The sequence below is a fragment of the Prinia subflava genome, chromosome 33 (assembly GCF_021018805.1).
Source record: "Prinia subflava isolate CZ2003 ecotype Zambia chromosome 33, Cam_Psub_1.2, whole genome shotgun sequence".
Classification (NCBI taxonomy): Eukaryota; Metazoa; Chordata; class Aves; order Passeriformes; family Cisticolidae; genus Prinia; species Prinia subflava.
The window spans coordinates 438,341-560,236 of NC_086279.1; the positions used below are offsets into that span (position 1 = coordinate 438,341).

The 121,896-nt window shown below is 52.5% G+C and overlaps 4 protein-coding genes and 1 pseudogene across 6 annotated transcripts; all 5 read left to right on the forward strand.

The window, feature by feature from the left end:
- The first annotated feature begins 30,045 nt into the window (after positions 1 to 30,045).
- LOC134563054 (uncharacterized) lies at positions 30,046 to 77,947 on the forward strand (annotated as a pseudogene).
- LOC134563079 (zinc finger protein 501-like) lies at positions 68,656 to 74,267 on the forward strand. Its single transcript, XM_063420875.1, has 2 exons — positions 68,656 to 69,361; positions 69,548 to 74,267. The coding sequence occupies exons 1-2, from the start codon at positions 69,163 to 69,165 to the stop codon at positions 70,792 to 70,794; spliced, it is 1,446 nt and encodes a 481-aa protein (XP_063276945.1). The 5' UTR covers positions 68,656 to 69,162; the 3' UTR covers positions 70,795 to 74,267.
- LOC134563055 (coiled-coil domain-containing protein 9-like) lies at positions 77,765 to 83,336 on the forward strand. Its single transcript, XM_063420828.1, has 4 exons — positions 77,765 to 77,793; positions 79,615 to 80,208; positions 80,502 to 80,566; positions 80,752 to 83,336. The coding sequence occupies exons 1-4, from the start codon at positions 77,765 to 77,767 to the stop codon at positions 80,778 to 80,780; spliced, it is 717 nt and encodes a 238-aa protein (XP_063276898.1). The 3' UTR covers positions 80,781 to 83,336.
- A 19,695-nt stretch (positions 83,337 to 103,031) lies between these two features.
- LOC134563076 (zinc finger protein 418-like) lies at positions 103,032 to 118,285 on the forward strand. Of its 3 annotated transcripts, XM_063420868.1 has the most exons (5): positions 103,032 to 103,167; positions 103,461 to 103,534; positions 103,720 to 105,460; positions 108,113 to 108,661; positions 112,823 to 118,285. In XM_063420868.1, exons 2-5 carry the CDS (start codon positions 103,513 to 103,515, stop codon positions 113,724 to 113,726), a joined length of 3,216 nt encoding a protein of 1,071 aa, XP_063276938.1. In that variant the 5' UTR covers positions 103,032 to 103,167; positions 103,461 to 103,512; the 3' UTR covers positions 113,727 to 118,285. The 3 variants fall into 3 exon arrangements, with proteins under 3 accessions (XP_063276938.1, XP_063276940.1, XP_063276939.1); XM_063420870.1 differs by lacking the exons at positions 103,032 to 103,167; positions 103,461 to 103,534; positions 103,720 to 105,460 and having other exon boundaries at positions 108,081 to 108,697; positions 112,775 to 118,284; XM_063420869.1 differs by lacking the exons at positions 103,032 to 103,167; positions 103,461 to 103,534; positions 103,720 to 105,460 and having other exon boundaries at positions 108,096 to 108,694; positions 113,024 to 118,285.
- Positions 118,286 to 118,969: 684 nt separating this feature from the next.
- On the forward strand, positions 118,970 to 121,418 carry LOC134563097 (zinc finger protein 239-like). Its single transcript, XM_063420902.1, has one exon. The coding sequence runs from the start codon at positions 119,225 to 119,227 to the stop codon at positions 120,155 to 120,157; it is 933 nt and encodes a 310-aa protein (XP_063276972.1). The 5' UTR covers positions 118,970 to 119,224; the 3' UTR covers positions 120,158 to 121,418.
- The last annotated feature ends 478 nt before the right edge of the window (positions 121,419 to 121,896 follow it).

Here is a 121,896-nt window from a genome sequence, read left to right on the forward strand (position 1 = left end):
CGATGTGCACCCTGCCATGGCCATTCTCACTCAGCCCCCAAGAAGCATCTGCCTTCACAACTGCTTCTCACCCTTGCTTCAGCCACCCCTAATGATCAGCAAAATTAACACAATTCCAGAAGCACTATCGGACCTTTCAGCTCTGCTGTTAGCTTGATGGCGACACTTCTGGTTTTGGTTTGTAATTCCACTGCCTCGTAGCAATTGTGACTACACTCCTCAGATCCTCCCCAGGACCGAAACTGGGCGGGGTTTCGAGCAGCAGCAGTACGGAGTTCTAACTCCGGGGAATTTACCAGAATTGCCTCATATTTCAATAGCCGGGATTCAGTAAGCCATTTAAAACATACCCCACCGGTTTCTTGGCTCCCGCCCACTCCTGTGTAAGAACTCCATACGCCGTGTGATTGCTAACATCCACGAAAAGCTGGAACTCCCGGTTAATATACCGGGGCAGTTCCCGTCAACTACTCGTGCAGATCCGTCTACAAACCATTTCTCACAGACAGGATCAGCTGCAGACCCCTATTTCAGCGTGGCAAGATACAATCTTGCAGCAGTAGCTGAAGTGACTTCTTCACTTCATCAGAGAGCCAATTCAAACAATCAGTGAGCAGTAAGCAAAATTTGTACAAATTAAGAGAAAAACTTAAGACCTCACCCATAATCCTGGGGGAGTATTTTAACAAGACAGAAAAAAACAAAGCACACCAAATAGAAGAAACTATTACAAAGAGCAGAACTTACTCTGTAATAAACCATACATTACTTAAATTCGGAACTTAAAACCCAGAAAAGTTTTCCAAAGCCAGGAGTCACTGTAAACATCAGGCCCCGGTAATCAGACAGCTTTATCTAGTACAATTATCAGAACATTAACACTACTGCTTTTTTACTTCAGTCCAAAAAACTTCACAAACTTAGCCTTTCTTAACAAACAAACTCGAGATAACTTGTGCCTAATTCCCAAAGTAAAGCTCCTGTATTTGCTATCCATTCTTGCGTATTATTAAACTTAGATACACAAGCAAACACCGACCAAACTTAACACCGGTGACAAAATGCTGCCTCTCATACCTCACTTACTCTCCACCCCTGAAAACACTGGCACCAGGGCAACCTCAAGGTTCACATCCTCCAAATTGAGGAGCAAGTAAGAAGACATAATATCAAAGGGACAACACAAACCATCTCCTTCTAAGGAGTCAATAATTAAAATTAAGAATCCCGGTTCCCAACTAGATAAAATACATACAGAATAGGAACTGCAAAGAATAAAGAAAAATCCTGTAACTACCAACACAGAGAATTATACCACTTTCCCAACTTAATACTAGAATCCTGACTCCAATTACCATTCCAACACAGAAAGATTTAGTTTCCTGCCTCTCAACAGCCACTTTAATTTTGGCTTCACCGGCCACATGCTTCAACCTTTTGAAAGAAAAACTGAAACACACAAAACCCTTGCAGTACACTGTCTGCCAACACCAATGCCATATTCCTGCTCAAGCTAACAATCCGAATTCAAAATGTAGCAATTGTTTTAAACATAGACGAGCTACATCCACCATACTATCAACCTTTTGATCTGCACAAAATCCTCACATGCAGCAGACAGACAACTAAAAGGAAGATATATTTTCAGCTTTTCAAGAACAAACACCTAGGTATTTCCTACGCATAAGTATAGCTCTCATTCTTGGTCTCTTCTCTCAATACTTTTATCCATTTTTGCTTCCTATTTCGCCTTACAGGGCGGTTTTCTGCCCCGGGCAGCCTCGTCTAATCACTTTAAAGCTGCCGCTTCCCTTCGTCTCCCGGCAACCATGGACTGACTCGCCCTGCCGCTTGCGGGAAGGGGCGGGTTTCGTTCCATTCCCACGTTAGTGAAAAGAAGAAAAAAAAACAACTCCGCCGATCTCATCCAGGAGGAAAAAAACTCTTAAAGCAAAATACACAACTCTAGGGAGTCTCCAAAATGTATTCAGCCTGAAGTAAAAGATCTACCACCACCAAGGAAAAGAGTAGGCAAGATTCCTTTTAATCCCTTTTCTATCTTTTTCTCCTTTTGCAGACTCACGTGAATTCTCGCATTTCTCATTTGCACGCTTCCCAACACCACTAGTTATTCTCTAATGCATTCCAATTCACCTTTGGTAATTTCTGTTTTGCTCTACTGTCAAATTTCTTACGGGAATGCTTCTTTTCCCCCATTTTTCCTCCCGGGCCATTCTTGCTCTCACACCAACTGTCCCACCCCGAATCCCTCCCGGGCTCTTCAAGATCTCCTTCGGGGGTCCTGGTTTTAGCCAGGGCTCTAACTGGTGTATACCTGTCTGGTTTATTCTTCCACCCTTCGTTTTCCTTACCCTTCTTCTCTTTTTCTCCATATTTTAGCGTCGGTGGCCGAGGTGCGGGGTCAGGACCAGAAACGGGGGCAGGATTCCCTCTCGGGAATCTCCTTGAACGGGAGGGAGGTTTCTGGAGTGGCCGCTGAGCTCGGGGCTCCGCATGGGTCTCGGATGGCAGTGCTAACTCTGCCCCTGAGAAGGCCGGGGAGGAGGAAGTGGTAGGGGTAGGGGCTGGCAGGACGGGGGCCACCGAGCCGTGAGAGAAGTTTATCCCGTAGTCCAGTTCATTCCGTGTTTCCCTTAAGGAATCCTCCCGATCTCTGCTGAGATCTGATCCCATACTCCCCGTGGCACAGAAGTTATGGGATACCAAAAATTAAATCCCGAGTTTCCAAACTCGATGCCGTTAACTTAATGATCCAACGGATGACCGTTCCGTGGATGTTCGGTTAACAGCGGGGCTCTGTAACCGCCACCGAAAAAATTAAGCGACCCCCCTGGTCGCGGTCAAGAAGGCTTACTCGTCCCCGAACTCAAAAAGGGACGTCCTCTTTCCTTCAGGACCCCCTGGTGACCTCCCCCACCCCGTCGGGTAACACTCACACACGAAGCGAAATATCACGCATTCCAATCGCTTCCCCGTCGGTCGGCCGTGTCCCTCGCGGGAGCAGCGGAAACGCGACCTTAAGGTCCGCTCTCGCTTCGTGATAAATCACGTCTCATTCACACACACACTCACGCACACATACACGTTCTCAAGCACTTGGTCACCCCCACTCAACCACGCTATACTTACGGTCCTTTTCCTGCGTGGATTCTTCGTGCACTTAGACTTTTACGAGTGAAACAATACCGCGGTTCCAGGGGAAAACCCCTGCTGAGTTCCCGAGCCCCCCCAAGCTAGCTTGTCCTAATGCCTAATCCCTTTGCTGTTGTGGGTTCTGGGTTCGTAAAGCCAGTTCGTTCTTCCGGACTTACCCGCTCTGCCAGGCCGCTTTTTACGGCGGGGCGCCCCCCGGTCAGAAGCAGGGATCCGTAGAATATTCAAAACTGGCCCCACGTTGGGCGCCAAAATTGTTATAAACGCCAGGACAAATTTATTGCCAAATTCAATAGTTTGGTTTATTAACATCCAAATCACAAAATTTAGAATCAAATTATAACAATTTCAAACAATAAAAACAAAACAATACGAACCCCACGAACAGCAAACTTACTTGACCGAAGTTCTCCCGGGAAAAGTAGAGCCAAGGGTGACCCCAGAGACACAGGACCTGGCAGCCTTGTCTCTAGCTGGGTTCACAAATTTGCCCACCTAAAGGCCCAACTTAAATACCCTTAACTTTCCCTTCGGCAATCTTCCTCCCATTGTTTCTCTAATCATTGGCCATTAACTTTATTTACATTAAATCCCGAAAGGGTCCCCAGGCATATTCAAATGCTAATGTCCAGAGTTAGTCCTTGCTTTGAGTAGGTGTGTGATGACCGGTGTGAGTCCTTGCCGGCACGTCTTTGCTGGCACGTAGCGTTTGACCGTTGCAAATCCCAATGAGTTTTTCTGCACGTAGGCAGGGGCAAGTCCTCAGGCCTCGTGTTCTCACCTTCTATTTTTGGAACCCGGAAGATCAGGGAGGTGCTTTACAGAAATTCGTGAGTTGAGCAGACCCACACATACCTTCATACAATATATATCACAGTTCCCAATCTATAATTATTTATAAAACATGAATTAAATAACCATATTTCCCACAAAATGGATATATGGAATGCAGGGGCATCCAGGTTCAGAGCAGCGAATGGATATTTCTTCTGCCATTTGTTACTGAGGTATTTCTTCACTTTCTGATCTCCTGGGAGTGGAATTCCTTCTCCTTTAATTTCTGGAGCCCAGGATTCACCTTTCCTGATGTTCTTTCGCACTAGCACCTGTTAAGAACAAAAATAGGGGAACCCTCCAACTGAGGGGTTAGCACATACTACACCTTTCTTATGAAAGGCTTCCTTTTCTGAAATTTATCTGTTTGTATAAATCAATGCCTTAAAATTTTATCATAGTTTGTTTCTGTTTAAATTTTTTAATTAAGATCCAGGTATAATGCAAATTCAAATTTGGATATTACCTTTTTGAAAGAAAAAAATCTTCAGAATTACTTTTCAGGAGGAAAATTAGCTTTCACTGTTATTCAGATAATCTGAATAATTTGAATGGGTTTTTGCTAGTTCCTAAGTCACCTATCATTTTTATACCAAAACAGTTACAAAACAATTCACTACACAATTCTTCATACAACTCAAAATCTTTCTTTCATGTATGAATGATTCCATTCTTTATCCAGATTTTAAATAATTCAATGCTAAATTCAAGAATCTTCTTTCATCCTGTAAAAAATAAAATTAACGAAAAAGAATTCTACCTCCTATTAAGCGAGGTGTATACTAAAACAGACAAACAGTTCCTCCTAGGTTCCACTTATACTTCTGACACTATCCACTGAACACACAGCAAGTGGACAACAAACAATTAGACAATTCCAAATCCTACAGCATTAACACAAGTTTCAGTCCTTTAAAGAAAATTCTTAGTTACAGAAATCATAGAAAGGCACAAACTATTCAGGCTTTTTTCCAGAATCCAACTCAACACATTCAGAGTAAGTAGTTATGCTGACAAACACTCATGAGATCTAACATCTTGCAAAGCTAAGTAATCACAGCAGTTTCCAGGATGATTAGTTGTTAAGGTTACCCACATTCTCACTCAGTTTCTGCAGTTCCAGTGTGATGAGTTTGCACCACTGCTACTTAACTGCACTACTACTCCTCATTTCAGATCCCTATTCAGCCCATTTTCAGAACCACATAGCCAAGAAAAAAAACAAATTCTAGCAAGACAATTGAACCATCTTCCATTTCTATTTTTAGATGTGCTTCCAGCCATGGCCAATTCTCCCTCAGCCTCTAAAAAAACATTTTCCCTGACCACAGCTTCTCACCCTTTCTTCAGCCACTCCTACTAATCAACCTGCTCTGTCAGTTCCGCTGTTAGTCTAATGACAACACATCTTACTATGGTTTGTAATTTCATTGCCTAGGGGCAATCCTTCCCCGACCAAAAACTGGGCAGGGCTTCAAACCGTAGCAGTACGGAGTTTTAACTAGGGGGAATTTACCAGAATTGCCTCATATTGTAATAGCTAATTATTTGCGTTTTGTTGCAATATACTCCTCACATTGTGAGGGGTATACACCACCAAAGGGGCACTGAAAGTTACTTTCTCTGCTTCTTCTATGTGAAAAACGTGAGATGATTAATTCATGTTCTTATGGTAAATTGGAAAATTATAAAGCTGTATAAATTTATATCAGGTAAAAGTCTATGTTTTAAAAAGTTTCTCCATTCAGAAGGGAACAAAAGACTTTGCAGCTTTCTCAAGTATTGGGAGGGGACCTGTTGAGATGAGCCGGTATCGGTATCAGCAACTCACACCTCGGAAGCCACCTTCACAGACCATCAAGCAATATCACCCATATCTCAAACATTCATCAACTATAAGGATCCATAGAAACTGAACATTAACACATGGACTTGGGAGGGGAGCTCTTTTCAATCTGACCGGAGATGGATTTGGGTTTGAATAGCTAACCAAGAAACAAAGGGAAATATGGGGAAATATTGCCAGAGGCAGAATAAAGAGTATAAAAACCAAGCCTCGAACATGGCAAATTTGTGTACCCAGCTAGAGACACAGACAGCCAGGGTCTATGTCTATAGGTCACCCTTGGCTCTCTTTTTCCCGAGAGAAACTCTGTCAAGTAAGTGTCGCTGTTTGTGGGAGAGTTTTTTTTTATTGCTTAAAATTCTGTAATTTGATTCCAAATTTTGTGATTTGAATTTTTAAGAAACCAAATTATTGAATTTGGTAATAAATTGTCCTGGCATTTATAACAATTTTGACGCCCAACGTGGGGCCAGTTTTGAATATTCTACAGACCCCTGCTTCTGACCGAGGGGTGCCCCGCTGTAAAAAGCAGCCTAGCAGAGCGGGTAAGTCCAAAAAAACAAACTAGCTTTACGAACCCAAAACCCACAACAGCGAAAGTATTAAGTGTTAAGACAAACTAGCTTAGAGAGGGCTCGGGAACTCAGCAGAGGTTTTCCCCTAGAACTGCAGTGGTTTTTTTCACTCGTAAAAGTCGACGTGCTCGAAAAATCCACGCAAGAAAAAGACCGTAAGTATAGCGTGGTTGAGTGGGGTGACCAAGTGCTTGAAAACGTATATGTGCGTGTGAGTGTGTAAAACGTGTAATATTTCATGTATAAGTGTTACCTGACAGGGTGTGAGAGTCACCAAGAGTCCTGAAAAAAAGAGGACGTCCCTTTCGAGTTCGGAGACTAGTAAGTCTTCTTGACCGCGACCGAGTAGAGTCCATTAATTTTTTCAGTAGCAAGTTACAGAGCCCTCAGTTGACTGAACTTCCACAGAACAGTCATCCGTTAGATCATTAAGTTAACGGCACCGAGTTCAAAAACTCGGAATTTAATTTTTAGTATCTCATAACTTCTGTGCCACAGAGAGTATGAGATCATATCTCAGTAGAGATCAGGAGGATAATTTGTGAGAAAATTCAGCAGAAGTAGTCCCTGAGTCCCAAGAGAAAGCCCCTTGAGATAGATGTTAAAATATTAGAACAAATGTCCTAGAAAGAAATAGAGAAATATGTAGTCTAGCCAAAGTTCAGCATGTTTAAGTCCTAGATATGTCAAGCTTTGTGTAAATATGTCAAGAACAAGAAGAAAAAAGAGATAGACGAGTTAGAATGTGCGCCGTTGTAAGATAGATCCCAGTTTAGAGTGTATCCAGTAGAAGAGTTAAGAAAAAAGAATGAATAAGAGCCCCCGGACTGCCTTCCTCCTCCCTGCAAACCCCCGCCAGCGCCGGCCCCTGCCCCGATCCTAGAGCCCGCTCCCTACCCTGTTCCGCAGCGTACCCGAGTTCATCCCGCTACAGCCGCAGCACCGCCAGTGGAGAACGGGGTCTCACTAACCGAAACCCCTGCCCCGTTGCTTTTCGCCACCCCAAAACCCCGCTCTTCCCCGGTTTGAGCCAGCGCATGCGCTCCGAACCAAAGCCGGTGCTCACATCCCCAGTGCTACAGAGAAGAAAGGAGGGGGGGGGGGGAGAGTAGAGAAGCAAAGGCATTCAGTCAAGAAGAGATGTGTGACCGTGTTCTAACAAGAGAAAAATGCTATAAGAAAAACCTCTCTCGCAGCTTAGTAGTCAAGGCGAAGTCTGTCCCAACCCCTGCCCCCTCTGCAGCCTTCTCAGTAATAGCATCAGCTGCGTCATCCGAGACCCAAGCGAGACCACGTGACCCGCAGCTGCCTGCCTCTCGCTCAAAAAGAGATTCCCGAAAAAGAACTCAGTCCCCGCTCCTAGTCCTGACTTCAAACCCCCGGCCACCGATGCTAAATTACGAAGAAAAAGATAAGAAAAAAAATTAAAAAAGAATTTCGTTTACTCTTTTCTTTAGTAGTAATAAATATTTTACTTCAAGCTGTGAAAAAGGCTTGTTGTGTGTGTGGCTCTATGCAGATATTTACTATATACAATAATGCCAGGTAGAAAAGTTATGCTGTATTGACATTTGAATAATATAGTAAATGTAGTTTTTAGCATTAAGTTTTAGTAATAAAAGAATTGTGTGTAAGATATTTTCTTTAGCTCAGAAAAGAAAAGAGAGAAAAAAAAAAAAAAAGGGAGAGGCCCAGAGGTGTTTCTCAACAGAGATAACAGTTACAACAAGAAGAAGAGAACCCACCCTTAGGACTTTCAGAAGACAAGAGGCATATCTCCCTGCATCCACTGAAGCCACCTGGTCAACCCAGACTGAATCCACACGAACCACCTGGTCAAGCCCAACTCCTGGACGCCCAGGATTAGAAGGGGGACTCTGGGCAAACGGGTCTGTCTTAAGATAAAGATTGCATAATTTTGAAATTTTGGTCTTCAAAAAGGGGACATTCCTCCCAAAGAGTGCCCTTCTCCTTCACGGCCTTTGTCTGAGAGGGAGGGGGGACGGTAGACCCGGGCTACCTTCTTTGCTCTTATTTGTCTCATTATTTGTCCTGTCTCTGAAAACTTTTTTTTTTAACTTTTATTATTGTATTAATTTTTGTAACCAATTTTTATTCTTTATTAAATTTTCATAAATTTCAAAAAAAAAAAAAAAAAGGGAGAGGCCCAGAGGTGTTTCTCAACAGAGATAACAGTTACAACAAGAAGAAGAGAACCCACCCTTAGGACTTTCAGAAGACAAGAGGCATATCTCCCTGCATCCACTGAAGCCACCTGGTCAACCCAGACTGAATCCACACGAACCACCTGGTCAAGCCCAACTCCTGGACGCCCAGGATTAGAAGGGGGACTCTGGGCAAACGGGTCTGTCTTAAGATAAAGATTGCATAATTTTGAAATTTTGGTCTTCAAAAAGGGGACATTCCTCCCAAAGAGTGCCCTTCTCCTTCACGGCCTTTGTCTGAGAGGGAGGGGGGACGGTAGACCCGGGCTACCTTCTTTGCTCTTATTTGTCTCATTATTTGTCCTGTCTCTGAAAACTTTTTTTTTAACTTTTATTATTGTATTAATTTTTGTAACCAATTTTTATTCTTTATTAAATTTTCATAAATTTCAAAAAGTGAGTTATTGGCATTTATCACAATTTGGTAGCAGAGGGATGGTTTAAAATACCCCCACTGTGAGTACTGTGAGAGGATTAGAGACCAGGGAGACGCGTCCCGCCTGCATTAGGCGGCCTCGGCTCTGTTCCTCGCGGAGTACCCAGAAAGGGGTAAGATCCAAGGACAAAAAGGAGGCAATAAGGCAAAGAGAAGGGAAAGAATTCCCTAAAAACCGCGGTAACCAGCTCCTAACATCAAAGTGTACACGAAGAATAAAGACCCAAGAACAACGGAGTGGTAAGAATTGCTGGGATTGGGGGTGGCAGCGTTTGGCGCGGAACGGGGGCTGAAAGTGTGTGTGCCTGAGAGGCGGGCTGGGGTAACACCCGGACCTTCCAAGCGAGTGCGGAGTCCCCTACGCTGCGGTTCCGTTGTCCCGCGAGGGAGGCGGCCAGCACCGGGACGAAAGTGAATGGTAAAAAGGAGTGAGAGAAACCCCCCCAGGGAAAAGGTAAAGTGTGTGAAAAAAAGGGGACCCTAAAAAGCTTTTGCTGGGATTGAGGAATTATTCCAAGAGCACCCAGGGTTGATAACCAGCTGGATTGGAGGAAGCAATTCTGAGACATCCAGGGTTATGTTAAATTCTGCAGAATCTAGGAAATAAACCCAAGAGCACCTGAGGTTGGGAAGGGAGAACCCCCCAACACTGTCAGATTGAGGGTTTTGTGAAGGGCATTGTCTGCCCGGGTTGATAACCAGCTGGATTGGAGGAAGCAATTCCGAGACATCCAGGGTTATGTTAAATTCTGCAGAATCTAGGAAATAAACCCAAGAGCACCTGAGGTTGGGAAGGGAGAACCCCCCAACACTGTCAGATTGAGGGTTTTGTGAAGGGCATTGTCTGCCCGGGTTGATAACCAGCTGGATTGGAGGAAGCAATTCCGAGACATCCAGGGTTATGTTAAATTCTGCAGAATCTAGGAAATAAACCCAAGAGCACCTGGGGTTGGGGAGAACCCCCAACACTGCCAGATTGAGGGTTTATGAAGGGCATTTTTCTGGCCAGGTACTCTTAAAGAGTGTAAAAGTGTGTGGAAAGTAAAAGGTACCTTGTAGTTGTGATTGTTTTGTTGTGTGTGAGAGTAAGTGAAAAATAGAGTGGAGTGAATGTGGATGAATGAAAGTATAGAAAGTGTAGATTTTTATTTTTTAAGCTTTATTATAGTTCCTCAGAGAAGGTAAATTGTATTAAGAAATAGTGTGGGAGAAAGGAGAAAAGTAGTTTTTGTGGGGGTAAAGGGAAGGTAAACAGAGACAGGGATGGGTAGAAAAGAGAAAATTTTGAAAGAAAAGGGATAGAAGTCCAGTGGGGAGAGACCATCGACAGAGATACCACCCTAAGATCGTCCCTTGGGAGTTGCATGAGTTGCATTGCCGGCTCCGGTGTTGGTGCCTGTCTCAGTCCCAGTGCTTGCCCCAGGTTCTGGCTTGTCGCTTGTTTCTGCCCCAGTTTTCATCCCAGGCACGAGTCCGCTGTTCGCAGCGGCAGCCCAGCCGGTTTCCCCCTGCCCCCCCCTCGCTGTTCGCAGCGGCGGCTCAGTCGGGACCGGCACCCCCCCGGTCCCTCCGCCCGCCGCTTCGGGACCGGCTGCCGCTTCTCTGCAGCGACGGTACCCGGCCCCCACCCCGGTCCCTCTCGCTGTTTTCCCGCAATGGCTTTTTCGGCCTCATTCCCAGTATTTGTTTGTTAATTTGTCTTAGCAGCGCTGAGCGTTGCCGCCACTGCCTTGCTTTTGTTGGAATCGGCGAGTGCAGTCGCCATGAGCCACGTGGGGGGTGACCGCGTGGTGGCTTAGCCGACCCTGGAAAAGCCCCCCCCGCATCAGCAGCGGCAGGGTGGCCGGTTTCCCTCCCCTCCCCAGCCGTGGTGGCGAGTCCCCCTCCGCTTGCAGAGCGGGGGTGGGGGCGGCTGGTTCCCTCACCCTTCCTCCCAGCGGCGGCGGCGGGTACCCCCTCACACCCCCCCTCCCGTTCGCGGTGGCGGCGGGGCAGCGGGCTCCCCCTCCCCCCCTTCCCCCCTTCCCGGCGGCGGTTCCTCCGCTGTCGGCGTGTGGCGGGCTGGTCCGGTCCCTAGCTGCCTCAGTAGCGATTCCAGCTCCAGGTGCTGGGCGACTGCCGGAGGCGGCTGGGGCCGCCAGCGTGGGCCATGCGGGAACGAGACCGCATGGAGGAGACCGGAGATTGCTTCCCCTTCGGGAGTTCCGGTGGCAGACCCCGCCCATGCCCCGTCCTTGGAGGACCAGGGGTCAGTGGTCAGTCCTCCAGGGCTTCCCACTTCCTGTTGGGGAAGCCGTTCCCTTGGAAACGGCAGTCAATGCAGATCTTCTCAGGAAGAAAGGGAGTGGGCAGAGAGGGACGGTGGGCCGAGCGCCTCTCCTGCCGGGAGTAGGAGGACGAGCGAGGCTCTCGTCCCCGGTGGCGGTGGCGGAGAGGGGCGGCCGCCGCATTCCTGCACGGCTGGGCCAGGGCAGCGGGGCTGCCCGGTGGAGGCGGCGGCGCCGAGCCGCGCGTGGGACGCGCTGCTCCCTGCCCGCCCCTCCTCCAGCTCGCTTATCAGCGCCCGCTGCAGCTGCCCTTTTCCTTATGACCAAGTGACTCGGGTCATAGAAGTTTTAAAGATTTTTTTCAGTGTTTCTCATGTGCTAGCCTTCAGTTTCTCTCAAATCGGTAGCCTGTAAACTCAGACAGTGTGCACACGTGTTCTGGGATGTTTTAGGAAGGACTTGTGGTTTCTTTGAGAGGAAAGGAGACAGTGTCTGAAGCTGTGCTTTTAAAATAAATGACTGCTGCTTGATGTGCTAACATTTTTCAAGCGTTTTTCACTTGATGAGAGAGAGCTTGGCCATGTGAAGTCAGTGTTTAGTGCTTTTTAAGTGTCTCTTCTACAGTTAATGAATGGATGTAGAAGGAGGAGGAGTGAAAAAAAGGGAAGTATTAGTGTTCACTGGATTATTTGCTTAGTCTATGTTATAAAATGAGATGTGTAGAAAATATTTTGGAAGATGCAGACAGGAGGAAGAGTTGGAATTTGTGGAAGGTACAATAGCAAGAAGAATTTGTTTGGTAGATATTTCAGGAAGGCATGGTGTAAGTAAAGATGCAGTAGAGTGGTGGGAGCAAGAAAAGAGTTTTGCCTGTCATCAGGGATGCGGTGATATAGAGAGATACCAGAATTTAGATAAGAGATGTTTTGTTAGTCCCAGGAACAAGGAGTAATTTATTGGGACGAGACTTCCAAATAAAATTAGGAATAGGAGTTATACCAGAAAATGGGAAGATGACAGCTAAAATATTGAAATTAGAACAGGAGGATGGGAAAAAAAAAAAAAAAAAAAAAAAATTAAGAAGGAAGTATGGGCTGCTGAAGGAAATAGGGGAGGATTGAATATTGATCCCATAAAAGTTACAATTGAAAGAAAAGATTGTCCCATACGGGTGCGTCAGTATCCTATCTCATTAGAAGGACGGGAAGGTTTGAAGCCGGTAATAGAAGGACTGATAAGGGATGGTACACTAGAACCCTGTATGACTCCTCATAATACCCCCATTCTTCCAGTAAAAAAGTCTGATGGAAGTTACAGGCTGGTACAAGATTTAAGGGAGGTAAACTAATTTTGTGCACACCTCATGCAGTTCGAATTGTGTTAAACCAAAAAGCTAAAAAAATAGTTGACAGACTCTCGGATGCTAAAATATGAGGCGATCTTGATCGACAGTGGTGATTTGACATTAGAAGTAAATAAAAGCCTAAACCCAGCTCAATTTTTATATGGAGAACCAACAGATAACTTAATACATGATTGTCTAGAAATTATCCAATACCAGACAAAGATTCGAGAAGACCTTGAGGACCAGGCCCTTCTAGAAGGAGAAATAATTTATGTGGATGGATCCTCCAGATGCCTACAAGGGAAAAGAATGTCAGGATATGCAGTAATTGATGGGAAGAACATGCAAACTATTGAAAAAGGGAAATTACCCTCAAACTGGTCAGCTCAAACCTGTAAATTATATGCTCTAAAAAGGGCACTAGAACACTTAGCACGTAAAAGGGGTACAATTTACACTGACAGCATGTATTGCTTTAGAGTGGTACACACCTTTGAAAAATTTGGGAAGAAAGAGGTTTGCTGAATTCAAGATGAAAAGGATTAGTACATGAGGGGCTCATTTTAGAAGTCCTAGAAGCATTAAAATTACCTGAAGAGATAGCTGTAGTACATATTAGAGGTCACCAAAAGGGAGTAACTCCAGAAGTAAGGGGAAATAATTTGGCAGATCAGGAAGCAAAGGATGCAGCAGAGAATGGAGTGGAAAAAGTAATGTTGGTATTAACTACCAATGAGGAGATGTTGGAAATTCCAAAATTTAGTGAAACAGAGGAAAAGAATTGAAAGAGATAGGAGGTGAACCAGATGAATCAAAGAAATGGAAACTTCTTGATAGAAGGCAATTACTTAATAAAGTACTTACTAGAAAAATATTAGAAGACATGCATCAGAAAACTCACTGAGGTACCCAAGCTTTGTGTGATTATTTCCTAGGAAACTATGAATACATTAGGATTTATAGGATAGCAGAGAAGATAACTGAAAAATGTATAACTTGTCAAAGGATAAATAAGAAAGTAATGAGGAAAACCACCCGGGGAGGTCGGGAATTAGCCCTTAGACCATTTCAAAGTATCCAGGTAGATTTTACAGAACTTCCTCAAGTTCAACGATGGAAATATATATATTAGTAATAACAGACCATTTAACTCATTGGGTGGAGGCAGTTCCCACTGCCAAGGCTACTGCTAATGTGGTAAGTAAAACCCTTTTGCAAAAATTATTAGTCCAAGATATAGAATGGTTAATAAGAAAGACCTGGGCAGAGGAACACATTTTATGCCAAAAGTGTTACAACAATTAATTCAAAGCTTTGGGGACCCCAGGCCCAGCAGCTCTGGCTCTGTAAGAAAACCCTAGCAGAAGCTGTGAGACAGCTGCACCAGGACTCCCCTGACCTTGGGCCCCTCTGGGCATTGGGGTCTAGGAAGAGAATGAATGTCTTTGTCCCCAAGAGGGAAATCCCAGAAGTCCCAGGGTGTCCTTGGGGAAGTGTTCCTGAGTTCTGCTTCTGTTTGTCAATAATGTTGGGGTTGGTGTTGTTTGTTAACCTGTGTATACACACCAGAAAGGAACTATTATTATAGTCCCATATCTTCACCTGAGAGCTCCCTAATTTTCAAAATTACAATAATTCAGAGGGAGAGAGTTTGAATTCTTCATTCCAAGGGTGGCTCCAGCTTTCCCTGGCAGACACCTGTCTTTCAGACAAAGACAGGACCATTTTTTTGTTATCATTTAGAACTTAGTTATAATATAAAATTTAGGTGTAATACTTACAACAGCATTTTAGCATTGTGCAGCTTGTATTCCAAGATTTTGTTAAAACCTATGATCAATTTAATATGCTGCCATTTCTGTTGGCTATATGGTGCACACACAGATAGATTATGTTGTGCCAAAATATAATTCAAAGGAATTATAAATTGCACCATATCAAAACTGTTGTGATTAATATCTCTAACTCCAAAATGAGAAGGTCCTTTTGCTGACGACCGAGGCTGCGATCCGGACCAGGGAACGAGGGTGGATCCACGCCAGCAGAATCAAAGGACCTGTGGAAAAGCCTAAGGAGTGGACAATATCATCGGAACCGGGTGATACAAAATTAACCCTAAAACGGGAATGAGAGGTGATGAACTGGGGAGATCCGCATGATCCAGGAAACATACACAGGATCACACCAGACTGGGAAGCTAGACCGAGTTTGCACCAGTGGTTTCAAATACCACCTGGGAAAACTTTGAGACACCTCCGGTACCCTCCCTGGGGAGGAATACTTCCACCACAGACAGGAGGATTGGGATTGTTTCGGACAGAAAACCCCTGTGTTTTTGCCTTAGCCTGTGATTTATATAAAGAGGAGGGGGAATTACAACCTCATACATTGCCAAGCCAAATACCCTGTTTGATTCACCCAAATACTAGACATGCTGGTTGGTGTAAATGTAAGTGTTTGAGCTGTGGGAAAAATTGGTACTGTAGTTCACACAAACGACGCTCTCGTTGTATGAAGTGTAGAGTGTCACCTGAGCCCTCTATCCAAGCAGAACTTGGAGCTACTGAAATAATAACTTGGTTGTGTGGTTGGGAATTATTAGTGCCTGTTGAATGGGAGATAGCTGAGGAGGAGTGGGAGACCACGGTCAAGAAGTGTCAAAAACGATTTGCCTGGAAATTAGCTAAAAGAAAGTGACAAGAGACGAGAGGGCAAGACCAGATTGGCCTCTATAATCGCCACCGAGAAGATCACATACACCTGCTGTGGGCTGCAACCCCATAGGCATGGGAGGTGGGATTATAAGCCATACTGGACCTCTCCTGGTTCTGTCACTCATTTTCTGGCTCTTCCCTTTTGGGATGCCGACCAGGCCATGCTACAGGTGTTACAAAAACTGTATATGGAAAGACACCGAGGCTCCTTCTTTGTTTCTCACACTCATATCAACAGTCACTGTTATAACCCTTCCAGATTAGGAAACTGCATGTACAATTGGAAAAGTATTAGATTGCAGAGAATTTAGGGGGAAGTAAATATGCAAAAGGGGAGAAATGGATGTGTTTCACCCACATTACTAGGAGTAAAGCAAAGGATTTGGTAAAAGAACAATTGATAGACAAAAAAAAATTAGGCCAACACCACCACCTAAACCTGTACCAATTTCACTTGACGGTTTGTATAAGAAATTGGAACAACAATTAGAGAAAGAAATAGATATTTCACAGATGGGTAAAAATCTGTTTGTGGAATTGGGAGAAAGAATAAGTAAGGAACTTAAGGTAACCAATTGTTGGGTCTGTGGAGGGGCTTTGATGTCAGAAGAATGGCCATGGAAAGGCAGCAGCTTAGGCCCAATCGAGCTCCTTAAGTGGAACCAAACAAGTATAAGGGGAGAAAATCGGCCAGAGGGATGGATTTTAAGTTCAGTGGTCATAGGGGAAGAATGTCTTTGGCATGAAGGAAAAAAGTTCCTTCATGAAGTAGGAAAAACCCCCTGTAAAAGATACAAGGTTAGTAATGGAACCTCTGTATGGTGGACCCCAGAAGAACCTACTATGTACTGGACCCAGAAAAAAGAAAAAAAAAAAAGGAAATTGTGAATATAATAATAAAATCAGGCTTTTTTTAATGTAATGGTACAGGAAAAAAAATCCTTATGTTGGCATCCCAGAAATTTCTAAATTTTGGGAGAATATGAATGAGCAAAAATTAGACTATTGGAAGCTAGACTGATTTATGAAGAAAATGAATGTAGAATGGATGCAGAAAAGCAGTAAATACTGCTCGAGCCAAAATTATTATAAAAAGTAAGAGGGGGGATTGTGAAAAAGGCTTGTTGTGTGTGTGGCTCTATGCAGATATTTACTATATACAATAATGCCAGGTAGAAAAGTTATGCTGTATTGACATTTGAATAATATAGTAAATGTAGTTTTTAGCATTAAGTTTTAGTAATAAAAGAATTGTGTGTAAGATATTTTCTTTAGCTCAGAAAAGAAAAGAGAGAAAAAAAAAAAAAAAGGGAGAGGCCCAGAGGTGTTTCTCAACAGAGATAACAGTTACAACAAGAAGAAGAGAACCCACCCTTAGGACTTTCAGAAGACAAGAGGCATATCTCCCTGCATCCACTGAAGCCACCTGGTCAACCCAGACTGAATCCACACGAACCACCTGGTCAAGCCCAACTCCTGGACGCCCAGGATTAGAAGGGGGACTCTGGGCAAACGGGTCTGTCTTAAGATAAAGATTGCATAATTTTGAAATTTTGGTCTTCAAAAAGGGGACATTCCTCCCAAAGAGTGCCCTTCTCCTTCACGGCCTTTGTCTGAGAGGGAGGGGGGACGGTAGACCCGGGCTACCTTCTTTGCTCTTATTTGTCTCATTATTTGTCCTGTCTCTGAAAACTTTTTTTTTAACTTTTATTATTGTATTAATTTTTGTAACCAATTTTTATTCTTTATTAAATTTTCATAAATTTCAAAAAGTGAGTTATTGGCATTTATCACAAAGCTGAATACATTTTAGAGCCTCCCTAGAGTTGTGTGTTTTGCCTTAAAGAGTTTTTTCCTGAAATCAGCAAAGTTCCTGTAACAAAAGTGTGCTTAACAATAAAATAGAGTTAATAAAGTAAAGAGAAAAGTTTTAAAGAGTCTTTTTCTTGTTTAGAATTGTGTAGATAGTAGTAGAAGCTAAACACTTAGAGTTGATGAATAGCACTTTAGAAAAAGCCAAGATGCTTTTTTTCTCTCTCCCTTTAATCACATGAATTTGTGTAGTTTTTGTCCAATATAGTAAAAAAGGTGCAGATTGCTTTTTAAGCAGTTTACCCTCCCTCCTCTCTATTAACCGTTGTCAAAAGTAAGACACCAAAAAGTCACGCCCATATGCTTGTGCGGGAAAATGTAAGTATAGACTCCCTGTTCCCATAAAGTTTTCTTAAGAGAGCTTTAGAAACTAGTGTGTTTTCTGCTAGTTAGAGCTAAGCTGCCGAAGCTCAGCGAGATTGCCTTAGAAAGACGTATGAAAGTTTGCTTTGTAGTTGTAGACAGTGTAAAAAGCTATTTGTATTTCACATATACAAAGATATAAAAATAGCTGTTTTTAAATGACTAGAACAGTAAGCATTGCAGTTGCTTGTTTTTTGCATGTGAGGGTTTTTGTGTGCATGCTAAGATTGTGACCGATGTAGCTCATTGATGTTTAAAATAATTGCTACACTTTTAAGTTAAATTGTTAGTTTAAATATAAAATAATAATACAGCGTTTGTAGAAGCAAGCAACGTGTTGCAAAGAGGGTTTTTTTTTCTGTTGACTGAGTTTTTTAGAAACGTGTGACCAGTAGAGTCCGAGTTAAAATTGCTTCTTAATTAAACTAGCTATGATTTTTTCTGATTCTCTGTAATCTTTATTTTTGTGTGTGTTTGCTTGAAAGAAACAGGGAAAGGTTTTTTATATAGCTAATTTCTTAGAAGAAATAGTTAATTCCTTTAGTATGGTGTCTTTTTGTCTATCCCTAAGTTTAGAGAGTACAAGTCTTAGAATTGTTCTAGTGCTTGTATTTCTTAGGAGTAAATAATTGTGTAGACTTATTTCTTTCTTAGTGTTTTTGCTTTAGATTTATTTCTATAGTATCCCTCAGGAAGTTTTGCGTTTTTCTGAATGTTGTTAGCATTATATGCAAAGAAAAAAAAAAAAAAGAGAAAAATATGCTCTTCAAAAACAACTGATGTGTGAGAAAACATTTGTGTTTTGTAAATACAATAGAAAGAAAACTAGTTGCTTGAGTTTCAGCTCTTTGAATAGTTAAATACTATATTTTTGTAAGTAAATATTTAAATAGTACACTAAAAGCATAATTAAATTACATATATTAATTTAATTATTTTTTTAAAAGAAAAAGTAAATTAAAACTGACCAGTTTAGATCTAAAATAAATAAAAAATAATTTTGTAGAAGCTCTTTGTGACAGATAATAGTGCCTGTATCTGTATTAGAAAAAGTTGAGTAAGCTAATAAAGCCTGAGTTTCAAGGTAACTCGTAGCCCTAAAAAGTTTTCAAGTATTTTGATGCCTGTTACAAATGAATTAACCCTGTTGTTTTATCCACTTCCTATGATAAAAGCTGAAAGAGATCAGACCCTCAACAAAGTTATATTCTATAAGTAGTAAAAGAATAAGTTCTACTATTTGTAATATCATTTTCTTCTATTTAGTGTGCCTTGTTTTTTCTATGTCTTGTTAAAATGCTCCCCCAAAATTATAAGTAAAGTCTTAAGTTTTTCTTTTAATTTGTATTAAGTACAAATGTTACTTAAAAGTTATCCTTCATTACGTTGTCCTGCTCACTAATTGTTTAAATTAGCTCCCTGTCGAAGTAGTCACTTCAGCTATTACTGCAGATTATATCTTGCCGCGCTAAGTAAGAGTCTAAAATATAAATTTATAGTTCAGTTAATTAACAGTAGTGCAGACTCATTACACTGAGACTGCAGAAACTGAGAGATGTGCGTAACCTTAACAACTAATTGTCTTAAAAACTGCTGTTGTCACAAAACATTGTAAGATACTAAGTTTTATGAATGTTTGTCTGTATACCAAATCACTCTAAATGTACTGAGTTTAATTCTTGAAATAAGCCCAAATTGTTTGTGCTTGTCTATGAGTTTTTTTAAACTAAATTTTTCTTTAAAGAGCTAAAACCTGTGTTAATACTATAAGATTTAGAGTAGTCTTAGTGTTTATTGTTTACTCGCTATATACCCAGTAAACATTGTCAAAAGTATTAGTAAAATATAAAAAAAAATATTTATATGTCTCAATATAAACCTCGTTTAATAAGAAGTAAAATTCTCTTTCTGTTAATTTTAATTTTTCCCTGTAATAATACAAAAAAAGAAAATTTCTTTTGTATTGAGTTCTTTAAATTCTAGATAAAGAATTAAATCATTCTTATGTAAAAAAAAGATTTTGAGTTGTATAAAAAATTGTAAATTATTTTGTATTAAAAAAATAAGTAAATTATAAACTAAAAAACTCATTCAAATATTCAGATTGTCTAAATAATAGTCGTAGCATGTTTCCTTCCTGTAAAGTATTTCCAAAATTTTTCAAAAAGTACTGTTCAAAATTAAACTTACATTATACCTAAATGTGAATTAATAAATTAAATTTAAAGCCAGCTGTAAGAGAGCTTCAAGATGTTGATTTATAAAATCAGATAGATTCTAAAAAAAAAAGTTTTTTTCATATAACAAAAATGTAGTCTGTACTAACCCCTCAGTTTTAGAAAGTTCCCCTGTTATGTCTTTAACAAGTGCTAGTACAAAGAAACATTAAGAAAAATATTAAGAGACACATTTTTAACCGTGTGATCAGTAGAGAAAACGAAAATCAATTAGATAACACCTAAAATTCAGTAAGCAGTGGTAAAAAACCAAAAACACAAAAACCAAAATTTAGTCCAAAAAGCTCCTGACCGCGACAAAACAGCTAAAGCCATCTAAAAGAAACCACCTAATAGATATGTAACAGAAACCAGAAAAAAAATCAAAACAACCTTTACCTGCTGTTTAAAAAGAAACAAACACCTCGCCATTTAGATGCAACCAAATAAGCGCTAACATAAACAGAAGAATCAGTTTGTAGATCACTCTAATAGTCATAAGCCTAACTAAGCCCAACAGAGAGCTAGCATAATGAAACTGAACTTAGCTCAAAGTTTCCCAACCTAGACAGCCCTAAAACTAAAATTCAGTCCACCTTAGAACACCCTCAAAAGAAAAATTTAGACCAAAAAATAAAATTAAAAAAAAAAGATTTCAACCGATAGACCTTACCTAAAGATCATTAGTCACAAATGTTCTCTTCATCCTCAAAAATCCCATTAAAAAAGACCTCTGAGAGAGTTTAACCTCACATAGTAAAAGCTATAGAAATTTGTAAAAAATAGTACCAAAGAAAACAAAAGCATTAAAATTTAGTCTAAAATTAAAAGTTAAGTAAATATGCAATCAGAAAATAATAAAAATGATGCTAACATAAATTAAATAGTTAACAAAAAAAAAAAGAGAATTGTAAAAAACGTGAAATGATTAATTCATGTTCTTATAGTAAATTAAAAAATTATAAAGCTGTATAAATTTATATCAAGTAAAAGTCTATGTTTTAAAAAGTTTCTCCATTCAAAAAAGAACAAAAGACTTTGCAGCTTTCTCAAGTATTGAGAAGAAACCTGTTAAAATGAGCCGATATCAGCAACTCACACCTCAAGAGCCACCTTCACAGACCATCAAGCAATATCACCCATATCTCAAACATTCATCAACTATAAAAATCCATAGAAACTAAACATTAACACATAGACTTGGGAGGGGAGGTCTTTTCAATCCGACCAGAGATAGATTTAAGTTTGAATAGCTAACCAAAAAACAAAGAAAAATATAGAGAAATATTACCAAAAACAAAATAAAGAGTATAAAAACCAAGCCTCAAACATAGCAAATTTGTGTACCCAGCTAGAGACACAGACAGCCAAGGTCTATGTCTATAAGTCACCCTTAGCTCTCTTTTTCCCGAGAGAAACTCTGTCAAGTAAGTGTCGCTGTTTGTAAAAGAGTTTTTTTTATTGCTTAAAATTCTGTAATTTAATTCCAAATTTTGTAATTTAAATTTTTAATAAACCAAATTATTAAATTTAGTAATAAATTGTCCTAACATTTATAACATTCTACCTTCAAAGCAACGGCCACAATTGTCTGTTAAACATGTGAACCATCTTCGGCTAACCGGATCTTAATAATTCTGAAACTACTGGTTTCTTGGCTCCTGCCCACTCCTGTGTAAGAACCCCATATGCTGTGTGATTGCTAACATCCATGCAAAGCTGGAACCCCCAGGTAGTATACCAGGGCAGTTCCATCAGCCAACTGTGCAGATCTGCCTACAAACCATTTCTCACATGCAGGATCAGCCGCAAACCCCTATTTCAGCGTGGCAAGATACAATCCTGCCGTAGCAGCTGGAGTGACCTCCCCAACTTGCCAGGGAGCAGATCTAAACAATCAGTGAGCAGTATAACTCCATGAATGATAACCCTGAACAACACCTGTTCCTAATACAAACCAAGAGAGAAAAAAAAAAACCCAAAACCTCCCCCACAATCCCAGGGGAGTACCCTAACGAGACACAAAAACGAAAAAGACAAGGCACACTAAATAGAAGGAACTGATACCACAAAGAACAGAACTTATTCCTTCACCACCCACAGAACACTTCTCAGGATATAGACAAGGGGCCTCGGAGCAGAAAGCTTACTGAAGGTACAGCCTTTCCTAATACAGATTCTCATTACAGAAACCAGTACACAGGCACTACTGTCTGTCACAAAAAGCTTTTACAAAATTAGCTTTTACTTCTGCCAACCATTTGCCTGTAAATCTAAACTAGTCCACTAAATCACTTTTTCCTTTAGAAATCAAATTAATAAACAATTGAATGATACCTTCAGTGTGTAAATATTTACCCATCAAAACATTGACTATTCAAATAGTTGAAACCCAGGTAACCAGTTTTTTCTGTTGGATCTACCAAACACAAATGTCTTCACACACATCAGTTATTTTTGACGAACTGTTTAGTATAAATTTTTCTGCATGTACTGCTAACAACATTCAGAGAACACAAAACCTCCTGAGGGATATCACAGAAGTTAATCCACAGCTTAGCTATTCCTCAGCTGACAAACATTAAGAAAGAAATAAATCTACACATTCATTCACCATTCAGTAATACAAGCACTAGAACAGCTCTGTGGCCTGCATCCTCCAAACCTGGGGACAAACCAAAAAAGACACAGCATCAAAAGGGATAATATCAGTTATCTCCTATTAGAAAAAAAAAATCCCTGTCTCTATCAAACACACACAAAGATAAAAATTGCAGAAAAACCACAGCTAGTTCAACCAAGCAGAAAATCTCCCATGCTCAGATGAGGCCTGGGAAAAACTTCAAAGTCCGTTTTCCTCTACAGAGGTTAATACTCGAGAGGAAGGAAAGGGGAAAGACAGAAAGAAAAAGAAAGAAAGAAAGAAAGAAAGAAAGAAAGAAAGAAAGAAAGAAAGAAAGAAAGAAAGAAAGAAAGAAAGAAAGAAAGAAAGAAAGAAAGAAAGAAAGAAAGAAAGAAAGAAAGAAAGAAAGAAAGAAAGAAAGAAAGAAAGAAAGAAAGAAAGAAAGAAAGAAAGAAAGAAAGAAAGAAAGAAAGAAAGAAAGAAAGAAAGAAAGAAAGAAAGAAAGAAAGAAAGAAAGAAAGAAAGAAAGAAAGAAAGAAAGAAAGAAAGAAAGAAAGAAAGAAAGAAAAGAAAGAAAGACCTTAAGTCCCAGCTCCTGACCAGCAGGCGTAATCGTGATCAGTTATCATGACCTCGCCACCACTTTTGATCTTAACTCTAAATCACATATCTTTTCTAACCTCCTGATTGTAACAAGCATTTCCAATCTGAACACCACTTGATTTCAAACAGCAGCAATCCTTTCAAACCTACGATTCACGTACTAAACTCTATTTTATAGCAAAACAAAAACTTCACTAGACACGTGGACACCTTTTACACAAAAATGCAGCTTTTTTCCTATAGGACAAGCTTTCATACCTATATTCAAAAGCATTTCTCGTATCAAAAAAAACCAATCTGACCTTGCCCTATTTTTCTGTCAAGCCCAAAAATTCAGTAATTTAACCACTGTGAACTGCTTAAAACCCCAAAACTTACTTATGTTAATTATACTAGTTTCCTAACTTCTTTTTAATCTTTATTCAGGCATTCTGCACCTTCTTTTATCTAATTGACTCAGAGGCAGAAGAGAGAAGAGGTAAAAGGAGAGAGAGAGAGAAAAAAAAAAAACCAGAAAAAAAACCTTTAAATTTTCCGTCTGATCATGGCAAAATAGAAATATTCATGAAATACCCAGCAAAAGAAAGCACTAATGCCCTTTCTAGCAACTCAGTTTTAGTCTTGATTCCCTTTTTTCCCAATCTTTAATTCATTCTCACTTTATTGTTCTCATTTTTGGCCCCCACTCTCCTGTCCGGGATTGTTTGTACCGTTCTGGACAGAGAATTGTCGTCTGTTTCTTTTTTCGCCGAAAAAGGGAGAGAGAAAAAAAACCTTTCCGCTTCTGTTTCCTAGCAATGGCATTCGCCTCACCGTGGTTTCTGTCCCTTTCCCGTAGTTCTGAGACATTTTAACGATCTTACAACAAAACTAACACAATTCCAAAAAAATCCTAGCATGAAATACAAAGGTCTACCTCCACCAAAAATTAATACGATTCTGTTACATCTTTTTCCTCTCTTTTTCTCTTTTGACTGGCTTGCGATCAACATCCCAATCTGATTTGTAAGAGTCCCAACACCACCAGTTTTTCTCTAGCGCGTTCCAGTTTACTTTAGGTAATTTCTGCTTAGCTCCACTGTCTAGCATAACCATTCTCCTGTCCATCTTCTTCCCGGGGTTGTATCCATTACCGCAACAACTATCCCACCCCGAGTCTTCTTCAGGTCCTAAGTCTTCCTCGGGAGTCCAGGTTTCGGCCTGAGCTTCACCTGATGGGTAATTATCTACATTATACCTTCCCCCTTCCTTTTTCTTACCCTCTCTTCCCTTCTCTCAGTAATTTGGCGTCGGTGGCCAGGGTTCGATGTCGGAACCTGAAATGGGGACCGGAATTCCTCTCGGGAATCCCCTCGAGCGAAAGGAGAGGGATGGCTGCGGAGCTCGTGGTTCTGCCTGAGTCCTGCGTGATGTTGCTAATGCCGTCTCCGAGGAGGCCGAAGAGGAATCGGGGGTTGGAATAGACAGGGCTTGGGCCACCGAGCCATGAGAGAGACTTTTCCCATAAGCTAATTTATCCCCCTTTTCCCTTTTGTCAGAATGCAGTTTTAACCGTACCCAACACCATAATAAGACATATGATAGCTCCTCGTGTTCTTTCATCCTCTTTCTAGCCACATATACCCACAGAGCTTCCCATGCCCATTCATCGAAAGTACCAAACACCAGCCATACAAGATCTTTCCGTATTTCCTTATTTCCCCAAACATTCATACACAGATTAATCATATGTTGCTTAGAAGGCCATCTCCTAATTGGGCATTGTTGCCATCCCTGCAATATTTCTCCCAGCGGACTTTTCCAGGGTATTTCCGGAACAGCCCGCGCCGGGGTTTTTCTTACAGAATCCTCAGGATTCGACCCCATCCTTCCCGTGGCTCAGAAGTTATGATGGGTTTACTACAAAAAATTAAATCCCGAGTCTTTTCCGACCTCGGTGCTGTTAACCTAGTTGTCCGCCAGAGGATCGATCTGGGGAGGTTTGATTAATGGCAGGCTCGACCACCACCACCGAAAAAATTTAATGGACCATACGGTCGCAGTCAAGAAGGCTTACTCTTCCCCGAACTCCCAAGGGACGTCTCCTTTCCTTCCAGACTCCCGGTGACCATCAACCTCCCCGTCGGGAGACACTCACACAAATTTCGCAAACCCACTCGCTTCCCTTTCGATCGGCCGCGACCCTCGCGGGACGACGGAAACGCGATCTTGAGGTCCGCTCTCGCTTCGTGATAATATCACGTCTCTTTCACACACACACACACTCACACACACTTTCTCATTCGCTAGGTCACCCCCACTCAACCTCGCAATATTTACGATCCGGTTTTCTTGCGTGGATTCTTCGTGTACGTAGATTTTTACAAGTGAACTAAAGCCACGGTTACCAGGGAACCTTCCCTTGCTGAGTTCCTGAGCCCACCCAAGCTAGCTTGTCCTATTTTCCCCTCGGCCGTGGTGGTAATTTTGGGTTAGGTTCTGCTGAACTTATCCCAATCTGCCGGGACGCTTTTTACGGCGAGGCACCTCCCAGTCAGATATGGGAGTCCTCAGATTTTTCCAAAACTGGCCCCACGTTGGGCACCATAATTGTTATAAATGCCAATCAGATATTCCAATTTGAAATAATAATTTGGTTTATTAATAACAAATCAAATCACAGAATTTTGATAACCCACTAACAGCGGAGAAACTTGACAGAGTTTTCCCACGAAATGTCAAGGGTGAACCGTGAGATACAGGGTCTGGCAGCCTGCTATCTCCCCCAACGGTTCACAAATTAGCCCGGTTTGGGGCTTGGTTCTTATACACTTTATTCTGCCCTCAGCAATATTTCTTCATATTCCCCATTGTTTCTCTACTAACTATAAAAATTTGGGAGTTGCTTCGACCAAGCAAAAAGAGTTATTTTTCCCAGTTCAAACGTTAATGTCTAATTTCAATAGATCTTTATAGTTGACGAGTGGTCGGGACATCGGAGATGTGACTCGATGGCCCACGAAGCTGGCATCTAAGGTGTGAGTTGCCGGTGCCAGCTTATCTCCGGGGTCCCCTCCCTGGTGCTTGGGCAGGTGCGGGCTTTCCTGGAAAATCCCTTTGTTCTCTTATGAATGGAGGCGCTGGCTGTCTCACGGCTGTCAGTTTCGCCGTCTGCTGTAAAGTCTCTTAAAACATAAACTTCTACCTCATATCACATTATACAACTTTATAAATTTCTAATTTATCATAAGAACATGAATTAACCATCTATGTTTATAACAACCCCAAACCAGGATTTCATATTCCCAAACCTTGGCTCGATGGAGGAGGAGGGCACGGCGAGGAAGAGGAAGATGTCTCGGGAGCCGCAGGCAGGTGAGGAGGAAGTCAGTGCCCCTTTGCCCCTCTCTCCTGCTCCATCTCCAAGCCCAGCCTGGCCCCCGGCTGCAGGACAACCCCGCTGCCGACCCCGTCCTGCCGGGGATGCACGGGGGGACCTCCTTGCCCTTCCCCGTGGCCTGGAGGCAAATCCCATCCTCTCCTCGCCCTTCCTTCACCAGAGACTGAGCTGAGCACAGAGGCCAGGGAGGACAAATCCCCGTGGCAGCAGCTGGTGGGAGAGGCTGTTTTGAGCGGCTCCACGGTGCAGGAATCTAATGGGGAGGAAAATCCCCAGAGATCCCGCACGAGGAGGAGCTGCCCATGCAGATCTCGGGCATCTGATGAGGAAAGATCTACTCTGGGCTGGAGAGGCTGCCAGAGCTCAGAGCTAGGGGTCCCTGAGCAGCCTCAGGAAGGGGAGAAGCCCCACAAGTGCTCGAAATGTGAGACAAGCTTCAGGTGGAGATCTGAACTGATCTGCCACAGGAGAATCCACATGGGGCAATGACCCTATGAGTGTGGGGAGTTTGGAAAGAACTTCAGCCACAGCTCCAACCTCATCCACCAGAGGAGCCACACCGGAGAGAGGCCCTACAAGTGTGACCAATGCAAGAAGTGGTTTCAGACCAGATCCAGTCTCCTCGTCCACCAGCACATTCACAGAGATGAGAGGCCTTTCCACTGCTCTGTCTGTGGGATGGGCTTCAAGTGAAACTGCATCCTCATCATCCACCGGCGCATCCACACTGGGGAGAGGCTCTACAAGTGTCCCCAGTGTGGGAAGAGCTTCAGCCACAGCTCCTCCCTGATTGTCCACCAGAGTGTGGGGAGTATGGGAAGAGCTCCATCCGGAGCTCCCATCTGATCTGCCACCAGAGGAGCCACACAGGGGAGAGGCCCTACAAATGTGGGGAGTGTGGGAAGAGCTTCAGGCACAGCTCCACCCTGACTATGCACCAGAGGAGCCACTCGGGAGAGAGGCCCCAGAAGTGTCCCCAGTGTGGGAAGAGCTTCTCCAGGAGCTCTTACTTGACCCAACACCAACGAAGCCAGCACTGAGGGAAGCCCTCTGAGTGCCCCGAGTGTGGGAAGAGCTTCGTGTGCTGCTCCAGCCCCATCCCCCATTGGATGATCCCCCCTGGATGATCCCCAGGGACCCCCGGTGGGCAGAGCCCCGGTGGTCAATGATGCCGGTGATCCGTGTTGGGCACATACCTGGCTGGGGGCTCCACATCCTCCTGGCTCCCTGTGGCCTGGATTTCTTTTTCATTTCTATTTGTATTTTCAAAACCCACAAAAATGGGGTAAAAATAAATATTTTGAATAAAGACCTGTATGGGGACACGGGGGGATCTTCCAGCGGATGTGGACGTTGCAGCGTTCAAGGGAGCTGAGCATTCCAGGCAGGAAATTAGGAGCTGCTCAGGGCTTTGGGCTCCCCAGGCCGAGCGGCTCTGGCTGTGTTCACAGACCCTGGTGGAGGTTCAGGGGCAGCTGATCAAGGGCCCCCTGCCCTGGGATTGTCCCCCTGTTTTCGGTGTCCCCTGTCCAGGATCCCCCTCTCCTCACTGTCCCTTCGCTTGCCCCCTGCCCGTTCCTGTGTCACCCCACTCCTGACCCTGTCCTGTTCCCATCCCAGTCCTGATCTCATTCCCTGTCTCTGTTGCGTATTCTCTGGACGCCGTTTCCATATTACCAGTCCCATATTTTCCGCACTGTTCCCATTTTCCTAATCTCAGTCCCAGTGCTGGTCTCGCATTTCCATGTTCCCTGTCCTGTTCCCATATTGCCATTCCCCGTTCTGTTGCCGTATTCCCATTTCCAACTGCCACCCCTCCTTTCGAATCCACATTCCATATTTTCGCTCCAGTTCCTGTTTCCCTATTCACTGTCCTGTTCCCATATTCATATCCCCGATCCCATTCCAGGTCCACTTCCTGTGTTGCTGGTCCCATTCCCAGTCCATGTTCAGCATTCCTGGTCCACATTCCTAGTCCCATTCCTAGTTGCATTCCTGGTCCCTGTCCCCATTCTGAGGCCTGTTCCACTTCCATATCCCTCTCCATTATCTCTGATCCCTGGCCCCACTCCCAGTCTGGTATTCCCTGTCCCATTCTTGGTTCCTGTTCCCATTCCACCAGTCCCTGCCTGGTATTTGCCATGCCGTGCCTGTTCCTAGTTCATATTGCTGATCCCTGTCCCCATTCCCTGTCCCTCTTCCCATTACGTGTATCTATCCCCGTTCCATCTCCCCATTCCCAGTCCCCACTCCGTGGCCGCTGTTTCCATATTCCCTGTCCCCATTCCCACTCCCCATTCCCTATCCCCATTACCACTCCCCATTCCCTCCCTGTCCCCATTCATAGTTCTCATTCCGAGTCCCCATTCCCTGTCCCCATTCCCATTCCCTGTCCCCATTCCCAGTCCCCATCCCAGTTCTCATTCCCTGTCCCCAGTCCCCATTCCCTGTCCCCATTCCCAGTCCCCATTCCCTGCCCCATTCCCCGTCCCCATTCCCAGTCCTCATTCCCGCCTCTCCCATGGGGCCCTCAGGGCTCCCCACCTTGGCCTGCCTGTGGCACACGAACCCTTCAGCCCTGCTGCTGCCCTTGCCCAGCTGCACACAGCACAAGGCGTTGGGCATTTCTCACAGACCCCAGCTGGCCACAGCAGCCCCTCCTGCCAGCACCTGCTGTGCCTCACAGCCCTCCCTGCTGCTGGGGCCATGCAGGGGACACGGGCCTGCAGGAGCCTCCTGTTCTTGCCACAGGAGCAAGGCTGCAGCTCCAGCCTTTGGGCCCTGGGCCGCAGCAGCCCAGGGGAGGCCCAGCTGCAGAGCTCGCAGCTCAAATGTGTTTGATGGAGCGCTTTGGAACTCTGAACCCCATCCCATATTCTCTGTGAGGTGCTGTTTGCATATTCCCTGTCCCTTTCCCATATTCCTGTTCCTGGTCTCGGTCCCCATTCCCGCTGCCTGTCCCCATTCCCTGTCCCCATTCCCGCTCCCTGTCCCCTCCCACCGGACGCCGCCGCCATCGCTCCGGATCCCGCTCCCCTCACGTCTGAGTGAAAACCCCGCCCTGCTCCCGCCCACCAATCACAGCGCGCCATCGCTCCTAGATTTGCATAACCACGCCCAGTGACTCGGCCCCGCCCGTCGCCGGCTGCAGCCGCCTCCGGGCGCTGTTTGCTCCCAGTTCCCTCCCAGTGCTCCCAGGAAGAGCCAGACTGGGAGGGAAAGCGGTCCCGATTCCTGCCCACTGCTCCCGGGATCGCTGCCGGTGCCGCGCGGGGCGGGGCAGCTTTGGAACCCCTCCAGGGCAGAGCGCGGCTGCTTTTGGGTGTCGGCACCGCCCGGGCCGGGCTGGGAGCGGAGGAGGAGCGGGAGGAAGAGGAAAGGGAAAGAGAAAGAGAGGAGCGGGAGGAAGAGGAGGAGCAAGAAGAGGAGGGACAGAGGTGGAGAAAAAGGAAGAGGAGGGGCGGGAGGAAGAGGAGGGGCAGCAGCAGCAGCACGCGGTTTACCCGCTCAGGCCGCAGCACCCCCGGCTCCGGCAGCATCGCCCCCCCAGGGACCCGCAGGTGAGCGGGGAGGGGGAGCTCGCCCCAAATCCATCGCGGGGCTCTCCGGGAGGGTTTTTGTGCGGGCCCAGGGCGTGTTCGGATCTTGCAGGAGCCCAAAGCCGAGCCGGAGATGGCCCTGGAGGGATCTCGGCGGGTCCCACGTGGCGATGGCCCGGTAGCGGCGGGCAGAGCCCGGAGATGAGCGGGGTCCGGGCCCCCCGGGGCTGAAAGGGGCGCTGACTTCTGCAGCCGCGCCTGGGCAGCGGCACCATCAAACCCAACGCGCTCAGCGCTTGTTTTACCCCACAGCAGGATTTCCCGTTGGCAAACCTCGGCCCGATGGAGGAGGATGAGGAGGGCGCCGCGAGGAAGAGGAAGATGTCCCGGGAGCCGCAGGCAGGTGAGGAGGAAGTCAGTGCCCCTTTGCCCCTCTCTGCTGCTCCATCTCGCAGCCCAGCCTGGCCCCGGCTGCAGGACAACCCCGCTCCAGATGCCGTCCTGCCGGGGATGCGCGGGGGGATCTCCTTGCCATTCCTGTGGCCTGGAGGCAAATCCCATCCTCTCCTCGTCCTTCCTCCCCCAGGCATGGAGCTGAGCACGGAGCCCAGGGAGGACAAATCCCCGCGGCAGCAGCCGGTGGGAGAGGCTGCTGTGAGCGGCTCCGCGGCGCAGGAACGCAACGGGGAGGAAAAGCCGCGGAGATGCTGCACGAGGAGGGGCTGCAAACGCAGATCTCGGGGGTCCGAGCAGGAAAGATCCACCCTGCGCCGGGGAGGCGGCCGCAGCTCGGAGCTGGGGGTCCCTGAGCAGCCTCAGGATGGGGAGAAGCCCCACAAGTGCTCGGAGTGTGGGAAGACCTTCAGGTGGAAATCGGAAGTGATCAAACACCAGAGGAGCCACACCGGGGAGAGACCCTACAAGTGTGACCAGTGCTAGAAAAGGTTTAAGACCAGCTCCCATCTCCTCATGCACCAGCAGATTCACACAGATGAGAGGCCCTTCCACTGCCCCGACTGCGGAGTGGGCTTCAAGCGAAACACCCACCTTCTCACCCACCGGCGCATCCACACCGGGGAGAGGCCCTATGAGTGTGACCAATGCAAGAAGAGGTTTCAGACCAGCTCCAGTCTCCTCCTGCACCAGCGGATTCACACGGATGAGAGGCCCTTCCGCTGCCCTGACTGTGGGATGGGCTTCAAGCAAAACTCCCACCTCATCACGCACCGGCGCATCCACACCGGGGAGCGAACCCACAAGTGTGACCAGTGTGGGAAGACCTTCAGCCACGGCTCTTCCTTGATCCTGCACCAGCGGATCCACACGGGGGAACGGCCCTATGAGTGTCAGGAGTGTGGGAAGACCTTCCTCCAGAGCTCCCACCTGACCCTCCACCAGAGGAGCCACACAGGGGAGAGGCTCTACGAGTGTGAGCAGTGCAAGAAGAGGTTTCAGACCAGCTCCCGTCTCCTCACGCACCAGCGGATTCACGCAGATGAGAGGCCTTTCCACTGCCCCAACTGCGGGATGGGCTTCAAGAGAAACTGCACCCTCATCAGGCACCGGCGCATCCACACCAGAGAGAGGCCCCACGAGTGTCCCCAGTGTGGGAAGGGCTTCTCCAGCAGCTCAACCTTGACCCAACACCAACGGAGCAAGCACTGAGAGAAGCCCTGCGAGTGCCCCGGGTCTGGGAAGAGCTTCATGCACTGCTCCAGCTCCATCCCCCATGGGAGGATCTCCCCTGGATGATCCCCGTTGACCCCCGGTGGGCAGAGCCACGGTGATCCGTGGTGCCGGTGATCCGTGTTGGGCACACACTTGGCTGGGGCCTCCACATCCTCCTGGCTCTCCGTGGCCTGGATTTCCTTTTCATTTGTCTTGGTCTTTTCAAAACACTGTAAACCAGGCTCAAAATAAAGATTTTTAACTACGATAGTGATGGGGACACGGGGAGATCTTCCATGGGATGTGGGGGTTGCGGGTTTCAAGGGAGATGGGCATTACTGGCAGGGACTTGGGAGTTGCTCAGGGCTTTGAGCACCCCAGGCAGAGCGGCTCTGGCTGTGCTGGGAGAGCCTGGCAGAGGTCCTGGGGCAGCTCATCAAGAAACCTCTACCCGTGATCTGTCCCCCTCTTCCCAGTGTCCCTTGTCCAGGATCCCCCTCTCCCCGCTGTCACTCCCTTTGCCTCCTGCCCATTCCCATATCACCCTGGTCCCAACCTGCTCCCACCCCAGTCCCGATCCCATTCTCTTTTACATCCGTGTCCCGGTCCCATATTCTCTGTCTGCCTGCCGTTCCCATATTCCCAGTCCCATATTCCCAGCCCTGCTCCCGTTTTTGTATTCCCAGTCTCCGTGCCGGTCCCACATTTCCAGTTTGATATTCCCTGCCCTGTTCCTATCGTCCCATTGCCGTGTTACCCTTTCTGATCCTGGCCCCTCCTTTCTAATCCACACCCCATATTTCCTCTTCAGATGCTGTTTCCATGCTATTTCTCCTGTTTCTGTATTCCTATCCCCGATCCCATTCCAGGTCCCTCTCCTGTATTCCACATTCCCAGTCCCATTCCTAGTTCCATTCTCAGTTCCAGTCCCCATTCCAGATCCCTGTCCCATATTGCTGCTCCCTGGCCCCAGTCCCAGTCCGGTATTTCCTGTCCCATTCTTGGTTCCTGTTCCCATTCCATGGATCACCCCCAGTCCCTGCCTCATATTTGCAGTGCTGTGCCCGTTTCTGGTTCACAGTGCTAATCCCTCTCTCCATACCCGGTCCCTTTTCCCATTCCTTGTCCCTGTCCCCATTCCCTCTGCATTTCCAGTCCCCATTCCCGGTCCCTGTTCCCATTCATGCTGTCGTCCCCATTTCTGCTCCAGTCCCCATTCCCTGTCCCCATTCCCAATTCCCGCCTCTCCCATGGAGCCCTCAGGGCTCCCCAGCTCGGGCTGCCTGTGGCATACGAACCCTTCAGCCCTGCTGCTGCCTTTGCCCAGCTGCACACAGCACAAGGCTTTGGGCATTTCTCACAGGCCCCAGCTGGCCACAGCAGCCCCTCCTGCCAGCACCCGCTGTGCCTCACAGCCCTCCCTGCTGCCGGGGCCATGCAGGGGACACGGGCCTGCAGGAGGCTCCTGTTCTTGGCACAGGAGCAAGGCTGCAACTCCAGCCTTTGGGCCCTGGGCCGCAGCAGCCCAGGGGAGGTCCAGCTGCATAGCTCAGAGACCCAAATGTCTTTAATGGAGCGCTTTGGAACTCTGATCAATATCCCATATTCTCTCTGCAGTCGGTGTTTCCATTTTCCCTGTCCCGTTCCCATATTCTCATTCCTTACCCTATTCCTGGTCCCTATCCCCATCCCTGCTCCCATTCCTGGTCCCCATCCTGTATTTCTTGTCCAATTCCTGGTTCCAGTTGTGTATTCTTGGTCCTAGTCCCTGTCCATATTCCCGGTCCTTGTCCCCATTCCCTATCCCTGTCCCCATTCCCTATCCCTGTCCCCATTCCTGATCCCTGTCCCTATTCCCGGTCCCCTTCCAAGTCCCTCTCTTGTATTTTGAATCCCATTGCTGGCCCTGGTCTCCCTTCTCACTCCCTGTCTCCTATTCCTGGTCCCATTCCCCATTCACAGTCCCTACCCATATTCTCTGTGTCAGTTCTAGTCCCTATCGCCATTCCCTGTCCTGTCCTATCTTCCAGGTCCCATTCCTGGTCCCTATCCCCATTCTTTATTGCTGTCCCCGTTCCAGGTATGATTCCCAGTCCCCGACCCAAATCCCTCTCCTATTCCTAATCCCGGTCGTATTTGTGGGCCTTGTCCCCATTCCCAGCTCCTGTCCCGAATTCCTGGTCCGATTCTCGGTCTCAGACTCGTAATCCCACTCGCTGTCCAGATTCCCGGTCCCATTCCAGGTCGCTGTCCCTTTCCCCATTGCTGGTCCCATTCCCGCTCCCTGTCGCCATTCCCAATATCATTCCCAGTCCCTGTCTCGTACTTCCACTTCCATTCCTGGTCCCTGACCGTATTCCCAATCCCTACTCCCATTCCCTGTCCCCGTTCCTTCTCCCCGTCCCCTCTCACCGGACGCCGCCGCCATCGCTCCGGCCCCGCCGGCCCTAACCTGACGGGGGAACCCCGCGTTCCCTCCCACCAATCAGAGCACGCGATCGCTTTGGGATTTGCATAATCACGCCCTGTGCTTTGGCACCGCCCAGCTGCAGCCGCGTCCGGGCACTGTTTTTGCTCCCAGTTCCGTCCCAGTGCTTCCAGTAAGAGCCATTCTGGGAGGGAAAGCGCTCCCAATTCCTTCCAGCTGCTCTCAGAATCGCTCCCAGTGCCGCTCGGAGTGAGATCGCTTTGGAGCCCTCCCAGGGCAGAGCGCGGCTGTTTTTTGAGTGTCGGCACCGCCCGGGCCGGGCTGGGAGGAGGAGCGGGAGGAAGAGGAGGGACAGAGGAGGAGGAAAAGGAAAGTGAGGAGCCGCAAAAAGAGGCGGAGCGGGAACAGGACGAACAGAGGAGAAGGAATAGGAGGAGCGGCAGGAACGGGAGGAGCAGGAAAAAGAAGAGGATGAGCGGGAGGAAGAGGAGGAGCAGCAGCCGCAACACGCGGTTACCCCGCCCGCCCGGTCAGGCCGCAGCTCCCCCCGCTCCGACACAATCGCGATCCTGGGAAGCCGCAGGTGAGCGGGAAGGAGAAGCTCAACTCAAATCCATCGCGGGAGTCTCCGGGAGGGGTTTTTGCGGGCAGGGGATATTTGTATCTTGCAGGACCCCAAAGCTGAGCCAGAGATGGCCCTGGAGGAACCTTGGTGGGTCCCACGTGGCGACCGCCGGTATCAGCGGTCAAAGCCTGGAGATGAGCGGGGTCCGGGCCCTCCGAGGCTGAAAGAGGCGCTGACTTCTGCAGCTGCACTTGGGCAGCGGACCCATAAAACCATACACGTTCAGCCCTTCTTTTCACGCCAGACCAGGTTTTCCCATTCCCAAATCTCGGCCCGATGGAGGAGGAGGAGACTGCGAGGAAGGTGTCCCGGGAGCCGCAGGCAGGTGAGGAGGAAGTCAGTGCCCCTTTCCCCCTCTCTGCTGCTCCATCTCGCAGCCCAGCCTGGCCCCAGCTGCAGGACAACCCCACTGCCGACGCTGTCCTCCCGGGGATGCACGGGGGGATCTCCTGGCCCTTCCATGTGGACCGGAGGCAGATCCCGTCCTCTCCTTGTCCTTCCTCCCCAGACATGAACCTGAGCACGGAGCCCAGAGAGGACAAATCCCCACAGCAGAACCTCCTGGAAAAGGCCGTTGTGAGTGGCACTACGGCACAAGAATCCAACAGGGAGGAAAATCCCCAGAGATACCTCACGAAGAGGGGCTGCAACACAGATCTCGGGAATCTGAGGAGGAAAGATCCGCCCGCGGTCAGGGAGGCAGCCACAGCTCAGAGGTAGTGGTCCCTGAGCAGCCTCACGATAAGGAGAAGCCCCACAAGTGGTCAAAATGTGGCAAGAGCTTCAGGAAGACATCCTTCCTCCCTGATATGCCACTGGACAATCCACACGGCAGAAGGGCCCTATGAGTGTGGGGATCAGTAACAGCTCCCACATGACTATCCACTAGAAGAGCCACACAGGAGAAGATCCCTACAAGTGTGACCAGTGCAGGAAGAGGTTTCAGAGCAGCTCCCATCTTCTCAAGCACCAGCGGATTCACACAGGTGAGAGGCCCTTCCGCTGCCCTGACTTCAGGATAGGGTTCAAGGAGAAATCCACCCTCATCACCCACCGGCGCATCCACACTGGGGCGAGGCCCTATGAGTGTTCTGAGTGTGGAAAGAGCTTCAGCCACAGCTCCACCCTGATTGTCCACCAGAGGAGCCACACGGGGGAACGGCCCTAAGAGTGTGGGGAGTGTGGGAATAGCTTCAGCTCGAGCTCTGAGCTGATCAAACACCAGAGAAGCCACACTGGGGAGAAGCCCTATGAGTGTGACCAATGCAAGAAGAGGTTTCGGACGAGCTCCCTTCTCCTCATGCACCAGCGGATTCACACGGATGAGAGGCCCTTCCACTGCCCTGACTGCAAGAAGGGCTTCAAGCACAACTCCCACCTCATCAGGCACCAGCGCATCCACACTGGGCAGAGGCCCTATGAGTGTCTCCAGTGTGGGAAGAGCTTCAGCACCAGCTTCAGTCTGATTGTTCACAAGCGCATCCACAGTGGGGAGAGGCCCTACAAGTGTCCCCAATGTGGGAGGAGCTTCTCTCAGAGCTCTCACTTGATCAAGCACAGACAGAACCAGCACTGAGGGAAGCCCTGTGCGTGCCCCGAGCGCAGGAAGAGCTTTGTGCGCTGCTCCAGCTCCATCCCCCATGGGAGGATCCACCCTGGATGAGCCCCAGTGATCCATGGTGCCGGTGATCCCTATTGAGAAGACACCTGGCTGGGGGCTGCATTTCCTCCTGGCTCCCTGTGGCCTACATTTTCTTTTCATTTCTGGTTATCTTTTGAAATCACCAAAAACCCAGTTAGAAATAAAGACGTTGAACTGAAACTTTTATGGGGACATGGGGGGATCTTCCAGGGGATTTGGGGGATGATGGGTGCAACGGAATTGTGTATACCTCAGGGCTTTGGGCTCCCCAGACCAAGCAGCTCTGGCTGTGCTGGTGATGGTGGAGGGTTAAAATAATACTTTCTGTTTAAGCTAACTGCGGGTAGTTGGGGGAAGGTAGAAGACGCACAATCTGAACTTTACAGATAGCTTGGAATAAACGTCAGCTTCTGCAACTAGCTGCATACCATTGTTTAAGTATGACTCCAGCCCAGGAGATAATTGAGAAGCATTGTTTTAACCAAATCAAGTATAACTCAGGGTAGAGCGTAGGTATGATCTAAGATAGTAACTAAGAAACAGGATAGCCAGTATCTAGGGGTGGAGGTTAGTGAACATATGTATAATTTGAAACTATAAAAATAACAAATCTACTCTGTGTTCTTGGGCATAAGATTTGGGCACTGTATGCCCCTGTGCCCCCGCGCGCTTGAATAAAGAACCGCATATGATCGCCTTCATGTGGTTATATGTTTTCCTACACTAACATTTTTGGCGACCCAGGACAGGACCTTGTGGGTGCAGCCAGGACCCCGCGACCCGATCATGCTCCAGCTGGCACCGGGTGATTTCTTGGGGAGCCCATCGGCGCTGTGACCCTCGCCGCTCACAATGACCCCTGGTGAGAGGTAAGGTTCTTTATTTTCTGGTCTGGGGGCCTGCCATTAAGACACAGCGAAAGCTACACTTGGTTGGGCAAAAGGAATTCCTGGTGGTATTGCCTAGGCAGCTGTCCGTCAGACATCGCGAAAGCGTTGCAGGTTCGGCATCTGTGGTTTTATGTATTTGTAATATGGAAAAACGAAAAGGGTTAAAAGAAATTTTGGGCAGCAATAATGCCTCTATACCAAATTCTTCTCCTTTGGGTTGTTTGTTGGCACATTGGAAAGAGGGGAATTTTGGTCAGGAATTACGAAAAGATAAATTAATTAAGTATTGTAATGTTAGCTGGCAAAAATATGCTTTGCCTGAAAACCAGAGGTGGCCACAGAACGGGTCTTTTGATGTAAAGGTTATTATGCAACTTAGATCGCTTTGTACACAAGATGGAATGGTAGAACAAATTCCATACCTTGATTTATTCCTATGCTTGCTCGAGAAACTGGTTTTGTGGCCTGACAAAATGGAAGCAATGAAGCTTGAGAATAATAAGTGTCTGGCTTGCGTCCAAAATAAGCATTGTATGGAACATGTAGTTTTAAGTGAAATTTTAGGGGAAAGAAGAGATGAATTAGATGTAAATTTATCAATAGCCCCTGCCCCCACCACAGCTCTCTCGACACCGAGTTCTACCCCACTCACCCTGACCCCACCTGATTCTCTTACACCCCCCTCGCTCGCACCAGCACAATATGTTTCACCCCCACCTTTGTCCGCTGAAGGTAATTATCCTCCTCTGCCTGTGCCTGCCGCTCCTCCGCCTGCTCGGGTACCTGCCCCTCCTTCGCCTGCTCAAAGAAGCCCCCCTTCTCCACATATACCTGCTCAAAGCTATCCTGCCCCCCCGCCAAAGCCTGCTGAAAGATTTATCCCACCTCCAACACTCGTTCAAGGGTACCCTCCGCTCCCACCTACACCTCCTTCGCCAGCTCCTGTCCCGTCTGCCCCCCTGTACCCTCCCCTGCCAGATTCGCCTGTCCAGGATGTGATTGTGAGGCGGAAGCAAAGGGGGAATGCGAAGAAGACAGATAGAATGGAAAGTAGTGACAGTGAAGTGGATGAGCTAGATGCCCCAGTAGCTCACTGAACACGAGGAAAACTGGCCCCGGAGTGGCCTAAGGCAGGAAAGGGTATATTAAAATCAGGCAAACAAAAGAGAACAATTATTGCACCACTGAGGCAAGGGGTGGGAACTAATGGACCTGTCTTTGTAAAGGTACCCCTTTTCACCTGCTGATTTAGTTATATGGAAACAATCAGCTAGAACATATAGAGAAAACCCAGATAAGGTAGCTCGCATGGTTAAGATGATAATGAAAACTCAGAACCCTGATTGGGAAGATAGTCATGTGATATTAGACACTCTGATGGATGAGACAGAGAGAGATATGGTTCTTCGAGCAGCAAGAGAAAGAGCTAGAGAAGATATACAAAATGGTTTGGTGATAGGGACACTGGATTATAATTCTCCCACTGCAGATCCAGAGTGGGATGCTAATGACCCCTCTGGAGTAGATATGTTAAAGCTAAAGAGATATCAGGAGTGGATTTCAATTGGTGTTCAACAGGCAATACCTAAGAGTATGAACTGGTCTAAGTTGTATGAAATTCGACAGGAAAAGAAAGAATCTCCCACTGCCTTTCTAGAAAGACTTAAGGAAGCAGCTAGAAGATATACTGACCTTCAGGTAGACAGTGAGCAAGGAAGAACTCAGCTTGCCTTTATTTTTCTGGGTCAAGCACAGGAAGATATTAGGAAAAAGCTACAGAAACTGGAAGGTGAAGAGTTAAGAAACTTGGATAAACTCCTAGAGGTTGCCTGGAAAGTTTACAATAACAGGGACAAAGAAGTTGCCAAGAAACAGGGACAAAGCCTTTTGGCAGTTTTACAGAGACAGGGGCGGGGACGTGGTAGAGAAGTTCGTGGCGGTAATAGAGGTGGCTTTGGCAGAGGTTCTGGTCATGGTAGACTAGGTCTGAATCAGTGTGCATATTGTCGAATGGAGGGACACTGGAAAAGGGAGTGTCTGAATCGGTTTAGTCAGAATAGTCAGCCTCAGTTAGACAGCATGTTTAATCAAGGTGGTGAGCATCAGTTGGATGGTGTAGCCAGGGTCATGGTCTTACATGAGAGGGAGCCAGGATCAAGAGAGCCCATAGTGACTTTGCATTTAGAAGGAAAAGACGTAGATTTTCTCATTGACACGGGGGCCACACATTCTGTACTAAATTATCTTGAGAGGCTAATCGGGAACAAGTCAGCAGCAGTCATTGGAGCCACAGGGAAGGAGGAGGTACGGCCATTCCTGCAACCCCTAGAATTAAGCTTTGAAGATAAGATCTTGACCCATGAATTCTTATACATGCCAGATTGCCCAACTCCACACTTAGGGCGCGACCTACTGGCAGCACTGGAAGCAGTAATTACTTTTGAGAATGGTGAACTCGTAATGAAAATACCTGAGTCTAAGGCAGGAAGGATTTTGATGATAAAAGAAAAACCAATTTCTAATATTCCTAAAGAAGTAGAGGATGCAGTAATTCCCTCTGTCTGGGAAACAGATGTACCTGGAAAATCTAAATTAGCACAACCGATACATGTAGAGTTAAAAGAAGGAGCAAAGGCTGTACAAATCAAACAATACCCTATAAAACCAGAAGCACGACAGGGAATAGCAAAGACCATGGATAAATTCTTAAAATATCGAATTCTAGAGGAATGTGTATCAGAATACAACACCCCAATATTCCCAGTAAAGAAACCAAATGGTGAGTATAGACTTGTACAGGATTTAAGAGGCATAGATGAAATAACCAAAGACATTCATCCAGTAGTTGCCAATCCCTATACATTGTTAGCATCCATAAAAGAGATATGTAAATGGTTTACTGTAATTGACTTAAAAGATGCCTTCTTCTGCATACCCCTTGACCAAGAAAGTAGGAAACTATTTGCCTTTGAGTGGGAACATCCAGAAAATGGAAGAAAAACCCAGCTTACCTAGACCCAGCTTCCGATGGGGTACAAGAACTTCCCCACTTTATTTAGGAGTCAACTGGCAAAGGAACTGGAAATCTCGACCAGAGAAGGGCAAGTACCGAGAGACCAATATCTACTACTCCAGTATGTAGATGACATTTTGATTGCAACAGAGGAAGAAATTACCTGCATAAAGGTACCACTGAGATTTTAAATTCATTAGGAATGGGAGGGTATAAGATGTCCAGAGAAAAGGCACAGATTGCCCAACAGACTGTGATTTACCTGGGATGTGAAATCTCACAAGGGCAGAGAAAACTGGGTACTAATCGTATTCAAGCTATCTGTGCTATTCCAGAGCCCCAGAATCTACACGAGCTGCAGATCTTCCTTGGAATGACTGGGTGGTGTCACCTGTGGATCATGGACTATGGACTGATTGTAAAACCCTTGTATGAGGCTCAGAAGATGCAGCCGTTCACCTGAGGCAAACCACAGAAAGAGGCCTTCCAGAAGTTAAAGGAAGCATTGACAACTGCTCCTGCTTTGGAGTTACCTGATCTGTCTAAAGACTTTCAGCTGTACGTGCATGAAAGGCAGCGACTGGCACTGGGAGTCCTGGCCCAATGACTGGGAAGCTGGAAAAGGCCGGTGGGTTACTTTTCCAAACAACTCGACAACGTAAGTGCCAGATGGCCTTCATGTCTGCGGGCAGTGGCAGCTACTGTGCTGCTGATACAGGAAGCCAGGAAGCTCACGATGGGAAGACACATAGATGTCTATGTGCCACACATGGTAACTGCAGTCCTGGAACAAAAGGGGAGCCATTGGCTCTCTCCAAGCCGGATGATGAAATTTCAGGTAACCCTGACTGAGCAGGATGACGTTGCACTAAAAACAACTAACCTCTTGAATCCAGCTCTATTTCTAGGTGCCACAGCTGAGGGAAGTCCATTAGAGCATGACTGTATAGAAGTCATCGAGCACACCTATTCAGCAAGAACAGATCTGAAAGATGTTCCCCTAGAGCAACCAGAGTGGGAACTCTTTACAGATGGAAGCAGCTTCATGGAGAACGGAACCAGATACGCAGGATATGCAGTAACTACAATTGATGTAGTAATAGAGGCAAAAGCACTACCACCTAACACGTCTGCACAAAGGGCAGAACTAATCGCATTAACCAGAGCACTAGAGCTGAGTGAGGAGAAGACAGTGAATATTTGGACTGACTCCAAATATGCCTTCGGAGCAGTGCATGTACACGGAGCTTTATGGAAAGAAAGAGGACTGCTGTCCTCCCAAGGTACAAATATTAAACATCAAGATGCAGTCCTACAACTGATAGATGTAGTACAAAAACCTGAACAAGTAGCAATCATGCTGCAAAGCACATCAATCAGGCAACTCCAAAATTTGTGAAGGAAATCGAAGAGCAGATTGGGCAGCCAGTCAGGTAGCGCGAGAGGTACAGAAAACAATGGCATTGATACCGTCAAGACTTAATATCTCTCAATTTAATTTGCCTCCTAAGCCAAAATATACAATAAAAGACAACAAACTAGCACAACTGCTGAATGCACAGAAGAACGCAGAAGGGTGGTATGTAACCGCACAAGGGCAAATAGTAGTACCTCCTTTGGTAATGAGAGAAATTTTACAGGTAAAACATAATGAGTGTCACTGGGGTGCAGAGGCGTTGGTAAAGTTGTTGAGACAATACCTGATCTCAGTCGGATGCAAACAATGGCCAAGTCAGTAATGTCTTGTTGGGGGTTATATTTGGGGTTTTTTTCTTCTCACAGAATTTTTTCCCATAAGTTTCCAAGAAGCCTTGATGACTACTTAGTCAGAACAAAAGGAGTACTTGAGGGATGTGGCAGCACAAGGCTACACCTATTGTTTTTAAGTCCCTGGGAGTGTCCCTCAGAGGGGAGAGATGATGAGCTTTGGGAAAGGCGAAAAGACAGATCTGGGGGAGGGGAGGGCACTCTTGCTCTCAGCCCGAGGAGGACGGCCAGGCTGCCCTCTGCCTCTGTCTCGTCCTGGGAAATCTATGGTCATCTGCTCCTGTACCCGGGAATCCTGAGCTCGTTTTCTCCAGCCTCCCCCCACCGCCGCTGCTTCTTCAGAGTGTGAAAAATAGGGTTATTTAATTCATGTTCAATAAATAATTATAGACTAGAAATTGTAATATATTGTATAAAGGTATGTGTGTCTGCTCAACCCGCACGTTTCACGGACTTCTGTAAAGCATCTCTCCTGATCTCCCTGGTCCAAAAATAGAAGGTGAGAACACGAGGCACTGATGAGACAATGAGTACCGATCAACCTACCCTTGCATACGTGCAGCGAAAATTACCTCAATAGCCAGGACTTACACTGGTCGAGTGCTACGTGCAGAAGGGTCATCACACACTTCTACGGCTCAAAGCAGGGACTTACACTGATCGGGTACTATGTGCAGAGGAATCATCACACACTTCTACGATGGTTAAATTACTCAAAGCAAGGACTAACTCTGGACATTAGCATTTGAATGGACCAGGGGACTCTTTCAGGATTTAGTATAAACAAACTTAATGGCCGGTGCTTAGTGGAAACAATGGGAGAAGTGCTGCCGAGAGGGAAATTAAGGGTATTTAAGTTAAGCCTCTAGGCGGGCGAAGGCATGAACCCAGCTAGAGACTCAGACTGCCAGGGTCCATGTCTCTGGGTCACCCTTGGCTTATTTTTCCCGGGAGAAACTCTGTCAAGAAGTGTCGCTGTTTGTGGGGGGGTTTTTTTATTGCTTAAAATTCTGTAATTTGATTCCAAATTTTGTGATTTGAATTTTTAATAAGCCAAATTATTGAATTTGGTAATAAATTGTCCTGGCATTTATAACAGGAGCTTTGAGGTTCCCCTGCTACTCTGTAGCCCTGCACTGCCCAGCCCTGCTGGGACACCCCTGGTGCTCCAGCTGCCAGCACAGAGCTCCTCATCTCATCGACCAGCCCGGGACTTTCCTTCCTTCCAGTTCGGCCTCTCGGAGTCCTGCAGGGGCGCCGAGATCAAACTGCTCTGGGCTTTTGTAAAAGAAAGCCCTCAAGGTTCTTGGTTCTGTTTATTAGTGATGCTGTAGTTGTTGTTTGTTTGTCGTTTTGTCATATATACTAGTAAAGAACTGTTATTCCTACCCCCATACCTCTGTCTGAAAGCTCCTTTAATTTTTTTAATTGGAATAATTTGGAGGGAGGGGATTTGAATTCTCCATCTCTAGGGAGGTCCTGCCCCTTCCTAGCAGATATCTGTCTTTCAAACCAAGACAGATTATTGGCACCCACTGTGGGGCTTGAGGGCATTGAGAGGAAAAGGAATAACAGTTCTTAAGTGACCTTGTGCACTGGGTATAGAAACCTCCCTAAGTAGCATCATGTGGTCTTGCTTACCTTGGTTTGGGTGGCATGTGGTTGTGGCTGTGTTTCTCCCATTTGCAGGCCCTTATTTAAACATGGGCCCTATAACTAAGGCTACTGTGGCTGTTATCCAGTTGGCACTATGGGTTAATAATGTGAGGAATTCATGGATTTTTAACTTCCTCTGGAAGGCAGGCACATGGATACATGGCTATCACACTCTAAGTGTTTGTTTGTGGGGTTACTTTAACAATGGTACCTATTGTGAGGAAATGACACCAGGGGAAATTTTTTCCCAACCCTTTACTCAGCTGTTTGGGTCTATTCCACCAGTTTTTGAAGGGTTTAAATCTTCTCTGAATGTTAATGATATCATACAATGGCTAGTATTGCTCACGGGCCTATCCTATTTAATATTCCGAGATAAGGGGAGATTGGCCTGGATAACCACCCTGATACCTACCCCAGAGAATAAGGATACTGCCCTAGAGACTGAGGGTGCTGCCATGGAGCCTGACACTGCCCCACAGTGCTTGGTGAAGCAAGGAATATGGGACCCTTGACCCAAAACTCAGGTGTGAATCAGGTATTTGTAAAAGAGCAAGGACCCTTTCACCTTTGGGAGCGGCTTTTAATGAGTGTAAGGGAGAGGTTTGTCCACAGAGACAGAATGCAGGAGCACCACCTCAGCATGCGCTGGAAGACTGTTGAAGAAGGGATCCAACAGCTGAGAGAAGTGGCAATAATGGAGGTAGTTTTTGGGAGGGATGGACAGCATAACAATGACCCCGACAAAGTCAGGTGCACAGGGCAAATGTTGTGGAATCTAGCAACTGAAGGGCCATCTGAATACACCACATTCATACCAATGATTAATGCTGATACCAGCCGAGTGACTGTAGGTTCTGTAGCCAGCAAGCATAGAAATTTTGACAGTATGATCAGTGGCCCAATGCAGACTCAGGTCTCTGCCATGGTTAAAGAACTCCAAGAGGAGATAAGGGAGGTAAGGGAGGAGATGAGGAGGAACAGTTCCTATGTGGCACCAGTGCGAGTCACAGGCCCCAGAGTCAGAACCCAACGTCCCTCAGCTAGAGAGAGAGGGTACACCCCACAAGCTGACCTGTGGTCCTTCCTGCGTGACCATGGGGAAGACATGGGAAGGTGGGATGGGAAACCTACTTTTGTTCTAGCAGCACGGGTGCATGAGCTCAAAGAGAGAAACACTAACCGAGGAGGTTCCACTAGAATGAAGGTAGCCTCAGCCTCTCATGACCAGGCTGTCAGGTATTACAGAAATGAGGATGCTCTGTCAGACCCCCTGGAAGGAACCTCTACTATGTATGCACAGGAAGAGAGTAGTAACCAGTGCTAGAGGGGCCCTGCCTCTAGCCAGGAAGAGGCACGGGAAAACCGAGTCTTTTGGACTGTGTGGGTTCTATGGCCTGGCACATCAAAGCCACAGAAATATAAAGCTTTGGTTGATACTGGTTCGCAGTGTACCCTAATGCCATCGGAACATGTGGGAACAGAACCTATTTCCATTGCCGGTGTGACGGGGGGATCACAAGAATTGACTCTGTTGGAAGCCCAGGTGAGCCTGACTGGGAAGGAGTGGCAGAAACATCCGATTGTGACTGGCCCAGAGGCTCTGAGTATTCTGGGCATAGACTATCTCAGGAATGGCTATTACAAAGACCCTAAGGGGTTCAGATGGGCTTTTGGAATAGCTGCTGTGGAGGCAGAGGCATTAAGAAATTGAACACCTTGCCTGGATTATCAGAGAACCCATCTGCAGTAGGACTCCTGAAGGTAGAAGAGCAACGAGTACCTGTTGCCACCTCGACGGTGCATTGCCAACAGTATCGGACAAATCGAGATGCTGTGATCCCCATTCACAAGATGATCCGAGAGCTGGAGAGCCAAGGGGTGGTTAGCAAAACCCATTCACCCTTCAACAGCCCCATTTGGCCTGTGCGCAAGTCTGATGGAGAATGGAGACTGACTGTGGACTATCGTGGCTTGAATGAAGTGACTCCACTGCTGAGCGCTGCTGTGCCAGACATGCTGGAACTCCAGTACGAGCTGGAGTCCAAGGCAGCAAAGTGGTACGCCACAATTGACATCGCTAATGCGTTTTTCTCCATTCCTCTGGCTGCAGAATGTAGGCCTCAGTTTGCTTTCACCTGGAGGGGCGTGCAGTACACCTGGAACCGATTGCCCCAGGGGTGGAAGCACAGTCCCACCATCTGCCATGGACTGATCCAGGCTGCACTGGAAAAGGGTGAGGCTCCGGAACACCTACAGTACATTGATGACATCATTGTGTGGGGGAACACAGCAAGGGAAGTATTCGAGAAAGGAGAGAAGATCATCGAGATTCTCCTGGAAGATGGTTTTGCCATCAAAAAGAGCAAAGTCAAGGGACCTGCCAAGGAGATCCAGTTCCTAGGAGTAAAATGGGAAGATGGGCGGCGTCAGATTCCCACGGAGGTCATCAATAAGATCACTTCGATGTCTCCACCGACCAGCAAGAAGGAAACGCAAGCTTTCCTAGGCGCCATAGGCTTTTGGAGAATGCACATTCCTGAGTACAGCCAGATTGTGAGCCCTCTCTTCCTGGTTACCCGCAAGAAGAATGATTTCCACTGGCCCCCTGAACAGCAACAAGCCTTTGCCTAGATCAAGCAGGAGATCGCTCATGCAGTAGCGCTTGGCCCAGTCAGGACAGGACCAGAGGTGAAGAACGTGCTCTACTCTGCAGCCGGGAGCCACAGTCTGTCCTGGAGCCTTTGGCAGAAGGTGCCTGGTGAGACTCGGGGTCAACCACTGGGATTCTGGAGCCGGAGCTATAGAGGGTCTGAAGCCAACTACACCCCAACAGAGAAGGAATCTTGGCTGCCTATGAAGGAGTCCAGGCTGCCTCAGAAGTGATTGGCACAGAAGCCCAACTCCTGGCACCCCGACTACCAGTGTTGGGGTGGATGTTCAAAGGAAAGGTTCCCTCTACCCACCACGCCACTGATGCCACATGGAGCAAATGGACTACCCTCATCACTCAGTGCGTCCGTATCGGAAACCCAAATCGCACTGGGATTTTGGAGATAATCACAAACTGGCCAGAAGGTGAAAACTTGGGTCTCACTGATGAAGAGGAACAAGAGCAAGTGACACGTGCCGAAGAAGCTCCACCGTATAATCAGCTGCCAGCAGAAGAAACACGCTACGCTCTTTTCACTGACGGTTCCTGTCGCATCGTAGGGATGAACCGGAAGTGGAAAGCAGCTGTATGGAGCCCCACACGACAGGTTGCACAAGCCACTGAAGGAGTAGGTGGATCAAGTCAACTTGCAGAACTCAAGGCTGTTCAATTGGCCCTGGACATTGCTGAGAGAGGGAAGTGGCCAAAGCTCTACCTCTACACTGATTCATGGATGGTAGCCAATGCTCTGTGGGGTTGGCTGGAAAGGTGGAAAAAGGCCAACTGGCAGTGTGGGGGAAAACCTGTCTGGGCTGCTGATGAGTGGAAAGACATTGCTGCTCAGGTAGTCAAGCTACCTGTAAAAGTCCGCCACGTAGATGCCCATGTCCCCAAGAGTCGGGCTAATGAAGAGCACCGGAACAACGAGCAAGGAGATCAAGCTGCCAAGATAGAAGTGTCAAAGATAGACCTAGATTGGCAAAACAAGGGAGAGTTGTTCCTAGCTCGATGGGCCCACGACACCTCAGGTGATCAGGGCAGAGATGCCACCTATAAGTGGGCACGAGACCGAGGGGTGGATCTAACCATGGACAGCATTTCTCAGGTTATCCATGACTGTGAGATGTGTGCTGCAATCAAGCAGGCCAAGCGAGTGAAGCCCCTATGGTATGGTGGGCGGTGGTCCAAATACAGGTATGGGGAAGTCTGGCAAATTGACTACATCACCCTTCCCCAAACCCGCCAAGGCAAGCACTACGTGCTGACCATGGTGGAAGCCACCACAGGATGGTTGGAAACCTACTCTGTGCCTCATGCTACTGCCCGGAACACCATCCTGGGCCTGGAAAGGCAAGTCCTGTGGAGACCTGGCACCCCTGAGAGAATCGAGTCAGACAATGGAACCCATTTTAAGAACAGCCTTATAGCAGCCTGGGCTAGGCAACATGGCATTGAGTGGGTGTACCATATTCCTTATCACGCACCAGCAGCCTGGAAAGTTGAACGGTGCAATGGCCTGCTTAAAAACACCTTGAAGGCACTGGGTGGGGGGACTTTCAAGAACTGGGAGATTAATTTAGCAAAGGCCACATGGTTAGTGAACACTCAAGGTTCCACCAACCAAGCAGGCCCTACCCAATCTGAGCCCCTGAGAACAACAGGTGGAGATAAGGTTCCAGTAGCACACATGAGAGGTATGCTGGGAAAAACCGTTTGGATTAATTCTGCCTCCAGCAAAGACAATCCCATCCGTGGGGTTGTCTTCACTCAGGGACCAGGATGCACCTGGTGGGTGATGCAAAAGGATGGAGAGACCCGATGCATACATCAAGGAGACCTTGCTTTAGGGTGAACTACCCACATCAAGTGTCTGTACTCATATCTGTATGTATAGATGTATATAATTTAGGTAGTGCATGTGTGTATATATTTTTAAAGGTTTAAATTCAATGTAATAGATTGGTATGGGAAAAAATGTGGGGTGGATAATGTTGGGGGTTAGATTTGGGTTTTTTTCTTTCTCTCTTCACTTACAGAATTTTTTTCCCATAAGTTTCCAAGAAGCCTTAATGACTACTTAATCAGAACAAAAGGGAGTACTTGAAGGACATGGCAACACAAGGCTACACCTCTTAAGTCCCTGGGAGTGTCCCTCAGAGGGGAGAGATGAGGAGCTTTGGGAAAGGCAAAAAGACAGAGCTGAGGGAGGGGAACTCACTCTTGCTCTCAGCATCGAGGAGGACGGTCAGGCTGCCCCCTGCTACAGGAAGAGTTCGGGGCCATCACTCTGCCTCTGCCTTGTCCTGGGAAATCTACAGTCATCTGCTCGTGTACATAGGAATCCTGAGCTCGCTTTCTCCAGCCCTACCCCCACTGCCGCTGCTTATTCAGAGCTTTGAGGTTCCCCTGCTACTCTGTAGCCCTGCACTGCCCAGCCCTGCCGGGACACCCCTGCTGCTCCAGCTGCCAGCACAGAACTCCTCATCTCACCCACCGGCCCGGGACTTTCCTCCCTTCCAGCTCAGCCTCTCGGAATCCTGCAGGGGCACCGAGATCAAACTGCCCCAGGTTTTTTTTTGTTTTGTGAAAAAAAGCCCTCAACGTTCTTGGTTCTGTTTATTATTAATGCTGTAGTTGTTGTTTGTTTGTTGTTTTGTCATATATACTAGTAAAGAACTGTTATTCCTATCCCCATACCCCTGTCTGAAAGCTCCTTTAATTTTTTAAATTAGAATAATTTGGAAGGAGGGTATTCGAATTCTCTGTCTCTAGGGAGGTCCTGCCCCCTTCCTAGCAGATATCTGTCTTTCAAACCAAGACAGTGGTGATGGAAGAAGAGGTGAGAGTGTGACTAAAAACTACTGCCTGGTCACATCGGGAAGCCACAACAGGGACTGGGGCTGAGTGCAGGCACAGCAGCAGAGGTACCATGGGGGACCAGGGCCAGCACACGGGGAGAGTCCCCAAGGTCTCCTTGGGGGATGCTGGAGCCAGGGCAGTGCAGAGGGTGCAGGGTCATGCAGCATCCTCAGGGGAATGCAGAGGGATGGAAGTGGCCAGGTGTGACCCCAAAAATGTTGTCATCTCCCCTGTCCTGTAGGATATGGGCCAACCCCTGCTCTGGGGCGCAGGTGACAAATTGGTGGGTGGTGGTGACAAAAAGCACAGGTGCCACCTCAGGGAGAGCACAGAGAGGGGGTCCTGTAGTGCCACTGTGCCTCCAACTGAGGGGCACCCCAGGGTGACAAAGGGGGTTTCAGGGATGTCCCCAAGCAGTTAGGGGAGCAGGGGGGATGGGAGGGGAAGTGTGGTTGGGGCACATCAGAAACACTTTCGGTCTCACCTGCATCCGGGGCACGAGGGTGGTGAGACATCTGTCACCGTGTCACCCTATCCCCCTGTCAACGTTTCACACTGTACCTCTCTCACTGTGTCACTCTGTCTCCCTGGCAGCCTGTCCCCCTGGCATCGTGCCCCCCTGACATCCTCTACCCTTCCCCATCTCACATTGTCATCTGTTATCATCCAATTTCACCTCTACTGGGCAGCGAAGGGTGGTGGCACTCCCAGGTGACATCCCCACAGCCCACTGTTACTCATTGTCAGCCACTGTCCCCTCTGCTGGGCAGCGAGGAGTGGCAGCACTTCCAGATGGCTACATGGGTGTCCAGGCTGATCCACACTCGCCTGCTGTTGGTGCAGTTGTCAAACATGACCTGGGGACACAAGGTGGTACTGTCACTGTGATTGTCACTGCCATTGTTATTGTCACTATCACCATCACTGCCACTGTCATTGTCTTGTCACTGTCACCGTGTCCTGGGGTGACTTTGTGATGCTTGTATCCCCAATTGTCTGTTCTGTTTTTGCTGGATATTAAGCTCTACACCATTAAGACTGGTTCCAAGAGTGAAGGGGGTGGAAGAAGAAGCGCAGGGTTTGTTTGCAGAAACTGCACTCACTCCTCCGCATTCTGCTCCCAGACTGTGTTGTCTGTGGATGGACAGAGAGACAGAGAGAGCTCTCCTTTGCTTTTAATTGGCTTTTAGCTAGCTGAGCCACAGAATTTCCCTGGACTGTTTTCTTTTTCTTGCAACTCTTTCAACCTGTTCTGGACTGAAAACCCAGAAAAACACCCAGAGCTCATGCCTGTGACCCACTGGGGCCCAGGACGGCATTTTCCAGCACCAGAGGGACTGATAAGAGACTGGACAACCTGAGCTGCCACCCATGGCAAAGACTTCCTCAATTTTGGAATCTCTCTTAACAACAGCAAGAGGTTCTGTTGTCTGATATTGTTCATTGTTCTTGTGCTTGTAGGCACTTAGCTTGTTGAATAAACAGTTTTTTCTCCTTTTCTCAAAAGAATTTTTTTCCTGGACCAGTTGGGGGAGGGGCTGCTTGGGTTTGCTTTCCAGAGGGACCCATTCAGAGGTTTCCTCACAAATTTGCACTAAACCAGGACACTGGTCCCTGTCCCCATTCCAGGTCCCATTCCCAATCCCCTTCTCCATTCCCTCTCCCCATTCCTGGTCCCTGTCCCCACTCCTAATCCCTGTCCTCAATCCCAGTCCCTGTCCCCATTCTTTGTCCCGGTCTCCACTCCTGGTCTCCGTGCCCATCTCCACGCCCTGTCCCGATTCCCTGTCCCATTCCTGGTCTCTCTCTGCATTCCAGGTCCCATTCCTGGTCTCAGTCCCACATTCCCTGTCCCAGTCCCAGTCTGGTATCCCAGATCCAATTCTTGTTCCCTGTCCCCACTCCCAGTATTATCCCCAGTCCTTGTCCCGTATTCCCAGTCCAATTTCCAGTTCTTTTCCCTACTGCCAGTCCCATTGCCGGCTACTCTCCCTATTCCCAGTCCCATTCAAAAACCCTGTCTCTATTCACAGTTCCATTCCCGATACCCATCCCGATTCTCGATTCCTGTCCCTATTCCTGTTCCAGCTCCATAACCCCGTCTCCTTTCCTGGTTCTATCCCCTATTGCCAGTCCCATTCTTGAACCCTGTCCCCATTCCGGGTTTCATTCCCGATCCCTGTTCCCATTCCAAGTCCCCGTTCCCATTATCAATCCCGGTCCCATTCCAAGTCCCTGTTTCCACTCCCCGTTCCTGTCCCCATTCCCGGTCCCAATCCCCATTCTTGGTCCCATTCCTTTTCCCTATCCCCATTCCCAGTCCATGTTTAGAGTCCCCATCCCATTCCCAATGCCTGTACTTATTCCCAGTCCCCGGCCACACTGGTCCCCATTGGTCCCCAGCCAAATTCCTGGCCCCCTCTCCACTCCTGGTCGCATTCCCAGTCCAAGTCCCGTATTCCTGGTACCATTCCTGGTCCCTGTCTTTATTCCCAGTACTATCCCCAGTCGCTGTCTCGTATTTCCATTCCCATTCCCTTTCCCTGTCTCCATTCCCAGTCCCCAGTATCGATTCCAGTCCCCATTGCCAGGCCTAGTCCCAATTCCCTGTCCCATTCCCAGTTCCTCTCTCCATTCCCAGTCACATTCCCGGTCTCAGTTCGGTATTCCCTGTGCCAGTTCCTGTCTGATATACCAGATCCACTTCTTCCTCTGTCCCCATTCCCAGCATTATCCCCAGTGCCTTTCTCGTATTACCAGTACAATTGCCAGTCCCTGTCCCAATTCCTCAATCCTGTCCCCATTCCCTGTTCCCATTCCCATTCCCTGTCCCCATTCCCACCTCTCCCATGGGGCCCTCAGGGCTCCCCAGCTCGGCCTGCCTGTGGCACATGAACCCTTCAGCCCTGCTGCTGCCCTTGCCCAGCTGCACACAGCACAAGGCTTTGGGCATTTCTCACAGGCCCCAGCTGGCCACAGCAGCCCCTCCTGCCAGCACCCGCTGTGCCTCACAGCCCTCCCTGCTGCTGGGGCCATGCAGGGGACACGGGCCTGCAGGAGCCTCCTGTTCTTGCCACAGGAGCAAGGCTGCAGCTCCAGCCTTTGGGCCCTGGGCCACAGCAGCCCAGGGGAGGCCCAGCTGCAGAGCTCACAGCCCCAAATGCGTTTCACTGGAGCACTTTGGAACACTGATCCCCATCCCATATTCTCTCTGTGGTTGCTGTTTCCATCTTCCCTCTCCTGTTCCCGTGTTCCCGTTCCCAGTGCCATTCCCGGTCGCTATCCCCATCCCCACTCCCATTCCTGCTCCTACTCACGTATTCTCTGTCCCTGCTCAAGATTGTTGGTCCCACTCCTAATTCCTGTCCTCATTCCCCGTCCAAGTCCCTTTCTCCTATTTTGAATCCCTCTCCCGGTCCTGGTCCCGTTCTCGGTCCATGTCCATATTCCTAGTCCTGTCCCCATTCTCTGTCCCAGTCCCAGTCCCAGTCCCGGTCCCCATACCCGATCGTGTCCCGCATTCCCGGTGCCAGAGCCCATTCGCGCTCCCATTCCCGATCCCTGTCCCCATTGCTGCCACGATTCCCAGTCCCCGTCCCCAATTCCCGGTCGCATTGGCGGTCGTTGGCCACATTCCCGGCTCCAGTCCCGTATTTCCGGTCCCATTCTTGCTCTCGGTCCCGTACTACCGCCCTCTGTCCCGATTCCCGGTCCCCATTGCCAGTCCCTGCCACCATTCCTGTCCCCATTCCCGCTCCCCGTCCGCTCGCACCGGACGCCGCCGCCATCGCTCCGGCCCTGCCCGGGCCCTCACCGGCCCGAAGAAACCCCGCGCCTCTCCCGCCCACCAATCACAGCGCGCGGTGGCTCCTCGATTTGCATAACCACGCCCTCTGCCTTGGCCCCGCCGAGCGCCGGCTGCAGCCGCCTCCGGGCGCTGTTTGCTCCCAGTTCCCTCCCAGTGCTCCCAGTAAGAGCCAGACTGGGAGGAAAAGCGCTCCCGACTCCTTCTCGCTTCTCTCAGGATCGCTCCCGTGCTCTGAGTATCGCTCTCAGCGCCGCGCGTGGCGCAGTCGCTTTGGAATTCTCGCCAGGGCAGAGCGCGGCTGCTATTGTATGTCGGCACCTCCCGATCAAGGCTTGGGGAGAAGGAGGAGCGGGAGGAGGAGGAGAAGGAAAGGGAGGAGCGGGAGGAAGAGGAGGAGCATGAACAGGGTCGACAAAGGAGGCGGATGAGGAACAGGAGGAGCGGGAGGAGCATCAGCAGCAGCAGCAAGAGCACGCGGTTCCCTCGGCTGCCCCCTCAGGCCGCCGCTCCCCCGGCTCCCGCAGCATCGCCGCCCCGGAACCCGCAGGTCAGCGGGGAGGGACAGGTCGCCCGAAATCCATCGGGGGGGAGGGGGGGTTCTGCGGGAGGCTCTTTTAGGGGTCCGCAGATTTTTGAATTTTGCAGGACCCCAAAGTCGAGGCGGAAATGGCCCTGGAGGGATTTCGGGGGTTCCCACCTGGCAATCGCCCGGTACCGGCGGGCAGAGGGGCGATATCGGGTTTGAGGAGAGCCGGGGCGGAACGCGGCAGCCCCGGAGCAGGGGGAACGCAAAGGGGCGATACCAGAGCCTGGGGAACCGCCTGAGGTATCGCTAGAATAGAGCAGTGGGGTAGCCTGGACATGACCGGGGCCAGAGCCCATCGAGGCTGAAAAGGGCACTGATTTCTGCAGCTGCACTTGGGCAGCAGCACCAGCTAAACCAACGTGCTCAGCCCTTGTTTTCCCCCCGAAACCAGGATTTCATATTCCCAGACCTTGGCTCGATGGAGGAGGAGGGCACGGCGAGGAAGAGGAAGATGTCCCGGGAGCCGCAGGCAGGTGAGGAGGAAGTCAGTGCCCCTTTGCCCCTCTCTCCTGCTCCATCTCCCAGCCCAGCCTGGCCCCCGGCTGCAGGACAACCCCGCTGCCAACGCTGTCCTGCCGGGGATGAACTGGGGGATCTCCTTGCTCTTCCCCATGTCATGGAGGCAAATGCCATCTTCTCCTTGTCCTTCCTCCCTAGAAAAGGAGCTGAGCACGGAGCCCAGGAAGGACAAATCCCCACAGCAGAACCTCATGGAAGAGTCCGTTTTCAGGAACTCCAGAGTGCAGGAATCCAACATGGAGGAAAAGCCTCGGAGATCCCGCACAAGGATGGGCTGCAAACACAGATCACGGGGATCCAAGCAGGAAAGATCCACCCCTGGCCGGGGAGGCGGCCGCAGCTCGGAGCTGGAGGTTCCTGAGCAGCATAAAAATGGGGAGAAGCTCCACAAGTGCTCGAAATGTGAGAAGAGCTTCAGACAAAGATCCTACCTGACCAAACACCAGAGGATCCACACGGGGGAACGGCCCTATGAGTGTGGGGAATGTGGGAAGAGCTTCACTTTTAGCTCCGGCCTAAGTGTCCACCAGAGGATCCACACCAAGGAGAAGCCCTACGAGTGTGACCAGTGCAAGAAGAGGTTTCAGAGCAGCTCCAATCTCCTCGTGCACCAACGGATTCACAGAGATGAGAAGCCCTTCCACTGCCATGACTGTGGGATGGCCTTTAGGAATAGCTCTGCCCTCAGCAGCCACCGTCGCATCCACACCGGGGAGAGGCCCTACGAGTGTCCCCAGTGTGGGAAGAGCTTCAGACACAGCCCCCAACTAATTATCCACCAGAGGAGTCACACAGGGGAACGGCCCTACAAGTGTGGGGAGTGTGGGAAGAGCTTCAGCCAGAGCTCCCACCTGACCTACCACCAGAGAAGCCACACCAGGGAGAGGCCCTATGAGTGTGACCAATGCAGGAAGAGGTTTCAGAGCACCTCCAATCTCCTCAGGCACCAGCGGACTCACACGGATGAGAGGCCCTTCCGCTGCCCTGACTGCGGGATGGGCTTCAAGCAGAACTGCCACCTCGTCACCCACCGGCGCATCCACACTGGGGAGAGGCCCTATGAGTGTCCCGACTGTGGGAAGAGCTTCAGCGATAGCTCTGCCCTAAACGCCCACCAGAGGATTCACACAGGGGAACGGCCCTACAAGTGTGAGGAGTGTGGGAAGAGCTTCAACCAGAGCCCCCACCTAATTATCCACCAGAGGAGCCACACTGGGGAGAGGCCATACGAGTGTGACCAATGCAAGAAGAGGTTTCTGACCAGCTCCAATCTCCTCCTGCACCAGCGGATTCACACGGATGAGAGGCCCTTCCGCTGCCCCGACTGCGGGAAGGGCTTCAGGTTCAACTCCAACCTCGTCAGGCACCGGCGCATCCACACCGGGGAGAGGCCCTAAGAGTGTCCCCAGTGTGGGAAAAGGTTTTTCAGTAGCTCTCACTTGACCCAACACCAACGGAGCCAACACTGAGGGAAGCCCTCCGAGCGCCGCAAGTGCGGCAAGAGCTTCCTGCGCTGCTCCAGCTCCATCCCCTATGGGAGGATCTGCACTGGATGATTCCCAGTGCTGCTTGGAGGGCAGAGTCCTGGTGATCTGTGTCGGGAAGACACCTGACTGGGGGTTCCACATCCTCCTGGCTTCTTGTGGACACCGGTGTAAACACACAGTAATCCATATACAACATCAGGAATGCAATATAGAGAGTGGATTCTTTGACTTCTGACCCCAGAAAAATCTCACTTTTTGTATCTCCTGGTGCCGTGAAGCAGTGCTGCATATCCTTGGATGTCTTCTGCAGCATTACTCCATTATTTCAATTCTCTCTGGCCCATGGGCATCTTCCACAGAAAACAGGGACAGACTGGGGCAAAACCCATGATTGTGGAGACCGTGGGGTGGAAACCCGTCCACAACAGGTTCTTCCCACCCACCCAAGCACGTGGATGCTTTGACATCAGGGACATTTAAATCCTTTTGCTTTGGCCTTGAAACAAATTGTTCCTGTTCATCATTTGAAAGCCCTGAAACTGGGTTAAAAATAAAGATGTTGAAGGTATGGATGGGGACATGCTGGGGACAATGACATGAGTGGGGACATCAGGGACATTCATAGGGACATGACCTGGGAGAGCATCAAGGCACCACAGTGCTACCAGCACCTTCATCTCAGCCATAGCGAAGCACTACCCGATGCAGTTCCTGCCACCACATCCCCTCTGTCACCACAGTGGTGTCCCACCTAAATGTCACCCCTCACCAGGGTGGGACGGGGAATGTGTTCAGCTGGGAACAAGTGGCCCAGAAGTGAGTGACAGCCACCAGGGTGTCCCAGGGCCAATGCGCTGAGGGCACCCAACCACTACTGGGAACAGGACAAGGGTCAGTGTCACCCGGTGGGTCACACGGCCTCACACTGGGTATGATCAGAGGTGTCCTGGTGGAAGCATCCTCACAGCTGTGGTGAAATTGTCCCCTGATGTGTGTCCTGGTGGCATCATGTCCCCTCCCCTCCGTATGTCCCTGGCCCCTCCCCACGTCTCCCTGTCGCCTCTGCCTGTCCCTGTTCTGCCCTGTGCTTTCCTGTCCGCATCTCCCCCATGTGTCTCTGTCCCTTTCTGTGTGTCCCCGTCCCTCGTCCTATGTCCCTTTAAACCACCCTCGGTGGGGCCAAAGTCCCCGAGGTTCTGGGCCTGTGTCCTGCAGGGTTTCCCTGTGTCCTGCAGGTTGTCACCGTGTCCCTCAGGATGTTCCTGTGGCTGCTTCTGGTGCCGAGCGTCTGCGCCCGTCCCGGCACAGGTATGGAAATGCCACAACACCCTGGGACACACAATGACATCCCATGACAACTTTGTCCTCTGATTTTTGCTCCTTCCTCCCCCATTTTGGATCCTTTCCCCCTCTTTTAGGCCTCTTCTCCCTATTTTGTGCCTTTTCCTCTCTATTTTGAGTCATTTCCTTCTTTTCCATCTTTTCTCCAGTTTTGAGTGACCTTCTCTTACATTTGGCACATTTTTGGCTGCATTGCTTGTCCTCCAGTCCCGTCCTCACGCCTTAAGACCCCTCATCCTCCCTGCCCCGTCCCCCCAGGCATGTCCCCAGCTGTGTCCCCAGCTGTCCCCCCACACCACATGGACTCTGTTCTCAACGTCCTGGATGCCCTCAAGTCCCTGGCCTGGAACTGTGGATCTCCTCTTCCAGCAGAGCTCTCCTGGCTTCCAGAGAACACCAGTGGCACTGGGGCTCAGGGTGGGTGACCTGGTGGGGTTGGTGGGAGGGGGTCTGGGGTCATGTTGGGACTGACCGTGGGTCTTGTCCATCCCAAAGTGAGGAGCGGTCTCAACTGGAGAGCCTGGGATGGACGGGGTCAGGAGATGGGGGACAGATGGACACCAGAGCCATGGATCCCATCTGATGGACACTACTCCAGATGGATGCCAGACAATGGATCCCAATGACTGATCTGGATGGCCTCTGGCCCTGCAGCCCCCCAGCCTGGCCAGCCCCCAGCCCAGATGACCACAAGCCTGGCACAAGCCTGGCACCACCCTGGCCCAACCCACTAGCCCACCAGCCCATCCCAGCAGTAACAACCCCAAACCCCCCCAAAATAAACTCCATTCCAGAACATTGAATCAGGATGGTCCCTGCAGAGCAAGGGGAAAACTGAGGCACAGGCTGGGGGGGTGAATTTGTGATGATGGAAGGGGACTTCAGGAGCCATCCTGGAGACCCCAACCTTCCCACAAATGAGCACCTTTCCCCCAAATGGGCACCTGCAACGTCCTGGCTCCCCCAGCTGCCATTTCAGAGGGACTCCAGGAGCCACCGTGATCCTGCAGTCCCTTTAATAAGTGACCTGTGATGTCCCCCTGGTGTCATCGGTGTGTCCCCAGTGGGAAAAGCAGCCTCACCAGAGGAGGAGCAGGAGGAGGAGGATGTGGTGGTGGTGATGGAAGAAGAGGTGAGAGTGTGACTAAAAGTGCTGCCTGGTCACATTGGGAAGCCATAACAGGAACTGGGGTGAGAGTGGGCACAGCAGCGAAGGTACCACGGGGGACCAGGGGCGGGACTCGGGAAGAGTCCCCAAACTCCCTCAGGTCTCCTTGGGAGATGCTGGAGCCAGGGCAGTGCAGAGGTTGCAGGGTGGCGTGGCATCTTCAGGGGCATGCAGGGGTTGGAAGTGGCGGGGGTGTCCCAAAATTATTGTCACTCGCCCTCTCCTGTAGGATGTGGGCTAACCCCCACAAATTGGCGGGTGGCAGTGACAAAAAGCACAGGTGCCACCTTGGGGATGGCACACAGAGGGGGTCCTGTGGTGCCACCAAGCCTCTCGCTCGCTGAGGGGCACCACAGTGTGACAAAGAGGGGGTCAGTGATGTCCCCAAATGGTGAGGGGAGTGGGGGCAGGAAGGGAAGCGTGGATGGGTGTGATGGAATGGCCTCTGGTTTTGCCTGCACCTGGGGCATGAGTGTGGCGGGGCACCTGTCACCGTGTCACCCTTCCCATTGTCACCATGTCACTCTGGCAGCCTGGCACCCTGTCTCCCTAGCATCCTGTCCCCTTGTTCCCCTGTCACCCATTGTCATCCCTGTCCATACATTATCACCTCTGCCAGGCAGGGAGTGGTGGTGGCACGCCCAGGGGACACCCCCACAGCCTACTATCACCTGTTGTCACCCATTGTCACCTCTTCAGGCAGTGAGGGGTGGTGGCACTTCCACATGGCTGCATGGGTGTCCAGATGGATCCGCACTGCCCGAATTAGGCACAGTTCTGAAACCCGACCTGGGGACACAGAGTAGCACTGTCATTGTCACTGTCATTGTTATTGTCACTGTCATTGTCACCATCAGTGCCATTGCCATTGCCCTGTCACTGCCACTGTGTCCTGGGGGGACTTTGTGATGCTTGTATCCCCAATTGCCTGTTCTGCTTTTGCTGGATATTAAGCTCTACACCTTTAAGACCGGTTCCAAGAGTGAAGGGGGTGGAAGAAGCAGCGCAGGGTTTGTTTGCAGAAACTTCACTCACTCCTCCGCATTCTGCTCCTGGACTGTGTTGTCTGTGGATGGACAGCGAGAGACAGAGAGAGCTCTCCTTTGTTTTTAATTGGCTTTTAGCTAGCTGAGCCACAAAATTTCCCTGGACTGTTTTCTTTTTCTTGCAACTCTTTCAACCTGTTCTGGACTGAAAACACAGAAAAACACCCAGAGCTCACACCTGTGACCCACTGGGGCCCAGGATGGCATTTTCCAGCCCCAGAGGGACTGATAAGAGACTGGACAACCTGAGCTGCCACCCATGGCAAAGACTTCCTCAATTTTGGAATCTCTCTTAACAACAGCAAGAGGTTCTGTTGTCTGATATTGTTCATTGTTTTTGTGCTTGTGGGCACTTTGCTTGTTGAATAAACAGTTTTTTCTCCTTTTCTCAAAAGAATTTTTTTCCTGGACCAGTTGGGGGAGGGGCTGCTTGGGTTTTCTTTCCAGAGGGACCCATTCAGAGGTTTCCTCACAAATTTGCACAAAACAAGGACACTGGTCCCTGTCCCTATTCCAGGTCCCATTCCCAATCCCCATCTCCATTCCCTCTCCCCATTCCTGGTCCCTGTCCCCATTCCTAATCCCTGTCCTCATTCCTGGTCCCTGTCCCTGTCCCCATTCTTTGTTCCTGTCTCCAGTCCCGGTCCCAGTGCCCATCCCTAGGCCCTGTCCCGATTCCTAATCCCATTCCTGGTCTCTCTCTCCACTCCAGGTCCCATTCCTGGTCTCAGTCCCATATTCCCTGTACCAGTCCCAGTCTGGTATGCCAGATCCAATTCTTGCTCCCTGTCCCCATTCCCAGTATTATCCCCAGTCCTTGTCCCATATTCCCAGTCCCATTCCCAGTTCTGTCTCCTACTGCCAGTCCCATTGCCAGACACTGTCCCTATTCCCAGTCCCATTTCCCAAACCCCGTTCTGTGTTCACGGTTCCATTCCTGATCCCTGTCCTCATTCCTGAGTCCTGTCCCCATTCCTGATCCCTGTCCCCATTACCAATCCCTGTCCCTATTCCCAGTCCCAGTTCCCATTACGCATCCCTGTCCCCATTCCTCGTTCCTATCCCCTTCCCAGTCCTGTCCCCTTTCCCGGTCCCATTCCGGGTCCCTATCCCCATTCCTGGTCCCATTCCTGTTCCCTATCCCCATTCTCACTCCCTGTTTAGATTCCCCATTCCATTCCCAATCCCTGTACTTATTCCCAGTCCCTGTCCCCATTGGTCCCCAGCCCAATTCCCAGTCCCATTCTCGACTCCAGGTCTCATTCCCAGACCAAGTCTGGTATTCCTGGTACCATTCTTGGTCCCTGTCTTTATTCCCAGTATTATGCCCAGTCGCTGTCTCATATTTTCAGTCCCATTCCCTTTCCCTGTCCCCACTCCTGCTCCCATTCCAGATCTCTGTCCCCATTCAAATTCCTTGTCCCGGTCCCAAGTCCCAGTCCCAGTCACCATTCCCAGGCCTTGTCCCAATTCTCTCTCCTATTCCCGGTTCCACTCTCCATTCCTGGTCACATTCCCAGTCTCACTCCTGTATTTCCTGTCCCAGTTTCTGTATCCCAGATCCAATTCTTCCTCTCTGTCCCCATTCCCAGCACGATCCCCAGGGCCTCTTTCATATTTCCAGTACCATTCCTGGTTCCTGTCCCAATTCCTGATCCCCGCCCACATCCCCTGTCCCCATTCCCAGTCTCTCTCCCCACTCCCGGTCCATGTCCCCACTCCCAGTCCCATTCCTGTCCCTATTCCCCATTCCCGCCTCTCCCATGGGGCCCTCAGGGCTCCCCAGCTCGGCCTGCCTGTGGCACACGAACCCTTCAGCCCTGCTGCTGCCCTTGCCCAGCTGCACACAGCACAAGGCTTTGGGCATTTCTCACAGACCCCAGCTGGCCACAGCAGCCCCTCCTGCCAGCACCCGCTGTGCCTCAGAGCTCTCCCTGCTGCTGGGGCCATGCAGGGGACACGGGCCTGCAGGAGCCTCCTGTTCTTGCCACAGGAGCAAGGCTGCAGCTCCAGCCTTTGGGCCCTGGGCCGCAGCAGCCCAGGGGAGGCCCAGCTGCAGAGCTCGCAGCTCAGATGTGTTTAATGGAGCACTTTGGAACTCTGATCCCCATCCCATATTCTCTCTGCGGTCGTTGTTTCCATATTCCCTGTCTCCACATTGCCAATCCCGATCCTATTCCTGGTACTGTTCCTGGTCCCCACTTCCATTCCCTTTCCCATTCTTAGTCCCTGTCCCAAATCCCAAGATCATTCCAAGTCCTTGTCTCGTATTTCCAGACCAACTCCTGACTCTTTACCATGTTGGCAGTACCCGTCCTCATTCCCGCTCCCTGTCCACTCTCACCTGTTGCCGCCGCCATCGCTCCGGCTCCTCCCTCGCTACTGACGTCACCGGAAAACCCGCGCTGCCCCGCCCACCAATCACAGCTCGCGATCTCTCCTCGATTTGCATAACCACGCCCTTTATCTCGGCCCCGCCCAGCGCCGGCTGTGACCTCGGTCGGGCGCTGTTTGCTCCCAGTTCCCTCCCAGTGTTCCCAGTAAAAGAGAATCTGGGACGGAAAGTGCTCCCAATTCCTTCCTGCTGGTCTCAAGGTCGCTCTCGGTGCCGCGTGGGGCGGGGCCACTTTGGAACACCCCAGGGCAGAGCGCGGCTGCTTCTGGGTGTCGGCACCACCCGGAGCGTGCTGGGAGCAGAGTAAGAGCGGGAGGAAGAGGAAAGGCAGGAACGGCAGGAACAGGAGGCGCGGGAAAAGGAGGGACAGAGGAAAAGAAAGAGGAGCAGCGGGAGGAAGAAGAAGAGGAGGAGCAGCACAAGCAGCAGCACGCGGTTCCCCCGCCAGCCCGCTCAGGCCGCCGCTCCCCCCGCTCCGGCAGAATCGCCCCTCCAGGAACCCGCAGGTGAGTGGGGAGGGGGAGCTCACCCCAAATCCATCGCAGGGGTCTCCAGGAGTTTTTTGTGCGGGGCAGGGATTGTTTGGATCTTGCAGGACCCCAAAGCCGAACCAGAGATGGCCCTGGAGGGATCTTGGCGGGTCCCACGTGGCGATCGCCCGGTAGCGGCGGGCAGAGCCCGGAGATGAGCGGAGTCCGGGCCCCCCGAGGCTGAAAGGGGCGCTGACTTCTGCAGCTGCGCTTGGGCAGCGGCACCATCAAACCCAGCGCGCTCAGCCCTTGTTTTCTTCCAAAAGCAGGATTTCCCTTGGTCCGCAAGAGGAGGAGGAGGAGGCCAGGAGGAAGAGGAAGATGTCCCGGGAGCCGCAGGCAGGTGAGGAGGAAGTCAGTGCCCTATTCCCCCTCTCTGTTGCTCCATCTCCCAGCCCAGCCTGGCCCCCAGCTGCAGGACAACCCCATTGCTGATGCCGTCATGCCGGGGATGAACTGGGGGGATTTCCTTCTCCTTCTGTTAGGAACGAAAGAAAAAAAAAACAAGAAGAAAAAAAAAAAAAAAAAAAAAAAAAAAAAAAAAAAAAAAAAAAAAAAAAAACCAAAAACAAAAACAACCACCCCACAACTGACCCTCTCCTGGCTAGAGTAACACCCCCCCACACCCCAGACAATCTGAGCAGGGAGAGCTGCCCTGAAGGAAAGTTGCCTGGCAACTTTTCCCTACCTAATTGAAATGTGAAAAGAAGCTGCCCACACCTAGATAGCCCTATTGTCCTTTGTAACTACCTCATTTAGCAAGAGTAACTTCGGCTACGACCAGGACAAATGCATATGCATTTGGATATGCAGATAGGGCAGGGCCGCCCCCGTGGATCCTGGGAGGTTTTTTTGGGGAAACTGCACCCCAGGACAGGAAGCTGGATTCGTCAGAAGAGAATTGGATAGTGCCCTGGCTGAGCGGGGAGTGGATGCACCTCCTGGCCTGGTTTGAAGATTGGCCATGACCTGTGAGGAGCCTGAATGGAATGGGAACTGGCCAGCTGAGCTGGCTGATTCAGAGAATGGGAAACTCTTGAAACTTTTCCCTGAGGGCAAAGAGCTGACTGCCAGTGCTCTGCCTTCTGATGGTTGACCAGAGAGAACTGCCAGCTGTTTCTATGGGAACAAGGACTCAGCATCCACTGGGACAGCACCTGCTCCTTCAGATGGCTGCACTAGCGTGGAAAACTCCGATCGGACTTTGCAATCCTGCTGATGATTTTAATAATGAGCTGATCACTTTAATAAAGAGCTGAATATTGATAAAGGCATATGCCCTGTTCTTTTCACTTCCCTCTAGCACAGAGGCAAATCCCATCCTTTCCTTGTCCTTCCTCCCCCAGACATGGAACTGAGCACGGAGCCCAGAGAGGACAAATCCCCATAGCAGGACCTCATGGAAGAGGCCGCTGTGAGCGGCTCCAGGGTGCAGGAATCCAATGGGAAGGAAAAGCCTCGGAGATCCCGCACAAGGACGAGCTGCAAACGCAGATCTCGGGGATCTGAGGAGGAAAGATCTACTCTGGGCAGGGGAGGTGGCCGGAGCTCAGAGCTGAGGGCCCCTGACAAGTCTCAGGATGGGGAGAAGCCCCACAAGTGCTCAAAATGTGAGAAGAGCTTCAGGTGGAAATCCGACCTGATCAAACACCAGAGGATCCACACGGGGGAACGGCCCTATGAGTGTGGGGAGTGTGGGGAGTGTGGGAAGAGCTTCACATTTAGATCCGGCCTAAGTGTCCACCAGAGGATCCACACCAAGGAGAAGCCCTACGAGTGTGAACAATGCAAGAAGAGGTTTACCGCCAGCTCCCATCTCCTCGTGCACCGGCGGATTCACAGAGATGAGAAGCCCTTCCACTGCCATGACTGTGGGATGGACTTCAGGGACAGCTCTGCCCTCAGCAAGCACCGGCACATCCACACCGGGGAGAAGCCCTACGAGTGTCCCCAGTGTGGGAAGAGCTTCACCCAGAGCTTCAGACACAGCCAGAACCTAATTATCCACCAGAGGAGCCACACAGGGGAACAGCCCTACAATTGTGAGGAGTGTGGGAAGAGCTTCAGCCAGAGACCCCACCTGACCTACCACTAGAGAAGCCACACCAGGGAGAGGCCCTATGAGTGTGACCAATGCAGGAAGAGGTTTCAGACCAGCTCAAATCTCCTCAAGCACCAGCGGTATCACACGGATGAGAGGCCCTTTCGCTGCCCTGACTGCGGGATGGGCTTCCAGCGAAACACCCACCTCACCAGGCACCGGCGCATCCACACCGGGGAGAGGCCCTATGAGTGTCCCGACTGTGGGAAGAGCTTCAACGATAGCTCTGCCCTGATCGTCCACCAGAGGAGTCACACAGGGGAGAGGCCCTACAAGTGTGAGGAGTGTGGGAAGAGCTTCAACCAGAGCCCCCACCTAATTATCCACCAGAGGAGCCACACAGGGGAGAGACCCTACGAGTGTGACCAATGCAGGAAGAGGTTTCAGAGCAGCTCAAGTCTCCTCCTGCACCAGCGGATTCACACGGATGAGAGGCCCTTCCGCTGCCCTGACTGTGGGAATGGCTTCAAGTACAACTCCCACCTCGTCACCCACCGGCGCATCCACACCGGGGAGAGGCCCTACGAGTGTCCCCAGTGTGGGAAAAGGTTTTCCAAGAGCTCTCACTTGACCCAACACCAACGGAGCCAACACTGAGAGAAGCCCTGCAAGTGCCCCCAGTGCAGAGAGAGCTTCATTCGCTGCTCCAGCTCCATCCCCCATGGGAGGATCTACACTGGATGATTCCCACTGACGCCTGGAGGGGAGAGCCCTGGTGATCTGTGTTGGGTACACACCTAGCTGGGGGCTCCACATCCTCCTAGCTCCCCGTGGCCTGGATTATCTTTTGTTTTCACTTTATTCTTTCAAAACACCCAAAATCAAGGTAAAAATAAAGGTGTTGAACCAAGACATGGATGGGGACATGGGGGGATCTTCCAGGGGATGTGGGGGATGCTGAGTGGGAGGAAGTTCAGGGTTCCTATCACAAATTTGAGTGTTGCTCAGAGATTTGGGCTCTAAAGGCCACACGGCCGAGCAGTTCTGGCTGTCCTGGGAGACCCTGGGGGAAGTTTTGGGGCAGCTGATCAAGGACCCCCTACCCTGGAACTGTACCCATGTCCCCCAGTCCCAGTTCCCGATGTCCCCTGTCCAGTATGCTCCTCTCCACACTCTCACTCCCCTTGCCCCCTTAACGTTCCCATGTTACCCCACTCCCAGTCCTGGTCTGGTCCCATCTTATTCCAGATCCCATTCCCAGTCTCATTCCCCGTCCCTGTCCCGTATTCTCTGTCTGGTTACCATTCCTGTATTTCCAGTCCCATATTCCCTGCCCTGTTCCTGTTATTGTATTCCTGGTTTCTTTGCCCGGCCCTGTGCCAGGCCCTCATTGCCACTGCTGTATTCCTTCTCCTGTTCCCCTGTTTCCAGTCCCATTACTGTATTCCTGATCCCGGCCCCACCTTCCTAATTCCCGTCCCATATTATCTCTACGCTTGCTCTGTTCATGTTCATTATGCTGTTCCCATATTCCTGTTCCTGGTCCCATTCCAGGTCCCTTTCTCCATCCCCAGTATAATTCCCAGTCTCCATCTCATATTTCCAGTCCCATTGCCACTTTTTGTCTTAATTCCTGGTTCCTGTCCTCATTGCCGGTCCCATTCCTGGCTGCATTCAGAACCTGACCCCATTCACAGTCTCTATCCCCATTCTTGGACACTATCCCCATTCTCAGTCCCATGCCTGGTCCCTATTCCCATTCTAGATCCCTGTCCCATATTCCCAGTCCCTGTCACCATTTCCAGTCCCAATCCAGTATTCCTGGTCTCCTTCTTGGTCCCTGTCCCCATTCCTTGTATCATTCTCAGTCCCTGTCTCATATTTCCAGTCCCATTCCCTGTCCCTGTCCTCATTTCCAGTTCCAATTCCTGGTCCTTGTCCCCATTTGCAATCCCATTCCCAGTCCCATTCCCAGTACCTCTCTCCATTCTCAATCCTGTTCATGGTCCCAGTCCCATATTCCCTGTCCAGTTCTTGGTCCCTGTCCCCATTACCAGTATCATTCCCAGTCCGTTTCTCGCATTTCCAGTCCTATTCCCAGTCCCAGTCCCCATTACCGATTCCTGTCCCCATTCCCAGTGCCATTCCAAGTGCCATTCCTCGTCCAAGTTCAGTATTCCATATGTCTGTCGGAGTCCATGTTTCCATGGATCCTCCACAGAGAGTGAAAAGTACAGAGATAGAATTAAAACCTTTAGAAAAATTAGAATATATAAAAGCTTTAGATACATAAAGTAGAAATCTAACCCTGAGCTTTAAGCTTTACATGCCCTAAGCCGTAGTTGTCGGTGTGAAAGGACACAGCTTCAGGCTTAGCAATAGAGTACAGACATAACAAAAATAGAGTAGGGTACTGTTTATAATTTTTAGTATGAGTTTTATGTACAACAAGGTAGAACCTTATGCTAGTAAGATAGAGCTTTGCGTTAATAGATATGCTTTGTGCGTAGGTTTTGACGCTGATTTTCGTAGTTTTACGAACTTTAGAATTGTACCTAGATTGGTTAGTGTGTAGACAAAAAATATGAATATGCATTTTGCAATTTGGGATAAAAAGCCTCTGTGTCAGTCGGTCAGGGTTTTGGAGGGATTGATTGATTGATCAATCCGATCTATCGATCCAACCTCCACCTCCTGCAGCCTGAGGAAGCAGCCCTGCCAGGGAGCCGGATGGGATTCTAAAGGTACCATCTATTGTTGCCTGGGATCTGGGCCCTGGGGTCCCATCCCTTCCCCCTGCGAGGGTTCGGGACCCCAGGACCCCTCCTTGCCCCTGCGATCCCGTCCCTTCCCTTTCCCCCTGCGGCGTTTGCCCCGGGACTCTGTTTGGGGCTGTCGGGGAGTCTGCGAGGGTCTGGGACCCCAGGACCTCCTTCCTGTCTCTGCAACCGGGAACTGCAAGGGTTTGGGACCCCTGGGACCCCTCCTTGTCCCTGCGACCCCCCGGACAGGAACTCTGTGCGGTTCGGGATCCCTCACTGTCATCGTGACCCTGTGATCGGGGACTCTCTATGGGTTTTGAATCTCGGGGCCCCTTTCTGTTGTTGTGATCCCCACGGTTGGAAAACCCTGCTTGGGGTCAGATGGGAGGCTGATTTACCTAGAGGCTGTAATGTTAGATTTATGCTTGCTTATAGTCTTACTAGTTTTGCTTGTTAGGAATTCTGTGCTTTGTTTGCTGTTTCATTAGAACTCTGTGTGTTAAGATTTCTATGCTTTGGTTATTGTTTTATTTAGACTTTGCTTGTTTATGTTTATAATTGATCGTATTGTAAAGCCGCTCTTAGACCTCTCACACCTTCAGATACATGCTTTGTAAATAAACCACTCTGCTTAGATACTAAAATGCTGTAAGACCTTTTAGAGACTTTATACCCGTAAAACCACCTAGGCACATGTCGTATTCTCAGTCCCTGTCTCATATTCCTTGTCCCATTCCCAGTCCTACTCCGGTATTTTTGGTCCCATTCTTGGTCCCTGCCCCAAATTCCATTATCATTCCCAGTCCCGCTCTGTCCCTATTGCTGGTCCCATTTCCCGTCCCCATTTGCCAGGGCCGCCTCTCCCATGAGGCCCTCAGGGCTCCCTAGCTCGGCCTGCCTGTGGCACACGAACCCTTCAGCCCTGCTGCTGCCCTTGCCCAGCTGCACACAGCACAAGGCTTTGGGCATTTCTCACAGGCCCCAGCTGGCCACAGCAGCCCCTCCTGCCAGCACCCGCTGTGCCTCACAGCCCTCCCTGCTACTGGGGCCATGCAGGGGACACGGGCCTGCAGGAGCCTCCTGTTCTTGCCACAGGAGCGAGGCTGCAGCTCCAGCCTTTGGGCCCTGGGCCGCAGCAGCCCAGGGGAGGCCCAGCTGCAGAGCTCGCAGCCCCGTGTGTGTTTCACTGCAACGCTTTGGAACTCTGATCCCTATCCCATATTCTCTCTGAGGTCGGTATTTCCATATTCCCTGTCCGTTCCTGTATTCTCATCACGGGTCCCTGCAGAGGTCTCTGTCCCCATTCCCGCTCCGTCCCCTTTCACGGCCCCAGCCCGCCCTCACCTGACCAGGAAAACCCCGCTCTGCTCCCACCCACCAATCACAGCGCGCGATCGCTCCTCTATTTGCATAACCACGCCCTTTGTCTCGTGCCCGCCCCTCGCCGGCTGCAGCCGCGTCCGGCGCTGTTCTCTCCCAGTTCCCTCCCAGTGCTCCCAGTAACAGCGATACCGGGATGGAAAGCGCTCCCGATTTCTTCCCGCTGCTCCCAGGATCACTCTCGGTGCTCCCAGGATCGCTCCCGCGCGGGGCGGGGCCGCTTTAAAACCCCCCCTGGTCAGAGCGCGGCTGCTTTTGGGTGTCGGCACCGCCCGGGCCGGGCTGGGAGCGGAGGAGGAGCGGGAAGAAGAGGAGGGACAGAGGAGGACGAAAACGAAACGCAGGAGCTGCAGGAAGAGGAGGAGCAGGAAGAGGAGGGACAGAGGAGGACGAAAACGAAACGCAGGAGCTGCAGGAAGAGGAGGAACGGGAAGAGGAGGGACAGAGGAGGAGGAGGAAGATGAGGAGCGGGAGGAAGAGCAGAAGCACCAGAACCACGCTGGTTTCCCGCCCGCCGGCTCAGGCCGCAGCTCCCGGCTCCGGCAGCATCGCCCACCCCCCACCCCCCCCGCCGCTGGAAACCACAGGTGAGCGGGGAGGGAGAGCTTGCCGAAAATCCATCGGAGGGTCTCTGCGAGGCTGGGGGGGTCAGGGGATGTTTGTATCTGGCAGGACCCCAAAGCCGAGCCGGAAATTGCCCTGGAGGGATCTTGGGGGGCTCCCACGTGGCGATAGCCCGCTACCGGCAGGCAGTGGGGCGATATTGGATTTAGGGATCCCCGGGAGAGGCGGGGGGGAACGCGACAGCCTCGGAGCAGGGAAAGCCCAGAGGGTAATGCCGGAGCCAGGGGACCCCCGACAGTCTGCAGGGGTGGGGGAGCCTGGAGATGAGCGGGGTCCCGGCCCCCCTAAAGCTGAAAGGAGCGCTGACTTCTGTAGCTGCACTTGGGCAGTGGGATCATCAAACCAAACTCACTCAGATCTTGTTTTCACCCCCAAACGAGGATTTCCAATTCCCAAACGTGTTGCCGATGCAGGAGGAGGAGACTGCAAAGAAGAGGAAGATGGCCCGGGAGCTGCAGACAGGTGAGGAGGAAGTCAGTGCCTCTTTCCCCCTCTCTCCTGCTCTGTCTCCCAGCCCAGCCTGGCCACCGGCTGCAGGACAATCCCACTACTGACTCCAACCTGCCCGGGATGCATTTGGGGCATCTCCTTCCCTTTCTCTGTGGCACGGAGGCAAATCCCATCCTCTCCTTGTCCTTCATCTTCCAGACACAGAGCTGAGGATGGAGCCCAGGGAGGACAAATCCCTGCTGCAGAACATCATGGAAGAGGCCATTTTGAGCAGCTCCACAGTGCAGGAATTAAATGGTGAGGAAAAGCCCCGGAGATCCCGCAGGAGGACGGGCTGCAAACGCAGATCTCAGGGATCCGAGGAGGAAAGATCCACCCTGGACCGGGGAGGCGTTCGGGTCTCTGAGCAGCTTCACGATGGGGAGCAGCCTCACAAGTGCTCGGAATGTGAGAAGAGCTTTAGTTGGAGATACTCCCTGATCTGTCACAGGGGAATCCACACGGGAGAACGGCGCTATGAGTGTGGGAAGTGTGGGAAGAGCTTCAGCCAGAGATCCTCCCTGATCCGCCACCAGGTCAGCCACAGTCTGGAGATGCCCTTTGAGTGTGATAAATGTAGGAAGAGGTTTCAGAGCAGCACCTGTCTCCTCAGGCATTACAGGATTCACAGGGATGAGAGGCCCTTCCGCTGCCCCGACTGCGGGATGGGCTTCAAGCACGACACCAGCCTCATCGCCCACCGGCGCATCCACACTGGGGAGAGGCCCTACGAGTGTGGGGAGTGTGGGAAGAGCTTCTCCAGGAGCTCCAACCTGATCATGCACCAGAGGAGACACACGGGAGAATGGCCCTATGACTGTGGGGAGTGTAGGAAGAGCTACAAGACAAGCTCTGAACTGATCATTCACCAGAGGAGCCACACTGGGGAACGACCCTATGAGTGTGGGGAGTGTGGGAAGAGCTTCACCCGGAGGTGCCACCTGCTCCGCCACCAGAGGAGCCACAAGGGCTCTACAGCCTACAAGGAATGTTCCTATGAGTATGGGGAGTGTGGGAAGACCTTGAGATCAAGCTCTGAACTGATTGTCCACCAAAGGAGCCACACTGGGGAACGGCCCTATGAATGTGGGGAGTGTGGAAAGAGATTCATGTCGAGATCGCACCTGATTGCACACCAGAAGATCCACACGGGGGAACGGCCATATGAGTGTGACCAATGCAGGAAGAGGTTTCAGACCAGCACCAATCTCCTCATACACCAGAGGATTCACATGGATGAGAGGCCCTTCCGCTGCCCCAACTGTGGGAAGGGCTTTATGCAAAACTCCACACTCAGCATCCACTGGTGCATCCACACCGGGGAGAGACCCCACGAGTGTCCCCAGTGTGGGAAGAGCTTCTCATGCAGGTCAACTTTGACCCAACACCAATGGAGCCAGCACTGAGGGAAGCCCTGCGAGTGTCCCAAGTGCAGGAAGAGCTTCATGCGCTGCTCCAGCTCCATCCCCATGGGAGGATCCCCCCTGGATGATCCCCAGGGACCCCGGGTGGGCAGAGCCCTGATGATCTGTGGTGCCGCTGATCTTTGTTGGGAGGACACCTGACAGGGGCTTCACATTCTCCTGGCTCCCTGTGACCACCTGGACACATCCACAAACCAACATCAGAAATCCGTTGTGGAGGGTGGATTTGTTGACTTCTGACCCCAAAAACACCTCACTTTTTGCATCTTAGGATAGCATCAAGAAGCACTGCGTGGCCTTTCAGGTCTTCTCCAACAGAAATCCGTCATTTCAATTCTCTTTGGCCCATGGGCTTCTTCTGCAGATAACAGGGATGGACTAGATTAAAGGCCACGATTTTGGAGACAGTGTGGTGGAAACTCCTCCAAAAACATGTTCTTCCCACCCAAGCATGTGGATGGTCTCTCAGCAGGGACACGTAAATCCCTTTGTTCTGGCCTTGAAACAAAAAGGTTTCTTGTTCATCCCTTTGAAAGCTCTGAAACTGGGTTAAAAATAAAGATGTTGAACTAAGGCATGGATGAGGGCATGGGATGACAGTGACATAGGTGGGGCCATAGGGGGACATGGGGGACATGGATGAGGACACAGACATTGATGGGGCCTCAGAGGGACAAGGGTCAGTGTCACCCATGGGATCATGTGGCCCCATGCTGGGTGACCTGGTGGGAACATCCCCATAGGTGTGACTTTGGCCCCTGATGTGTGTCCTGGTGGCACTGTGTCCCCTCCCTCCATATGTCCCCATCCCCCACCGTGGCTCCCTGTCACCCCTCTGTGTTTTCCTGTCCTGCCCCAAGTGTCCCTGTCCCCCCAGTGCATCCTCATCTTAATCTCCTCTATGTCTCCCAGTCCTTCCCTCTGTGTCGCTGTCCCCTGCCCCTGGTGGGGCCAACATCCCCAAGGTCCCGAGACTGTGTCCCTCAAGGTGTCCCCATGTCCCTCAGGGTGTCCCCCTGTCCCTCAGGATGTTCCCGTGGCTGGTCATGATGCTGAGCATCTTCACCTTTCCTGTCACAGGTCGGGAAATCCCAGGACACCCTGTGACAGTCCACAACATGCCATGACATCCTTTGTTCTCTGATTTTGGGTCCTCCTCTCACCATTTTTGGTCCTTTTGCCCTGTTTTTGGTCAGTTTCCCCCCTTTTTTGGATCCCTTCCCTCTTTTCCCAGCCTTTCCCCCAATTTTGCGTGCCCTGCCCTTGACATTTGGCACATTTTTGGGTGCATCCCCCCTCCTCTCCAACCCTAGCTCGCCACGCTCTGTCCCCCAATGCATGTCCCCTTCTGTGTCCTCAACTGTCCCCCCACCCCACATGGACTCAGTGGTCGCCATCCTGGATACCCTTGAGTTCCCAGGCCAGGACTGTGGATCTCCTCTTCCAGGAGATGCAGAGCTGGCCCAGCTCCCAGGTGACATCAAAGGCACCAGGGCTTGGGGTGGGTGGCCTGGTGGGGGTGGGTGGGAGGGGGTTTGGGGTCATCTTTGAACTGACAATGAGTCTTGTCCACTCTGCAGTGAGGAGCAGCCCCAGCTGGGGAGCCTGGGATGGATGGGGGCAAGGAGAGGTTGGATCCGGTCCAGATGGACACCAGAGCTGTGGATCCCAGCTGGACTCAGATCTGGATAGGCCCTGGCCCTGCAGACCCCAAGCCTGGCCAGTCCCCAGCCCCAGATGACCACCAGCTTGGACACACCCTGACCCACCCCACTGGCCCACCAGCCCATCTCAGTAGCCCTAATCCCAAAAACCCCAAAATAAACCCAATATCAGAACATCGGCTCGAGATGGTGCCTGTAGAATGAGGGGGAAACTGAGGCACTGGCTGGAAGATGACTTTGCAGTGATGGGAGTAGACTTTATGACCCACCCTGGAGACCCTCAAATGACCACCCACCCCCCAAACTGTCACCGCAGCATCCCGGGACCCCCATCTCTCACATCAGGGGGGCTCCAGGAGCCACCACAGCCCCTTCGAGGGCTGACCTGCAGTGTCCCCCGGTGTCACTGGAGGAGGAGGAGCTGAGGGTATGAAACTCCTACCTGGTCACATCAGGAACCCTCTACAAGAACAGGGGCCAAGCATGGGCGGAGCAGCAGAGGTACCGCGGAGGACCGGGGTGGGGACACGGGGACAGTCCCTGAAGTCCCAAAGGTCCTCTCGGGGGATGCTGTGCGTGGGGGATGCAGAGTCACGCAGCATCCTCAGGGGCATGCAGGGTGGTGGAAGTGGTGGCATGTCCCCAGAAATGTTGTCACCACCCCCCACATAGGAAGTGGGCCACCTCCTGCCTTGGGGCACTGGTGACAAAGTGGCGGGTGGCTGTGACAAAAAGCACAGGTGCCGCATGGGTGTCCAGGCTGATCTGCACTTGCCCACTGTGGCCGCAGTTGTAAAACGTGACCTGCAGACACAGGGTGGTACTTTCATTGTGATTGTCACTGTCAGTGTCATTGCCATTATTACTATCATTGTCAGCATCAGTGGTGTCATTGTCACCAACACTGTCACTGTTATTGTCACGGTCACCATCACTGCCATTGTCATTGTCCTGTCACTGTCACTGTGCCCTGAGGTGACTTTGTGATGCTTGTATCCACACTTGTCTGTAATGCTTTTGCTGGATATTAAGTTCTACGCTTTAAGGAATAGTTCCGAGAGTGAAGGGGCTGGAAGAAGGAGCGCAGGGTTTGTTTACAGAAACTGCACTCACTCCTCTGCATTCTGATCCTGGACTGTGTTGTCTGTGGACGGACAGAGTGACAGAGCTCCACTTTGCTTTTTAGTTAGCTTTTAGCTAGCTGAGCCACAGAATTTCCCTGGACTGTTTTCTCTTATTTTTCTTGGAATTGTTTCAACCTGTTCTGGACTGAAAACTCAGAAAAACACGCAGAGCTCATGCCTGTGACCTACAGGGGCCAGGATGGCATTTTCCAGCACAAGAGGGCCTGATGAGAGACTGGGCAAGCTGAGCTACAACCCATGGCAAGGACGTTCTCAATTTTGGAATCTTTCTTCAGAATGGCGAGAGGTTTTGCTGTTTGATATTGTTCATTGTTTTTCTGCTTGTGGGTACTTTGCTTGTTAAATAAACAGGTTTTTCCACTTTTCCTAAAGGAAATATTTTGCCACACCAGTTGAGAGAAGGGCTGCTTGGGTTTGCTTTCCAGAGGGACCCCATTTAAAGATTTCCTCCCAAATTTGCCCTAATCCAGGACACCAGTTCCTGTCCCCATTCCGAGTCCCATTCCCAATCCTATTCCCTACATTCCTTCTCCATATTCCTGGTCCTGTCCCCATTCCCGGTCCCTCTCTCCACTCCTGATCCCACTCCAAGTCCAGCATTCCTGGTGCCATTCTTGGTCCCTGTACCCATTCCCAGTACTATCTCCAGTCCCTGTTGTGTATTTCCCTTCTCATTCCCTTACCCTGTCCCCATTCCCTCTCTCCGTTCCTGATCCTTGTCACCAGTCCCAGTCCCATTCCTGGTCCCAGTCCCATTTGCAGGCCCTGTCCTGATTCCCTGTCACATTCCCCATCCGACTTTCCATTCCCCATCCCAATCCCGGTCTCAATCCCGTATTCCCTGTCCCAGTCCCAGTCTGGTATCCCAGATCCAATTCTTCCTCCTTGTCCCCATTCTCAGTGTTACAGTCAGTCCCTGGCCCGTATTTCCAGTCCCATTCCCTGTTCCTCTCCCCATTCCTTGTCCCCATTCCCTGTCCCCATTCCCAGTTCCCAGTCCCTGTCTCCATTCCCGCCTCTCCCATGGGGCCCTCAGGGCTCCCCAGCTCGGCCTGCCTGTGGCACACGAACCCTTCAGCCCTGCTGCTGCCCTTGCCCAGCTGCACACAGCACAAGGCTTTGGGCATTTCTCACAGGCCCCAGCTGGCCACAGCAGCCCCTCCTGCCAGCACCCGCTGTGCCTCACAGCCCTCCCTGCTGCTGGGGCCATGCAGGGCACACGGGCCTGCAGGAGCCTCCTGTTCTTGCCACAGGAGCAAGGCTGCAGCTCCAGCCTTTGGGCCCTGGGCCGCAGCAGCCCAGGGGAGGCCCAGCTGCAGAGCTCGCAGCCCCAAATGTGTTTCACTGAAGCACTTTGGAACTCTGATCCCCATCCCATATTCTCTCTGCGGTCGCTGTTTCCATCTTCCCTGTCCCGTTCCCGTGTTCCCATTCCCAGAGCCATTGCCGGTCACTACCCCCATCCCCACTCCCTTCCCTGCTCCTACTCACGTATTCCCTGTCCCAGGCCCAGATTGTTGGTCCCACTCCTAATCCCTGTCCTCATTCCCGGTCTCATTCCAAGTCCCTTTCTCGTATTTTGAATTCCTCTCCCGGTCCTGGTCCCGTTCTCGGTCCCTGTCCCAATTCCTAGTCCTGTCCCCATTCTCTGTCCCAGTCCCAGTCCCAGTCCCGGTCACCATACCCGATCGTGTCCCGCATTCCCGGTGCCAGAGCCCATTCGCGCTCCCATTCCCGATCCCTGTCCCCATTGCTGCCACGATTCCCAGTCCCCGTCCCCAATTCCCGGTCGCATTCACGGTCGTTGGCCACATTCCCGGCTCCAGTCCCGTATTTCCAGTCCCATTCTTGCTCTCGGTCCCGTACTACCGCCCTCTGTCCGGATTCCCGGTCCCCATTGCCAGTCCCTGCCACCATTCCTGTCCCCGTTCCCGCTCCCCGTCCGCTCTCACCGGACGCCGCCGCCATCGCTCCGGCCCTGCCCGGGCCCTCACCGGCCCGAAGAAACCCCGCGCCTCTCCCGCCCACCAATCACAGCGCGCGATGGCTCCTCGATTTGCATAACCACGCCCTCTGCCTTGGCCCCGCCCAGCGCCGGCTGCAGCCGCGTCCGGGCGCTGTTTGCTCCCAGTTCCCTCCCAGTGCTCCCAGTAATAGCCAGACTGGGACGGAAAGCGCTCCCGATTCCTTCCGCTTGCTCCCAGGATCGCTCCCAGTGCCGCGCGGGGCGAGGCCGCTTTGGAACCCCCCCAGAGCAGAGCGCGGCTGCGTTTGGCTGTCGGCAACGACCGGGCCGAGCTGGGAGCGGAGGAGCGGGAAGAAGGACACCGGAAAGGGAAAAAAAAAGTGAAAGACAAAGGGAGAAGAGACAGGAACAGGAGGAGCACAAAGAGGAGGGACAGAGGAAAAGGACAGGGAGGAGCGGGAGGAAGAGGAGGAGCAGCGGCAGCACGCGGTTCCCCCGCCCGCCAGCTCAGGCCGGAGTTCTCCCGACCCCGGCAGCATCGCCCACCCCAGAACCCGCAGGTCAGCGTGGAGGGGGAGCTCGCCCCAAACATCGGGAGGGTCTTCGGGAGGGTTTTTGTGCGGGGCAGGGATGTTTGGATCTTGCAGGACCCCAAAGCCAATCTGGAGAGGGCCCTGGAGCAATCGCGGCAGGTCCCACGTGGCGATCGCCCGGTAGCGGCGGGCAGAGCCCGGAAATGAGCGGGGTCCAGGACCCCGAGACTGAAAGGGGCGCTGACTTCTGCAGCTGCACTTGGGCAGCGACACCATCAAATCCAATGCGCTCAGCCCTTGTTTCCCCTGCAAACCAGGATTTCCCATTCCCAGACCTCGGCCTGATGGAGGAGGAGGTTGAAGATGCGAGGAAGAGGAAGATGTCTCAGGAGCCGCAGGCAGGTGAGCAGGAAGTCAGAGCCCCTTTCCCCCTCCCTCCTGTTCCATCTCCCAGCCAAGCCTGAGCCCCGGCTGCAGCACAACCCCGCTGCCGACGCCGTCCTGCCGGGGATGCACTGGGGGATCTCCTTCCCCTTCGCTGTGCCACGGAGACAAATCCCATCCTCTCCTTGTCCTTTCTCCCCCAGACACAGAGCTGAGGACGGAGACCAGGGAGGACAAATCTCCAGTGCAGAACCTCATGGAGGAGGCCATTGTGAGCGGCTCCCCTGCGCAGGAATGCAAGGGGGAGGAAAAGTCACGGAGATCCCACACGAGGAGGGGCTGCAAATGCAGATCACGGGGATCTGAGGAGGAAAGATCCACCCTGGGCCGGGCAGGTGGCCGGAGCTCGGAGCTGGGGGTACCTGAGCATCCTCAGGATGGGAAGAAGCCCCACAAGTGCTCAAAATGTGAGAAGAGTTTCGGGTGGAAATCTCACCTTATGTACCACTGGAGAATCCACACAGGGGAACGGCCCTACGAGTGTGGGGAGTGTGGGAAGAGCTTCAGTTTGAGATGCAACCTGACTGTCCATCGGAGGAACCACACAGGGGAATTCCCTTACGAGTGTGGGGAGTGTGGGAAGAACTTCAGGCGCAGGTCCACCCTGACTGTCCACCAGAGGAGCCACACTGGGGAGAGGCCATATGAGTGTCCACATTGTGGGAAGAGCTTCAGCCAGAGCTTCCACCTGATCATCCACAAGAGGAGCCACACGGGGGAACGCCCCTATGAGTGTGGAGAATGTGGGAAGAGCTTCATCCGGAGGTCTGCCCTGATTGTGCACCAGATGATCCACACCGGGGAGAGGCCCTACGAGTGTGACCAATGCAAGAAGAGGTTTCACACCAGCTCCACTCTTCTCCTGCACCAGCGGATTCACACAGATGAGAGGCCCTTCCGCTGCCCCGACTGCGGGATGGGCTTCAAGCACAACTCCCACCTCGTCAGGCACCAGCGCATCCACACTGGGGAGAGGCCCTATGAGTGTCTCCAGTGTGGCAAGAGCTTCATCACGAGCTTCAGCCGGATTGTTCACAAGCGCATCCACACTGGGGAGAGGCCCTACGAGTGTCCCCAGTGTGGGAGGAGCTTCTCTCAGAGCTCTCACTTGATCAAGCACCAACAGAGCCAGCACTGAGGGAAGCCCTGCGCATGCCCCGAGTGCAGGAAGTTTTCTGCGCTGCTCCAGCTCCAACCCCCATGGGAGGATCCACCCTGGATGAGCCCCGGTGATCCATGCTGCTGATGATGCCTATTGAGAATAGACATGGCTTTGGGCTCCACATCCTCCTGGCTCCCTGTTGCCTGGATTTTCTTTTCATTTCTCTTTATCTTTTGAAATCACAAAAAAACAAGGTAGAAATAAAGACTTTGAAGTAAAACTTTATGGGGAAATAGGGGGATCTTTCAGGGGATGTGGGGGATTATGGGTGCAACGGAATTGTGTATACCTCAGGGCTTTGGGCTCTCCAGACCAAGTGGCTCTGGCTCTGCTGGGAGACCCTGGTGGAGATTTATGGGCAACTGATCAACTCATGATCAGTCATGGACCCCATGCCCATGACTCTCCTCATGTCCCCCTGTTCCCGGCATCCCCTGTCCAGGATCTCCCTGTTCCCGGTGTCACTCCTCTTGCCCCCTGCCTGTTCCTGTGTCACACCAGTCCTGGTCCTGTCCTGCTCCCATCCCAGTCCAGATCCCATTCCCCCTCTCATTCTCTGTCCCGCGGTCTGTGGATGCCATTCCCATATTCCCAGTCCCATACTCCCTGTCCTGTTCTCGTATTCCTGGTCTCTTTGCTGGGCCCACATTTCCATTTCTATATTCCCTGTCCTCTTTACATATTGCCATTCCCATTCCCCGTATTCCCCTTTCCCATCCTGGACCCATCCCATATTCTCTATCCAGTTATTGTTTCCATGTTCTCTGTCCTGTTTCCAGATTCCCACTGCCCATCCAGTTCCAGATCCCATATTCCTGTATTACCATATTCCTGGGAATACTCCCATATTCCTGGTGCTATTCCTGGTACCTATCTAGATTCCAATTCCACTGCTGGCCCCAGTCCTGTACTACCTGTCCCTGTCCCTGTTTGGTACTCCTAGGCCAGATCTTGGTCCCTGTCCCCATTCTGTGTATCATTTCAACTCCCTATTTCGTATTTCCACTTCTGTATTCCCAGTCACTTTCCCCATTCCCAGACCATGGCCCAAATCCCAGTCCTCTCCCTTAGTGCCTCTCCCAATTCCCAAGATCATTCCCAGTCTGTGTGTTATATTGCCAGTCCCATTCCTGGTCCTAGACCATATTCCCAATCCCCATCCCCATTACTGATCACTGCCCCATTCCCGGTCTGTGTCCTGTATTCCCAGTCTCATTCCCACTCCCTTTCCCAATCCTTTCTTGTACTCCCGACCCCACACCCGGTGCCATTCCCATTCCCTGTCCCCACTCCCTGTCCCCACTCCCAGTCCCCGTTCCCTGTCCCCATTCCCCATTCCCGCCTCTCCCATGGGGCCCTCAGGGCTCCCCAGCTCACCCTGCCTGTGGCACATGCACCCTTCAGCCCTGCTGCTGCCCTTGCCCAGCTGCACACAGCACAAGGCTTTGGGCATTTCTCACAGGCCCCAGCTGGCCACAGCATCCCCTCCTGCCAGCACCCGCTGTGCCTCACAGCCCTCCCTGCTGCTGGGGCCATGCAGGGGACACGGGCCTGCAGGAGCCTCCTGTTCTTGCCACAGGAGCAAGGCTGCAGCTCCAGCCTTTGGGCCCTGTCCAGCCCAGGGGAGGCCCAGCTGCAGAGCTCGCAGCTCAAATGTGTTTAATGGAGCGCTTTGGAACTCTGATCCCCATCCCATATTCTCTCTGTGGTCGCTGTTTCCATCTTCCCTGTCCCCACATTCCCAATCCAGGTCCTATTCCTGGTACTGTTCCTGGTCCCCACTTCCATTCCCTGTCCCATTCTTAGTCCCTGTCCCAATTCCCAAGATCATTCCAAGTCCCTGTCTCGTATTTCCAGACCGATTCCTGACCCTTTAACATGTTCGCAGTATCCGTCCCCATTCCCGCTCCCTGTCCCCTCTCATCTGTCGCCGCCGCCATCGCTCCGGCTCCTCCCTCGCCACTGACGTCACCAAGGAAATCCGCGCTGCCCCCGCCCACCAATCACAGCGCGCCATTGCTCTCGATTTGCATAACCACGCCCTCTGTTTTGGCCCCGCCCTGCACCGTCTGCAGCAGCCTCCGGGCGCTGTTTGCTCCCAGTTCCCTCCCAGTGCTCCCAGTAAAAGAGAATCTGGGACGGAAAGCGCTCCCGATTCCCTCCCGCTGGTCTCAGGGTCGCTCGCTGTGCCGCGCGTGGCGGGGCCACTCTGGAAGCCACAAGGGCAGAGCGCGGCTGCTTTTGGGTGTCGGCACCGCCCGGGGCGGGCTGGGAGGGGAGGAGGAGCGGGAGGAAGAGGAAAGGCAGGAGCGGCAGGAACAGGAGGCGCGGGAAAAGGAGGGACAGAGGAAAAGAAAGAGGAGGAGCGGGAGGAAGAGGAAGAGGAGGAGCAGCACGAGCAGCAGCACGCAGTTCCCCCGCCAGCCCGCTCAGGCCGCCGCTCCCCCCGCTCTGGCAGAATCGCCACGCCAGGAACCCGCAGGTGAGCGGGGAGGGGGAGCTCACCCCAAATCTATAGCAGTGATCTCCAGGAGTTTTTTGTGCGGGGCAGGGATTGTTTGGATCCTGCAGGACCCCAAAGCCGAACCAGAGATGGCCCTGGAGGGATCTTGGCGGGTCCCACGTGGCGATCGCCCGGTACCGGCGGGCAGAGCTCGGAGATGAGCGGGGTCCGGGCCCCCCGGGACTGAAAGGGGCGCTGACTTCTGCAGCCGCGCCGGGGCAGCGGCACCATCAAACCCAACGAGCTCAGCCCTTGTTTTCCTCCCAAAGCAGGATTTCCCTTGGCCCGCAAGAGGAGGAGGAGGCCAGGAGGAAGATGTCCCAGGAGCCGCAGGCAGGTGAGGAGGAAGTCAGTGCCCCATTCCCCCTCTCTGTTGCTCTGTCTCCCAGCCCAGCCTGGCCCCCGGCTGCAGCACAACCCTATTGCCGATGCCGTCCTGCCAGGGAGGAATTGGGAGGATTTTTTCTCCTTCTCTCTAGCATGGAGGCAAATCCCTTCCTCTCCTTGTCCTTCCTCTCCCAGACATGGAGCTCAGCGTGGAGCCCAGGTAGAACAAATCCCTGTGGCAGAACATCGTGGAAGAGGCCGTTGTGAGCAGCTCCAGGGTGCAGGAATCTAACGGGGAGGAAAAGCCTCGGAGATCCCACACAAGGATGGGGTGTAAACGCAGATCTCGGGGATCCGAGGAGGAAAGATCTACTCTGCGCAGGGGAGGTGGCCGAAGCTCAGAGCTGGGGGTCCGTGAGCAGCCTCAGGATGGGGAGAAGCCCCACAAGTGCTCAGAATGTGAGAAGAGCTTCAGGTGGAGATCCTACCTGATCAAACACCAGAGGATACACACGGGGGAACAGCCCTATGAGTGTGGGGAGTGTGGGAAGAGCTTCAGTTTTAGCTCCAGCCTAAGTGTCCACCAGAGGATCCACACCAACAAGAGGCCCTACAAGTGTGAACAGTGCAAGAATAGGTTTACCACCAGCTCCAATCTCCTCGTGCACCAAAGGATTCACACGGATGAGAGGCCCTTCCGCTGCCATGACTGTGGGATGGGCTTCAATCGAAACTCCCACCTCGTCACCCACCGGCGCATCCACACTGGGGAGAGGCCCTAGGAGTGTCCCCAGTATGGGAAGAGCTTTAGCCACAGCTCCAGCCAGAGGAGCCGCACGGCGGAATGGCCTTTGAGCGTGGGGAGTGTGGGAAAAGCTTCAGCATGAGCTCCAAACTGATGAAACACCAAAGAAGCCACACTGGGGAGAGACCCTACGAGTGGGACCTATGCAAGAAGAGGTTTCAGACCACCTCTGATGTCCTCAGATAACAGCGGATTTACACAGATGAGAGGCACATCCACTGCCCAAACAGTGGGATGGGTTTCAAGTAAAACTTCACCCTCGTCAGGCACTGGCGCATCCACACTGGGAAGAGGCCCTACGAGTGTCCCCAGTGTGAGAAAATCTTCTCCAGGAGCTCTCACTTGACCCAACATCAAAAAACCCAGCACTGAGGGAAGCCGTGTGAGTGCCCCGAGTGCGGGGAGAGCTTCGTTCACTGCTCCACCTCCATCCCCCATGGGAGGATCCGCACTGGATGATCCCCAGTGACCCCCGGTGGGCAGAGCCATGGTGACCTATGGTGCCAGTGATCCATGTTGGGAAGACATGTGGCTGGGGGCTCTATATCCTCCTGGCTCCCCGTGGCCTGCATTTTCTTCTCATTTCTCTTTGTCCCTTCAAAGCACCCAAAATTGGGGTAAAAATAAAGATGTTCCTCAAAGATGTGGATGGGGACTTGGGGGGATCTTCCAGGGGATGTGGGGGATGCTGGGTGCCAGGGAGTTGTGGCTTCCTGGCAGGAATTTGGGGTTTCTCATGGCTTTGACTTGCACAGGCCAAGCGTCTCTGGCTGCACTGGGAGACCCTCATGGAGGTTCTGGGATAAAGGACCCCCTGCCTTGGAATTGTCCCCATGTCCTCTCATCCCTTTTCCTTGTGTCGCATGTCCAGGATCCCCGTGTCCCTGCTTTTGCTCCCCTCACCCCCTGCCCATTTCTGTGTCACCCCAGTCCCGGTGCCATCCTGCTCCTATCCCAGTCCTGATCCCATTCCCGCTCTCATTTCCTGTCCTGTGTTTTCTGACTGGTTGTCGCTGACATATTCCCACTCCCATATTCCCTGCCCTTTTCCCAGTCTTTTATTTCCCGTCCTGCTGCAGGTCCTGGATTTCCATTGCTTTATTCCCTGTCCTGTTCCCATATTCCCAGTCCCAGTCCCATTCCTGTTTTGCCATTTCTGACAGCGGCCCGTCTTCCTAATCCCCAGCCCATATTCTCTCTCCAGTTCCTGTTCCCATATTATTTCCTGTCCTGTTTCCACATTTCCCTGCCTGGCCCCATTCCTGGTCGCCCTCCATACACTGTCCCATTCCCGGTCTTAGTCCTGAATTACCTGTCCCATTCTGATATTCCAGCTCCCATTCTTGCTCTCTCTCCCTGTTCCCTGTATCATTTCCAGTCCCTGTCACCTATTTCCAGTCCCATTCTCAGGCCCTGTCCTCATTCCCAGGTCCTGTCCCCATTCCTGGTCCTGTCCCGTATTCCCTGTCCCATTCTTAGGCCCTGTCTCCATTCCAAGTATCCTTCCCAGTACCTGCCTCCTTTTTCCATATCCATTCCCGGTCCCTGTCCATTCTCCAAATCCCTGTGCACATTCACAGTCCTTTCCTGTATAACATGTGGCATTCCCGGTCTTGTCCCAGCCCTTCCCGATCCTTCCTCACCCCCGGCTGAGTGGGGGGCTCAGCCCAGGACCCGTCGTCGTTCAGGGCTCCCCTGAATGCAGCAAATGGGAGCGTTCCTGCCTCAGAGAGGCCCCAGCAGAAGATGGGATCCTGTCCCTCTTTGAGGGTGCTTAAGGGCATTTTGGCCCCATTGAAGAGGAGTTGTTCTCCTTTTAAAGTTTTTTTCAGGGGATGCCACCACTACCAGGGTTGTTTTCCAAGGTTTTAGGATGTTTGTGGGGCTGCAGCTCCAGAAGCCCCTCCTAAGGAGGGATCATGGTGGCTTAAAGGGACATTTTTAGGAGGACCCCCACTACAAGCCCCTGCAGGGGCTGTTTTTCCCCCCAGGGTGGGGTTTTGGGGTTCTCTCTACCATCGCCGCTTTAGGAGCCCCCTAAATTCAGACCGCACTAGAACTCTCCATTAAAGGGCAACACCACTCCTGTTGATTCCGGCAGCAGAGCCCCAGGGAGGGTTGGGGGTCCCGAGGGGATTTGGGGGTATCTAGGTGATGGCAATGGGAGCTCTGTGCTGGGTATAAACCTTACTGAGCAGGTCCTGGGCGGAGTTCATGGGTCTTGGGGCTGTTTGGGGTCACGGTGGTTTTTGTGGGATTTCCACGGGCCGTCAAGTGGGGGGGTTTGGCAATCCTGGGGTTGGAACTGGGGGTCCCAAGGCTGTTTTGAGGTATCTTGTTGACAGAAATTGAGTCCCGTGTCACATATAAACCTTCTCAAGGTGATCCTGGGGGAGTGTTGGGAGCTCCTGTGGGAATTTTGATGTCCTGAGAGGGTTTGGGGGACTCAGTATGGGATTTTTTAGTGTTTTTGAGAGATTTTGGAGGGTTCCAAAGATGTTTTCAGGATCCCAGGGGAGGTTGGGGTGTCCTGGGGCAGTTGAGGGTTTCCAGGAGGGTTTGGGGGTACCTGGGTGATGCCTGGGTGACAGAGCTGGGAGCCTGTGCCGGGTCTGAACCTTCTCACTATGCACAGGCAGCATCAGCGTGTGCAGGGAGATCCTGGGTGGCCAGGGGGTGCCCCCTGAACTCCCCTCACCTCTGGATCTGCTGCAAACATCTCACCTAAAACCCTGAGAGCTGTGATGAGTGGCAGCCTAGGAGTCTTTCTCACTGTCTGCCACCCTGGCAGAACAACCCAGGCACAGCACTACATTAGGGAACTTCCATGGTTTTCTTCCCCTTCTGTTTCCATCACTGACATATTTCCAGAGACATCACCCTGCAGATGTGCCCCAAGCGGTTTGGTAATTCCTCAGCCTCAATTTCAACCTGTTCCCAGCGCCTCTTGGTGACCTGGGCAGCACCGTCGGCCACCGCGAATCCCCCGGATCCCAGCTGGATTGAGAGGAATTCCCGCCTGTCGAAGCCGAGTCCATGGGATCCACGGATGCTCCCGTGGGACAGGAGGTCCCAGCCGGGAACCTCCTGCAGCGTGGGGAGACCTGGGGAGGGATTGGACCCACGGAGTCACACGGAATTGTGTCCCGGTGCCACAGAGACCCATTGCAGCCCTAGGCAGCCCCAGAGTCTGATGGAGACCCACAGAGTCTCATCCCAGCCCCGTGGATCCGCATGGATGCACATCCCAGTGCCCCAGACCCCGGCCCAGCCCCAGGGATCCCCAGGGCAGTGCCACAGTTGCCATCGCAGGCGCACAGATCCCCCAGGCCCGGCTCCCCGTGCTGAGTCCCGCTCTGGCTGTGCCGCTCCTGCAGCATCTGCAGCTCCCTGCTGGCCCCGTGCCGGTGCCGCTCCTTGTGCTGCCTCTGCCTGTGCCCAGATCCCGCCTCGGCTCCGGCCGCCATCCCCGGCGGCTGCGGCCCCGCCCGGCCCCGGCTGTGGCGGCGCTGGAAGGGGATCCCATCCAGGGAGCCCACGGACACCAACGGGAGAAGCCCGGGCCGGGCTCCGGCAGCGCCACGGGCAGGGAGCGCAGCGAGAGGAGAACTGGGGGGACACGGAGATTTGGGGGAACTGGGGGATCACGGGTGGAAGAAAAAGGGAATGGGGAAAACTGGGAGAACTGGGAAGGGGGTTTGGGGATTGCAGGAGGGAGAAATAGAGAGGCTTTGGAAGGGGTAGAGGTGGAATGGGTGGGGTTAAGGGGTGTTCCCTGTATCCAGGAACAGGAGCTCCAAAGGTCCCCGGTGTCCCCACTCCCAGCACAAGGGGGGAAGCCCGGGATGGCTGGGAATAGAGGTCCCGGATGTCCTCAGTGTTGAGGAAAGGAAGGGCTGGGTGATGAGAAAGGCAGGAATAAGCAAGAAAAAGGGGGCTCAGAGGGTTGGGATAGGGGAGATGGCCGGGAAAGGGATGCAGTGGTTGTTGGTGCCGGATTAGGGTGTACAGAGTGGAACCCGCGCCCGGGAATAGGTGTTCGGGGGTATCGCGCAGCCCCGGATGGGGGTTTAAGGGCCTTTCGGTGTTTCGGAATGAGCGAATAAATAGTCCCGGTACCGGGCGCCCCCCTAACCTCTCGCCGGCCCCCCGGGGCCCCGGGAGCGGCCCCGGCCCCAGCACTGGAGCCATCGCGCTGCTCCGCTGCGGCCCCGCCCACAGCACCGGTCCCGCCCCCAGGGCCTCCTCCGGCCCCGCCATTGGCGCCGCTCTTTCCTGCCCGCCAATGGCAGCGCGCGTCTTCTGTGTCGTCAACGGTCGCCGGGCAGATCTCCGCAGGGCAGGGCGGGGAAGGCGGAAGCGAAAATGCCCGAGGGAGCGCGGGCGGAGGGCCGGGCGGAATTCCAGGGAATTCCCCGGGATCCCCTCCTGGCATCCCCCGGGACCCTCCTCGGCCACGCACTGCGGGACCCCCGCGCCGGGCTGTGCTCAACTCCCGGGGCCTGCGCTCAAAGCCAGCCTGGAACCCGCTGCCTTCGGCCCAAAGCCCGGCAAGCACCGCCAGCCGCCGATCCATTTTCTCCTGCGGCTGCGGCTCCCGGCCCCGGCGGAGCAAGACTGGGCGCTGGGACTGCCATCCCTGATTGCCAATCTCCTGCTCTCGCTCTGTCCTGTGCTCTCCCTTTCCTTCGGGTGATCATCAATCCCCGAGCGGCTGCAGAGCCCCGTGCCCAGCTCGGCTTTCCCAGGAAAGGGAGGCCTGGGGGAGCGGTGGCCCGGGCTGGGCGGGAATGGGGGTCCGGGGGTCCCCGGGGTGACAGAAACGGGGGGTGCAGGGGCTGGGCGAGGAGGATCCCCGGGAAAGGGGGTGCAGGGGGTCCCGGAGCCCAGGAATGGGGATTCCAGGGGTCTCAGGGGGGCTCACCAAAGCCCGTCCCGGGGGGAGCAGGAGCTGGGTCAGGAGCTGTGGGGAGAGAAAAGGGGGTGACCCCGGCCTGGGGGGACATGGGGGAGTCACACGCGCTCCGAGGGGGGGACACGCCCCCGGGGACCCCCCCTCACCTTCTCCCGCAGCGGAGGCCGAGCCCCAGCCCCGGCACCCGAAGCCCAAGACGAAGCCCCCGAGCCCCAGCAGCGTCTTGGGGGGGCGTCCGGCGGCAGCTCCGGGGGCGGGAGGAGCAGGATCCGGGAAAGGGCGGCGGCTGCTGGGAAGGGACCGGGATAGACTGGGACAGGATAGGATGGACTGGGACACTGGGATACACCGGGCCCAGGACTGGGACCCACTGGGTTCAGAGCACACTGGGACCCAGCAGGACCAGAAGTGGCACAACAGGGATCATAGTGGAAGACACTGGGATTGCCTGAGAGTGACTGGGGTCATACTGGTGGAAACTGGAACCTTAAGGGGACATGTGGCTGTGACTGTCAATGACTGCAGACATGCTGATGATAACTGGGATATACTGGGAGTGTCTGTGACCATACTGGGGGTGACTGGGAACACACTGGGAACAACTGGGATTGACTGGGACCATGCTGGGGGAGACTGGCATTCTACTGGGCTCATATTGGGATGATACTTGGAATGACTGGGTCTCTGCTAGGGGTAACTGGGAGCAACTGGGATCAGAGTGGGAGGAACTGGGAGCAACTAGGACCATGCTGGGAGCAACTGGCATCATGACATAGGAGTTCGATCCTACTGGGAGTGACTGGGTCTGTGCTAGAGGCAACTGGGATCACACTGGGAGGAAATGGGACCATGCTGGGGACAATTGAGATCGTATTGGGAGCAACTGGAACCACACTGAGGGTGACTGGGGTCATTCTGGGATCATACTGGAAGTGAGTAGGAGCATGCTGAGGGCAAGTGGGACCATCTTGGGTCAACTGGGATAGACAGGCAGCAACTGGAATCATGTTGGAGGCTACTGGGAGGGAGTGGAAGCACACTGAGGGCAACTGGGAGAGACCAGGAGTGACTGGGATCACAGAGGAACCATAAAGTTACTGGAATAATACTGTGAATTTCTGGGAGTGACTGGAACCATACTGAGTGACTGGGAGCAACTGGGACCATGCTGGGGGCAAATAGTACCATACTGAGAGTGACAGGGTCCATATTGGGAAGGACTGGAGCCACAGCAGCAGCGAATGGGATCATACTGGGGCTGACTGGAACCATGCTGAGAATGGCTGTAACTGTACTGGGAGCAGTGGGAACCGTACTGGGGGTGAATGGGAGCCACAAGGGCCCATGCTGGGAGTGACCTGGGCCCCCCTGGGAGAAACTGGCCCAGCTGGGGCTCAGGGTTTTCTCCCCCAGGGCTACCCAGGGTCCTGCTGCCAGCCCCGGCCACACAGAGCTGAGGGACAGGGGACAGCTGAGGGACAGGGCACAGCCAGGGAACACGGCCTGGCCCAGGGACACTGAGCTCCAGCATTTTGGGCTCTTGTGCCCGGGCTGTTGCCCTTGGGCTCCCAGCACAGGCCAAGGGGGAGAAGCCCCTCCAGAAACTGTTGTTTGCTTGAAGCTTTGCTCTTGGACATTCCCAAGGAGCCCCTGCAGGGGCTGGAGCCCGGCCGGGTGCCCGGGGCCACCAAAGCCGCTCTGGCAGTGCCCTCCTGCCCTGGGCAGGGCAGAGAACACCCAAGGAAAGGCTCGTGCTGGGCTCAGGGCAGGGACAGGGCAGGGACAGGGCACTCCCCTGGCCCCTTGGGATTTGTGTCCCATGGAATCCCAGCAGGGATTGCTTCTCATTTCAGTGCTGGTGGATTTGTTATCTTCTGTTAGAGCCAGGATTAATACTCGGGAGATGGAGCTCGTGTTCAGACTCAGATGTTTATTAATTCTTATCTATGTTACAGCCCCAGGAACCGTCAGCTCTACTAACAAGTGAAAAATGGCTGTCTCTCTAACTCTTTCCAAGGTCTTTTAAGCGCTATTTATCCAATAACGAGATGACACCTGTATTATTTATACTTTTAACCCAATAACCAAATACCAAATATCTGCAATGTGGATCTTTTCACCCAATTAAAAATAAAACCACCCAAAACCATGAAGAAGAAGGTGAATAAAGAAGAACATAGCCTACATCCTAAATTCTCCATATTACCTTATATATACAACTTTATACTTAAACTCTAAATTCTCCCCCCTGTGGTATCACACAATTCTATTCAAACTGCACACTCATAATCCCAGAGCTATCACTCCATTTGGGAAGCCTGTTCCACAGCCTCAGGTCAAATGTAGTGCTTGCTTGAGGGTCAGTGCCTTTTAGCACAGAAAGCCTGAAATTCCAAATTCCCAGGGTTCCAACATTTCCCCCTCTTTGTTCGAAACATGTTTGAACCATGAAAACAGCTTTGACAGCTTTGCTTTGCTGGGCTTAGCACTCCGTGGAGTGCTAGGGAGAAACATCCTTGACTGAAGATTGATTTCTCTCTCTATAGCTACATTTGGCACAAAAGGTGATGTTTACAGGGCCATGGATGTCTAATTCTTCAGGTTCAGAAGGTGCCTGGGGAAGGTGACTGGAATTGGCCAAGCATCTACTGGCATGCAAACTAAACAGGTGAAAAATGTCTTTCCTTGGGTTCTATAGGAAAAACAGATGTTGTCTAAGCCTGGTCCTTCAGTTAAAGCCACCCAAAGATTTGTTTTAGCAGTGCAAATTTGCTAATTAGACAACTGCTGGCATTTGATTGGTCATCAATTCAAATCATTTCCCAGTGGAATTCCCATGGCAGTGGGTTGGGGGTGTCCATCCATGGAATTCTCCCCTGACTGGGATGAAAGTGAGATCTGGCCATGGAAATTCCATGGCAATTTCTGCATTCCCAAGTCCCCCTTCCTGAATTCCACTCTCCCAGAGGAATTCTCTTCCCCCTCCCACACCCACCTTGGTGCTCCAGAGCCTCCTGACCACAGCTGATGTATTTTGGGAGCTCTTCCACACAGATGTGTCCCAGCTAATGCTTCATCTGCTCCACCATGATCCCTTTGCATTCCCAGCACCTCTGGGTGATCCAGGTGGCACCGTCGGACACTGCAAAGCTCCCGGATCCCAGCTGGAAGGAGATCAAATCCCACCCATTGCACCTGTACTGGTGGGATCCATGGACACTCCCTTGGACAGGAGGGTGCAGCTGGAAACCACGTGAACCATGTGGAGACCTGGGAACGAGGACAGAACGAACCCATGGAGTCGTGTCCCAGCCCCACAGAGCCCCTTGCAGCTCCCTGGATTCTCATTCCTGCCCAGAGATCCCATCCCACTCCCACAGATTCTCCCAGCCCCACAGATCCCAGCCCAGCCCCTGGCTCCCTCCACTCCCCCTGCTCTGGTTGTACCAGTCCCATCTCCAGGTCACTGTGAGCCTCATGCTGGTTCCTCTCCCTGAGCCGGCTCTGCCTATCCCAATATCCCAGCTCTGGCTATCCCAATATCCCAGCTCTGCCTATCCCAATGTCCCAGCTCAGCTCCCGCTGCCATCCCCGCTCTCTGCAGCTCCAGCCAGCCCCGCTCGCTGTCCCAGCGCTCACAGGGGTTCCCATCCATGTCCCCCACAGTCAAGGACTGGGGGACCCCTGGGCTGGGCTCTCACTGTGCCACTTCCAGGTCCTGCAGGGAGTGGAGAACTGGGGGGACACAGAGATTTGGAGGAGTTGGGGTGGGGATGTGAAAGTGAGAATTTGGGGATCCAGGGGGCTCAACTGGTCAAGGAAAAGGGGGACTTGTAGAGCTGGGAGAGCTGGGAAGGAGGTTCAGGGGCTCAGACTCAGGGAAAGGGGGTTAAGGAACTGGGAGAAGTGGGATGGGGTGTCCAGGGAATCCTGTGCTCACGAAAGGGGTGCCAGGGCTCCTCAGTGTGAGGAAAGGAGGATCTGGGGGCTGGGAAATGCAGGATGGCAGCCCAGGGGTTCCAGGGTCATAGAAAAGGATGGGTCTGGGGGCTGGGAAAGGTGGGGTGGCCAGGAAAAGGTTGTGTTGGTGCTGGATAAGGGGCGCAGGGGGGTGTCAGTGGTGGGCAAAGGGGTAAAAGAGTGTCTTGGAGATGTAGAAGGGAGTCCCAGGGGGTCCTGGTGCCCAGGAAAGGAGAGTCCAGGATTTCTCAGAAAAGGGGGCACTAGGGTGGGGACACCCAGGATGTTTGGGGAGGGGGAGTTCAGGGGGTCTCTGGTTTTGCAGAAAGGAGGGGCTGGGAAAGGCAGGAATGGGGGTCCAAGGCATTTCATGGTGTCCCAGGGTCTAGCACAAGGGAACTCTGGAGGCTGGGAGACAGGGGATTATTGGCGATTGATGAGAGACGGGAAGACTGATTCGGTGATCAGAATTCGATTTTACTCAGGTTTTCTAAAAGCTTATATACTATTTCAGACAGGTTAATCATTTCTACTACAATAATCAGGTTAAAAATCACACAGAAAACTCATGCATTTTACAACAACTCTTTGCTTGCAGAAGTTGACTGAATCTTCTCTCTTCCCGTAAGCAGGTGTAATCCCATCTCTTGTAATTTTCACAGTTCTATTTGTTCTTGCCATGGCATCTTGGTTATCAAACCAGATATGCTAATCAAGTCTGTTTGACTCTCTGTCTTGTGTATTCCCAGATCTCCCCCTTCTGTATTAACTAAGAATACCCCCTTGATGGCTTTATTAACTAATCTCTGCACACATTGAAGCAAGCAAGGTATCATAACTAATACAATTATTATTAAAATCATTACATGCATTCCTATCCTAAGAAAATCTTTTAGCCAGGGTGTCAAACCCCAGCCACTAAACAAGTTATCTAGCTAAGATCTAGATTCTACCTTTAATTTAAATACACTATCTTTTAGCTGCTGAATGCTTTTGCCAAAAAGGGCTCTGTGATATCACCAATTCCCACACCCTTCACACAGACATCAAACCCAAAAGTTCACAGTTTCCTTTCTCGATAGAACAAAGGATGTCATCAACTGCAGTCTGAGTGGGGTTCCTCCTCCTCCTCTTCTCTCGGGGGCTTGGTGGCGGTGGCGTCTTGGCCTCCGTCAGCTGTCGGTAGAGGTTTTCGGAACGGCTTCACGTTTTTTGCCGGAATCCAGCGGGGTCCTTTTTCTGAGGAGATACAAGCATAGCCCCTTCCCCAGGTGATCAAAGGGTAAGGGCCAAGGATTTTACCAGATTCTGGGTCACGGATTAGTACTGGTGGTTTCTCTTTGCAGGAAAGCGATGTGGATGATGTAAAATGCCTAGTCATAGGGGGATTTAAGTCTGTCATTGAACAATTCAAGAAATTAAAGACATACAAGGCTTTGCATAATCTTTCCGCAGGAGTATCCTGGGCTCCCCCTTTTTGTTGTAACAGAAGACGTTTGAGAGAGCAATGGGCTCGTTCTATAATTGATTGTCTTGTGGGTGAGTGAGCTATGCCCCTTTCGTGGGTGATACCCCATAATGAGAAGAAGTTTGCAACTTTACGGGAAATATATGCGGGTCTATTATCTGTCTTAATCTGTTGCGGAATTCTTAAGGTGGCAAAGGCAGCAGCGAAATGACGGCAGGCGTCTTTCCCTGTCTCTCCTGTGTGAGCTGAGGCAAACAGAGCACTTGAAAAGGTATCAATAGAAGCATGCACGAATTTCAAGCGGCTGAATTTAGGAATGTGTGTCACATCTGTCTGCCAAATTTGTAGGCTCTGTAGACCTCTTGGGTTGACTCTTGTGTTCACATTAGGAAGTGTGCAACGCTGACAGTCAGGGCATATAGAAATGATATTAGAGGCTTGTGCTGGAGTTAATTTAAAAAGTCTTACTAAAGCCCCAGCATTTTGGTGAAAAAAGGAGTGACTCAGTTTAGCTTGCTCTATTTTGTTAGGCAAAACATGCTGCACTGATAAGGTTAACAAATCTGCTTGGGCATTACCTTCAGTGAGAAAACTCGGTAGATTGGAATGTGACCTGATATGCATCACAAAGTAAGGAGCCGTCTTCTGGTCTAACAGAGAGACCAGCAGTTTTAACCAGGAAAAAAGAATGTCATTTTTAACATTTTTCAAAACAGAATTCTCTGCTCTCTGTACAATACCTGAAACATATGCGGAGTCAGTAATCAGATTAAAAGGTGTGCTGAATTTCTGAAACACTCTGACAACAGCAGCTAATTCCACTATTTGTGGAGACCCTTCAACCACAGCAATATCAGATTGCCAAGTTCCAGTTTCAGGGTCCCTCTATACAATCACTGATTTACGGGTTTTCCCAGACTCATCTGTGAATATTGTCATAGCTTGCAAGGGAGTCTCACTTCTCTTTGGCTTGGGGATTAAATTAAAAGACGAACTTAATAATTTGTGTTTAGGCGGATGGATAGATATCTGCCCTGGGTAATTTGTTAAAGCAATTTGCAATTTTTCAGACATCTGTAGCAACTAATTCAAATAAAACATTGTGAGAGGTAGATAGATAATATCAAAATTTTTCCCAGCCAAAGAGGTCAGTCTTTGCCGAGCCTTGACAATCAACATGGCTATAAGTTCATCTTGCATGGAAATAGTCTTGGGCATATTGTTAGGCAAAAAGACCCATTCGATAATTAGAAGAGGATCTGGTTTTTCTGAGTCCCACTGAAATATTAATGCATAAGGCTGTTTATTAGGATTCAGAATAATTAGCCACAAAGGCAACTCTGGAGCTCACCTAGCTGATTGCCTTTGAGAGATAGCATCAGCTACCTTTTGAAGCGCAATTTGTGCTTCTTTGTTTAAGTGTCTGGGTGATAAGAGGTTAGGCTCTCCTCCCAGGAGGGCAAACAATGGCTCTAAATCTGCATTTGAAATTCCAAGCAAGGGACGGACCCAATTTATTGTTCTTAGCAACTTCTGTGCATCATGTAAAGTTTTGATTTCAGTTGAGATTTGCAAGGGTTGTGCAGAAATAGAATGCATGCTTATTCGCCAGCCTAAATATTTCTAGGGAGATGTCTTTTGAACCTTTTCAGAAGCAATGGTGAGGCTTGCTGAGGTAACAGCTTGGCAGACAGCCTGCACTGCTTCCTCCATATGACCCACGGTTTCTGCAGAAATAAGAATGTCATCTATATAATGATAAAAGAGAACATCAGGCATTTGTTCCCGTATCGGGCTCAGGGTTTTTGCCACGTACCACTGACACAAAATTGGGCTATTTCACATTCTTTGGGGAAGTGATAACCAATGATATCGATTTAGAGGTGCCTGCATATTAATGCTCGGCACAGAAAAGCTAAATTTGGGTGCATCATCTCGATGCAGAGGAATGTCAAAAAAACAATCTTTTAAATCAATTACTGTTAAATGCTAATTTCTAGGAATCATAGAAGGGGAAGGGAGGCCTGGCTGTAGGGGCCCCATTCCCTCAATTACCTCGTTTATTTTCCTCAAGTCATGCAATAGCCTCCACCCCCCAGACTGCTTTTTGATTACAAACACTGGTGAATTCCAAGGGCTATTAGATGGGACTATGTGTCCCTTTTCCAGCTGTACCTTTACAAGTTCTTGTAAAATGCGCAGTTTTTCTAATGACATGGGCCATTGGTCTACCCAAACTGGATCAGAGGATTTCCAAGTCAGTTTGGGGGTCTCGCGCGCTCCAATGACTCTTATACAAAATTTGACTGCATGAAAATTCCCCATTGAGACAAAACATCTCTCCCCCATAAAATCAGCGGCGCAGACAACACATAAGGCCTGACAGTTGCTACCCTGCCTTCAGGCCCTGTGATCTGTACCAGGTGTTGGCTTTGATAGCTTTGACTGTTTCCACCCACCCCTGAGAGGACCTGGGGGACAGGCATTAATGGCTAATCATTAGGCCATTGATTTTGGGAGATAAGACTGATATCTGCGCCCGTGTCAATCAGTCCGGTTAAAATTAACTCTTTACCTCTCAGAGACACTTTACACCTGCACGTAGGACGTTCAGGAGTTATGCGCTGGGTCCAAAAAATTTGTGGTACCCCCGTTGAACTAAACCCGCTTCCCCTCTGATTAGCTATCGGGGGTGTGGATAAGGGGGCTGCTGGAAAAGGTACAAGCTGGGCTATTTTGGTCTCTGCTGGGACCACGCAGGGGGGCTGTGGGGTCCAAGCCATGATTTTTATTTCCCTAACCGTGTCAGAATCAATAACTCCTGGCAAAACAAATAATCTTGTTACTGAGGTAGAAGATCTACCTAAAAGCAAAGCATGGTGACCTGGTAGCAAAGGTCTGTAAATTCCTGTGGGGAGACAAAACACTGAGGAATTGGTCAACGTTACTGTATCACGGGTTGAAATGTCCAATCTGGCGCTCCCTGGGGTTGCTGGCTGTAGGTCGGAGATGGTCTGGCGGGCAGGGCCTGCGCTGGCTGGAAGCTGAAGGTTGGCTCTGGCTGTGGCAGTTGCTGGGTTGGCTGTGGGACTTGTGTCTTCACGCGTCGCCATCTCGCGCTGTGAGATGATTTGCTGTAAAAGCTGGCCATTTGGTGAAACTTGAAGAGGCATTGATTAGCGAAATAAAGGCAAGGTCTCTGTCTTTAAGGGCTTTCTTTTTTATCTGTAACCAATTGTTATGCATATTTGAAGCGAGTCAGTCCGGATCATTTTCGGGGCCGGGATCAAAAGACTCCCCGTCACTGTTAAAGTCAGAGTCCCCATAAGCGATCAGTGTTCGGCAGCTCTGTGGTCGCTGGTGGGATCCCGGTGGGGGTGCAGCTGGCGGCTGGGCTTTATCTTTGGCGTTCGTCGGGGAGGGGGTGCGGACGGGGGACGGGGAGCGGGACCTGGGCAGGTTTCGGTCTGGCACGGCCTCCGGGGCCGTCTCCGCGGTAGCCTCGCAGGCTGCCTCGCTCCCCCCCTCTTTTTTAACCGCTTCCATGACCGCCCTCCATGCAGGAAGCAGGCGCAGCTCTGGCTCGTGGCCAGGCAGCGTAGCCAGGTCGTAGAGCTTTACGCCGACCTTGTCCCAGTAGCGGAGAGTAAGAACAGAGGAAGGGGTGGTATCGGGGAACATGCGTGACACCCATCGTAGGAGCGACTTAAGGTCCTGCTTAAGAATGGGGGATCCATGCTTGCTCAGCAAGCGCTGGATGGTTTTCTTAACGTCTCTTCCGTCGGACATGACCTGTCCCATACCTTGAGTTCCCCTGGCTCACCTGTCACGTCCGGCGTACAGATGATTGTAGGCCCAAACACGGTTCTTTCACCGCCACGATCAGTTCTAGGGGCGTCGCCAATTGCCAGCAGACCGCCGGTTCTTCTCCTCACACGGGGCACCAATTATTGGCGATTGATGAGAGACGGGAAGACTGATTCGGTGATCAGAATTCGATTTTACTCAGGTTTTCTAAAAGCTTATATACTATTTCAGACAGGTTAATCATTTCTACTACAATAATCAGGTTAAAAATCACACAGAAAACTCATGCATTTTACAACAACTCTTTGCTTGCAGAAGTTGACTGAATCTTCTCTCTTCCCGTAAGCAGGTGTAATCCCATCTCTTGTAATTTTCACAGTTCTGTTTGTTCTTGCCATGGCATCTTGGTTATCAAACCAGATATGCTAATCAAGTCTGTTTGACTCTCTGTCTTGTGTATTCCCAGAGGGGATGGCCAGGAAAAGCGGAGCAGGGGGTCCTGATGTCCAGAAATAGGGGATTCAAGGGGGTCCCTGTGCAGGATAAGGGGAGCAGGGGGGTCCTGGTGCCAGGAATGGCAGTTCAGGGTCCCGGGGCCGGGGGTCCCACTCCCCCCTTGTCCCCCCAGCCCCAGAGCTGGAGCCATTGCGCTGCTCCAGGCAGGTGTGACAGTGCCCGAGGGAGGACTGGGGGGAAAGGGGGAATCACTTCCAGTTGTCCCCAGTGAAGGCTCTGTAAATCCCAGTTAATCCCAGGCGCTCCCAGTATGTTCCCAGTCTCCCCCAGTATGGTTAAGAACACTCCCAGTATATCCCAGTTGCCCTCAGTATGTCCATACTCATTCCCAGACACTCCCAATTACCTCAGCATGGTTCACTTGCCCCCAGGATTATCCCAGTCACTCCCAGTATATCCCAGTTTTCACCAGCATGCATCCTTGTCACCATGAGATTTTCCTAGTTTACTGAGCGTTCATACTAAAGTACAAGTGTGCACCTTCTCATGCTCATTCATGTAAACAGGAGATCGTGTTTTGTAAATATTGTCATTGTTTCGAATTCCTTCCCCAAGAGAAGGGGAGGTTGAATGACAGCCTCCTTGACCAATGTGGGTGACAGGTGGGAATGCCCACTCACCACTCCATGGTCACCTTGCTAGAAGTATATAACAGGAAGTAATAAACAAAGCAGGAGGATTCTCCCTCCTGCTGCTCTGATCTCCCCAAACTCCGGCTCCGTGTGTCTTTTTGTGGCGAGGCTCACAGCAACAATGCCATGAGAGGATCTGTGCTGGATGATCCCCAGTGACCCCCGGTGGGCAGAGCCCCGGTGATCCGTAGTGCCTCGGATCCGTGTTGGGAACACACCTGACTGGGGGCTCCACATCCTCCTGGGTCCCCGTGGACACCTGGACACATTAACAGACCAACATTAGAAATCCGTTGTGGAGAGCGCATTTGTTGACTTCTGACCCCAGAAAAATCTCACTTTTTGTGTCTTCTGATGACATCAAGCAACGCCAGATGGCCTTGGAGGTCTTTTCCAACATTATTCCATTGTTTCAATTCTCTCTGGCCTATGGGCATCTTCCACAGCAAATAGGGACACACTGGGTCCAAACCCACGATTGTGGAGACCCTCTAAGAAAGCATGGAAACCTTCTAAAAAAGGTTTTTCCCACCCACCCAAGCATGTGGATGCTCTGCCTGCAGGGAAATATAAATCCTTTTGTTTTGGCCTTGAAACAAAAAGGTTTCTGTTCATCCTTTTGAAAGTCTTTAAACTGGTGTAAAAATAAAGATGTTGAACTAAGGCATGGATGGGGATGTGGGGGACAATGACATGAGTGAGGCCATGAGAGGACATGGGGGACATGGATGGGGACACAGACATGGCTGGTGCCATGGGCAGATATGGACATGGTTGGGGACAATGGGGACATGCATGGGGACATGAACTGGGAGAGCATCAATGCCAGCACAGTGTGCCAGAACAGTGCCACCAGCACCTTGATCTCAGCCATGGATGAATGCTGCCTGATGCAGTTGCTGCCACCTCATCCCCACTGTCACCACAGTGGTGTCCCAGCCAAATGTCACCCCCCACCAGCGCGGGACACAGAACTTGTTCAGCTGGGAACATCTGGGAACAGAAGGGAGTGACAGCCACCAGGTTGTCCCAGAGCCACGGGGCTCACCCCAGCCACCTCAGGGGACAGGGCAATGGTCAGTGTCACCCAGAGGGCCACATGGCCCCACACTGGGTGTGATCAGAGCCGTCCTGGTGGAAGCATCCTCACAGGTGTGGTGACATTGTCCCCTAACGTGTGTCCTGGAGGCATCGTGTCCCTTCCCCTCCATATGTCCCCAGCTCCTCCCCATGTCTCCCTTTCTCCCCTACTCTGTGTCCCCATCCCCTCCGTGTGTCCCTGTCTTGCTCTGTGTCTTCCTGTCACCATCTCCCTTATGTGTCCTTGTCCCCTTCCGTGTGTCCCCGTCCCTCCTCCCATGTTCCTGTCCGCCGCCCTCGGTGGGGCCAAAGTCCCCGAGGTTCCGGACCCATGTCCTGCAGGGATTCCCTGTGTCCTGCAGGGTTTCCCTGTGTCCTGCAGGGTTTCCCTGTGTCCTACAGGGTGTCACCGTGTCCCTCAGGATGTTCCTGTGGCTGCTTCTGGTGCCGAGCGCCTGCGCCCGTCCCGGCACAGGTATGGAAATGCCACAACACCCTGGGACACACAATGACATCCCACGATAACCTTTGTCCTCTGATTTTGGCTCCTTCTTCCCCCATTTTGGATCCTTTCCCCCTCTTTTAGGCCTCTTCTCCCTATTTTTTGTCTCTTCTTCCCTATTTGTAGTCCTTTCTTATTTTCCATATTTTCTCCAGTTTTGAGTGCCCTCCCCTTGCTTTTGGAACATTTCTGGGTGCATCGCCCGCCCTCCAATCCCCTCCCCACTCCTTCACACCCCTCATCCTCCCCCCTGTCTTCCCAGGCGTGCTCCCAGCCATGTCCCCAGCTGTCCCCCACGTCACATAGACCCGGTTCTTGACATCCTGGATGCCCTCAATTCCCTGGCCTGGAAATGTGGATCTCCTCTTCCAGGAGATCCAGAGCTGACCTGGCTTCCAGGGGACACCAGTGGCACCACGGCTTGGAGCGGATGGCCTGGTGGGGTTGATGGGAGGGGGTTTGGAGTCATGTTGGGACTGACCGTGGGTCTTGTCCATTCCAAAGTGAGGAGTAGCCCCAGCTGGGGAGCCTGGGACGGACAAGGGCAGGAGAGGTTGGATCCTGGTCCAGATGGACACCAGAGCCATGGATCCCCCAAGGATGGACACTGGTCCACACGGACACCAGACAATGGATCCCAGCTTGACTCTGATTTGGACGGTCCCTGGCCCTGCAGGCCCCCAGCCTGGCCAGCCCCCAGCCCAGATGACCACAAGCCTGGAACCATCCTGTCCCGACCCACTGGCCCACCAGCCCATCGCACCAGTAACAACCCCAAAACCCCTCCAAAATAAACTCCATTCCAGAACATCGGTTCTGGGTGGTCCCTGCAGAGTGAGGGGAAAACTGAGGCACAGGCTGGGGGGGTGACCTTTCAGTGATGGGAGGGGACTTCAGGAGCCATCCTGGAGACCCCAACCTTCCAACAAATGAGCACTTATCCCCCAACCTGACACCTGCAACATCCTGGGTCCCCCACCTGCCATTTCAGAGGGACTCCAGGAGCCACCGTCATCCCACAATCCCTTCAATAAGTAACCCATGATGTCCCCCTGGTGTCACCGGTGTGTCCCTAGTGGGAAAAGCAGCCTCACCGGAGGAGGAGGATGTTGTGGTGGTTGTGGTGATGGAAGAAGAGATGAGAGTGTGACTAAAACTGCTGCCTGGTCACATCGGGAAGCTACAACAGGAACTGGGGCTGAGCATGGGTGCAGCAGTGGAGGTACCACAGAGGACCAGGGCCAGCACACGGGGAGAGTCCCCAAGGTCTCCTTGGGGGATGCTGGAGCCACAGCAGTGCAGAGGGTGCAGGGTCGTGCAGCATCCTCAGGCAAAAGCAGAGGGATGGAAGTGGCCAGGTGTGACCCCAAAAATGTTGTCAACGCCCCCCCCCTAGGATGTGGGCCAACCCCTGCTCTGGGGTGCAGGTGACAAATTGGGGGGTGGTGGTGACAAAAAGCACAGGTGCCACCTGGGGGATAGCACAGAGAGGGGGGCCTGTAGTGCCACTGTGCCTCCCAAAGAGGGGCACCCCAGGGGGACAAAGGGGGTGTCAGGGGTGTCCCCAAGTGGTTAGAGGAGCTGGGGGAGGGGAAAGGAAGCGCAGTTGGGGCGTGTCGGAAACACCTCCGGTCTCACCTGTGTCCATGGCATGAGGGTGGTGAGGCATCTTTCGCTGTGTCATCCTGTCCCCCTGCCACCGTGTCAATCTGTCTTCCTGGCAGTCTGTCCCCCTGCACTCCTGTCATTATGCTTCCCAGCACCCTGTCCCCTTGCCCCGTCACCCATTGTCATCTGTTATCACCCAGTGTCACCTCTACTGGGCAGCGAGGGGTGGTGGCACTTCCAAGTGACACCCCCACAGCCCACTATTACCCATTGGCACCCATTGGCACCCATTGGCACCCACTGTCACCTCTGCTGGGCAGCGAGGGGTGGCAGCACTTCCAGAGGGCCACATGGGTGGCCAGGCTGATCTGAAATCGCCCCCTGTGAATGCAGTAGTCAAACGTGACCTGGGGACACAGAGTGGTACTGCAATTGTCATTGTCACTGTCACTGCCACTGTGTCCTGGGGTGACTTTGTGATGCTTCTATCCCTAATTGTCTGTTTTGCTGGATATTAAGCTCTACACCTTTAAGACTGGTTCCAAGAGTGAAGGGGGTGGAAGAAGAAGCGCAAGGGTTTGTTTGCAGAAACTGCACTCACTCCTCCGCATTCTGCTCCTGGACTGTGTTGTCTGTGGATGGACAGCGAGAGACAGAGAGAGCTCTCCTTTGTTTTTAATTGGCTTTTAGCTAGCTGAGCCACAGAATTTCCCTGGACTGTTTTCTTTTTCTTGCAACTCTTTCAACCTGTTCTGGACTGAAAACCCAGAGAAACACCCAGAGCTCACACCTGTGACCCACTGGGGCCCAGGATGGCATTTTCCAGCCCCAGAGGGACTGATAAGAGACTGGACAACCTGAGCTGCCACCCATGGCAAAGTCTTTCTCAATTTTGGAATCTCTCCTAACAACACCACGAGGTTCTGTTGTCTGATATTGTTCATTCTTTTTGTGCTTGTGGGCACTTTGCTTGTTGAATAAACAGTTTTTTCCCCTTTTCTCAAAAGAATTTTTTTCCTGGACCAGTTGGGGGAGGGGCTGCTTGGGTTTGCTTTCCAGAGGGACCCATTCAGAGGTTTCCTCACAAATTTGCACTAAACCAGGACACTGGTCCCTGTCCACATTCCAGGTCCCATTCCCAATCCCCTTCTCCATTCCCTCTCCCCATTCCTGGTCCCTGTCCCCATTCCTAATCCCTGTCCTCATTCACGGTCCCTGTTCCTGTCCCCATTCTTTGTTCCTGTCTCCACTCCTGGTCCCAGTGCCCATCCCCAGGCCCTGTCCCGATTCCCTGTCCCATTCCTGGTCTCTCTTTCCATTCCAGGTCCCATTCCTGGTCTCAGTCCCATATTCCCTGTCCCAGTCCCAGTCTGGTATGCCAGATCCAATTCTTGCTCCCTGTCCCCATTCCCAGTATTATCCCCAGTCCTTGTCCCATATTCCCAGTCCCATTCCCAGTTCTGTCCCCTACTGCCAGTCCCATTGCTGGCCACTGTCCCTATTCCCAGTCCATGTTTAGAGTGCCCATCCCATTCCCAATACCTGTACTTATTCCCACTTCCTGTCCCCATTGGTTCCCATTGGTTCCCAGCCCAATTCCCGGTGCAATTCTCCACTCCAGGTCCCATTCCTAGTCCAAGTCCGGTATTCCTGGTGCCATTCTTGGTCCCTGTCCTTATTTCCAGTATTATCCCCAGTCACTGTCTCATATTTCCAATCCCTTTCCCTGTCCCCATTCCTGTTCCCATTCCCAGTCTCTGTCCCCATTCCAATTCCTTGACCCAGAACCCATTCCCCAGTCCCAGTCACCATTGCCAGGCCTTGTCACAATTCCCTGTCCCATTCCCGGGTCCTCTCTCCATTCCTGGTCACATTCCCGGTCTCACTCCCATATTCCCTGTCCCAGCTCCTGTCCGGTATTCCAGATCCAATTCTTCCTCTCTGTCTCCATTCCCAGCATTATCCCCAGGGCCACTCTCATAATTCCAGTACCATTCCTGGTTCCTTTCCAAATTCCTGATCCCCACACACATCCCCTGTTCCCATTCCCAGTCCCATTCCTATTCCTGGTCCCTATCCCCATTCCTGGTCCCTCTCCCCATTCCCAAACCCTGTCTCCACTCACGGTGCCATTCCCAGTCGCCACTCCCTGTCCCCATTCCCCATTCCCGCCTCTCCCATGGGGCCCTCAGGGCTCCGCAGCTCGGCCTGCCTGTGGCACACGAACCCTTCAGCCCTGCTGCTGCCCTTGCCCAGCTGCACACAGCACAAGGCTTTGGGCATTTCTCACAGGCCCCAGCTGGCCACAGCAGCCCCTCCTGCCAGCACCCGCTGTGCCTCACAGCCCTCCCTGCTGCTGGGGCCATGCAGGGCACACGGGCCTGCAGGAGCCTCCTGTTCTTGCCACAGGAGCGAGGCTGCAGCTCTAGCCTTTGGGCCCTGGGCCGCAGCAGCCCAGGGCAGGCCCAGCTGCAGAGCTCGCAGCTCACATGTGTTTAATGGAGCGCTTTGGAACTCTGATCCCCATCCCATATTCTCTCTGCGGTCGCTGTTTCCATATTCCCTGTCCCCACATTGCTAATCCCGATCCTATTCCTGGTACTGTTCCTGGTCCCCACTTCCATTCCCTTTCCCATTCTTAGTCCCTGTCCCAATTCCCAAGATCATTCCAAGTCCCTGTCTCGTATTTCCAGACCGATTCCTGACCCTTTACCATGTTCGCAGTATCCGTCCCCATTCCCGCTCCCTGTCCCCTCTCACCTGTTGCCGCCGCCATCGCTCCGGCTCCTCCCTCGCTACAAACGTCACCGGAAAAACCCGCGCTGCCGCGCCCACCAATCACAGCGCGCGATCTCTCCTCGATTTGCATAACCACGCCCTTTATCTCGGCCCCGCCCAGCGCTGGCTGCGACCTCGGTCGGGCGCTGTTTGCTCCCAGTTCCCTCCCAGTGTTCCCAGTAAAAGAGAATCTGGGACGGAAAGTGCTCCCAATTCCCTCCCGCTGGTCTCAGGGTCGCTCGCTGTGCCGCGCGTGGCGGGGCCACTCTGGAAGCCATAAGGGCAGAGCGCGGCTGCTTTTGGGTGTCGGCACCGCCCGGGGCGGGCTGGGAGCGGAGGAGGATCGGGAGGAAGAGGAAAGGCAGGAGCGGCAGGAACAGGAGGCGCGGGGAAAAGAAGGACAGAGGAAAAGAAAGAGGAGGAGCGGGAGGAAGAGGAAGAGGAGGAGCAGCACGAGCAGCAGCACGCGGTTCCCCCGCCAGCGCGCTCAGGCTGCCGCTCCCCCCCCTCTGGCAGAATCGCCCCTCCAGGAATCCGCAGGTGAGCGGGGAGGGGGAGCTCACCCCAAATCCATCGCAGGGGTCTCCAGGAGTTTTTTGTGCGGGGCAGGGATTGTTTGGATCTTGCAGGACCCCAAAGCCGAACCAGAGATGGCCGTGGAGGGATCTTGGCGGGTCCCACGTGGCGATCGCCCGGTACCGGCGGGCAGAGCCCGGAGATGAGCGGGGTCCGGGCCCCCCGGGGCTGAAAGGGGCGCTGACTTCTGCAGCTGCGCTTGGGCAGCGGCACCATCAAACCCAACGCGCTCAGCCCTTGTTTTCCTCCCAAAGCAGGATTTCTCTTGGTCCGCAAGAGGAGGAGGAGGAGGCCAGGAGGAAGAGAAAGATGTCCCGGGAGCCGCAGGCAGGTAAGGACGAAGTCAGTGCCCCTTTCCCCTCTCTGTTGCTCCATCTCCCAGCCCAGCCGTGCCCCCAGCTGCAGGACAACCCCATTGCTGATGCCGTCCTACCGGGGATGAACTGGGGGGATTTCCTTCTCCTTCCCTCTAGCACAGAGGCAAATCCCATCCTTTCCTTGTCCTTCCTCCCCCAGACATGGAACTGAGCACAGAGCCCATGGAGGACAAATCCCCGCAGCAGAACCTCGTGGAAGAGGCCTCTGTGAGCGGCTCCAGAGTGCAGGAATCCAATGGGAAGGAAAAGCCTCGGAGATCCCGCACAAGGACGAGCTGCAAACGCAGATCTCGGGGATCTGAGGAGGAAAGATCTACTCTGGGCAGGGGAGGTGGCCGGAGCTCAGAGCTGAGGGCCCCTGACAAGTCTCAGGATGGGGAGAAGCCCCACAAGTGCTCAAAATGCGAGAAGAGCTTCAGGTGGAAATCCGACCTTATCAAACACCAGAGGATCCACACGGGGGAACGGCCCTACGAGTGTGGGGAGTGTGGGAAGAGCTTCAGTTTTAGCTCTGGCCTAAGTGTCCACCAGAGGATCCACACCAAGGAGAAGCCCTACGAGTGTGAACAATGCAAGAAGAGGTTTACCGCCAGCTCCCATCTCCTCGTGCACCAGCGGATTCACAGAGATGAGAAGCCCTTCCATTGCCATGACTGTGGGATGGACTTCAGGGACAGCTCTGCCCTCAGCAAGCACCGGCGCATCCACACCGGGGAGAGGCCCTACGAGTGTCCCCAGTGTGGGAAGAGCTTCAGACACAGCCAGAACCTAATTATCCACCAGAGGAGCCACACAGGGGAACGGACCTACAAGTGTGAGGAGTGTGGGAAGAGCTTCAGCCAGAGACCTCACCTGACCCGCCACCAGAGAAGCCACACCAGGGAGAGGCCCTACGAGTGTGACCAATGCAAGAAGAGGTTTCAGACCAGCTCAAATCTCCTCAAGCACCAGCGGACTCACAAGGATGAGAGGCCCTTCTGCTGCCCTGACTGCGGGATGGGCTTCCAGCGGAACTCCCACCTCACCAGGCACCGGCGCATCCACACCAGGGAGAGGCCCTATGAGTGTCCCGACTGTGGGAAGAGCTTCAACGATAGCTCTGCCCTGATCGTCCACCAGAGGAGTCACACAGGGGAACGGCCCTACAAGTGTGAGGAGTGTGGGAAGAGCTTCAACCAGAGCCCCCACCTAATTATCCACCAGAGGAGCCACACAGGGGAGAGACCCTACAAGTGTGACCAGTGCAGGAAGAGGTTTCAGAGCAGCTCAAGTCTCCTCCTGCACCAGCGGATTCACACGGATGAGAGGCCCTTCCGCTGCCCCGTCTGTGGGAAGGGCTTCAAGTACAACTCCCACCTTGTCACCCACCGGCGCATCCACACCGGGGAGAGGCCCCACGAGTGTCCCCAGTGTGGGAAGAGCTTCAGCCACAGCTCTGCCCTGATCACACACCAGAGGATCCACACAGGAGAGAGGCCCTACGAGTGTGGGGAGTGTGGGAAGAGCTTCAGCACGAGCTCCAACCTGACTCTCCACCAGAGGATCCACACTGGTAAGAAGCCCTACGAGTGTGAGCAGTGCAAGAAGAGGTTTCCCACCAGCTCCAAGCTCCTCCTGCACCAGCGCATTCACACGGATGAGAGGCCCTTCCGCTGCCCCGACTGTGGGAAGGGCTTCACGCAAAACTCCTCCCTCGTCAGGCACCGGCGCATCCAAACCGGGGAGAGGCCCCACGAGTGTGATCAGTGTGGGAAGAGATTCTCCAGCAGCTCCCACCTGATCAGACACCAGAGGACCCACACTGGTGAACGGCCCTACGAGTGTGGGGAGTGTGGGAAGAGCTTCACCAGCAGCTCAAACTTCACCAAACACCAACAGAGGCACCATTAAGGGAAGCCCTGTGAGTGCCCCGAGTGCAGAAAGAGCTTCGTGCGCTGCTCCAGCTCCATCCCCCATGGGAGGATCCCCCCTGGATGATCCCCAGTGACCCCCGGTGGGCAGAGCCCCGGTGATCCGCGGTGCCGGTGATCCGTGTTGGGCACACACCTGGCTGGGGATTCCACATCCTCCTGGCTCCCTGTGGCCTGGATTTCTTTTTCATTTCTCTTTCTGTTTTCGAAACACCGAAATCCGGGCGTCAAGTACAGATTTAAAATGAAGACCTGGATGTGGACATGGGGGGATCTTCCAGGGGATGTGGGGTTTGATTGGTGCGAGGGAGGTGAGTGCAGCTCAGGGCTTTGGGCTCCCCAGGCCCAGCGGCTCTGGCTGTGCTGGGAGACCCTGGAGGAGGTTCAAGGGGGGCTGATCAAGGACCCCCTACCCTGGAACTGTCCCCATGTCCCGGTGTCCCCTTTCCAGGATACCCCTTTGCTGCCTGCCTGTTCCCGTGTCATCCTCTCCCGCTCCTTTCCTGCTCCCATCCCTGTCCGTATTCCATTCTCGCTCTCATTGCCTGTCCCATATTCTCTGTCTGGTTGCCGTTCCCATATTCCCAGTCCCATATTCCCTTCCCTGCTCCCATTCCTGTATTCCCGGTCCCCGTGCCAGACCCGCATTTCCAGTTTGATATTCCCTGCCCTGTTCCTATAGTCCCGTTGCTGTGTTCCCGTTTCTGATCCCGGCCCCTCCTTTCTAATCCACACCCCATATTTCCTCTCCGGATGCAGTTTCCATGCTATTTCTCCTGTTTCCCTATTCCTATCCCTGATCCCATTCCAGGTCCCTCTCCTACATTCCACATTCCCAGTCCCATTCCTAGCTCCATTCTCAGTCCCAGTCCCCATTCCAGATCCCTGTCCCATATTGCTGCTCCCTGGCCCCAGTCCCAGTCCGGTATTCCCTGTCCCATTCCTGGTTCCTGTTCCCATTCCATGGATGATTCCCAGTCCCTGTCTGGTATTTGCAGTGCCGTGCCCGTTCCTGGTTCACATTGCTGATCCCTCTCTCCATACCCGGTGCCTTTTCCCATTCCCTCTCCCCATTCCCAGTCCCCATTCCCTGTCACAATTCCCATTCCCTGTCCCCATTCCCAGTCACAATTCCCGCTCCCTGTCCCCATTCCCTGTCCCCATTCCCTGTCCCCATTCCCGCTTCCTGTCCCCTCTCACCGGACGCCGCCGCCATCGCTCCGGATCCCGCTCCCCTCACGTCTGAGGGCAAACCCCGCCCTGCTCCCGCCCGCCAATCACAGCGCGCGATCGCTCCGGGATTTGCATAACCACGTCCCGTGGCTCGGCCCCCCCCCGTCGCCGGCTGCAGCCGCGTCCGGGCGCTGTTTGCTCCCAGTTCCCTCCCAGTGCTCCCAGTAAGAGCCAGACTGGGAGGGAAAGCGCTCCCGATTTCATACCCGGTGCTCCCGGGATCGCTGCCGGTGCCGCTTTGGAACCCCCCCAGGGCAGAGCGCGGCTGCTTTTGGGTGTCGGCACCGCCCGGGCCGGGCTGGGAGCGGAGGACGAGCGGGAGCAAGAGGAAAGGGAAAGAGAAAGAGAGGAGCGGGAGGAAGAGGAGGAGCAAGAAGAGGAGGGACAGAGTGGAGGAAAAGAAAGAGCAGGGGCGGGAGGAAGAGGAGGGGCAGCAGCAGCAGCACGCGGTTCCCCCGCTCAGGCCGCAGCTCCCCCGGCTCCGGCAGCATCGCCCTCCCCGGAGACCCGCAGGTGAGCGGGGAGGGGGAGCTCGCCCCGAATCCATCTCGGGGCTCTCCGGGAGGGTTTTTGTGCGGCCCAGGGCGTGTTCGGATCCTGCAGGAGCCCGAAGCCGAGCCGGAAATGGCCCTGGAGGGATCTCGGCGGGTCCCACGTGGCGATCGCCCGGTACCGGCGGGCAGAGCCTGGAGATAAGCGGGGTCCGGGCCCCCCGGGGCTGAAAGGGGCGCTGACTTCTGCAGCCGCGCCTGGGCAGCGGCACCATCAAACCCAACGCGCTCAGCGCTTGTTTTACCCCACAGCAGGATTTGTCTTTGGCAAATCTCGGCCCGATGGAGGAGGAGGAGGAGGGCGCCACGAGGAAGACGAAGATGTCCCGGGAGCCGCAGGCAGGTGAGAAGGAAGTCAGTGCCCCTTTCCCCCTCTCTGCTGCTCCATCTCGCAGCCCAGCCTGGCCCCCGGCTGCAGGATAACCCCGCTGCCGACGCCGTCCTGTCGGGGATGCGCGGGGGGATCTCCTTGCCCTTCCCTGTGGCCCGCAGGCAAATCCCATCCTCTCCTTGTCCTTCCTCCCCCAGGCACGGAGCTGAGCACGGAGCCCAGGGAGGACAAATCCCCGTGGCAGCAGCCGGTGGGAGAGGCTGCTGTGAGCGGCTCCGCGGCGCAGGAACGCAACGGGGAGGAAAAGCCGCAGAGATGCTGCACGAGGAGGGGCTGCAAATGCAGATCTCAGGGGCCAGAGCAGGAAAGATCCACCCCGGGCCAGGGAGGCAGCCGCAGCTCGGAGCTGGGGGTCCCTGAGCAGCCCCAGGATGGGGAGAATCCCCACAAGTGCTCGGAGTGTGGGAAGAGCTTCAGGTGGAGATCCCAAATGATCCACCAGAGGAGCCACACCGGGGAGAGGCCCTACGAGTGTGACCAGTGCAAGAAGAGGTTTCCCACCAGCTCCCAGCTCCTGCTGCACCAGCGGATTCACACGGATGAGAGGCCCTTCCGCTGCCCCGACTGCGGGATGGGCTTCAAGCAAAACTCCCACCTCACCAGGCACCGGCGCATCCACACCGGGGAGAGGCCCTACGAGTGTCCCAACTGTGGGAAGAGCTTCAACTATAGCTCTGCCTTGATCGTCCACCAGAGGAGTCACACAGGGGAACGGCCCTACAAGTGTGAGGAGTGTGGGAAGAGCTTCAGCCAGAGCCCCCACCTAATTATCCACCAGAGGAGCCACACAGGGGAGAGGCCCTACGAGTGTGACCAATGCAAGAAGAGGTTTCCAACCAGCTCTGATCTCCTCAAGCACCAGCGGATTCACACGGATGAGAGGCCCTTCCGCTGCCCTGACTGCGGGAAGGGCTTCAAGTACAGCTCCCACCTCGTCACACACCGGTGCATCCACACCGGGGAGAGGCCCTACGAGTGTCCCCAGTGTGGGAAAAGGTTTTCCAAGAGCTCTCACTTGACCCAACACCAACGGAGCCAACACTGAGGGAAGCCCTGCGAGTGCCCCCAGTGCGGAAAGAGCTTCATTCGCTGCTCCAGCTCCATCCCCCATGGGAGGATCTACACTGGATGATTCCCAGTGATGCCTGGAGGACAGAGCCCTGGTGATCTGTGTTGGGTACACACCTAGCTGGGGGCTCCACATCCTCCTAGCTCCCCGTGGCCTGGATTATCTTTTGTTTTCTCTTTATTCTTTCAAAACACCCAAAATCAGGGTAAAAATAAAGATGTATAACTAAGACATGGAATGGGATATGAGGGGATCTTCCAGGGGATGTGGGGGATGCTGAGTGGGAGGAAGTTCAGGGTTCCTATCACAAATTTGAGTGTTGCTCAGAGATTTGGGCTTTAAAGGCCACACGGCCGAGCAGTTCTGGCTGTCCTGGGAGACCCTGGGGGAAGTTCTGGGGCAGCTGATCAAGGACCCCCTACCCTGGAACTGTACCCATGTCCCCCAGTCCCAGTTCCCGATGTCCCCTGTCCAGTATACTCCTCTCCACACTCTCACTCCCCTTGCCCCCTTAACGTTCCCATGTTACGCCACTCCCAGTCCTGGTCTGGTCCCATCTTATTCCAGATCCCATTCCCAGTCTCATTCCCCGTCCCTGTCCCGTATTCTCTGTCTGGTTACCATTCCTGTATTTCCAGTCCCATATTCCCTGCCCTGTTCCTGTTATTGTATTCCTGGTTTCTTTGCCCGGCCCTGTGCCAGGCCCTCATTGCCACTGCTGTATTCCTTCTCCTGTTCCCCTGTTTCCAGTCCCATTACTGTATTCCTGATCCCAGCCCCACCTTCCTAATTTCCGTCCCATATTATCTCTACGCTTGCTCTGTTCATGTTCATTATGCTGTTCCCGTATTCCTGTTCCTGGTCCCATTCCAGGTCCCTTTCTCCATCCCCAGTATAATTCCCAGTCTCCATCTCATATTTCCAGTCCCACTGCCACTTTTTGTCTTAATTCCTGGTTCCTGTCCTCATTGCCGGTCCCATTCCTGACTGCATTCCCAGTCCCTGACCCCATTCAGAGTCCCTATCCCCATTCTTGGACACTATCCCCATTCTCAGTCCCATGCCTGGTCCCTATTCCCATTCTAGATCCCTGTCCCATATTCCCAGTCCCTTTCACCATTCCCAGTCCCAATCTGGTATTCGTGGTGTCGTTCTTGGTCCCTGTCCCCATTCCTTCTATCATCCTCAGTCCTCGTCTGATATTTCCAGTCCAGTTCCCAGTCCCTGTCCTCATTTCCAGTTCCAATTCCTGGTCCTTGTCCCCATTTCCAATCCGATTCCCAGTCCCATTCCCGGTACCTCTCTCCATTCCGAATCCTGTTCGTGGTCCCAGTCCCATATTCCCTGTCCAGTTCTTGGTCCCTGTCCTCATCACCAGTATCATTCCCAGTCCATTTCTCGCATTTCCAGTCCTATTCCCAGTCGCAGTCCCCATTACCGATCCCTGTCCCTATTCCCAGTGCCATTCCCAGTGTCATTCCTCATCCAAGTTCAGTATTCCATGTCAAAGTCTCAGTCCCTGTCTCATATTCTCTGCCCCATTCCCAGTTGCAGTTTGGTATTTTTGGTCCCTGTCCCCATTCCCTGTCCCCATTCCCCATTCCCGCCTCTCCCATGGGGCCCTCAGGTCTCCCCAGCTCGGCCTGCCTGTGGCACACGAACCCTTCAGCCCTGCTGCTGCCCTTGCCCAGCTGCACACAGCACAAGGCTTTGGGCATTTCTCACAGGCCCCAGCTGGCCACAGCATCCCCTCCTGCCAGCACCCGCTGTGCCTCACAGCCCTCCCTGCTGCTGGGGCCATGCAGGGGACACGGGCCTGCAGGAGCCTCCTGTTCTTGCCACAGGAGCAAGGCTGCAGCTCCAGCCTTTGGGCCCTGGGCCGCAGCAGCCCAGGGGAGGCCCAGCTGCAGAGCTCACAGCCCCGCGTGTGTTTCACTGGAGCTCCTCGGAACTCGGATCCCCATCCCATATTCTCTCTTCAGTCGTTGTTTTCATCTTCCCTGTCCCGTTCCCGTGTTCCCGTTCCCAGTGCCATTGCCAGTCACTATCCCCATCCCCACTCCCATTCCTGCTCCTACTCACGTATTCCCTGTCCCAGGCCCAGTCCCAGATTGTTGGTCCCACTCCTAATCCCTGTCCTCATTCCCGGTCTCATTCCAAGTCCCTTTCTCGTGTTTTGAATCCCTCTCCCGCTCCTGGTCCCATTCTCGGCCCCTGTCCCTATTCCTAGTCCTGTCCCCATTCTCTGTCCCAGTCCCAGTCCCGGTCCCCATACCCGATCGTGTCCCGCATTCCCGGTGCCAGAGCCCATTCGCGCTCCCATTCCCGATCCCTGTCCCCATTGCTGCCACGATTCCCAGTCCCCGTCCCCAATTCCCGGTCGCATTCGCGGTTGTTGCCCACATTCCCGGCTCCAGTCCCGTATTTGCGGTCCCGATCTTGGTCTCGGTCCCGTACTACCGCCCTGTGTCCCGATTCCCGGTCCCCATTGCCAGTCCCTGCCACCATTCCTGTCCCCATTCCCGCTCCCCGTCCGCTCGCACCGGACGCCGCCGCCATCGCTCCGACCCTGCCCGGGCCCTCTCGGGACCGAAGAAACCCCGCGCCTCTCCCGCCCACCAATCACAGCGCGCGATCGCTCCTCGATTTGCATAACCACGCCCTCTGCCTTGGCCACGCCCAGCGCCGGCTGCAGCCGCCTCCGGGCGCTGTTTGCTCCCAGCTCCCTCCCAGTGCTCCCAGACAGAGCCAGACTGGGACGGAAAGCGCTCCCAAATCCTTCTCGCTGCTCTCAGGATCGCTCCCGGTGCTCTCAGTATCGCTTTCAGTGCCGCGCGTGGCGCAGTCGCTTTGGAATTCTCCCCAGGGCAGAGCGCGGCTGCTTTTGGGTGTCGGCACCCCCCGGTCTGACCTTAAAGAGAAGGAGGAGCGGGAGGAGGAGGAGAAGGAAAGGGAGAAGCGGGAGGAAGAGGAGGAGCATGAACAGGATCGACAAAGGACGCGGAAGAGGAAGAGGAGGAGCGGGAGGAGCAGCAGCAGCAGCAGCAAGAGCACGCGGTTCCCTCGGCTGCCCTCTCAGGCCGCCGCTCCCCCGGCTCCCGCAGCATCGCCGCCCCGGAACCCGCAGGTCAGCGGGGAGGGACAGGTCGCCCGAAATCCATCGGGGGGGAGGGGGGGGGGGGGCTCCGAGAGGCTCTTTTAGGGGTCCGGACATTTTTGAATTTTGCAGAACCCCAAAGTCGAGGCGGAAATGGCCCTGGAGGGATTTCGGGGGTTCCCACGTGGCGATCGCCCGGTACCGGCGGGCAGAGCGGCGATATCGGGTTTGAGGAGAGCCGGGGCGGAACGCGGCAGCCCCGGAGCAGGGGGAACGCAAAGGGGCGATACCAGAGCAGGGGGACCGGCCAGAATAGAGGAGTGGGGGAGCCCTGATATGAGCGGGGTCCGGGCCCCCCGAGGCTGAAAGGGGCGCTGATTTCTGCAGCTGCACTTGGGCAGCGGCACCAGCTAAACCAACGTGCTCAGCCCTTGTTTTCCCCCCCAAAAGAGGATTTCATATTCGCAGACATTGGCTCGATTAAGGAGGAGGAGGCCGCGAGGAAGAGGAAGATGTCCCGGGAGCCCCAAGCAGGTGAGGAGGAAGTCAGTGCCCCTTTCCCCTCCCTCCAGCTCCATCTCCCAGCCCAGCCTGGCCCCGGCTGCAGGACAACCCCAATGCCGACCCCGTCCTGCCGGGGATGCACGGGGGGATCTCCTTGCTCTTCCCCATGTCATGGAGGCAAATCCCATCTTCTCCTTGCCCTTTCTCCCCCAGATATGGAGCTGAGCACCGAGGCCAGCGAGGACAAATCCCCGCGGCAGAACCTCATGGAAGAGGCCGTTGTGAGCGGCCCCACGACGCAGGAATTAAATGGGGAGGAAAAGCCTCGGAGATCCCGCACGAGGAGGGGCTGCAAACGCAGATCTCGAGCATCTGAGGAGGAAAGATCTACCCTGGGCCGCGGAGGTGGCCGGAGCTCAGAGCTGGAGGTCCCTGAGCAGCTGCAGGATGGGGAGAAGCCCCACAAGTGCTCAAAATGTGGGAAGAGCTTCAGCCAGAGATCTGGTCTGATCCGCCACCAGGTCAGCCACACTCTGGAGATGCCCTTTGAGTGTGATAAATGTAGGAAGAGGTTTCAGAGCAGCACCTGTCTCCTCAGGCATTACAGGATTCACAGGGATGAGAGGCCCTTCCGCTGCCCCGACTGTGGGATGGGCTTCAAGTACAATTTTGCCCTCATCACCCACCGGCGCATCCACACCGGGGAGAGGCCCTACGAGTGTGGGGAGTGTGGGCAGAGCTTCACCCAGAGCTCCACCCTGACTGCCCACCAGAGGAGACACACAGGAGAACGGCCCTATGAGTGTGGGGAGTGTAGGAAGAGCTACAAGACAAGCTCTGAACTGATCATTCACCAGAGGAGCCACACTGGGGAACGACCCTATGAGTGTGGGGAGTGTGGGAAGAGCTTCACCCGGAGGTGCCACCTGCTCTGGCACCAGAGGAGCCACAAGGGCTCTACAGCCTACAAGGAATGTTCCTATGAGTGTGGGGAGTGTGGGAAGACCTTGAGATCAAGCTCTGAACTGATTGTCCACCAAAGGAGCCACACTGGGGAACGGCCCTATGAATGTGGGGAGTGTGGGAAGAGATTCATGTCGAGATCCCACCTGATTGCGCACCAGAAGATCCACACGGGGGAACGGCCATACGAGTGTGACCAATGCAGGAAGAGGTTTCAGACCAGCACCAATCTCCTCATGCACCAGAGGATTCACACGGATGAGAGGCCCTTCCGCTGCCCCAACTGTGGGAAGGGCTTTATACAAAACTCCACCCTCATCAGCCACCGGCGCATCCACACTGGGGAGAGGCCCCATGAGTGTCCCCAGTGTGGGAAGAGCTTCTCATGCAGGTCAACTTTGACCCAACACCAACGGAGCCAGCACTGAGGGAAGCCCTGCGAGTATCCCAAGTGCAGGAAGTGCTCCGTGCACTGCTCCAGCTCCATCCCCATGGGAGGATCCCCCCAGGATGATCCCCAGTGACCCCCGGTGGGCAGAGCCACGGTGATCTGTGGTGCCTGTGATCCGTGTTGGGAAGACACCTGGCTGGAGGCTCCACATCCTGTTGGGTCCCCTTGGGCACTTGGACACATTAACAGACCAACATTAGAAATCCTTTGTGGAGAGTGCATTTGTCGACTTCTGACCCCAGAAAAATCTCACTTTTTGTGTCCTCTGGTGGCATCAAGCAATGCTGCATGGCCTTGAGGTCTCCAACATTAGTCCATTGTTTCAATTCTCTCTGGCTCATGGGCATCTTCCACAGCAAATGAGGACAGACTAGGTCCAAACCCACAATTTTGGAGACCCTCCAAATTAGTGTGGAAACGCTGTAAAAAAGGTTCTTCCCACCCACCCAAGCATGTGGATGCTCAACCTGCAGGGAAATATAAATCCTTTTGTTTTGGCCTTGAAACGAACAGGTATGTGTTCATCTTTTTGAAAGCCTTTAAACTGGTATAAAAATAAAGATGTTGAACTAAGGCATGGATGGGGACGTGGGGGACAATGACATGGGTGAGGCCATGAGAGGCCAAGGGGGACAGGGATGGGGATGCAGACAAGGATGGGATCATGGGTGAACATGGACATGGTTGGGGACATTGGGGACATGCATGGGGACATGAACTGGGACAGCATCAATGCCAGCACAGTGTGCCAGAACAGTGCCACCAGCACCTTGATCTCAGCCCTGGGGAAGTGCTGCCTGATGCAGTTGTTGCCAGCTCGTCCCCACTGTCACCACAGTGGTGTCCCAGCCAAATGTCACCCCCCACCAGCGCAGGACACAGAACTTGTTCAGCTGGGAACATCTGGGAACAGAAGGGAGTGACAGCCACCAGGCTGTCCCAGGGCCACTGGGCTCACCCCAACCACCTCTGGGGACAGGGCAATGGTCAGTGTCACCCAGAGGGCCACATGGCCCCACGCTGGGTGTGATCAGAACCATCCTGGTGGAAGCATCCTCACAGGTGTGGTGACATTTTCCCCTAACGTGTGTCCTGGAGGCATCGTGTCCCCTCCCCTCCATATATCCCCAGCCCCTCCCCATGTCTCCCTGTCTCCCCTACTCTGTGTTCCCATCCCCTCCGTGTGTCCCTGTCTTGCTCTGTGTCTTCCTGTCACCATCTCCCTTATGTGTCCCTGTCCCTTTCCGTGTGTCCCCGTCCCTCCTCCCATGTTCCTGTCCGCCGCTCTCGGTGGGGCCAAAGTCCCCGAGGTTCCGGACCCATGTCCTGCAGGGATTCCCTGTGTCCTGCAGGGATTCCCTGTGTCCTGCAGGGTTTCCCTGTGTCCTACAGGGTGTCACCGTGTCCCTCAGGATGTTCCTGTGGCTGCTTCTGGTGCCGAGCGCCTGCGCCCGTCCCGGCACAGGTATGGAAATGCCACAACACCCTGGGACACACAATGACATCCCATGACAACCTTTGTCCTCTGATTTTGGCTTCTTCTTCCCCCATTTTGGATCTTTTCAGCCTGTTTTGAGTCTCTTTTCCCTGTTTTGTATCTTTTACTCTCTATTTTGAGTCATTTCCTCTCTATTTTGAGTCATTTCCTTCTTTTCCATCTTTTCTCCAGTTTTGAGTGACCTTCTCTTACATTTGGCACATTTTTGGCTGCATTGCTTGTCCTCCAGTCCCGTCCTCACTCCTTAAGACCCCTCATCCTCCCTGCCCCGTCCCCCCAGGCATGTCCCCAGCTGTGTCCCCAGCTGTCTCCCCACACCACATAGACTCAGTTCTCGACGTCCTGGATGCCCTCAAGTCCCTCGCCTGGAACTGTGGATCTCCTCTTCCAGGAGAACTCTCCTGGCTTCCAGAGAACACCAGTGGCACTGGGGCTCAGGGTGGGTGACCTGGTGGGGTTGATGGGAGGGGGTCTGGGGTCATGTTGGGACTGACCATGGGTCTTGTCCATTCCAAAGTGAGGAGCGGCCTCAACTGGAGAGCCTGGGATGGATGGGGTCAGGAGATGGGGGACAGATGGACACCAGAACCACCGATCCCATCTGGTGGACACTGGTCCAGATGGACACCAGAGAATGGATCCCAGCTTGACTCTGATCTGGATGGCCCCTGGCCCTGCAGCCCCCCAGCCTGGCCAGCCCTCAGCCCAGATGACCACAAGCCTGGCACCACCCTGGCCCAACCCACTGGCCCACCAGCCCATCCCAGCAGTAACAACCCCAAAAACCCTCCAAAATGAACTCCATTCCAGAACATTGAATCAGGATGGTCCCTGCAGAGCAAGGGGGAAACTGAGGCACAGGCTGGGGGGGTGACCTTGTGGTGTTGGGAGAGGACTTCAGGAGCCATCCTGGAGACCCCAACCTTCCCACAAATGAGCACCTATCCCCCAAACTGACACCTGCAACATCCTGGGTCGCCCAGCTGCCATTTCACAGAGACTCCAGGAGGCACCGTGATCCCACAATCCCTTCAATAAGTAACCCTTGATGTCCCCCTGGTGTCACCGGTGTGTCCCTAGTGGGAAAAGCAGCCTCACCGGAGGAGGAGGAGGATGTTGTGGTGGTTGTGGTGATGGAAGAAGAGGTGAGAGTGTGACTAAAACTGCTGCCTGGTCACATCGGGAAGCCACAACAGGAACTGGGACTGAGCAAGAGCACAGCACTGGAGGTACCACAGAGGACCAGGGCCAGCACACGGGGAGAGTCCCCAAGGTCTCCTTGGGGGATGCTGGAGCCACAGCAGTGCAGAGGGTGCAGGGTCGTGCAGCATCCTCAGGGGAATGCAGAGGGATGGAAGTGGCCAGGTGTGACCCCAAAATAGTTGTCACCCACCCCCTCCTGTAGGATGTGGGCCAACCCCTGCTCTGGGGCGCAGGTGACAAATTGGTGGGTGGTGGTGACAAAAAGCACAGGTGCCACCTCGGGGATAGCACAGAGAGGGGGGCCTGTAGTGCCACTGTGCCTCCTACTCAGGGGCACCTCAGGGGGACAAAGGGGGTGTCAGGGGTGTCCCCAAGCAGTTAGAGAAGGTGGGGGAGGGGAAAGGAAGCGCAGTTGAGGCGTGTCGGAAACACCTCCGGTCTCACCTGTGTCCATGGCATGAGGGTGGTGAGGCATCTTTTGCTGTGTCATCCTGTCCCCCTGCCACCGTGTCACTCTGTCTTCCTGGCAGTCTGTCCCCCTGCACTCCTGTCATTATGCTCCCCAGCACCCTGTCCCCTTGCCCCGTCGCCCATTGTCATCTGTTATCACCCAGTGTCACCTCTACTGGGCAGCGAGGGGTGGTGGCACTTCCAGGTGACACCCCCACAGCTCACTGTTACCCATTGGCACCCATGGGCGCCCATTGGCACCCACTGTCATCTCTGCTGGGCAGCGAGGGGTGGCAGCACTTCCAGAGGGCCACATGGGTGGCCAGGCTGATTCGAGATCGCCCCCTGTGAATGCAGTAGTCAAACGTGACCTGGGGACACAGAGTGGTACTGCAATTGTCATTGTCACTGTCACTGCCACTGTGTCCTGGGGTGACTTTGTGATGCTTGTATCCCTAATTGTCTGTTTTGCTGGATATTAAGCTCTACACCTTTAAGTCTGGTTCCAAGAGTGAAGGGGGTGGAAGAAGCTCAGGGTTTGTTTGCAGAAACTGCACTCACTCCTCTGCATTCTGCTCCTGGACTGTGTTGTCTGTGGATGGACAGCGAGAGACAGAGAGAGCTCTCCTTTGTTTTTAATTGGCTTTTAGCTAGCTGAGCCACAGAATTTCCCTGGACTGTTTTCTTTTTCTTGCAACTCTTTCAACCTGTTCTGGACTGAAAACCCAGAGAAACACCCAGAGCTCACGCCTGTGACCCACTGGGGCCCAGGACGGCATTTTGCAGCACCAGAGGGACTGATAAGAGAGTGAACAACCTGAGCTGCCACCCATGGCAAAGACTTTCTCATTTTTGGAATCTCTCTTAAACAACAGCAAGAGGTTCTGTTGTCTGATATTGTTCATTCTTTTTGTGCTTGTGGGCACTTTGCTTGTTGAATAAACAGTTTTTTCTCCTTTTCTCAAAAGAATTTTTTTCCTGGACCAGTTGGGGGAGGGGCTGCTTGGGTTTTCTTTCCAGAGGGACCCATTCAGAGGTTTCCTCACAAATTTGCACAAAACAAGGACACTGGTCCCTGTCCCTATTCCAGGTCCCATTCCCAATCCCCATCTCCATTCCCTCTCCCCATTCCTGGTCCCTGTCCCCATTCCTAATCCCTGTCCTCATTCCTGGTCCCTGTCCCTGTCCCCATTCTTTGTTCCTGTCTCCAGTCCCGGTCCCAGTGCCCATCCCTAGGCCCTGTCCCGATTCCTAATCCCATTCCTGGTCTCTCTCTCCACTCCAGGTCCCATTCCTGGTCTCAGTCCCATATTCCCTGTACCAGTCCCAGTCTGGTATGCCAGATCCAATTCTTGCTCCCTGTCCCCATTCCCAGTATTATCCCCAGTCCTTGTCCCGTATTTCCAGTCCAATTCCCAGTTCTGTCCCCTACTGCCAGTCCCATTGCCAGACACTGTCCCTATTCCCAGTCCCATTTCCCAAACCCCGTTCTGTGTTCACGGTTCCATTCCTGATCCCTGTCCCCATTCCTGATCCCTGTCCCCATTACCAATCCCTGTCCCTATTCCCAGTCCCAGTTCCCATTACGCATCCCTGTCCCCATTCCTCGTTCCTATCCCCTTCCCAGTCCTGTCCCCTTTCCCGGTCCCATTCCGGGTCCCTATCCCCATTCCTGGTCCCATTCCTGTTCCCTATCCCCATTCCCACTCCCTGTTTAGATTCCCCATTCCATTCCCAATCCCTGTACTTATTCCCAGTCCAGGAACCCGCAGGTGAGCGGGGAGGGGCAGCTCACCCCAAATCCATCGCAGGGGTCTCCAGGAGTTTTTTGTGCAGGGCAGGGATTGTTTGGATCTTGCAGGACCCCAAAGCCGAACCAGAGATGGCCCTGGAGGGATCTTGGCGGGTCCCACGTGGCGATCGCCCGGTACCGGCGGGCAGAGCCCGGAGATGAGCGGGGTCCGGGCCCCCCGGGGCTGAAAGGGGCGCTGACTTCTGCAGCTGCACTTGGGCAGCGGCACCATCAAACCCAACGCGCTCAGCCCTTGTTTTCCTCCCAAAGCAGGATTTCCCTTGGTCCGCAAGAGGAGGAGGAGGCCAGGAGGAAGAGGAAGATGTCCCGGGAGCCGCAGGCAGGTGAGAAGGAAGTCAGTGCCCCTTTCCCCCTCTCTGTTGCTCCATCTCCAAGCCCAGTCGTGCCCCCAGCTGCAGGACAACCCCATTGCTGATGCCGTCCTGCCGGGGATGAACTGGGGGGATTTCCTTCTCCTTCCCTCTGGCACGGAGGCAAATCCCATCCTTTCCTTGTCCTTCCTCCCCCAGACATGGAACTGAGCACAGAGCCCATGAAGGACAAATCCCCGCAGCAGAACCTCATGGAAGAGGCCGCTGTGAGCGGCTCCAGGGTGCAGGAATCCAATGGGAAGGAAAAGCCTCGGAGATCCCGCACAAGGATGAGCTGCAAACGCAGATCTCGGGGATCCGAGGAGGAAAGATCTACTCTGGGCAGGGGAGGTGGCCGGAGCTCAGAGCTGAGGGCCCCTGACAAGTCTCAGGATGGGGAGAAGCCCCACAAGTGCTCAAAATGCGAGAAGAGCTTCAGGTGGAAATCCGACCTGATCAAACACCAGAGGATCCACACGGGGGAACGACCCTACGAGTGTGGGGAGTGTGGGAAGAGCTTCAGTTTTAGCTCTGGCCTAAGTGTCCACCAGAGGATCCACACGAAGGAGAAGCCCTACGAGTGTGACCAGTGCAAGAAGAGGTTTACCACCAGCTCCAATCTCCTCGTGCACCGGGGGATTCACAGAGATGAGAAGCCCTTCCATTGCCATGACTGTGGGATGGGCTTCAGGGACAGCTCTGCCCTCAGCAAGCACCTGCGCATCCACACCGGGGAGAAGCCCTACGAGTGTCCCCAGTGTGGGAAGAGCTTCAGACACAGCCAGAACCTAATTATCCACCAGAGGAGCCACACAGGGGAACAGCCCTACAATTGTGAGGAGTGTGGGAAGAGCTTCAGCCAGAGACCCCACCTGACCTACCACCAGAGAAGCCACACCAGGGAGAGGCCCTATGAGTGTGACCAATGCAAGAAGAGGTTTCAGACCAGCTCCCATCTCCTCAAGCACCAGCGGACTCACACGGATGAGAGGCCCTTCCGCTGCCCTGACTGTGGGATGGGCTTCAAGCAAAACTCCCAGCTCACCAGGCACCGGCGCATCCACACCGGGGAGAGGCCCTACGAGTGTCCCTAGTGTGGGAAAAGGTTTTCCAAGAGCTCTCACTTGACCCAACACCAACGGAGCCAACACTGAGAGAAGCCCTGCGAGTGCCCCCAGTGCGGAAAGAGCTTCATTCGCTGCTCCAGCTCCATCCCCCATGGGAGGATCTACACTGGATGATTCCCAGTGATGCCTGGAGGACAGAGCCCTGGTGATCTGTGTTGGGTACACACCTAGCTGGGGGCTCCACATCCTCCTAGCTCCCCGTGGCCTGGATTATCTTTGTTTTCTCTTTATTCTTTCAAAACACCTAAAATCAGGGTAAAAATAAAGATGTGTAACTAAGAAATGGATGGGGACATGGGGGGATCTTCCAGGGGATGTGGGGGATGCTGAGTGGGAGGAAGTTCAGGGTTCCTATCACAAATTTGAGTGTTGCTCAGAGATTTGGGCTCTAAAGGTCGCACGGCCGAGCAGTTCTGGCTGTCCTGGGAGACCCTGGGGGAAGTTCTGGGGCAGCTGATCAAGGACCCCCTACCCTGGAACTGTCTCCATGTTCCCTCATCCCAGTTCCCGATGTCCCCTGTCCAGTATACTCCTCTCCACACTCTCACTCCCTTTGCCCCCTTAACATTCCCATGTTAACCCACCCACTCCCAGTCCTGGTCTGGTCCCATCTTATTCCAGATCCCATTCCCAGTCTCATTCCCCGTCCCTGTCCCGTATTCTCTGTCTGGTTACCATTCCTGTATTTCCAGTCCCATATTCCCTGCCCTGTTCCTGTTATTGTATTCCTGGTCTCTTTGCCCGGCCCTGTGCCAGGCCCTCATTGCCACTGCTGTATTCCTTCTCCTGTTCCCCTGTTTCCAGTCCCATTACTGTATTCCCATTTCTGATCCCAGCCCCACCTTCCTAATTCCCATCCCATATTATCTCTACGCTTGCTCTATCCATATTCTTTATGCTGTTCCCGTATTCCTGTTCCTGGTCCCATTCCAGATCCCCTTCTCCATCCCCAGTATAATTCCCAGTCTCCGTCTCATATTTCCAGTCCCATTCCCACTTTTTGTCCTAATTCCTGGTTCCTGTCCGCATTGCCGGTCCCATTCCCAGCCGCATTCTCACTCACATTCCTGGTCCCTCATTGCCGGTCCCATTCCTGGCTGCATTCCCAATCCCTGACCCCATTCACAGTCTCTATCCCCATTCTTGGACACTATCCCCATTCTCAGTCCCATGCCTGGTCCCTATTCCCATTCTAGATCCCTGTCCCATATTCCCAGTTCCTGTCACCATTCCCTGCCCCAATGCAGTATTCCTGGTCTCATTCTTGATCCCTGTCCCCATTCCTTGTATCATCCTCAGTCCCTGTCTCATATTTCCAGTCCCATTCCCAGTCCCTGTCCTCATTTCCAGTTCAAATTCCTGGTCATTGTCCCCATTTCCAATCCCATTCCCAGTCCCATTCCCGCTACCTCTCTCCATTCCCGATCCCATTCCTGGTCCCACTCCCATATTCCCTGTCCAATTCTTGGTCCCTGTCCCCAATACCAGTATCATTCCCAGTCCCTGTCTTATATTTCCAGTCCTAGTCCCAGTCGCAGTCCCCATTACCGATCCCTGTGCCCATTCCCAGTGCCATTCACTGTCCCAGTTCTGTATTCCATGTCGCATTCTCAGTCCCTGTCTCGTATTCCCTGCCCCATTCCCAGTCCAGTGCAGTACTTTTAGTTCCATTCTTGGTCACTGTCCCCATTTCCATTATCATTCCC

What these genes read in the sequence shown, in the direction of transcription:
- LOC134563079 (XM_063420875.1), top strand. Translation starts at nt 69,163, where the DNA reads ATGAGCGGGGTCCCGGCCCCCCTAAAGCTGAAAGGAGCGCTGACTTCT. An exon ending in GGCCCGGGAGCTGCAGACAG is followed by an intron (nt 69,362 to 69,547) that starts GTGAGGAGGAAG and finishes TTCATCTTCCAG; the next exon opens with ACACAGAGCTGAGGATGGAG.
- LOC134563055 (XM_063420828.1), top strand. Translation starts at nt 77,765, where the DNA reads ATGGGAGGATCCACCCTGGATGAGCCCCG. An exon ending in TCCACCCTGGATGAGCCCCG is followed by an intron (nt 77,794 to 79,614) that starts GTGATCCATGCT and finishes ACATGTTCGCAG; the next exon opens with TATCCGTCCCCATTCCCGCT. An exon ending in GCCACGCCAGGAACCCGCAG is followed by an intron (nt 80,209 to 80,501) that starts GTGAGCGGGGAG and finishes CTCCCAAAGCAG; the next exon opens with GATTTCCCTTGGCCCGCAAG.
- LOC134563076 (XM_063420868.1), top strand. Translation starts at nt 103,513, where the DNA reads ATGTCCCGGGAGCCGCAGGCAG. An exon ending in GTCCCGGGAGCCGCAGGCAG is followed by an intron (nt 103,535 to 103,719) that starts GTAAGGACGAAG and finishes TTCCTCCCCCAG; the next exon opens with ACATGGAACTGAGCACAGAG. An exon ending in TTCACCAAACACCAACAGAG is followed by an intron (nt 105,461 to 108,112) that starts GCACCATTAAGG and finishes CCACCAGAGGAG; the next exon opens with CCACACCGGGGAGAGGCCCT.
- LOC134563097 (XM_063420902.1), top strand. Translation starts at nt 119,225, where the DNA reads ATGGAACTGAGCACAGAGCCCATGAAGGACAAATCCCCGCAGCAGAAC.